Source organism: Acomys minous (assembly GCF_964271855.1).
Source record: "Acomys minous genome assembly, chromosome: 10".
NCBI lineage: Eukaryota > Metazoa > Chordata > Mammalia > Rodentia > Muridae > Acomys > Acomys minous.
In genome coordinates, this window is record NC_140491.1 from 60967558 (window position 1) to 61111042 (window position 143485).

The 143485-nt window shown below is 54.4% G+C and overlaps 1 protein-coding gene across 3 annotated transcripts; it reads right to left on the minus strand.

The window, feature by feature from the left end:
• Positions 1 to 15137: 15137 nt before the first annotated feature.
• On the minus strand, positions 15138 to 101345 carry RXRA (retinoid X receptor alpha). 3 transcript variants are annotated; one of them, XM_084798793.1, is made up of 11 exons: positions 101187 to 101345; positions 40392 to 40657; positions 36971 to 37121; positions 36231 to 36410; positions 29143 to 29312; positions 26111 to 26176; positions 25535 to 25664; positions 23647 to 23779; positions 21775 to 21866; positions 20301 to 20406; positions 15138 to 18578 (listed from the first exon to the last, which is right to left on the minus strand). In XM_084798793.1, exons 1-11 carry the CDS (start codon positions 101212 to 101214, stop codon positions 18431 to 18433), a joined length of 1470 nt encoding a protein of 489 aa, XP_084654919.1. In that variant the 5' UTR covers positions 101215 to 101345; the 3' UTR covers positions 15138 to 18430. The 3 variants fall into 3 exon arrangements, with proteins under 3 accessions (XP_084654919.1, XP_084654918.1, XP_084654917.1); XM_084798792.1 differs by lacking the exon at positions 101187 to 101345 and adding an exon at positions 42498 to 42545; XM_084798791.1 differs by lacking the exon at positions 26111 to 26176.
• Positions 101346 to 143485: the final 42140 nt, after the last annotated feature.

Sequence of the window (143485 nt, forward strand, 5' to 3'; positions counted from 1 at the left end):
CCAGATGTCTTCCTGATACCACATAGCTTCTGGCATCCGTGGCAACTTCTGTCACCCTGCCTAGCTTACATATGAGGAGTCTGAGGCTACTCAGCCACATTTGGGACACATGCCTCTTGTTGGGTATTCCTCCCAAGCCGTGACATGTCCTGCAAAGGCTCTTCAGCCCCACCTAGCTCTATTGCCCTGCATGGAAGGCACTCGGGGAAGCCTGGGCTTCGAGCCAACTTAAACACACCTGGCTGTTCCTGCCAAAGAGGGGATCCCAGCACTCATTGCGAGGGCCATGATCACAAGGGCTGCATTGGAGAATGCCACTGCTGTGGCCTGACTGAACTTAAGAAGTAAATCTGAGCCGGGCGTGGTGGCGCACGCCTTTAATCCCAGCACTCGGGAGGCAGAGGCAGGCGGATCGCTGTGAGTTCGAGGCCAGCCTGGTCTACAAAGTGAGTCCAGGATGGCCAAGGCTACACAGATAAACCCTGTCTCGAAAAACCAAAAAAAAAAAAGAAAAAGAAGAAGTAAATCTGAGAGGTCAGGTGACCAGAAGAACCCTTTGGGGTGACAGTATTTGGCTTTCAAAGCTGATTCCTCATTGTCAGGCAGATCCGCTTAGGCCAGATGGAAGTCTTGATCTAGGAAGCACCATATTGTGGGTGCACATAAACTGCTCCATGTAGCTGTGTGGGGAGGCCCAGGCACACGGTGACCACTTTGGGGGTATCCTTCTCAAGGTCAACCTTCAGATGATGCAGACTTTGCAGCCTTCTGAAAAGTCAGAAGCCAGACCCAGCTGGCAACCACACTGCTCCTGAAACCCAGGGTGGGGAGGAGACCACTGTAAAAGAACAGAGTGAAGCAACAGAGCCTTCGGGACTCTGACTGAGTGGATATCGTGTATCGGATGAGTGCTGGGACATTCTGGAAGCATTGACCGCAAAGCTACAGAAAGGCTGGCTTTTAAGGACTCAGCTCCAGAAAGCCTTTACACACACACACACAGACACACACACACACACACACACACACACACACACACTCATACACACTGACACACTGATGCCAACACACACTCACATATACTCACAACTCACACATACCACACACAGACTCAGTCACACACTCACACCCACACAGACATACATTCTCATACACACTCACACTAACACACACTCACACTAACACACACACTCACACACACAACTCTCTCTCTCATATACACACACACACACACACACACACACACACACACACACACACACCCAGGCACCCAAACATGGGACACCTGGCCTCCTTCTTCCTAAGGCCCAAAATTAGGCCCCAGCATTAGGTTCAGAGTTGATTGTGATCCGTGTCCCATTTTCTTGAGGATGTCCTCAAAGGTGAGGTGAGCAGTGAGCTTCAAACCACTGCCAAAGACCCAAAGTGATGGTCATAGCTGTGAGGCTCACAGTGCACAGAGGGGCTGTGTGCGGTGCCAGGCACAGCTCCGAAGAAAAGCGAGCCTGTGTTAAGAGGACACACATCAGCCCCTGTGGTCCACGTGCTGAATTCAGCAGAATCCTGCAAAGGAGGAAGTTGGGCCTGACAGGGACAGCCTGGGTGGGCTTTTTGGAGGATGGTGAGCCTTGGTGATAGCCACAGAGGCCAACTCTCCTTAAAGTTTTCCTCTCCTGTGGTTATGGCTTCCATGGGTAACTAAAGCCTAGAACAGTTTCTTAGCCTCCATCAGATTTTATCCCCTGCAAGGCTTGGGAGTCACAGGAGTGCGGCAGACATCGATTCCCGGCCTCAGGAGAACAAATGCTGCCTAAGGCCCACCCAGCCTTCCTCTCCTTGGGCAGGCCACAGGAGATATCTCCAGGCTAAACCTTGTGTGGGCCTGTCTAAGATGGCCACTGTGCTGCCTGCCCAGGAGGCTCCATCAAACAGGGACCAGAACAGAGGCTCCAAGAAGAAGCCCTTGCTGAGGCAAGACTAGGCCCAACCCCGGCTATCTGCCACCCACCTGGTGCTCTAGCTCCAACTCAGGCTGACTGAAAGCCCAACAGAGGTGACCAATCCCACTAACGGTGCACAGTGGCCAAGCTCAACACCAGGGCCCCTCACAGTCAGCGGGAGGGGTCGAGAGCGCAGGAGCCTACAGCTACTTCCACAGGAAAAAATGCCTTCAGGCCTCCTAGGGGCTCACATCCCAGCTCTGACTCAGGGACTCCTGCTGCCAGATGGCTTCTTGTCAGACTGCTTGGGCCCTGGCTCCTGTCACAACTAGAACTGCACCAAGCAGGGGCCCTAAGGTCAGTCCCTTAAGCCCCCAGGACCCAGGCCACTCATCCTGACAGAGTCAGGAGCCAGTGGGACCCAGACAGTTTAAGCTCAGTGACAAATGACATGACCACATAGCCTCCAACTTCCCCCCTGTAAATTGCACCATCAAGCTGTGGGGTGGCTCACAGGACCCTAAAACTCCACAGGTTTGCTCAACCCAGTAGGGGTATGGGACCTGAACCCCGCAGGGCCGGGTCCCCTGTCATGGCCCTCCACAGACACTCACTCTGCTGCTCTGAGCAGTGGGCATCTCCGCCTGATTTAATTTTAGGCCATGTTTTCAAGACCAATGTGGGGAAGACACAGGATGAGGCTGTTTCCCAGACCTATATCTGTACCAAGATGGCATCACCTGTGTTCTGAGTCAGGAAGGACAAAAGGATGGGGATAACCCCATTGCTCCCCAAAATACACAGTGGGCGAGATCTGAGGATACCATGAAAGCCACTGACACCCAGCCCTATAAAACCACAGGACGACACTGAAACGGTGCTGGGACTGGAAAACACCAAAAGAAGACACCCTGTGGGCCATATCCCATGGCAGGCCCTGGGGATGATGGAAGGACAGCAGAGCTCGGTAGAGAGAAAGCCAGAGTGTGAGCATGGGGGTGAACCCGTGCGCTCAGCCGCCTGTCACATAGAAGGTGTAGATGAAAGAAGCCAGTGGGTCCCCTGAGAGAGAGAGAGACCCTGTACTCTCTACTTCCGGGGAAACCCGTCAGCCATCCCACCCCAAGCAAGGCTAGGAGAGAGCTCGGGGTGTATTTCATGCTGTGTGTCACCAAACCATGGCGAGCTTCATTTTTTCCCACTGACGTCAGCGGCGTGGTCTGAAGCGCCTGCAAAGGCCTCGGCAGCATAATTGCAGCTGTCTCCGCAAAGCGAAGTCAGATGGTTTTTCCGACCTCCAGCCCCCGCTCCTCCCCCAGGCCTCCTCTCCTTTTTATTATGTTCCTTGGGCCCCATCCAGATGTTCCCTGCAACAACAACCCTCCAAAAATTTACAAAAAGGGAGCGAGAGCGTGCAGCTTCCTGCCGGCTAGGGTGGAAGTGGCGACGTGGCAGGGTGGGGGCAGCCACGTCTGCAGGCCTGGTGGGGGGAGCGGCCACGTTCAAAGAATCAGGCGCATCAGACACCCTTTAAAGTCCATGTCTTCTCCACCCTTGGTGCCTTGGGTCCAGGGGACACGGCCAAGGGGCCTCAGGATTTACAGACAGCCTCTGGCGGCAGATGGGGAGGCCCTGGCTAAGCCGTGGCTGAGTAGATACCAGGACATTGTGGTCAAGACTGGGGCCCCAGGTTCAAACTGACCTGGCACCAAGCCAGCTGCACAGGCAGATGGGGTCTCCGTGCATTGGGGATGTGGCTAGAGCTTTAAGTAAGATCGGTCTTCATCCTGAGCTGGCAGCTGGGATCACCTCACCTGGTCTTGGGCACCTGGAGGCAGATGCGAACCTTGTCCAAGTGCAAGAGCAGAACTGAGAGGGTGAACTCTGTGGCTCTGGGGGACTGTTGCCTGAGCCACCGAGGTAGGCAAGGGCCACACAGTTCCATACAGAAGCGCAGGTTAACCCCAAGGCTCAGGGCTGGGGAAGTGCTAGACCACAGGCACTTTGGGAGAGCTGTTCAGGGCCACATGCTATATCCCACCATCCCTGGATGCCGACAAAACCTCTCTGGGAGCACTGGCCAGTCTCTACTGGCCCCCAAAACAGAACCCAGCCCTATCCAGTAAAACCTGGAGTGTTGTCCCAAGTAGACAGTGTGGAGGGAGATAGCTGAGGCCAGGCGAGGGGTCAGCAAACTCTCCAAGGGATTATAAAGTGTCATGCAGAGCCTGTGAAAGCCAGGCTGTGACACCTCTCTGTCTCCTGCCTTCCCAGCCAGTCACTGAAATGCTAACCCTGGATCGGGAGTCTCCAAGACCACCTCAGACCCAGGCATATGCTGAGGGCCTTGATCCACCCAGAAGTTCCCATAATGCTTAGGGCTTGCTTAGAGACCGGATGCATGCAAATACTCGCAGAGAGGACAACTCAGAGCCCAGGAGAGACCAGGCCTGCACTCTCACAGGTTCCCTTCCAGGGGGGGCATGCTGATCACACTGTCTCCTGAATGTGTGTAAGTAAGCCAGGTCAGCCTCTGTAGCCCCCATACTGAGGAGGGGGGTTTACTGGGAGTGGGCTGCACTAACAAGTCTGACCACTGTGCAAAGAATTGCAGTCTCAGCCTTTCTGAGATCAAGTGACATAGCATGGCTCAAGGCCCCACCATAAATCACACTGTCAGCATGGACCACTGAGATGACCCGAGACCGCCAGGCAAACATAGACACTCCGTCAGGCCAGCCTCTCCAAGTGGGTTGAGGTCAGAGGTCACCTACCAGGAGTTGGGTCAGAGCCATGCCTGTGGGGACTGTGCAGGGTGTGGCTAAACCAGGCCTGCCAAGTTAACCCTTGACTAGATAGCATCCGTGACCTCAGGGCAAAGTGGACAGGGAGGCCATCAGCTCAGCTCCTATGAGCCCTGTGGGGGCAGCAGGGGAGGAAAATGTTAACACTTGGAGGAAACTTGCAGTGCTGTAGGGGGACAGCGGGGTTGCTGTGACAGAGGCCGCGACAAGTCCAGAGCCCAAAACCACCCATGACAGAACGTAGATCCAACTGATCTCCAACTGCACACTCCTCCCATGCCCAGAAGCCTCTGGAGCAGGGAGCAGCCACCTAGATCCAAGGCAGGTATGTACCCCAGGAGACCCCAATTTCTTTCCTTCACTTAAGGTAGACTTTGGACTTAAATATTAAAGTTATGACATCCATGGGGTCCCACTTGTTCTCTCCCAGGACCCCCAGGCAGAGGAAGATGGGCCATCCAAGCCCTAGAAGGGGGCAGACAGTGTCCTCCAAGCTGAGGGAGCCTTATTTTAGAGGGGGGCTGTATTAGGGAGGGACACCTTCCTGCTTCCTGCTGGTTAGTCAGCCCCACTGAGTGTTTTGACTCAGCAGCAAGAAGGATTTCAGTTAGACCTGAGGAAGACTGCCTGAGCAGAAGCTGGTGGTCATGCCTGCTTATAGCCAGGTTCCAGGAACTCTCTCTGTCTGAACCACATGGAGAAGGGTCTGGAAGCTTCCCAAGCCTAACCCAGTGGTTGGGAACAGCCTTGACGACCTCAGAAAATCCTTAGGAAACAGTAGTCGGACCAGGTGACATAACCAGTGACCCAATCAGAAGAGCGCTCAGCCCCTGCCAGCACCCAGAAAGGAAGAGCTGTATCTGCCTCCAGCCACATCGGGCAATTGGCTCTGCATAGTCTCTAGGGCACCACTTCAGGAGAAGAATGAGTTTCTGTGCCACCCAGAGGGCAGGGGCACAGGCAGACCCAGCCAGGGACCCTGCCATCTGTCTTTCCACGGCAGCCAGGACAGGTGCGTAAACAGGGTTTCCCGGCTCCGTGCCCCACGGTGTGGGGGTGGAGCTTAGCTATGGCAGAGGGCCGCACTTGCAGCACCTGTGGGAAGGACACTGGACACACCCGACTCCTTCGGGCTGCTGGCAATCTTCTGGAGACCTAGCCATGCCACTGGAAGGTTGGCCCTGCTTTCCTATTCACCCTTCAGTGCCAAGTTCAGATGCCACCTCAACTGGGAAGTCTCCCTGGCCACTCGTAGGCTCACGTCACTTTGACGGCCCACTCAGCCTGTACCTACCTGCCAGCGTGCAGCCTGTGAGAACACTCCAGACACTCATCACACAACAGAGCGGGTCTTGAGAAATGGAACTGTGGCAAGGCCAAATGGAGATGTGCTGGCATAGTAAAGTATACACCAGGTCTTGAGGACTTGATACTAAAATGTGAGCTAAAAATACCTTATTTACTGGGCACGGTGGCACACGCCTGTAATGCCAGCACTCAGGGAGGGAGAGGCAGGAGGATTTCTGTGAGTTTGAGGCCAGCCTGGTCTACAGAGCAAATCTAGGACAGCTGACTACATAGAGAAACCCTGTCTCAAAAAAACAAAACAAAACGACTTATTAATGACCCATATTGACTGCATGTGGAAATGGAAACTTTCACATATTGGCTTAAATAAAATATGAAATTCATTTCACCTGGTTTTAATGTAGCCAGCAGGAAGTTTTCAATTTTTACTTGCATATTTGGTTTGTGCAAGATTCCTGCTGAAAACAAAAACAAAAACAAAAACAAAAAAACAAAAAACCCTCTGTACTCTCCTGGAATCACACATATGCCCTGGCCACATGGCTCCAACAGCATTTGCTGAGTGAATTAATAGATGGATGGATGAGCAGATAGAGGATCGGTGGACAGGAAGACGGATGAAGGATAGCTGCATCTGTGAATGGGTGGGTGGGTAGATGGACAGATGGGGTGAAGGGTGAGTGTATGATGGACAGATGGACAGAGTGAATGGGCAGGTGGATGCACAAGTGGGCAGGTGGGTAAGTGGAGGGATGCATGGATGCACGGGTGGATAAATAGATGACTATACGGGTAAGCAGTGCCTGGAGCCAAATGTTTCCCGTTGCCGGAGGCCCTGGCTAACTGCTGCACAACTATGCCCTGGCCAAGCATGGAACCATAAGCTCTCCTCTCTGGGTCTACACTCAAGCCAGTCTTCTGATCATCCCTACTGGGGTCCTGGGGTGGGAATGGGGGAGGGGGTTGGGACAGCAAGGGGCTGTCATTCTTGCTGAAGCTCTGGTGCTGTAGGACAGGGGATGGAAGGTCTGCTGTTGGCATCCTGCTCTGCCTCCCTACCTCTCACACACTTCAGCCCCCTGCACAGCACCAAGGGGCAAGCAGGGGGTCTGCTGTCCTCAAAGGCCATTCTCAGGCAGGACTTCGGCCTCCTGAGCCCAGGGCAGGTGAACTCTGCCGAGCCTTGAAAACAGGAGGGGCTGGGGGAAACCATTGCTGGGAAGACACGGATGGGGCTGTGGTTGACCCGCACTGAGTGAGTTAATGCTGCCCTCTGGTGGTCGATAAGGGTGCTGACACGTGGTAGACCGGTGCCTCAAGTACCTCCCTGGTTCCCAGGTGTACTGAAAAGACCCAGTTCACACGGGACTCTGGGACAGACACTGAACAAAACAGGGTTGTGGTGAATAGAGAGGGCATTCTGGCCCTGGTGATACCAAGGGAAAAAAGCTATTTGGAGGATATAAAGAGCCTCTGACGTCCCTCTTCCATTCAAAATGATTTCATTCAATGCTATAATGCACGGTAAAAGCAGTCCTTAGCCAGCTGGAAATGAAAGACAGCGCCGCCTGCTGTTGACTTCAGGACTTGCACTTCAGCTTGACAGGCTGTTCGAACTCTGCCGACAAAAGAGCCAGTCTCTGCCAGGGAAAGGGCAGATAGGAGTGGTGGAGTTTCTAGACACACCTGGGGACCGATGTGACCTACAGGAATCAGCCACAGGAGCCAGGGTGGTAGCAGAGGTGCTTCTGAGGGCTACGCTCATGTCGGCTCTCAGCCCTTCACCAGCATTTGCCAAACACACGCCCTCCACAGTCCTGAGGCTGTGGCGTTCAGCTTGTGGCCAGGCAGAGTCTCTGGTCTTCCTTCCCACTGCTGCTGGCTGAAGAAGTGGATGCCTCACAGTAGCCCTGGCCCCACAGGGCGTGTGTTTGCCCATCACTTGCTTATTGTACGAGGTCTTCTTTTGATGATCAGAATGTCATGCGCATGAAGTCAAAGTTCACCTGATTGGCATTTACTGTCAGACCCTTGGCCCTTTCCCACTGACATGGCCCCACCCAGGGCCCCTAGGCAGGTCACAGTCCTCCATGACAGCATGACACCCAAGCCTCAGAGAAGTCTCCTCCTGTTCACCCCAGGTCCGGTTAGCCCAACTTGCACTCGATTCTGTGCTGTTCTCTGCAGCCCAGTATGTCCCACACCACGGGCACCTCTGGACCCTTACCACCCTTGCCACAGCACTTCGACTCTCAACACCCTTGGGCTTGTCATGGGCTCTGTGTGTGCCAACTACATACACAGAAAGGACTGAGCCATCAGGTGATGGGTGGGCTTCATGGCCACCTGCAAGGCAGCAGCCACTTTATAAAGCAGCTGGTGTCCCAGCAATCCTGAGCAAGGGAGTCACTTAGACTCTAGTAACAGGGCAGAAGAGAAAGGAGAGAAGGCGTGGCTGTCTCTGGAAACTTACTCTTCTCTCAGCACACCACAGAATGCACGCTCTATTTTTTTCCTCCCGTTTCCTTCTTTGGTAGAAACATAGCCACTGATGTTTTTAGAAAAGTCATGTCTTTATTTTTTATTACTATTTTATTTATTTATTTATTTGGTTTTTTGAGACAAGGTTTATCTGTGTAGTCTTGGCTGAATTGGACCCACTTTGTAGGCCAGGCTGGCCTCAAACGCACAGAGATCTGCCTGCCTCTGCCTCCCAAGTGCAGGGATTAAAGGCATGCGCCACCACGTCCAGTTTGTGTCTTTATTTATAATGGCTAGGGCATCTCATGGAAGGTCTTCTGTCAGTAGGTTGTTTCTTCATAAGGAAACATGCAGGTGGCACTCTCTTTACAACTCATCATGGAGAGAAGGCTGGTCTCAGACCCCCAGAGATCTGCCTGCCTCTGTCTTCTGAGTGCTGGGATTACAGGCACACCTGGCTGTAACCTACTATTATATAGAATTAAAATGGGCTGACAAAAACATTAAATAAAAAGCACCTGGCCAGGCAGGTGCCTTAGTTCCTGTTGGCTCCAACAGGACACGCAGTAGGTGTTGTATAGTGGCCACATCCCACAATACATCTTTACACTTTAGAGTGGCCTCAAGCTTGCTGAGGCGTTCTGCACCTTCACGGTGCCCCCTTCTCTTCCCTCCCTTCCTCAGTCTCTCCCTTCTCACCAGTTTTATCACATCCCTTAATTGACATGATATTGATAGCTCATGATCATGTCATTGTGTTAACATTTAGTCACCATGTCTCTTTCGTCTTCTCAAGACCTCTCTTTTGATGGCTTTACAATGTCCAAAATGTCCCATGTGGGAGTCTTCTGGCATATTCCTCTTGGTCAGTTCCTGCTATGCCTGTATGCCAGAAGCAGGTTTCCTTTCTGCTTCTACAGGGGCGGACGCTGGGGGAGCCGTGGGTTGATTTTTTTTTTAAGAAAGGGTCTTGGCCACGTCCCCTGGATGGGGAGGCCTGGTGGCACTCAGAGGAAGGATAGCAGGCTACCAAGAAGAGACTTGATACCCTATGAGCATATACAGGGGGAGGAGGTCCCCCTCAGTCACAGTTATAGAGGAGGGAGTAAGGGGAAAATGGGAGGGAGGGAGGAATGGGAGGATACAAGGGATGGGATAACCATTGAGATGTAATATGAATAAATTAATAAAATATATTTTTTAAAAAGAAAGGGTCTTAGTATATATATATCTCAGCCTGGCCTCAAATTTGTGCTGCTGCTGCTTCGGCTTCCTAAGTGCTGCAATTACAGCAGTGTCCCACCTTGTTCAGCTTGCACTTGGCCTTTTGAGCAACACTGGACATCTTCAGACTTCCAGGACTCTTAGAGATAGACTTCCCGGAGCCATAGAGGACAGTTTGGGCTTATATATAAAGTATATGCCCCCAAAGGATCACTGCTAAAGGTGTGGTCCTCAGCTAGCGACACTACCGAGGGTGACTGGATACTGAGGCCACTAACTCTGCGAATGGACTGACCCATTATTGGGTAGCCAGGAGCTGGTGGCTGGCTGGAGCAGGCAGTTCATAGGGGGCCTGAGTTGAAGGGCATGGCTTGCCCTGGACCCCTCCTCTTCCCAGCTGCCACGCAACTCTGCCACACAGCATGTTCTGCCTCACCCACCTCTGCCCCTGTGATGGGCCCAGAAACCGCACAATCAACGGACCATGATCACAAATGCCAAGTGAGTAAAAATTAATCTTTTCTCCTTGTTTCCCTCCAGTATTGGTCAAGTGAGAAAGGCTAATATCCAGGTAATGGTAGATGTCATATCACAGACAGTGTGGCCCTTGGTGGCAATGTCCCTCTCTCTCCCTTGCATACCAGGCTCCTTCAGGGGAGTCACTGCGCTGGGCCCATACTCAGGCTTGAACGGAAGCTTCCACTCCGTATCTGCTGAGGGCAGCATAGTTTGTTTGGAATTTCCCTTCCTCTTCCCCAGTCTCTGTTTATTTATTCAATCATTTATTTACATGAGCACAGCCTTGTGGATTTCAAACTTTGAGCTACAACCCAGTTTCTGCACTATTCCAGCATAGCCCTGTTGGTGTCCACTGGTTCAACCTCCCCTGCTGCCACACCACCGGGCTGCCACACCACCAGGCTGCCACACCACCAGGCAGCTCTGTCTTGCCCTTCAGAGACACAGGCTAACCATGTCATCGCACCACCCTCCACACTGGGGTCCCTGGCCCCGTGTGCAATGAGGTTGTCTTGTCTCATATGCTAGGAAGCTCTGAGGTACTGACTGTGTCACCTGATCTTGGATTGCCCAGAATAACTTTACTACCCTGCAAAAAGCAACTAGGTCTCACCAACTCTGCCTTCCTCCCAAGCACATGATCTTTCCACCATGTGATGCATTTAGGACATTTCCATGTGTGTCCTGGGCTAGTATCCCTACCCCGGCCCATTTATTGCTGAGCAGCATGCCATGGTATGGGGGCGTCATCAAAAGACATCTTGGTCATTTCCAGCTCAGAGTGATTAAGGGAGAGATGTTATTAATGTTCCCTTGTGAGGTTTTGGCAGGTATAAGCTTTCAGACCTGCGGGGTGCATGCTTTGGATGGTGACTGCTGGGCTGTCTTCAGCCTTTCAAAACCTGCTTGCCAATGGCTGCCCTCAGGCGTGCAGCCAGGGGGACTATGGGAAGCTCCTCTGGCTGCAGCAGCCTCTCTTCTTTCTGAACTCTCAAGTCAATCTTGGGAATCTAGAGTGTACAGCATGCACAGGTGTGCACACACGCACACATGCATATACACATGCACACGCATAGGTACACAGCAGGCCTGTGGCAACAGTAGGAAAGTAGGGCCCTGCTCAAGAGCCTCTCAGCTGGCTCCTCAGCCACCCTGAGGCTCCCTGCCCTCTTTCCTTCATCTCTGTGTTTGGTTGTCTAAGCAGAGCCAGCCTTGGGCTGCACATCCTGACTGTCTAACTCCTTACCCACAGCTGTGAGGTCCTCCACAGCAGGCCTGGACCTGCTCTCATCCAGAGCACTGGCCTGGAAGCAGAGGCCTGCTCAGCTGGCCCAGAGTAGTCCTTTGCTCCTGGACGATTTCCAGTCTGAGCTCTGGGCCAGCCGTCCTTGAGAGGTTGCTACCTTACTCTTCGGCAAAGGCTCACCTGTGTAGCCCTCCCAAGTCTTCAGGACACAAGAACCACGGCAGTCCTGACACCACACACAGATGGGAAGCCAAGGCTAGGGAAATAACACCATCTGCTTTCCAGGAGCTGGATTTGAGCCCCAGGCCTAGCTTCCTGCCCCTCACACCAGGGCAGAGGGTACCACTGTCCCAAGACAAGCAAGACTACACAGTGACAGCTGCTGATAGCAGGAAGATAGACAGAAGGGAGTGCTCCAGCCAGCTGCCCCAGAGGACACAGCTCCCTCATCTTCTAGCACCTAGGATGTCAGAGCTGGCTCACAGCATCAGTTACATCACTGGAAGGTGACAGGGCCAGGAGGAAATGAACCCAGAGTCTCAGGGATTCAGGCCTGTGGTGCCTTCCTCGGGGCAGGACCTAGGCCTAAGCAATGACTGGTGGAATCAATAGACGGGTAGATGGGAAGGCGGGTGGGGAGAGGGAAGGTTGAGTGAACACACGGAAGAGTGGACTAGGTGGGCAGATGGTGGGTGGGTGACTGGATTAACATGTATGGGAAGGTGGCAGGAAGGATGTATAAAAATGGATAAAAGAAGGAAGAGAGGGAAGGAAATAGACAGAGAGAGAGAAGCGGGGAGGGAAAGAGAAGTGATAGAGGGAGGGATAAAAGGGGGAAGGGAGAGGGGGATATAAAAAGAGGAGAGGAGGAGTGGGAGAAAGAGAGAGGGGGATGGATGGATAGAGGGAGGGAGGGAGATGGGCAGAGAGGGGAGATTTCAAGTTTCTCCCATTCCCAAGCTTTCCCCTACTTGGGCCTCCTCAGGCAGCTCTGACTTGTCCCTGGATCTCCAAGACTCACTGATGACCTTTGAGGGTGCCACAGTGCCTCATCTTCCTGACCCTTCTTCCAACAGGCAAGGGAAATGGTGCCTTTCCCTGGGGCCTTGGTCCACAGCACCAATATTCCCCAAGGTGGATCTCAAGACTGGTACCTGAATCCAAACTGCCCTGCTTCGGTGCCAGTGCCTGCTCCAGAGCCTCTTCACACCAACGGGAGAGCAGGTGGCACCTGAAGACCATCTCCCAAGTGACAACCCTTGTTAGGGACCCTGTCCTTATCAGAGATGGGGAAACAGACCCAAGCTTGGCCCTGCTGCCAATCAAGCACTAGTGATATGATGAGCCTAGCCTTGCACAGTCCACTCCCCAGAGTCCTGGGGGAACATTCCAGATGCTGCAACCCCGCCAGGCCCTGCTCTTGTCAGCATGGTGAAGTGTCTGCCTTGGGCCTGGCCAGCACCCAGAGTATTCTAACACTGCTGGAGTAGCCTGCTTTCCAGAACCCAAGGCGGGACCAGAGGCCCTGGAGGGAATCAGCCTTGTCCAAACACCTCCAGCAGGGGGCAGTGTTACCTCACAATTGGGAAGCCAATCCTGGGCCACCCAGCAAATCCTCTACACCCTCAGGCTTCTAATCTACACTGCAGCCCTCCAGGCAGCCTCTTTGACCCAGGGGCTCTGCAAGGACTGGCAAACTGGGCCTTCAGCTGTGAAGCTTCTCCTCTGAACTTCTCATGGCATTTTTCTGGGCCTCTGCAAAAGATGGCCACCTAGAAGTATGCCCTGACTCCCTCGCTGCTCTGACCCCTACCTGCCCAACTTTCCCAGCACACCTTAGCACTGTATGGCACTATTGTCCTCAGGCCTGGAGATAAGGCTAGCCCCATTTGCTCCAAGATGTGCCCACCACTACCACTACCACCACCACCACCACCATGCACACCCTTTTTACCACTATTGCTTGTTGATGGGAGGGTCTGTTTTTTCTCCTGGCACCAGGCATAGGACCAGAGGAAGAAAATGGGGGCCGGGTGATACCCCCAAGCAAACATCATGTGTCCCCAGACCTGAGGCCCTGCCCCCACCCTAGCCTCTCAAGTTACACAGGCCTAGAGGCTGGCTCAGCCTGCCACTGCCTGATTTTACTGCTGATAAACTTATCAAGGTCGGCATCTCTGGTCCAGAGGGACTGCCCTGAGCAGGGATTGCCATGGCAACCAGAGGCAGCAAGGAGGCCTTAGACCAGGTTGCCAAGTGATGCCGGCAGACAGCCTGGGTCTGCTCAGTTAGAGTACTCTATAGTAGTGTGTCCCTGGAGGTGGTGTACCACACCAGGGAGACCTGAGCTAGGGCTAGCCCTGCCCCACCTGCCACAGTCCCCTCTGAGAACTGTCCTTTCCCTCACCAGCTGTCACCTTCCTTCTGCCCCTGACCCACAGCCTCTTACAGGGCCCCTTGTCCTTTCTGAGGACAGAATCTGTGGAAGGGTGAGGGCCAATAGAGGACTGGTATAGCTTCTAATGCGTCGTGAGGTCAGCACACAGAGCACACAGAAGCTGAGACAAGTCCCCACTCCTCTCAGAGGTGGCCCTCCTTCTAGACCAAGGAACAGGCCAGTATGACCCCTGGGTACAAGAATTTGTCACAGGGGACCAGAGTGGGCCCGAAGAAGGGCTGCACTCACCCAGAGGCATGAGGTAAGCAGCTCATGGATTCAGGTACCTCCAAGGCCCCTACCTCTGGGATATCAAAGGTTCACATTACTCCTAGGGGGTGACATTGGCTCTGACCAGGAGAAGACCTGTCTCAGGACAGTCTTTCTTAGTAAAGAGGGGGAAATGCATCGTGCAAAGTCTCACTAACTAGGGACCTGGGCTATTTCTGAGAGGGTTTTTGGTTTGGATGTGTGTGCATGTATGGGCGCGCGTGTGCGCCTGAGGAAGTGCAAATGGCAGTTAAGCTCTTGAGCCCCAACACACTATGCCCAGCTTCCCATTGCCCTCTGCAGCCAAGGAAGAAATACACAGAGCACTACAGCCACATACACATCAAAGGGCATGTGTGACAGTGTGCTCTGATGCAGGGGCTTGGCTCTACGGGCTGCCAATCAGTAACTGGAGACAAGTACCCAACATCACAAGGCCCCTCGGGTCCTGCTCTCAGCCTGTACAGTGTCTCCCAGGAATGACATGAGATGGCAGGGCAGTGTCACCAAACTTGGGGGTCAGATGCAGCCCAAGCTGCAGACAGCACAGAGACAAAGGGCATTTATCACATGAGATGGCCCAGCTGGGGCACTGTTAGCCTGTAATTAATCGGGCGGTTAGATGGTATCACGTATCTGGGCCCCTCCGTGTGAACCTCCTGCCCACTCTAGCCAGCTCAGAAGTAGAAGCTGGGTGCAGAAAGGCCAGGGCCAGGCAGGTAGCAACACACAGATTGGAGGTGGCTTTGTACAGGCCCAAGGTCCCAGTGGAGAGCCTCACGGCAGAGCGGACACAAATGAGAAGGCCCTGTCCAGTGGGTGCAGGCAGGAAGCTGGGGGCTGGAGCTGACCACAGGGCCTCCCACTCCCACCGCCCCATACGTCTGCAACTCCCAAGACAGGACAGATGAGAACCGAATGGAGATATATTTTGAAACGCTCATATTTGTCTCTCCGCTCACGTTTTTTGTTTCTTTTCTACAATCCTGAGACTGCTGTTCATCAACCCCCAGCGGCTGCGCCACAACGTCCCAGAGAGCAGTTACACAGGGAGGTCATTTCACAGTCAGACGAGTTGCAGCGAGGAGGCCGGCAGGCAGGCACCGAGGACAGAGCAAGGTTGTTCAAATCACCAAGAAGGGGAAGGAAACCCTGCCGGTTGAGGCCCTCCCTCCCACCAAAAAGGAAGTGTCTGTCTGTGCTGTTCTCACGAGCCTTCAGCCGCCTGGTAAGGCCCTCCTCAGCTGTCTCGGCGTCAGGGTGTCCCAACACTTCTTGACACTCAAAGCAGAAACAAAACAGGTCCCCCGCCATGCCATCCAGTTTACATGAGGGATAAAATTACATTTGTACAAAAATAGATTCATTTACCCTTCCCGGTGCGTTAAACATTCCTCTATCTTTACTCCCTGCGGGCGCGGCATCCTCCCCACAGTGGCCGCGCAACCCAGCTAAGGCATGGCTAGAGACCAGGGCACTCCAGCCCTGCAGCATCTGAAAATAGATGCATCCCCTGCCTCCAGAGTCACCAGAGCCCAACTTCCCCACAGAAGGGGATCTCAGGTCCTTGCTCACAAGAAGCAAATGTACAGGAAAAATGGAAAAGTCTTGATTAAAAAGAACACAAAACATCGGTAACTGTGCCGCATCTCCAGTTGCTGGTGTGTGGCCTGTGCACACAGTCTCTGTACAGCACTTAGATGTTTACACCACACACCTGTGCATGGAGACCAGGTCGAACGCCTCGGTTCTGTCACGGGGACAGCGGAGGATTAGCCACTGGCTGCCTGCTCTGGCCAGGTCTCCTGGGATCCCAGGGGAGGGAGCTTGGGTGTCCTTGGCACTGTCACCAAGCTGCCCAATATCCTTGGGGATGCTATAATTTGGAAAACTGAAGGAATCGGGCCAAATTTCCCCAGTGACTGTGGTCATCTTCACTCGCAGCCACAGGAGCCCCAAACGAATCTCCAAGCAGGGAGGTGACACAGATGAAGAAAATGGCCCAGAAGCAGCAGTCGTGGAAGTCATACGACCATTGGTGGCAGCTGTTTTCCAACCAGGCTGAGGCGGGTGTGTGCACAGGGTGGTTAATGAGCTGGTGCTAGTGCTATCTTTAGAAAATTAAAGATTGTCCCACCAAACTGATAATAACAATAATAATTACAATCACCTTAATTGAGCCAGATCCATGACACAACTGAAGGTCTGGTTAAATGAACCCCCAATTCTCTCCTTAGTGGCACCACGCCCACACCGCAGCTGCAAGCAAATAGCACTCACTGCACACCATGATGGTGACAACGAGGCTAAAGAACAGGAAACTCGCCAGGGACTCTACAATGACAAGCATGGCAGGTAAGGCTATGTGGGGCCAGTGGGGCGAGGGGCTCAGGCATGGCAGCATTCCAGAGGGTCAGCCCCAGGACTTTCTCTGCTGGAGCCACCGACAATCCTCAGTGGCTCAGAAGAACACAGAGCACAGTGTAGAACGGGGCCAGCATCAACAGCAGGAGCAGAGGTCTGCAGAAGGCACGGTGCTGGCTATGGACTGGGGAACCTGCTTCTCCGCCTGGCCCTAACAGCCCCAAAGGCTGCACAGATTTTCTTGGAAAGCCTGGGAGAAGGGGCAGCCAGCGGTCCCGGGAACCATGCGGTTACCCATGCACACCTCCCATGCCAACACATGGAGAGGAGTGGTACAGGGAAGATTTTTCTACAATCGTCTATAGATGCCTCAGCTGGCTATGGCTTGGGACTTTGAAAAGGTGGAAAATGAATGTGCCCCCCCTAATAGAGCCCAGCAAACTGGCTCCTCCCATCTGCCACCTCCAGGCCCAACCCACTAGATGGTCTGGTCCATGAGGGTCTTTCCCTCCCAACCCTTTGCACCAAAGGGAGACCAGCTATTGGGGAGGCAGTATGGCCATCCCCAATAAGGCACCAGCTCCTGACAAACCTGGGCCTCTGGGTCTGAGACTAGATCACAGGACCCAGGGAGGCCCTACAGTGCAAACAAATAAGACTGTTCAACTGAAGAGGCACACTCAGAGCCACATGGGACAGTGCTAAAGCCTGAGTCTGCAGCCTGCCACCTGAGCACGCGTGACAGAGCCCTTGGAGAAGGTGCTGGACACACACTGTCCACAGACAACACCATACCAAGGGGCGTCCCAGAAAGGCCCACTTAGCATTCCTAACAGAGGTGGCCAGTCTGAGGGGCCCATGCTAGAGTCCCACACATAACCTGGCAAGTCAGCCACACCAGGATACAGTCACCTGTCATATCTACATGGTTCCTCCCCAACTCCCTCAGGCCTCCTTTCTAGAAACCAGATGACAGCCCTCCTCCCTTCCCTGAGCCTCAGGATGTCCAGTGTCCTACAAGAGGCCAGCCAAAGGACAACCCATGTGCTTCCCACAGGACCAGTGAGGTGGAAACCCCATTCTACGTGAGCCAGGGGCAGCCCTCTGCGATGATCCTTGATGCCATCTTGCAGACCTCAAAGGAAGATTTGGGATAGGGAAAAGCCAGGCCACTACGGTCGGCTAACTGTGGGTTGATAGGACATGTGGGGGACCATAATACAAAACAGAACTGGGGGACATCACAGAGGACCTCAAGCCCACGCAGCCTTGAGGTGGTCCCAGAACCCTGCACAGTGGCTGGGGTTATATCTCAGGATATCTTTGGAAACTGGCTTTACAGGTTAGCTATGACCCAGGATGACAGGACCTGCCCCCCACCTGTTCCCTCTTGATCCCCCCGGGTGGATTCCCACCATAGCTGGGTACCAGGACTCTCAACAGGCAAAGATGAGACTCTCCGAACAGAGGCGCCACGTGGGCATGTCGGGAACCAGTGACAGCAAACGGCAACCAAAACAAACCCTTCTGCCAGCTCTTGCAGCTCCAGGCGCTGAAACTGCAAGAAATACCCCAAGCCCCTCAGGGTGACAGCAGTGCAGCCTAAGAGTCTGATGTGGGGACAGAGGCTGGCTGGGTCTCACACCAGCTCTCGCCATGGCCCTGGGCCAAAGGCAAGCAGTAATAAAGATGACGAGGATGGTGACGCATCTTTTGGGACCAAGGGACACTGCACCCCCAAAGATCCACATGGGCCATCAGAAAGGGCAGGGACAGGGCTGGAGCTGAGCAGCTGTGTCCAGGCGGGGCGCGGGACTGGCGCGTGGGTGGCAGGGGCCTAGGTGGTTTGATGTGGGGCCTCCAGCATCTCCATGAGGAAAGTGTCAATGGGCGTGTCCCCGATGAGCTTGAAGAAGAACAGGTGCTCCAGGCACTTGAGGCCGATGGAACGCAGTGCAGGCAGGCGAAGCAGCAGCTTGGCAAACCTGCAGGACAGTAGAGAATCAGGGCTGGCAAGGGGGCTGGCAGTGTTCTCCTCTGAACCTGGTGGCCCGTAGCTTCCCTAGAGGCCAGCTGAGTCCAGTGGCCTGGGACCTGAATCTGGTCTGCGGAGGAAGCTACCTAAGTTGATTAATCCTTCAGAAAGGAGGAGAAGGGAACTAAAAGAGACAAAAGAAGAGCACAAGGGGCAGGCATGGGGTAGGGAGAGGTGCGTCAAGATCCATCAGGCCCTGGAATGAAAGGAAGAGCCAGTGGTAAGACTACTGTTGGCCAGGACAGGCCCAACAGGGCTTGGGAGAGAAGTTACAAGTGTGGGCTTGCTCCATGGGCCATGAGGAGCCACAACAAAAAAATGTGAGCAGTTAAGAGCATCAGAGAGGCCTCTGCCAGAGCAGTTGTCCCTCTAGAGGCAGTGGGGCATGTCCTGGGAAGAGGCGACAGAAAGGTCTGTGGGCAGCCTCACGGGTGGCAATATGCATGCAATATGCACAGGACTGACTGTGCATATTGTGGGTGACTGAAAAGCCAGAGGGTGGAGACCCCTTCTGGAGGTGGAGCCAGTAGTGATTTGGGGAATTCTATGCTGCAGCAGGAACGCCAGCCTGCCCCTGGGCAGACCCCTCCCCAGAGAGGGCTCTGCTGAGCTACTAGGCTCTGAGGAGGCCCTTAGCTTCCTAGGCAAGAGACCTACAGGCATGGGAAAGGAGTCCAAGGGCTTATAGAGGGTGGACATCCAGGCCAATTAGCTACAGCAGACAAGAGAGGACAGTGTGGCGTGGGGACAGGACCTAGGGTCCCACATGTGACCTCTACATCTGCTGGGGGGCCTCCCTACACACTGGAGGGGGCTCTGGGCCTCATTAATTATTAACAATGCCCTTCACTTCCAGGGAGGAAGCCGTGTGGCTGGCTGCCCCGCAGTCCTCAGTTTAAAGGCACAAGCGTAGCTTGGAGGCTGGAGAGGCGCCAGAGAACAGGCTGTTTTCTGCTGAGCTGGCGAGATGGGCTAAGGCAGGAAGCCAGGAAAAACAAGCCTCTGCCACCCTCCTGTCCTCCTCCGGGAAGTTTCACTTTAAACCAAACCAGATGAGGGCTAAACAGCAGTGTGGACAGTTAACTATGTGTGTGCCAGGCAACACACGTTAATGTGCCCGTCTGCCCACCCTCCTGCCACCCCCTCACACCCAGGCTGCAGACCCGGAGACTGCAAGGTGAAGAAGCAGAATTGAAACCTCGGACTGAATCCCAAGAATGCACCATTTCTCCTGGACACCTACTGTATACCTACCACTACAGACTGTATGCCCAGCACTGCGGACCCGAATGTGACTCTACATGCAGTCTTCCTTAGGCCTGCAGACAAAATGTGCTCTCTCCAGCCTTGGCCATCCTACTCTGCACAGCTGTAAAGCACCTACACTGTGCTGCTATTCCCAGGCCACTTAACAGCAAGAACAGAAGGCTTCACACAATGGCAAGTACCTACTGTGCACCGGGAACTAGATCAACTCTCTCAACGGGGTAAAGAGGAAGACGAGTTGCCCTCCAAGCCCTCGAGCCTGAGGGCTGCCTAGCTCCTTGCTCAGAGCCTACAAAGCATCCCAAGCTGGTCTTGTGGAGGACACCATCGTCCTGTGGTGTCAGAGACGCATGCCTGTGTCCAGTGGTGGAGGCAGGGGCTTTCTGGAGATGGTGGCGCCGCTCACCTGCCCGGCTGCTCCGGATACTTGTGTTTGCAGTATGCCTCTAGTGACGCGTACACCTTCTCCCTCAGCGCCTCCACCTCAGCAGGGTTTGAGAGCCCCTTGGAGTCTGTAGAGAAAAGCAGCCTCAGGTCAGAGCCCCAGCCTGTCACGTGTAAGCACAGCAAAGAATGTAAATGCTACACAGCTAGATATGGCTGCCCTACAGACCCAGACCAAGGGGATGGGTGCTCCAGAGTCATGTCTCTGCCCTGCCACTTGAAAGTCAACTAACCTTAAACCAGTTCCTCGACTTTCAGGGGCTCAGTTTCTCCACTTTTCTCCAGGTGGCCATGAGAGATAAGCACTGCTTTCACTGCTCTTGGGCCGCAGCCTCAATGACATCTGTAAGCCCCTCCCTGAGGATCTCCCTACACCACAAGCAGAGGCCCCCAAGCCCCTCGTCAGAGCCTAGATGTAGGTCTGGAGAAATGCCGCAACCACAGTTATCAACACCATCAGGGCACAGTGTCCCTGTGTGAAGACTGAGGGTGGCTTGGGTCTGGGGGCACCTTAGAATGCATCAGGCTCCTTCAACTGACCTAGTTCCTGACAACTCCCCCCATCTCCCACGAAGCGCCAAGATTAGGCCTCGCTGGATCCCCATGCCGGCAGCCAGGCCACTCAGACCTAACTTGAGGATCTGTGAGGTTGGTTCAGGAATTACCACCCACATCAGGGGTGGGAACCTATGTCCCTCTCCCTCCATATCTTCTATACACACTGGATAGGGCTGGTGAGCCCACCGGCCAAGCCTCCAACGCTCAGCAGACAAACAAAAGCCCACACCCCGCTGCTGTACCAAGAGCCCCAGGCTCAGCAGCTTCCGAGGGTACCCGTGGGCTATTCCCCCGACTCCCTGACTCTCTTCTCAGCAAGGATCCCACCCCCTCAGCGGCACTATGCTTCCATCACCGTGTGGAGTGGCCATCAGTGGCATCTGCCACCAACCCAGAGCCGTGAGCACAGGCCTGGCCCACTCCTCACAATACAGCCTCCCATGCATGGCGCTGCACAGAAGATACTGTCTCAGCCTTTGTGACAGCCAACAGCTCAGAGGCCCTGAACACTGCCTCCCTGGGGAGAGTCTGCTCTGCCCCGACCCCAAACAGCCTTAAAGCCAAGGCTTGGGATGATGTTAGCTACCGTCAAAACACCTAACAGGATGCACTGAGCACCAAGCCCACCCTGGGAGCTCACTGTGAAGCTCGCTGTGACAGAAGGCCACTCTGGACGGCGGAGCCCACGAAGCTCAGCTGGAGACCACTAATGCCGAGTGCATACTCTGGCCACACAGAGTGCCACTTGAGCCTCTCCATCAAGTCTCTAGACAAGTGGAAGCCCAAGATTGATGTCTGCTGTGATAGGGGCACCGGCCCTGAGGCAAAGCATGAGGCGGGGTGGCTGGGGAGACCACACGGACGCAGGAGGGCCGTACCGGGGTTGAAGAGGACAATGGCTCGCAGGCAGCCCAGCTCCGTCTTGTCCATCTGCATGTCCCGCATCTTAGACACCAGCTCCGTCAGCACCCTAAAGGAAAAAGCAGGTGCCAAGGGCCACATTAGACACGTCTTTTCCAGGGCCCCACCAAGGCAGATCCGTGGGACTCTTGTGACACCCAGGGTAGACTGAGGGCAGCTGGGCACACTGGGCCTGGCCAGGGTCATAGGAAGGAAGCATCGCCATAAGCCCACTGTTCTGTGGAGGATGGGGTCCTCCACTCCCCCAAGGTTGTCTGGGAATCTGGGTCCAGGGGAGGGACCCCAAGATAGATGAGCCAAGAACTGAGATAAGATCTCCTGCTGTGTGGCTGCCCTGAGTTCAGAAATGTTCCTTTAGCTCCAGGCTGGACTTCTCCCTGGGACAAAGCCTCTTGGTGGAAGTCATTTTTCATCACTAGGTATCACATAGCCTCCTCAGAAAGATAGGGACCCCTCGTAAGGGCCTTCAAGTGTCCTTAGCCCACTTAACATACACAGAGTCTGGAAGAATCCTAGGCCCTACTCTAACTCCCATGTCTCCGAGATCAGCAGCAAGGAGGAGCCCCACCACCAAGGGTCAGACTTCATGGTCCACTCTGACAATGACAGTGAGGATAAGCTATGATTTCTGGGGGTCCCCAGAAAATGTAAGTATAAAGCCCCCAGTTCTGTCAGACTGCCACTTCACTACTAGCGTGGCATGTGTGGTTAGGACTATATTTCCCCCAAACCAGACCCCAGAGGGCGAAGCCCCAATACCTTCCTCTGTGGAGTGGCCCCTTACGCCGTCACAAACCTTTCCGTACTTATACAACCTGTCTGTGTGTTGCAGCTGGCCTTTCCCTGGGGAAGAGCTCAGTCTGTGTGCTGTCCTCACTGTCCTTGAATACTGGTGGGTAACTCTGCTCAGCTCCCACTTCAGGAACTCAGGGACCCGCCTACCCCACCCCGACCCTGCTTCCTCCTACGGGCCTGCCCAGCCCCACTCACTGTCCTATACCCACTGCACTAGCCCGACCTCCCAGCTTGGGCTGCCAGCCACTGACATAGGCCCCTAGAACCCTGAGGTCTGACATGGGCTCTCAGCGTGTACACAAGGGCTGGCCATCCACACAACAGGGTAGGCAGCCACAGCCCCTCACCCACCGAACAAGACAGGTACTACAGGAGCATAACTAAGTGAGGATGGCGGCCCTTGGACGTGGCTGCATTCCAGCCAGCCTGCTCCTTCAAGCACGTGTCTAAGAAGCAGCCAAGCCTTGTGCAGAGGCATGCATCCAGGTCCACTGCGGGTGTGAGGAGCAGCAGATCGGAAACTACGGTCATTCAGTGACAGGTCAGGGCACAGGTCACCCTGGTGCTACAACACTGCTTACGGCTGAGATATGCCAAATGTTGACACTTATAACACCGTACCAGTGGCAAAATCTATTTTTGTTATACTTGGTGGCACTCACAAAGAAAGAGGCTTCCTGTGGCCTCAACTCCCCTGACACCAGACTCCACACACAGCAGTCTCTACGCGTCTGGCCTGCATTTTCCACATTAGTGTCTTTCCTAAGTGGAGGTTGTGTCCAACAGCGCAGGAAGAGACTAAGAGCCTGTCCTACATCTGTCAAAGATGGCCCCCACACTAGGTACTTGTTGAAGATGGCCCAACTACTGAAGAGGGTGTCCACCCCACCTGTCTGTGGAACACAATCCATAGTTAGCCTACCAGTCAAAGATGGTCCCCAATCTACCTACCCATCAGGTGATGCCATACCACTCATGTGACAAAGCTAGTACCTACCCTGCCCACCTACCAAAGCCGGTGCCACCCAGCCCACCTGTCAAAGATGGCGCCCACCCCAGCGCTGTGAGCACTGTTCCGGTGTACATGCAGGCCAGTGGCAAGGAGGATCCCGTCCTTCACAGCTATGGAGCGGTGAGAGAAGGAGGCAATAAGCAGCTCGTTCCAGCCTGTGGGGAGGAAGGCACACGGTCGGTCACTCTGCTGTTTCTATGGCCCCATCCTTCCCCTCACTCACAGCCAGGGCCCTGGAAGCAACACATTCCACATTCAAGTCAGGGTTCCCAAAGTGGGACCCCAGTAAGTGCTACCTAGAAAGAGGCCCCCGAGCACCTGTGTGTGAGCAATGTGTCGGCCCTGAGAGGTCCCTGTAACAAATGCAGGGCATAAAAGCAGCTTTCTGTACATGAGAAGGGCTCTGCCCCAGAACAGTTGGGAGAACTCCCTTGAACCTTCCCCTGGGGTGGCTGCCGTCTGGGCCATGTGGAAGGCCACGGGAGTTGAGTACTGACAAGGAAAGCCACCTGGAGCCAGCCACAGGCCCAAAGCCATGTATCCCAGGTCCCAGGACCAAACGACCAGAGCTGCTGTGCAAGCACTGAAAAGGGGCCCTGGAGAGAAAGGCAAGAGAAGACTCTGCACAGACAGGGGCTCCTTGATGGGGCAGCACATGAGCCTTCCAGTCACTCCAGAAACTGCCCGTGTCCTGAGACGCCAGGCCCCGCAGCTCCCATATCATAACTGCAAACTCTGTTTTACAAGAGGGAATGGATGCAGTCAGCACTTGAGAGGTGGCACCTAATGTGCGTCTAGAGATCACTCCTAGAAATGTGACCTCAGGGACCCCATATGGGTACGTGGTGCCAACTCTGCCTCACCTCCTATCTAGGTGCCTGAGCCCCACACTGGCCAGGTCAGCTGAGGCCCCAGCCTAGGGCTATCCCTTCTGTCTGGGTTGGTATGCCTCAGTGGAAAGGGCTCATTGAAACCTGCACTGAACAGGTGGTTCCAGGCCAGAAGGCCAGGTGGCTTTGCTGTTCCCATAGCCATTGCAGTGAACACCTGAACAGTTGTCCCTGCTGGACAGGGTGCTTCCCAGAGCTTTAGAGAAGTCTGTGCTCCCAAAGTGGGCCACAGACCTCATCCCAACAGGGCACAAGCCCACTCAGGCAGAAGCAACATGGCAGGATCCATCTTGCTCATCTCAGAAACCCATGCCCACCAAGAGGTCTTTTTCAAGGGCAAGTCAGGAAGGCTTGGGGGGGAGGCAGGGAGCCTCACCCCAACCAAGTAGCTTCCAAAGCATTCCATGATATGCAGGATTCACCTCTGCTCATTTTATCTAATGGGGTGCCCCAAGGCTGAAGAGAGCCCTGGTGCAAGCAAGAAACCCAAAGCTGATAGGGTGCTCAGGCACCTTAAGACGGCGTGGTCTCCAGGGCCCATCATAGGAGTGAGGCAGCGTCAACTGTCAGCGTAGCTCTACAGTGAGCAGGAGCCGCAGACACCATTCCCAATGCATCCCCATCTCTCCACAGGTAGGAACCTGCACTAAGGCTCCCAATCTTAGCATCCCCACTGGTGACCTGGTGGAACCCGAGCAACAGGTCAGCATGTCGCAATGCCCAGTTAGCGAGTAAGGATCGGGGCACCCTGCAGAGCTAGCCCCACCCCAAGTTCCAAGGCTACACTCAACCCAACAGAGACACCTCTTACACTTCAGACACTTGTAGCAAGACCTCTGCTCAGGAAAAGACCTAAAGTTTCCAAGGGGACAAGGCCGCAGAGGTCGCACAGACCTGGTGGGCAGCCTGATGGGACCCTTTACTGACACCTCCTTAGCTGGAAAGGAAAAGCCGCTCTAGACGGCAGGAGTGACATCCACCCACCACTCACAGCCTCCCACCCTGACCCTGGCTACTCACCTGCCCGAAGCAGGATGACCTGGTCGTCCAGGGGCAGCTCAGAGAAGTGCGGGATCCTCTTGGCCCACTCCACAAGGGTGAAGAGCTGCTTGTCTGCCGCTTGGCAGATGTTGGTGACGGGGTCGTTGGGCTAGAGTGGAGGAAGGACACTGATGAAGCCTCACAGCTCTGACATCCCGACAGAACCACCTCGCCCCACACAAAACACCCGAGGGGCAGAGATGGACATCCCAAGCCCTGGCGTCTGAGACCTGACACAGTGAAAGGACTCAGATCCATCACAGGGCCGAGAATGGGGATGACTCCCAGCTTTCTGGAGATGGACTAAGCCTAATGCCAGGGGCCACCAGAGGAAGCAGAAACCTCGGAGTCAGAAGGACTGTATCAAGAACAGCAGATGTGGGGACGTGGGCCACCTGAAGCTGGCAGGTATCTCAAGCCAGGGGGGGCGGGCCTAGGGACCTCCAGATACAGGAAAGTCAGGAAGACAAGAGTCAGCACTGCCAATGACCTGACTAGGCCCACCAAGACAGTATAGGGTCACACGGCTCAACGGCCGAAGAAAACAGAATCTACCGTGGAAGGCACTGGCCATTTGTTGGAGCAGCTCATCAGGTCTTCCCCACCGCTGAGAGACACGTGCTGGAGAAAGAGGAACAGATATGGGAAAGGGGGCCATGGAAGAGGCAGGTGAGGGAGCTGAGATAGGGCCAACAGTAGCCCCCACCCAGGAGAGAAGCCCTATCGAACGTGTGAGTGGAAGCTTGGGGCCGCTCCATGCTTGGCCCAGATTCCAAGCTCCAGGTAGAGGAGATATGTCATTAGAAGCCTTCCAGAAAGTTCTTACACCTTACAGTAGACTGGGAAGTGCATCCCAGTGCTTGGCAGGTGGGCCAGGGTGATGGCCCTCTGCTCTCAGAGTGTGGAGGGTAACAGTGCCCAAAAACAGGATACAGGACTCTCAGCTTTGAAAGCAAGAGACCGAGCGTCGGATAAGAACAGAACTGCCAGCTTTGAAGGGCTTCGGCTGACAGAAACCATCTGCTCAGCAGTGACGTCCAGTCTAAACACCCAGCCCCATGTGGAGGGCCTGTAAAGGGCTCAGTGAAAGGCAGTGACAAATCGGCTTCACACCGCTGGCCTGGCAGGACTGGCTGCAGGCACGAGATCCCCAGGACAGAGTCAAAAGGGATGGGTGACAGCTCCCAGTCACATGACCCTCAGCAAACCTCAGGGGCCACTGGAGCCCCAGCACAACAGGTACCAGAGACTGTATAGCACTCAGGCTGCCCACAGCCCGGCTCAGCCTCTCAGACACAAGGATGACACAAGGGTGTCATCCTTGCCTGCCATCTGCTAGGGAGCAGCCCCAAGTAGGAGACTGTGAGTATCAGGCCCTAAGCCAGCTGTGAGAATGCTCAGACCAGTTGACAACAAGCCTCACACTCAAGCTCTGTGACCTATGCCTCACCCCAGGAAACAGCTTTCTCTCTGGCTACCTTCTTGAACCCTAGACTGCCACAATGCCACTATGGTCACAAAGTTATTCCTGGGCTGACTGTGGCCTCTGCAACCATGTGCACATGTGCTATCTGTCAGGACTGGGCACAAAGCTAGAGGATGGGACCAGAGAAGGAAGGAGGCAGGGCCCACAGAGGTGTGAGGGCCCCAGCCTAGCAGACACCGACTGGAGGGCTGCCTAGAAGGCCCTACACTGTATAGCTTCACTCCTCTGAGCTGCTCCACGGCAGACACTTAATGAGCGACTGCCTGCCAAGGAGGTGTGGTCACAAGACCACCCAGGCAGGGCCCAGAGGAGCCAGCAGCCCATCTGTGAGGCTAGGTGCTTCTGATCTCACCTCCTTAGCTTGTACTGTGAGGGAAAGACCAGCAGGCCCGTGTGTGGATGAGATCAAGGCCAGTCACAAGAGGCTGGGAGGGCCTGAGCCCTCATGGAAGGACAGGAAAGGCGATGTCAGAGGACATTCCCAACAAAGGCCTTACTTGACCAAAGAAAACCTTAGCTACGCTTCGAAGCCCAGCCAACCACCTCTCAGATCCTAATCCTCAAAGCAGAGTGCTGATGCTGCCCTCCCCTCCCTTTTAGGACTGGCAAGAGAACTTGAGGGCAGGACCCCAGGCAGAGCACTGGGCAGGTTCTAGCGGGCAAGGGTTTCTGTGGTCTCCACGGGAAGACAGCCAGGACTGGGTCTCCACAAGAAGACTACCCACAAGGCCCAACGCCTTGTCCACAGTACGGCAGCTCTGGCCCTTAGACACAGCAGAGCTGGGTAACAGGGGTGGGGGTAATACAGTGACTGTGTCACGGGTCCTCACAAGTACGCAGGAAGGGATCTCCACCCACAGACTACAGACGGCTTTAGAGACACTTGAGCCCCGGGACAGGGCAAGACTGTTGACAACACATAGCTCAGATATCACCCCCATTGACCCCTGGGATAGCTCACTAGCCACTGCCCACTGCCTGGGGCTGAAGGAAAAGAACTGGTCCTCTGGGTCCATCCCAGCCATGGACTGTGACTAGGGCACTGAGAAGCAGGAAAAGACTAGCATAAGCCTCGTTCAGAGAGAGAAGCTGACAGGGCCTTCCTTGAGGTCTACCTGGACTGGGTGTCCAACAGTTAGCGACAGGGCTCTGGTCCCAGCCCTGAAGCACACACAGGGGTCCAGATGGAGCCTGGACATCATGAAAAAGCACACACAGGATAGTCATAGGTGGGCCACAAACATGAGGCCTCTGGGTTTGTACAAGGTCCCTTTCTTGGATTTACACAAGAAATGTCCCAATCTGGGACACGGCTACAGCCACCTCAACAAGGCCTTGGGCAAGTGGAGTGTCCCACCCAAACTAAGCCCTCCTTGGCCAATGGCACCTGAAGTGATGTGGGGGAGGGGCAGAGAGGGCCAGAGGAAAGAGTTCAGGAACAGGCAAGGAAGCCAGAAAAATCTGAAACCAAGACCCTGCAGGCAACCAGGAAGAGAGGCAGCGGTGGGAACTGCGGCCCTTCTGGCTTTGTCTGGAGGCTGCAGCAGCTGCAGGTGGCAGGTGGCATAGGAGAGTGGGGAAGGTGACTATCTAGGCCATTCCTATAGGTGACCAGCTGGAAGGCCCAGAGACACTTTTGCTTCAAGAGTAGTCACAACAGCTGTCACTCATGAGCACTTCCCCTCCCCGTTGGCTCCTCTACCTTCTCATAGCAGCGGGTGGGACAGGGAGACTCCGGAAAGTCACCCTATGGCCACACATGGTGAGAGAGCCAGCCCAGAGCCTAGCAGCTGCTGCAGAGCGTTCTACCCAGGCTCAGCTCCTCATAGCCCCACCACTCACGTGAGCCAACATCCCACGGTGACAGCTGGGCCTGCTGAGTATCTGGAAGATGCAGCCTAAGCAAGACCAGCGGGAGAGTCAGTATGTCCCAGGCAGAGTAAGTCATTCATAGGGTCACCCAGCTGGACAGAGGTCCCACTGCTGAGGACAAGAGACCACAGCAGCCTAAGGACTCTGGTTCGTTGGCTGCCCCAGCACGAGGGTTAAGTGAGTTAGTAACCAGGAGGAGACTACAGCAGGTGAACGTCTCGAGACTCACTGAGCTGGGGTTCAGCCCCATGTTTGCCTCCACATATGTCTCAGTCTTGGGCTCAACAGCAAGCTCGGCTTCCAGAATCTTCTCTACAGGCATGTCCTCATTGGCACTGCTGGTGGACTCCACCTCATTCTCATTCCGGTCCTTGCCTCGCTGCCGCTCCTCCTGCACAGCTATAAACAGGAGACAGTCACCTGGGCCAGCCTGGCCCACAGTTCCTAGAACTTTCCCCCACATGGTCAGGCCCAGGCAGGACCCAGTGTATCCAGGACCCTGGCGCCCCCTCCAGGGCCAGAGCCCAGCCTCACACCTGCCTGTACCTGGCCACTAGGTGGCTCTACACCCTGAGCACACTCAGCTAGTAGTCACACCAGAGCCCATCTGAGGTTAAGGCAGAGAGCCTTTCCTGAAGCTGACGGGTCACAGGAATACTGACGTGGGCTTTCAGGGCTTTGGTGCTCTGAGGATGTGCAGAAACACAGGAAGGCTTCCTGGAAGAATAGAAATGGGCCTGAAGGAAGAAGCAAAATGAGGGAACTAATTCAGCAAAAGGAACAATTTATAAAAATGCCCAGGAGTGATAGGGAATGATGACAGCGATAAGCAGGTGACTCCTAAAGCGATGAGGCCGAGCAAGGGCCAATCGCAGACACGCTGGGAAGTGTGGAGGCCTGCGTTCGCCAGTCCCGTGCTCGCACGCTCCGCTCCACACTGCTTCACACTGACCACACACCAGACAGCAGCTCACAGACAGCTATGGGCAGCCCGGCTCGGGGATGGCGGGAGGCAGCACGGGAGCAAAAACAACAGCTGCCCGGCCTGCAACACCTCTGGAGAGCAGGTCCAGTGACAAGCCTCCAACCGCAGCAAAGCAGCAGGCTTTCTCCACCCGCCCACCTCTGATAGCTCCCGAGAACCTCTTCTACTCTGCTCCCGCCACTGTTGAGACACCAATAGAGTTCTAAGCCCTCCCTCCACTCTGTGTTCCCGCAGCAGGCTAGGTGAAAACCTGGACAGTCTCCTCTCCAGACCAGTGCCCTCAGATACTCCCTTTGTGAGGCCTCAAGGGTGTGGCCCGTGAAATCTTTCCAGTGTGCCCTCTCAGGACCTTGGTCAGAGCTCATTCAACCCTTTTCTCTGGCCAGGTTGCCTGGGTGGCAGAGCACAGCTAGGCAGAGTGAGGCTCTCGTGAGAAGCTCAGCACTAGCCTCCTCCTCTACAGCCAGACCTACCTCCTCACCCCAGGCTCTCTGGCCCACAACCTCCTCAAATGGCTTAGAATATAAAACACAAGGGTCATGCTGGGCATGGTGGCACATGCCTTTAATCCCAGCACTCGGGAGGCAGAGGCTGGCAGATGGCTGTGTGTTCGAGGCCAGCCTGGTCTACAAAGTGAGCCTAGGACAGCCACAGCTACACAGAGAAACCCTATCTAAAAAAAACAAAAACAAGGGCCAATAGTCCCTTTGCTCAAGCAGAGCTGCCAGCAGCCGCCTCCGAGGGAGCAGCCTTCTCTTGTGCCCACCTCCCCTCGCTCCTCCATGGCTCCCACTGCAATGTTCTGCCCAGTGGCTTCCTTTCTTGCTACAGCTCTGTGACAGTTCTGAGTGACTTAAAAAAAAATCCCTGGCTACTGCTCCCTGATGGGCCCACCTACACCATACAATTGGCATTCAGAGTGATCCAATACAGAGCTCTCCCATCTTGTGGCTATGTTCCACAAGACTCGATGGCCTGGCTGTAGCAGAGACTTTCTACCTGTGAACGAGCCAAGGATGAGAGGCTGCTCTGATGCCTGCAGAACATACCAGCTGGGCTGAGGAGTTGGGCAGAGGCTGGTGTTTTGCAAGCCTGGCTCTTTTGGAAAATCTGACAGCAGGTTGGGGCTGGTTAGGGTTGAGTGCTATGGGCAGATGGCGCCCAGCCTACAGGGGCTGCAGAAGGCTGCCAGGCTCCATTCCTCCCCAGCTGGGCTCCTACAGGGCCCTCCAATGTGGCTGCCAGCGCATCTGGGTTAGGGTCACTCCACAAGTCACAGGGGACTCTGGCACAGGGCCTGGGGAAATCAGCCCACCAATACTAAGCAGCCCCACTGACGGGCATCTGAACAGACCAATGGCAGGCATCGGCATCCCAAAGCCAGATGACAGACTCTTCGGCCTCAGGCTAAGACAATGACAACTCAACAGGCTCAGGGTCCCAGATGAGAAAAGCAAGTGCCACAGCAAACTATGTGCTCTGGAACTAGACGGTCCACTTTGAGCAGCTGCGGTGCTTCAGGCAACTCCTTTAGCATCTCTGTGCCCCCACTTCCTGTAAAACGTCAGTGCAGAGCCTGCCTTCCAGAGGGCTCTGAAGGAAGCACCTGAGCAGGCTGGCTCCACCCTGCTGGCCCAGTTTCACTCCCCAGAAAGGGACTTCCTTGCTCTCAGAGACTGCCCTGGGATGTGGGAAGCCCTGAGGAAGGCAACCCAGAGCGCAGGCCCTAAGAGCAGCCAGCTATCCCTGAGAGCTTGGCCCTGGGTGGGTGAGGGGCTCCTCACACCTGCCTCCCATGCGGGGGCAGCTGAGAATTAATTAGCAAATGTTTTGTGAAGCACTTTGAAGCCTCCAAGGGCCCCAGCAGCTCAGGGCGGCATCGTTATAAATATTATCGTTTTATTTATAGACGGCGGAGGGGGCAGAGGGAGCGGGGGATTTATGTTTTGCCAGCTCAATCACCTTTTAGACGCACTCATGTTTGACTTATGCTCCACTGGCGCCGGGAAGCCTCGGGCGGGAGGCGTCTGTAAATACAGAGCCTCCTTATCCTTCCAAGCCCGCGCAGGCCTTGCGGGGGAGGTGGCTGCCTCAGAGACTGAGGTTCCCTCCGCCTGGCGGTGATGCCTGCAGCCTAAGGTTCAGTCCTCCTGAGAGCCAGCTGCAGCTGAGCAGGAGGTGACCAGTGCACCTGGATCTCACTTAGGACACACAATCAAAGTAGAGGGTTTGGGGACTGCTCAGCCACTAGGCCCAAGCAGAACGGATGGAGGGGGTAGGGTGTCAGGGTACAAGGGACAAGAGTAATGCCTCCCCTGTTTGGGGCTCTGCCAGAAACTGTGGCCATCCTTTCCCCCTTTAAAAGCCCAGATCTGAGCCCTGAGATAGGCAGGACCAGGTTCCATCAACATGCACTAGCCCAACCGGCCCTTCTTACACCCCGGCAGTGGCTGTCCAGAGGCCGCCCAGTGCATCAAGGTCCTTGCACCTCAGGAGATGGCCTTCCCTCCCTCTCAAGGACAAGTCTGACACAAGTCTCAAGAAGAGTGAAGCCACAGACAGACATGCATACATGCACAAACACAGATACAGCACAAAATACACCATGGCTGCCATGTTCCGACCCCACTACCAGCTAGGCTTGGGCTGTCTTCTGCTCTGTTCCACCAACAAGGCCCATAGTTCAGATGGGGACGCTCGGACCAGAGAGGCAAGTCATAAACCTAGAGAAACAACCAAACCAGGGCTAGCTCCCTACAGTGGAAACGGTGGGATCATCCTTGTCCGTGCACATGTGTGCATGCACACACACACACACACACACACACACACACACACACACACACACACAAACACGAAACTGCCATTTCCGCACCCAAATGCTCCAGAGCCAGAGGACAGGGTGCAGGAAGCTAAGAGAGTCAGGAAGGAAATGCAAAGAGGCCTCAGGGGAAGGGAGCTGAGGATGGGGTGTGCAGTGTGCGGCCTCTCTAGCCTGCAGACCATCGCACCTGCAGGCCCCCCAGCCCTACCACCACCTGCCCCAGCCAACAGGCCCAGGCTCAGCCTGCGAAGGGCACTGCCCACCCCCAGCTGGGGAATGCTGCCAAACAAGTCCCCGTGGCTGCTTGCACATGCAGGCCCCTGCTATTGCCCAACACAGATGCTATCAGCCTGCAGTATCCTTCATCAGCCTGAAGCCAGGGCGCCTCTCCCAGGGCAGGGCTACGCCACGGGGAGACACAGCCTTCTTGTGGTCAGCTCCCTCCTCACAGCACCTCTACACCAGCCTCGGTTTTCAGCACTATGTGTGATCAAGCCCGGAAGACAGAGATCACGAGATTCGGGCTCCAAGCTTATTGACTGATACCTACCAGAGCTGGGTACATGGGGGGCTAAGTTAGTGCCAAAGGCCCTGGGTTGGAACCTGGCCTCACAGCTTCTCCAAAGGCTGTCAGGATGCAGCCAACAGCCCCACCCACTACTCACAGAACTCTCTTTCTAGTGGTTAGCCCGGGAGAGCAACAGGAATCAAACATAAATTTACTCTGGGGACTGGTCCAGACCCCAGGGTGGGCTGGGAGCAGCGTCCACTACCTAAATACAGGTAGAAGTGGGAACCAGCCCTTTAGAATCCTTCCAGAGACCCCTGCAGGGTCGGCTCCCAGGCTGCTCTAGTGCCAGCCATCTCAAGAGCAGGCTGTGGACTAGGGCCACGGACACTGGAAAATGCAACAGGTCTCTTCCCCTCACCAAGGACCAGCCATTGGGTGGCAGTGCCCACCAGGCCGAAGGCCCTCCCACCATCTTATAGCTGCCCACAGATACCCTGTGCAGCCCCAGCTGCTACATCCGGGACAAGAGAGTGCTTCACAGGGCTTATACTGTCCAGCTGGGACAATGGCATGGGGTGGGGTTGGGGTGCATCTCTGTACAGGAATGGGTAAAGTATTTCTCAGAGCTCAAAACACTATCACAGCATGGCCCAAGGACCACAGCAAAAGCAAATGGACAGCCTGGAGTCCTCTTCTTTGTACCCCACTTCTTCTGTGCAGGATGGGTAGTGCACAGGCATGGGGGGGGGTGAACATTTTATGTACAAGAACAGGACCGGGGGTGCCCAATGCCTCGCCCACAGGAAGTATCATGATGAGTCCAGCCTCCCCACCTCATGACTGTGCATTCCACTGGGACTAGGGGACATCTTCTACAGTGCCTGTATCTCTGACAAGCCCAGGCAGCTGGAGTCTGAACATCAGCCCCCAAGAGCAACCGTGGAAGCATTGGAAGAAATGGTCATGTGAGCTAGAGGGTCCCTCGTGGGGTCAGAACTGTAGTGTCCACCACATGCCAGGTCAGCTAGTAGCCTTGGCTTTCACAGACACTGCTGTCTTCAGCTGGCACACAGTACTTGATCTGTCCACGCTTAGAGGTCAGCCTGGCCATATCCCTACACAGAGCCATGCTCACCACCCAAGTCTGGGTCAGGGACCAGCTCCCGAGCTCTTGCTGACCAAAGCCAGGGACCTACCCACTTATCCAATGGTCACTTTCAAGGGACAGGAGCTCATACCCAGAACCCATTAACTGTGCCCGTCACCAGGAACAACAGCACTGACAAAGAGCGGGCTCAGCTCCTGGGAGGCTCACACAGCCCCATTTCCACCTCTGGCCACGGCCCACCCCAGGTCTACCCACTCAAGCACTTGTCCTCTAGAGGATGTGCTGTGTTGACTATTACCAGTAAGTGCTCCCTGAGGGCATGTGGTACCAAAAGGATGGGTCAGTGTAGCCCTCCCTAGGCAGGGCAGTCCCAGCAAGATGCCCTCCCTGGCTGGGAACACTCACACACACACACATTGCAGCCCCACAGCATACGTTCTGTATCTGCTGCCCCACCAGCAGCACTGGGAATGAGGACCAGGCTGCTGGAACCCCCTACATCCCTGCTGACCACACAGCATGGACAAATTCCATAGGAGTGCAGGGCTTCTCATGAGCGGAGGACCAGATTGTACCCAAAATGGGGTCAATGTGAAGAAAAAGGCTAACTAACCCCAGCACTGGCCCTATTCAGGCTAGTCCTAGATGGGGCAATTGAAGCACTGGTGGGAATGTGGAAGGACACACCATAGTCATTGGTCCCATGCACAACTCAGGGAGCTGAGAAGCTGGAGGGGCAGGACTGGAGACTCAGTGACAGACCCTGCCTCCCAGAATGCCCATCCCCGTGAGGCCTGGGCCTAGGACTGATGGAAGAGGCTCAACCAGGCACCTACACGCACACGTGCACACACACACACACACACACACACACACACACACACACACACCTAACCAGAGAACTGCTGTTCCACATGCAAGGCCAGAAGGAGACAAGACAGCTAGGGAATGTAAGGGTCTGGCTACACAACTTGACATGTGAGACCTCTGGGGAGCTGCCTAGACTGCCACCTAGCTCTCCTACACATCTTGCTGATAATACAGGCTCAGGGGACCTGTGGGTTAACAGATGAAACTGGAAGTGGCCCTGAGAAGAGGGGGAGCCCAATATGACCCTGTGCAGGTTCAACAGGAGCTGGGGGATACTGTGGTGGTCTCTAGACCCCCCCTCCCCCACTGCCCCAAATGTGCCTCACATCACGAGCCTCCCTTACAATCTCCTCACTGGGCAGTCAGAAAGCTGGGCAGCTAGCGACCACGTGGGCACCACTGCCTCTCTTGCCACCTCCCTCACTCCCACTTCTACTTCCAGCCTCCTCTACTGTGCTTCCTCCCCGGTGCGTGCTCTCCAAGAATGACCTCTCCCAGCCATGTGCTGGCTCACCCCTGCCAGAACCTCAAAAGGGGACCATTTGCTCAGCTCCTGCCCTTCGGCTCAAGCTGCCAGTAGGACAGGCCTGGCCTGCCTTATCTATGCTACAATCCCAAGACCTAGCCACACAGCAGGCACTCAGTGAAAATCTGGTTGGGGAAGGGCTAGCATGATTCAGGCAAACTATACAGACAGTAGTCTTAACAACACAGGCCAGGGCTCAGGTGAGCACTGAAGAGAGAGAGCCTTGTCACTGGACGCATACAAAGGAACCTGCCAGGCTATACCAGAGTCTGGCAAACTGCAAAATTCAGGCCTGGGCTCTGTACTCAAATACGCACGCACGCGTGCACACGCGCGCACGCACACACACACACACACACACACACACACACACACACACACACACACCACCCACCCCCGCCCCCCCCCACAACAATGCTGATGAAGAAGACAAAGGAGGACTCCCAGGTCTGATGAGTAGAGTGCGCAGGGCAGGAGGGTGTTCAAAGCCTACCTTCCCTCTTCATGCCCATGGCCAGGCACTTCTGGTAGCGGCAGTACTGACACCGGTTCCGCTGCCTCTTGTCGATCAGGCAGTCCTTGTTGTCACGGCAGGTGTAGGTCAGATCTTTACGTACTGTCCTCTTGAAGAAGCCCTTGCAGCCCTCACAACTGTATACCCCATAGTGCTTGCCTGTAGGGTGGGGTAGAGGCATGGGTGAACTGCGTTGATAAGCCCCTCACCCATGTGCCGAGCGTGCTGCAAGCAGGAGCTCTGTCCACAGGCTTCAGAAGCCCTGTCTGAGTTCAGGCTGGACGCTGCCTGGCCTCCCTGCCCATCAGAGAGCAGGTCCACTTCTCTCTTATCTTCTGGGGCTATGGATCACCACCCCTAAGGACCAGCATCACCAACAGTGCCTGGGCTATTGTGCCGTGGAGGAGTGTGGGTGTGGTTCTCAGTTCTCAGGCTACTGGGGTTCAGCGGCACAACATAGGACACCCTTTAACCGGCATGGTCTTGAGAGGAGGCCAGCCATCTTCTCCTGGCATGCCTCTCGACCACCCTTCCATCCTAGCATCCACCTTAACTGAGAGCAAAGCGAGGCCCCTGGAGCTCCCAACCCACCCCTTTCTACAGGGCATAGGAGGCAACCCTGGGTTCCTGTCTCCTTGGACCCAGCCCAGTGGAAACCCCTAGGGAGACCCTGTGAGCTCTAGGCAGGTATTGTGCCCCTGCCCACCAGGCAGTCCTACCTGAGGAGCGGTCCCCACAGATAGCACAGATGTGCTTGGTGAAGGAGGCCATGTTTCCTGAGGGGTGGGCAGGAACCTTGAGGACGCCATTGAGGCCCAGCGGGGGCTTGATGTCCTCACTGCTGCTTACGGGGTTCATAGGTGAGCTGAGCTGCAAGGGCACGAGTCGGGGGTGGGGGGGGGGGTAGGTTAGCACTCTCAGGCACTGAGGACTGCTGGGCTTCCTACAAGAAAGCACTCCACTCTGCAGAGCCTCACTCGGGCCACATGGCTAAGAGGACCCCTCCCAACAGACCGAGGCCACTGCACAGAACCAAAGAGCTCACAGAGCCAGGGATCTCATGCCTCTCAGTCCCGAACAGGAGGCTCACTTACACACCCCACTACCCACCTAGGAACTCCCATTTCCACCCAGCACATGAGAGTGCAGGTACTCTGGGCTCCCCCACCATCCACGTGAGGATAAGAGGCCCAGGCTCAGGGAGGCAGAGGGCTGGGCTCCTCCTGCTTCCTTCATACCACCCCCACCCCACCCCACCCCCACCCCGCACGACACTGGTATCTGGAGCAGGACACAAGTGAGGAGAGCTGGTGGACATCAAGCTATAGGGCCAATATGGCCATCTTGGCACAACCTTTGCCTCTCCCAGCCCGCTGGCCGCTGGGGGCAAGCGTGGGAAACTCACCCTGTCACCCAGGCAACAGCTGCAGCGTCGCAATGACACAGCAGTTTTGGTTCCGCAGCTACAGCCCAGCTCTGCAGTAAAGCACAGGGCCCAGAAGCGCTTCCCTCTGCCTGCCTATCTGCCAGGGCTGCCGAGCCCAGCTGGGTAGTCCCCCCACTTCTGAAAACCCCTGACGGAGGCAGAAAAACCAGCTGTACAGCTGCACTGCCCTAGCATAGCCCCTGCTGCCCCCTGCAAGGGGAACCTCACCTCCTTCCTCGGGGCCTCCTGCCCCCCCCCCACCTTTCTCATGGGACAGGAAAAGCTCGGGGGCGGGGGGCGGTGGGGGGGGTAGCATTCAAAATGTTTCAGCCGAGCTGGCCAGTGCTGTGAGCCAGGCAGTGAGGCTCTGCAAGAATACCTCACTCTGGCTAGCTTTAGGTGGACTGCTGGGCAGCCTGGAGGCCTACAGAGACCCCAGGCTGTGTCAGCAGGAGTTGTAGGGATAAGGCAGGCCCTGGTGGCAGGCAGGGCAGCTCACTGGAGAAGAGAGCAGTCCATATGCTAACTGGTTGACGGTCCTACGTGGGACTCCCAGGGCAGCAGGGAGGCAAGACTGCACACACCCTCCACTCCACTTACTGTATGGGAAGCCTAACCCTGGAGGCTCCTGGAGGTCTTAGCTCTGGGCCCGGTGAAACCCCGATGTCAGGACAGAGCAAAGACTGGGCTATGGCACCCAACCTCACTACCAGCCCAGAGACACCCGCAAGGTTCCTCAGGGCTCTACTAGTGGTCAATCCCGGAATTCCACGGCTTGAAGGATGCTTTTTTATCCTTCCCAGATGTGTGCTCTATCCTCTCCTTCCTCACCATCCCCATGGACCACAGGCTTCATCTCCTGGGACTTCTGTACTCCCTACCCATCTCTCAAGAGACCCAGGGCTGGACAGCCCTCTGCTGAAGGCCAAAGCCTCGCTGGGTGGGGGCAATCCCATTTCCCCTTTCATATCCTTGGCATTTATTTCGGTTCCGCCTCATCGGTGCCCCACCAGGCATTCCCTCTTCCACCCCTACCCCATCCTGCCCTCCCAGGCCAGGCTAGCCCTCAACTCGCCCCACTTGATGGGATACCCAGAGCAGTTCTTAGGCCTCCCTCTGCTCTCAGGCTCTGCATGCTCCTCACGGCTTCGTTCCCTATCTGGCTGGCTACAGGCATCACCAAACACCCACAGTGGGAGATCAGGAGGATCAGAGACCTCAGTGCCTCCTAAGCCCCACATCTGGGCACTTGGAAAGTGACAGGGACGCCAGCATGGCCAGATAGGCAGGTCTGGAGAGCAGGAGGGAACATCCCCTTGGCCCTGTCCTAGTAGAGCCCCAAGACCAAAGGAGACACCACAAATGAGGTACAAAATGAGGCTCGGGCACCAGGTGACTGTGGCCGGATATAGCTATATCCAGACCCAGCAAGGAACCTCATGGAACAGAGAGCCAAGAGGTACCAACACGGAAGCCAGGGAGCTGTGAAGATCAGGTCTTCATCTCTCTACCTATGGCATCCACAGTTAGCAAGGGCATAGATCACCTATGATAAAAATAACACGGGGAGGTGGCCAGGTGGTCAGGCCTACTTCTTGCTAGCAGCACCTCAGGCCGTCTGCCCACTTCTGGTGGGCAAGGTGAGGAGTAGGGGACAGGGTAAATAATGGACTGCTCATGAGCAGGAACCCCAGCTCTTCTATGCACACAGGTGCTTGTACTAGTATGCATGTACATTGAACACGAACACACACACACACACACACACACACACACACACAGGGGTGGGGGGGCAAAAGGGCTTAGATAGGATCAGCATAGAAAAACCTGCCAGATTGTCTGGAAGAAAGGCTTAAGAGGCTCAGGCCAGTCCCAACAGGCTACCTGGTGAGGCAGTGAATGGTCTACACATGCACACACAAGTGCTCACAAGAATGGGGACATAGCAGATGGTGTGGCTCGTGGCATGAGGCCTTGGTAATCTAAGGAACATGTAGGCACTGCTAGCCCTGTGGTTCCAGGTGTGCCAGTGTGAAGTGCCACAACAAAGCTACTGGGGATGGGAAAAATGGACAGAACCCACACTGAGACACTCAGAGCAGACAGCAGATCCCAGGCCTGTTTCAGGAAGGAGCCCCCAAAAAGAGGAGGCTGAGAACGACTCCAACTCCCTGGAGTGCCCACAGCAGGACAAGGGCCCTGCTAGGCCCACAGAGAGGGAAGCCAAGCCCTGCAGAGAGCCAGCATCCACAGAGCCAGAGCCCAGGCACAGGCTGCCACCAGGGGCCTCAGGAGAACCTAGGGACAGACATTGCTGAGCCAGGGTGTGCTTTCCCTGAAGGGGCTGAGCCCAGTGGCCTAGGAAGAGGGACCTATGAGGCCTGAGGGATCCTGGAAGATGGGCCCAAGCTTAAGGAAGCAGATACTCCAGAGTGTGCCACAGTCATGGGGACAGGCTTCAGGCTGAGCAGAAGACCAGCTGCAAGAAACGTCAACTGACAGAGCTATAGAGGCCAGTCTGGGTCAGCCAGAGTGAGGCCCAGTCCTTTCCCTACCAGCACGACTCTCTGAGGCTAGCTTTCGTTCTGTAGCCCACTCTCATGAAGAAAAAGTAGAAGTGACTGCTTTGACTATCCACCCCCCCCACACACACAGGCTCATGGCCTGCAGATGAAGTTCCCACTTTCCATCCCACTCCCCAGCCCAGCACTCACCTGAGGGCTACCAGTCCCGAAGCCCAGTGTGGGTGTGGTGGGTACCGACATGGAGTGCGGGCCCATAGGGGAGCTGATGACAGAGAAGGGTGGACCCATGCCATTGATGGGAGAGCTCAGGGTGCTGATGGGCGAGTGCAGCTGCCCGGGGGAGCCCAGTGGAGAGCCGATTCCCGGGCCCAGGGAGGGGTGAAGCGAGGGGGCAGCCATGGAGCCTCGACCCGCTGGAGAGCTGAGGGATGAAGAGTTGACCTGGGTGGAGAAGTCTGCAAGACAAGAAATGGCAGGAAGGAGGGTCAGCACGGCCTCTAGGCCCTGGCCACTCTCTACTCCCACTCGTTCGAGCCAGAGAGGCAAGCCCAGAGTGCCAGGATGCCTCTACCACACTCCAAGAGCTAAAGCATTGTTGGAGGGCCCCTGTAGGTCTGATTGCTATCCATCTTACACTCTCTGGGATTCTAAGGGCACAGCCAGGGTGAGTATTGCAGGCCGAAGGCTCTAAAGTCTGTCACCCTGGCCCCCATGACATGGACTTTTGGGTACCACAGCACCAGACCATTCCAGAGTCCAGGCCCTCGAGCTCCCCTCACTCCATGCACTGGGGCCCATTTGACCCTTGTAGGGCCTAAAAGAAGGAAGGGACCAACAGAAAAGGTGACACTGGCCCTTCCCATGTGGGAGGGGAGCTTCCAGGTGGCTTTGTGAAGGGGCTGAGAGTGTGCCAAGCACGAGACCGGCAACCCACGGAGCAGGGGTGGGCCTAGGACCCACATGCCAACCTTCCATGCAGGGTTTCAAATGTGAAAAATCTTAGTCAGGCCTCCCCAACTCCAGAGCCTGGAGAGGTTCTTAGGTGTGCGGTCTACTGCCCACAGGCCTGGCAAGCCCTGGAAAAGACCCTGAGGAGGCTGCACAGAGCAGAGATGCATGGCATGCTAGAAGCAGCAGGTGCTCAGTGGGAGTTGCCATCCCCATTTCCCTCCCTTTCTTCTCATCTCTTAGAGTCTTGGCCTTTTCTGTCACCTTACTGCCATGGCACTTGCTTCTGCTGAACGGCGAGGAACGGCAGGTGTATGCAGTGAGTGGCTAACCCCAGATAAGGGACACAGGCTGGTTGTACTACTCGACACCCAGCTCATCCTGGCTGTGTCCTATCATGTGACCCAAGCAGGCAGAAGCCCAGAGGGGACACTGGAGGGCACCACACCAGTCCTGAGACAACACTGGCACTGTGGATGGGACTCTCAGACCAGACTTGACTCTGGCCCATCCTGAACCTGGGGCCCAGCACAGTGGTGGGTGATCCCAGCAACTGGACCAATACCAATTCCAAGCCAGGAATGCTACAGAGGCCCTGCCACAAGGGCCAGCCCTTCAGAGAGCAGCCTAACCTATTTCCATCCAAAGGCTCCCAGGACTTCTTCCCTGCTTCCCTTCAAGAGAAGGATGCAGTAAGGAAGTCCCACTGCTGCCCTGACTGACAGAAGGAACCAATTCCATCAGCAAATGAGCTTCATTTGGCCTGCCAGGAACCCTTGCCACTTACAAAACTGGGAACAAACCAGCTTGTTAAACAAAACAAAACAAACAAAAACAAGCCAATTTAAGAAATCCAGAACTAGCTGAGCGGGGTGGCGCACACCTTTAATCCCAGAACTAAGGAGGCAGAAGCAGAAGGATCTCTGTGAATTCAAGACCAGCCTGATCTACAAAGTGAGGCCCTACCTCAAAAACAAAGGGCTGGAGAGATGGCTCTATGGTTCAGAGCACTGCCTGCTCTTACTGAGGACCAGGGTTTGGTTCCCAGCACCCACGTGGTGGCTCACAATTGTCTATAACAGCAGTTCCAGGGGGTCTGATGCCCTCTTCCAGCCTCCATGGGGACTGCATACTCACAGTACACGTTCACACAATACGTAAGAAAAAAATCTCAATCCCAGAACCAAGCAGTAGTAGCACCTTCTAGGCAAGACAGGAGCTACAGACCAGCTCGATAAGCCATTAAACTCCATTCCAAGATGGGGTAAGAGCCTCAAGGAAGGGATGTCGGGCAGCCAGACAGAAGAATGTGTCTTAAAGGAACAAATACAAAATCCAATTGCTTACACAAGCCTGGAATGTCTTTGTTTTGACGTCAACTGAGTTCTTGTAACCCTGTCAGAAAAGCAACCATCTCCTACCTATGACAGAAGAAGGATCCAAGAAGGTTCGTGAATAAGAACCACCCCAAAGGCAAACTTACCACAATCTGCATCTGCCCCTAGGCCAGGCAACCATAACCATTTCCATACCACAGGGATACCTGGAGGCCACAGGACTGACCCATTGCAGCCTCTTCCCACAGATGAGGAGACCTAAGCCAGCTTTCCCCTCCCCGTGCCTGTTTCATCGTTTGAGATGTGTGCTACTCTGAGACCCTGCACACCACCAGGCTAAGCCCTCATTTGTAACCCCTTTTAGCCCATTTGAGGGACACATTTTGCTAACTCTGAGCCCTGAAAAGGCCTACTTTTCCTGGTCTTTGAGAACACGATGAGGGCATGACCAGAAGAGAAATCCCTGATTCCTCAGGCTCTTGGCACCACCCTGTTCATGGGAGGGCTTGGACAACAGGAGTGACAAGAGGTCTAGGGCAACTTGTCACACTAAGGGTGGCTCTCATTTAGCCATGACAAGTGTTTCTGCTCAGGCATTCAAGGAGGAATCCTTGCAGCCACAGGGAACACCTGGAGTGGGGTGAGGGGAGGGGGCCTGCAACAGGGTCTGTGTAAAACTCCTCGAGCCTGAGATTTGCTATAGGAGCAGCAAGACAGGATGAAGAGAGGAGGGAGGGAGGCAGGCTGCAAAGCTGCCAGCTACCAGCTGTACCCCCAAAGCTCCTCTGGCCCTTCAAGGCACCACCCATACCTGGCTCAAGTTGGGAAGTGCTAAGGAAGTGAGCCAAAGCAATGGAGGAGAAAGCAGGCCAAGGTGGCTCAGGGAAAGACTTCAGGAAGAAAGGGAGACAGCAGGAGCAAGAGCCAAGCCTCCAGTCTGGGAATGCGGCTGTCTCTGTGTGGAGGTTCCTTAGGCACCTCTCCCCCAGCCCTCCACCCTGCCCGAAGCCTGGTGGTACAGAGCCAAGCGCCCTGCCCTGCAGTTGTTCCAAGCAGACTGTAAGCCCCTGGAGCTCCAGTGTGAAGGGGGCTGCCACCAGAGCAAGGCCTACCTTGGCAGGTCCCCACTGCCCCAGGCCTCCACCCCAGGCTTTCCTGTTTACAAAGAATGTCCACTGCAGACACCTTCCCAGAGCCTGGGTGACAATGGGCTGGGTGTGTTTTCTGGATCCTTCTGCAGGGAGAAACTAACCAGGAAGGGATTGAGCAAGAAATGCCTTTACATCCTTGCAAAGGAAGCCTCCTGGCTCATCCCTGTATGCATGCAAGCCATGTGCATGCATGCCACGTCTATGTGCACATGTACATGTGTGCTGAGTACATGCTCTGCCTTGTCTGGCACTTAGCTGTCACCACTCTGATAAGCCATGGGGTCCCATAAGGCACAGTTCGGACAGCCTCTCTTTGGAGTTGCAGGGTTGTTGACAGCAGCCATCTCCACTGCTTAAGGAAAACCTCCAACCTCCACACCCCTCTGCCATCGGGCTTGTAAGGATGGAGCCTAGGGCTGCAACGTGCCAGCTTCAGACCCGGGAACCACAGGACACACATACTTCCTGCCCAAGAAATGGCAGAAAAGCCTCAGGAAACTGACTGAGGGGAACTCCAAACCTCAGATTATGAGGCACAAGGAACACATACATAATCCTGTATAGCAAGATACCTCTGCAGGTCTTTGACCACAGTAGCTAGGGACCCTGGGGAAGGAATGTAGCCAGGGGGCTTATGTGTGCCACACGGACAGACAAAGAGCAGAGAGCCTATTTTTGAAAGGAAGATGCCCATCATCCCACACACATCACGAGAGGGCAGAGAGCGCTCCCTTGGTACAAAATTGGCCACAGTATGACTGCTTAGAGATTTAAACAGAGCATAGATGGACTGCCTCGAGCCCGGTACCCAGGGCAGTTCCTTAGACCTCAGAGGGTAAGGTGCAGGAGGCTGAGGGACACTAATAAAACTGAAATGCTGATGCCAGGCACTACTGAGGTTATATGCAAGCGAGGAGCGCCACCCCCAGCAGTCCTGATGCCTCACTGTGTTGGCAGAATGCCAGCCTGCAGCAGGACCCACAGCAGGAGCCCCAGGGAAATCCCACCAACTCCTTTCCAGCCTCTGCTTGGCAGGCAGGGTGCAGGAAGTGCCAGCCCACTGCAGCTGAAGTGGGTGAGCCCCACAGCACCTTCACGGTAGCCAGGGAACCTCAGCTTCTAGAGAGGGGAACTCAGTCATCCACAGCCCTATGGCACAGCAGGGTCTAAGCAGGCTGTGTGTCTGGGTGAACAAAAGTGGACCATGTTGCTGCTCAACCTAGAGCCTGGCAGGGAGGGCACATGGGAAGTGGATAATATGGGGCCACCAAGGAGGGGCCTGAGGAGGGTACTCAGCATGCAGCCAAAGCCCACACAGTGAGCCAGCACCAGGATAGTTGTCATGTTCTAGGCACAGTGCCTTTACCCCCCACCTGGGGGTACCCCCGCCCCCGGAACTGAAACTTTGCAGTGGGTAGCTCATGGGTCCTCAGAGCTTCCTGGGCTGCCCACCTCCAGCCTCCACCTTCCGGAAGTACTGCTTCCCCTGAAGCCCTGGGAGGGAGAAGTGGTGGCCGTGGAGGAGAGTGATAGCCCTGGTCCATGCCACCAGGGCTTGAGGAGGCCAAGGGTGGTCAGAAGAGAAGGGAGGAAGAAGGCAGGCCACGGGCCCCAAAGTGTGGGAGGGGACAGCTTCAGGTTCTGGTAGGCAGACAGATAAACATCACACCGCCAGTGCTAACCACACTGAGAAAGGGCTGCTGCCCACACTTGATGCCAAAGCGACCCCTGAGACTTAGTTCTCTCCTCTGTAAAATGGGCAGCCCAGACAACAGCCCCTGGTGGCCCTGTGTGCCCAGCCCTCCTACAACAAGCCTGACTTCCACTCCCTGAGGAGGGACCCCTCAGTGGTCACCTCACCTGTGAGCTTGGCTCATTCACTGTCTTCGCCCCCCCCCCCTCAGCTTCAGCTCACCACTCTAGGGGCCTGTTCTGGGGTCACCCACCCCTTCCCTCAAAAGCCCCAGCCAATCAGGAAGCCCCAGGCCAACCAGACTCTCCTGGGTGATCAGAAAAAAAGTGAGACTGACTCCAACCCAACTAGTACAGGCAGGTCACCACAGGGGCCCCTCAAGCAGAGAACTCAACCAGTCAGGAGTGAGCCTGATCCAGTCCCAGTAAAGTCTGTCAGCCCACAGGGGCCAGAATGCAGCAGCCCCCTGTTCTGAGCCCACAAAGCCCTGAGAGAAGCAGCAGGGAGAGGAAAACAAAGGCACAGTGAGCAAACACGGATCTCCTTCGCCCCAGGCAACCATGGGTACCCACAGGAAATGAATGTAAGGCTGCAATCCCAGGTACCCACCCGCATGCCCCACAGAGAAGGGTTGACTAGTCCAAAGCTAACTAACTCCCTGGCCCTGGCCCATCCAACCTTCCTCAGCACAGCAGAGATGTCCCAGAGGCCCAGTGGGAAGGCCAGCAATGATCATCCCAAGAGATCAACAATTGTCTCTGCAGCTAAGCACCAGGCCATATGCAGAGAGCAAGCAGGGGGCACACAGGAGGCTGAGCCCTGTGTGGCTGAAGTACGCAGGCCTAGCTCAGAGTGTGAAACTGGGGAAGACCGACTAGTGAGGAGGTATGAAGGGACAGTGAGGGGCTTGGGGGCATTATTCAAGGCCTCTCTCTAAGGGAGGATTACCGTATGTGGAGAGCATTGGTTGTGTAGCCTATCATCAGGGGCAGACACGAAGGTAGACAGGGTCTACAAGCCAGATCTGCAGGGGACCCAATAAGAACCTCTACAAGGTAACTTCAAGGAAGGGTTGTCTCATCCTTTGACCTTCTCTGAACCTCAGTCGGGGTATAAACCCTAAGCCCCACTGTCCTGACCAAATTCTTAACTCCTAGTGTACAGTGTACCACTGCAATGGTTTTCACAGAGATTGGATCACCAAGGCCTTCGTGCTGTATGCATGGAAAACAATATCCACTATAAGGCACAAGACAAGAGCATGGCTGTGAGAGCCTTAAGAAGTACCAATGATTGCTACCTCAGTATCATCACTGTCATCAAAATTACCATCACCACTATCAACACTATCATTTCATCACCATTAATATAATCAATGCCATCACCACCACCACCACCATTATTGCAATCATCATAATCAATCTTCAACATCATCACTGTCATCACCATCATCACAATTGCCATCACCACCCCATCACAATCAACACCATCACCATCCCAGTCACCACCATCATCACCCTCATTAACAGCATCACTACCATCACCACCATCATCACAATCAACACAGCTATCAACTTTTAACATCACCACCAACATCTCTACCACAACCTTTAACAATATCACTGCATCATCAACATTACAATTATCAGCACGGCTACCATCATCATCATCATCATCATCATCATCATCATCATCACCACCATTCCCACCGCCACCTCTCTCCATCACCATCACCATCAGTACACTATCAGTATCCTCATCACCATGCTCTGAAGAACACCTTGCTCTAACCCACTGTACAGATGGAGGCTGGAGCCCAAAGAGGCTGCTGACACGTTCTGCAAGTGGCAAAGAGATGGCACTTTGGGTTCTCCTGATCATATCCAGTGAGTTTTGGGCTGGTCAGGGAGCAGCACAAGGAGGAACAGGAAATAGTGCCTAGCCTAGCAGTTACCTCCCATACAGCCCTGGGTGGTACTATGGTTGGACCTGGTAGTACAGGTGTGGCTAGAGCCAGGCCACAGTAAGAGAAGTGAGAAGCATAGCCAAGACCAAGGAGGTAAGGAGGAGGCCCCCATGCCCAGGCTGTGACTATGCCGGGCAGCAGTCACTTAAGAGCTGAGAAGGGAAGATACTAGCACACTCAGGTGTGAGGGCCACCGTGTCGACAGGAGGCTTCCCTCCATGCCAACTCTTCCCAAAGCCCACAGTCCACAGAGGCTGTTTCCCAAGGTCTCCCACATCACCCCCCATTCCTGTCAGTCAGTATCATCACCCTCTGGGCCAACCATGGTGGTCACTGTCTGGGATGTCTAGTTGCTGATATGCTCATGACCCAGCACCAAACCATAAGAGCTGTCTTCATTCCTAAACTCTTCATGGCTTAGAGATATGCTCATATATCATATATCATATGCATACACACATACATACATACATACATACAATATATATATATAATGTTGGTGGACGGAGGGCACACTCTGGCCAGGTAGAGTTGGACTCCCTCCAGGCCCTGGCTGCATGGCATGTTTCCTTTGTCCGAGTACAACTAGGGGGCAGCAAAGAGAAGACTCCCAGCTGCTCACAGCCTCAGGCCAGCAGCAGACACCTAGCCCAGCTCTAACCTGAGCATTCCAGACAGGCCCAATTGCTGGCTCCTTTGCTGTCACCTCTTCTTGTGAGTTCAAGGTGTCTCCATCGAGGGCAAGGTAGTTTCTTTGGAAAAGATAAATGGGCACCTGTGAAGGTGGTCCCTAGCGAGGGCCTTCAGGCAGGCTTGTCCTTGGAGGCCTGGGAGGGCTGCTACAGGGCCCTGGCACTAGCTATGGGCAAAAAAATACCATCCCAGAGTGCTGCCCAGCACCTGGCTCCTGACCTGGGTACTGTCCTCTCACCTACCCAGGGGAGAAGAAACCTTGATGGATGTTTGTCCTCATTGTGCAGACCACATAGCTGTCCCACAGGGTATCTTAAGGACCGGGACTCCCAACTGGATAGCTCTGAGGCGCCTAACTATAGTGAAAAGCACCCTTCCTTCTCTGCCACAGAGATGACTGAGCAGCAACAGTCAGGCGGCTTCACTACCCTGCCCAGTGCTAAAAGTCAGGAGAGCAGAGAAACAGCTCCAGGACCCTAGAAAATCCTGAGCATCGCCTTCCAAGCCCAAGCAAGGGACCCTTGCGTGGCCAGCCCATCCCTGAGCACAGTTCTATAGCACTGCCCGGGATAGCAGGCAGTCTAACCCAGCCTGCTGCCAAACAGCCAGGCCAAGCCTCTTTCCTGCCTTGTAGGCTGCCAGGGGCTGCCAGGGCCAGGAGCAGGCAAAGGATAGGAATCACATCCATTCATCCCCAGGCTGCGTGAATGGGAGAAAAGCCATAGAGGGTATGACCAGAGGGACAGGGCCACTGAGAAGCTGTGTGATGCCCTCCCGACCCTGTACATTTCACACTCACACGGGACAGGTAACAGCCAACACCTCAGAAACAGACTGCAGAGTAACAGAGACACATCTGGTGACAGTCACAGCAGCTTGGGTCCCCATCCTGTGTCCTCTCTAAACTGGCATGGTCGCGAGGGGACTAGTAAAAACATCACACCAGGAAGGAAGGACCTGCTGCCCTGTCTTGCAGCCAGGCCTCAGCTCTGGGAGGACAGGGCCTTCCCAAGACCAGAGAAGGAGCTGGCAGCGAGCCTGTGCTCACCTTTCTGACAACTCAGGCCTACAGAAACCACCCTCAGCCCAGGCCCTGAAAATCCCAGTCACGATGTGCCAGGCTGAGGGGGGCAGGGGCCGAGGGGACAACATTCTAGCCTGGGACCTGGAAGGATGCTTACCTAAGGCCAGGCAGAGGCCTCTTCTGGACCCAGAAGCCTCCCCTCCAGGCTGTCCCCTCGAAATGTCTGTCCCCAACACTCAGTGGCGCCTGCCCAGACTTTGGAGGAGTGTAGGCGGGAGGGGAGATGGGGGGACTTCGAGAAAAACCCCAACTGTGGCAGGGCGAAGGGGCCCCGAGGCTACAGACTCTCGAAGGCAGTTTCTATTTAACAGGAAGAGAAATGATTGTTTCAATTTGAGCCACGTCGTCGCTCCTGGTAGCTCACAGGTCCCCATCACCCACCTGCCCGCAGCTCTGTCGTGGAACCCACGGAACCCCAGCCGGGCTTCCTGCCCTCCCACACAGTCCCCATCTTCATCTGCAGTCCTGACCAGTTTCAAATCACACTCGGAGGGGCCCTGGGCCATACCCACCCAGGTCCCGCCCACCTACCACAAACTGAAGTGGCTCCATGGGACACTAACAGTGGGGGCTCTGGGGTGGTCAGGGCAGAGAAGATACTCTCAGGCAGAGAGCACCCCTATGGGGACATCCCCAAACCCTCCCACGCCCGCTGAGCATCACTGTTTTCCAGACATACAAATGATATAGTATAGTGGAATCCAGGGCCACATGGCTGACAGCAGCAGGGCTGAGCCTGGAGGGTGGAGCATCTGTTGGGCACCAGGGTCGGAAGTCAAGCTCCCTCAAACCAGAAGCCCTGGCCCCGGCATATGCACCCTCCTCTTGGCGGCGGTGCTCACCGGAGCTCACCGTGCCCTTGTGACTCCTCAGCAAACCACACCAGCACATTCATCTTCCCCTTGCCCAGGTCCTCGTGACTGGCCAGAACGTACAATGCAAGTACCCAACAAATACAGGGGCCTGGCTGCCAGAGCCTCTGCCAGTGGGAACTGAACTTCCCAATCACCATCCACACCCATCATCCCTAATGCCACATGGACAGAGCCCACACTGCAGATCGTGGAAACCAACAGAGACCCCATAGGATGACAGGGCTGTCTCCAGGGGACTCGACCTCATATCCTTCTGCTTCCTGGTACCGTGCCGTGTGTGTAAACACTACACGCTACCCACAGCCTGGGGTCCCGGGCTAAGCCCAAGGAACTTCCCTTGCCTCTCAGATCCCCATGTCTGGCTTGGCTGGAGCCTATTATGCCCATAAGACTGAACCTCCATCAAGAATGTCACCCCAATGGATCTCTGCACACAGGCTGCCTATACTCCCTCCACATCCCCCAGGTAGTTGGAGAGGTTGCTGTCTAGGTGACAACAGCAAGTGTGGGGACAGGATCTCCCTCCCACCCAGTCATCACTCACAACCTCTCTAAAGCTGAGAAAAGGGACCCATGCTAGCCTCCCACCCCACCCTTGCCAACTGGCACCTATCAGGGCTGCAGTGGCACAAGAACGGACAGGAGACAGGCAGCAATATGTGCCGCAGCCTGTGCCCCAGAACCTGACAAGATGTGTAGTCAGTCACCAGCATAAAAGGGCCTTGGAGACGGAATAAATGGCAGGCTGCAGGACAGCCTCTCAGCAGATGCTGGGGACCAACACCTCCATCCACATGGTACCTAGAATACCCAACAGGGCCACACAGATCCAGCCCTAGCTAGACTAGGCCCAGCTCAGCACACCCTCTCCACGCCATCCCCTCCACTGGTTACTAGGCACGAGGTGATGGTCTCCTCTGCTGCCTGCACCAGAGCCATCCATGATGCTCTACAAGCCCCCAGCACCAAAGCCTCTAAGAAGGGGGCCTGAGTCTGCTGCACCTTCGCTGCTGGCCCTGCCTAACCTCAGGGCAACAGAGGCCAGAGTCCCTGTCAGGGGAGGGGCACCAGAAGAAATGGCATTTCCACCATGAAGTGTGGATACCATGCAGTAAGGGCACCAGAGGGAAGGGGCAGGGGGACAGCTGGACCATCCACAAGAAGACTAACCAGGGTTCTGGCACGGCACTCTCAATGGAGCCATGGTAAGACACCCAGGTGACCAGGAGTCTCTGGGGGCTGATCTCAATGAGGAAACACCAGTTTGTAAGATAAGGAGGGAGGCTACACAGCCCAGGAGCCACAAGGCTGGGCAGGAGGCACCACCAGGCCATACCTTGGACAGAATAAGGGATACCACTTTGGCACCTGGCAGGATGGAAAGGGGTCCTGGAAACTGCCTTTCAAGGCTCCACATATTCCACTCTGGGAGGATCACAGCCCATCCACCCCTAGGAAGCCCACAGCATCACCTGGTGAATGTGACCTAAGGACCGTGAGGTATAACCTCACTAGGTCAGAGATGACAAGCCAGACCCTCTCACCTACACAGAAGCAGGAGGACAACACAAACAAGTCAGGAATGCCAGGCTCTGAGTGACTGCACACACTAGGCCTAATTAGAGACCCTGACTCAGAGCCCATTGACTTCCCTGCATGTACACTGTTAACATACCACACTGGTCACCTCCTAGAAAACAAACAACTGGGAATATGCACAGGGCTAGAGGCGGCTCAGCAGGTAAAGCACTTCTGCTCTATGGAAGATCAGGGTTTGGTTCCCAGCCTCCACATCAAGTGGCTCACTACTGCCTGTAACTCTAGCTCTGGGGATCCCACGTCTTCTTCTGGCCTCAGTGAGCACCTGATGCATGTGGTACCCCTCTTCTGGCCTCTGCAGGAACTGGCATGCAGCACACGGTATACTTACATACATTCAGGCAAAACACTCATATACATAAACTTAAAAAGAAGTCTTTTTTTTAAAAAGGCAGCAGGAAGTGGGGAGAAGACTAAAACTCATGTCCAGCAGGCCAGGGCAGTCAACACAGAAACCCAAGGGCTCTGGGCTCATCCTTGCATGTAACCCACACCATGTTCCTGAGATGTCTCAAGGACATATTACACACCACAGAGGAGGCACTGCAAAGGCCTGGGAAGACGGCATTGTCCACTGTGAACACGGCTGCCCACGTCTGAGCCTCCCAGTGGCACTGGAAAGGTGGCTTAACGTCTCCAAGCCTCAGTTTCCCCTCCAGGGTGTGCCCTCTGGATATCTCTGAAGACATGTGAACACTACATACGGCCCAGGGCACACTGCACAAAGGATGCCACTGCTACTTGAAAGAGCCATAGCTAGTCAAGTCCACCACCAAGACAGTAGCTGTGGAGAGCTACGGCAGCCCCTCTGCCCCTCAGAGTACCATGAGGTCCTGACTCCAGGCACTTCACAGGTGGAGGTCAACCACGTCCCATAGCATGAGGGAGGCCAGTGCTCCACAAAGGAAATCTCAATGCCAGGCCCAGGAGGAGAAGACGAGCCCTCCACATCCCTCTATCCAGACAAAGCACCCACTGTTCACATGCCCTCCGTTTCCTTACCTGTAAAATGGAATAAGCCGTACCCAGAGGAGGAACGCCCTGCCTAGAGAATCAAGATAAGGAAAGCAAGGCCCCCAATGGCAACAGCCTAAAGCCTGGGTCCTTCCCCTAAAACCTTCCTGGTCCTGATACCCAGGTGAGGCCCGGATATGTGGGGCACAGCACTCTTGGGGCAGGCCTGTTTGTTCATCACGGGCTGAGTTGAGCAGTCTGGATAGGCCCAGCCATGATAGGCTACAGGTATAAGCCACTAAAATGCCTGTACCCAAGCCCTTGAACCCAGACAAGACTCCCTTCCCCTGTGGTCCTCAGGCCTTCTCCCTTGGCACAACTCCTACACCTTGCAGCAATATCCAACACACCAAACCCTACCCTCACCTGCCAACCACCTGTGGTCCCCTGCCCGCCAAGCCAGGCCTCCTCCTGAGAGAGAGGCAAGAAGGCGCAGCCTCATGGTGAAGGCAGGTGACAGGTCCCACCATGGCGGCGGCCCCATCAGTCCCTGGCCCCCTGGCTCAGGGTCCCACAGCCTCAGGCGATGCAGCTTGGTCAGTGAGAGGAGCCTGGGGAGCAGGGAAAGGCAGCAAGCTGGGTGAACCTCTGGAGGCAGCTGGGCTCACAGGAAACAAGTGGTGCTGGCACTGGCTCTGCAGCCCAGTTCCCCTTTCCCAGGGCCCGCCCGGCCCTCCACCCTCAGTCAGACACCTGTGACCACAGGCAGCTCCCAATGGCCGAAACCAAGGGCTTCTTGGAAGCAGACTGGGAACCAGCCTCATTTCCTCAATCTAAAACAGACGGTGCTTGGTGCAAACAGACCGCCACCTGACCAGGGTCCAGATGTGCAGACCCGAGTTCAAATTCACCTCCGTCTCCAGCCAGATGCCTGACTAGAGGAAGATCCGGTTACCTGGCTGGCCTGCTCCCCGTCTGCAGGCTGGTGGGACAACAGAGCCCAGTGCCAGCTGGCACTCAGGCGTGCTCCGTGATCTGACAGCGTGCCTTTCCTCACCCTGGTCTAGGCACTGGGCGAGACCTGCTCCTTGCCTACACCCTCACACTGCGCTATGTCTCCACTCCCCAGCAAGCAGCACACTCAACAGCAAGCCAGGCATTCAAGTCCTAGGAAAGTCCTACAGAGGAGGCGCAAGACTAGGCCCAGAGGCAGGGAAATTCCAGTGCTGGGAACTGGTGTGAGAACACAGCAGGACCTCCAGCTAAGGAGACCTGAACAGACAAGTCTGTGAAGTGCCACTTGGGTGCTATCTCTGCTGGGGATAGGGGTGCTTCAAGAAAGACAGCAGGAAACCTTCTATCTACACAAGGGCTCATCGTCAGGGTTCAAGGTACCTTCAGTGGCCTTCCAGTCCAGGGCCAAACTCGGGCCCAGTGATGAAAGCTGAGCACGGAGACACAGCACACAGTCTTCTATCCAACCCCTCAAAGATGTCTAAGACTCAGTAGGCCCTGTCATACTGGGCTTGCCCTGCTCAAGAGATGGGGTCTTCAGTAGAGTGACGAGCACCTGCTGCTGGCACATACAGTATGCCCACCACAGGAGCACTGGGAACAGACTACCAAGATGTCATCAAGGCTGGAGGGGCACACTCACAGGCACACACCCATCTGAAAATTTTCCTGCTGGGATTTGGGGCTGGAGGAGGGGCTGGCCACGGACAGAAGGTGAGAACTGGCCTGGCCCAAGCATGTGGAAACCCCACTGGCCACAGCCACTTGGGATACTGGAATGCAACGAGGCTCACTTCTTCCTGGTCGGATGGCCTCCCCCAGCTGACCACTAAGCTAACTACCTAACTAAGCTACCTCACCTGCTCCAGTCACAGCACTGTCCCCTCCTGGCCACACGAAGGCACACACTTTGGAACGCACTGGACTGCTCGCCCCACAGCCCTGCCCCATCCTGCACTGCAAATGACTTCCATCACCTCTGTCCCCAGACGCAGCTGCCTACATCAGGCACCCTTGCACATCAAACCAGGATGAGGTGGGGACTAGGAGACACATCCCCAGGGATGTTGTACTTTGCAATAGAGGGTTCCTAGGATCTTTTGTCTAAGTCAGAGAAAACACAGCATCTTTTATTTGGCTTAGGTTTTGTATTACTCTCATAATGACACAATGCACCCAGACAGATAGATCCCAGACTACTGCCCTTCAGTATGCTAGGCAGAACCCCTTCTTTTATCTGTTTTAGGTACCCCAGACCCAGATTTTGTCCAAGGCAGTCCTGACTAGAGGGACTACCATAGCCAGCCTGTCTGACTCTTATCCTACCCTGACCAAGGCTTTGTAACAAGAGGTGAGCCATGCTACCTTGGCTGGGCCAGGTGGACAGCTATGACCCCCGATCCTCTTGCCTTAGGTCTGGCCTGTACCCCCAGGACAGGGTATGGGTGAGGTAGGTAGGCCCCTCACAGGATCATCCTGGCCATCTGTGCCCACCAAGCCTCAGAAAGCTTGCTATATTAGCAGCCATGGATGATTGTGCAATGCTCACTGTCATCCTTTCCACCTGTCCAGGGCTCAGGGTTAGGGTTAGGGCCCCACAACAGGTGGGGTCCAGAACTGCAGGGCCACCTCGCAAAGCTAACAGGCTTGCCTCAGCCTCAGTATGGTTCCTTGCTGTGCTCTGAAGACATCTCATGCACACTCCACACAACAACCCCACCCCACTGTCTCCTGCGCTGAAGGAAGTCATTGACAATGCAGAGACCCATGCCATGAACACAGATGACTGCTTACTCACTGAAGGTCCTCATGTGACGCACAGGCCTGTCCATGGCCCACCTGAGTGTGCCAGCTGCTGGAAGAAGTCTCTAACGGGAACAAGATGTGTTCTCATCTCTGTGATGCACAGAGCCAAGTCTGTGGAGACTCTACACCGACTGAGATCTAACCAGTGCCTACACCCAGAACACAGCCAGGGGAGCCCAGCCCTACCAGGCCTCTCGGCTGGGGTCTTAGCTATCAGGTGCTGCCTGGGCCAAGCCTAGCCATAGGTCCTCTGACACTTGGCAGTGTAGCACTGGGGCAGACCTGTGACCACTACTGACCACTCTGACCAGGAGGAAGAGCAGGACCATTTTTTTCTATGGGCAGTTCTTGCTAACACAGTGACATAAACATCACGTAGGTGGCTTGGCGTCAGCCATGGTGGTGCTCACACCAGAAGAACTAAAAAAGGCTGAAGTCAGCAGCACCCAAGTAGGCCGCTACACACTGATTAGCACAACACCCCTCACCCAGGGGTCCACCTGACCCCACTCCTGCCTCTCATCCTCCTTTCAGGCCAACAAATGCAAGATGATAGCCTGAGGTTCTCCCCCACTGGCCTCCCTAGGCTTCACTCCTCTTAGCCTGGACACCGGGAGCCAGAGCCTAGGTCTAGACGGGAGCCCCTGTGCCCAGTCAGGGCAAACACCCCCACCCAGACCTCAACTTCCTTCCTACGAAAGGCAGCCAGGCTGAGCACAAGTGGGCAGGGTGGCAGGAGGGATAGAAGACAGACCTAGCTCCTGTAGGCTAAATTTAGACCCGATGAGTGGTCACTAAGACTGTCCCTCTTCCTCCACCCAACATACTGACGAGTCCTCAGCACAGAGACCTAAGGCTATCATACGGCCTAGATAGCCAACTAGCCTAAGTCTTGGGGAAGAAAGGAGAGAGGACCTTGGGAACACCCACTAAGTAACACAACTGATATATCAGACACTTTTCTTGGCTCCCTGGGTAGAGTCACCTCTACCCTGAGTAGTGCCTACCCAACGGAATATCCCCATGGGCCCCACGTACAGAAGACCCTGTGACTATCAGCCGTCAGGGCCCAGTCTGGTCCTGTCTCGCTGACCCTGCATGGTCACTCTCCCTGGGTCTTTCCACGAAAGGTATCTCCTCCAAGAAGCCCTTTTGCTGTTCTCAGAAGACCAAGCTGGCCTCCAAACTGAAGATCATTTGGCAAACTAGGCCCAGCCATCAGTGGCTACAAAGGTCTGGCCATATGGACACTGCCCCAAAGGAGGCCCCTTACTTCCTTAGACCACTCCAGCGCTGCCCAACCCCACAGCACTGACCTAGTCCCAAGCAGGCCCCGACCCGGCTCCATCAAGTAGCTATAGGCAAGCCTTAGCCTGTCGGCTGCAGCCAGCCCTGCTACCTCCTCTCCGGGATCCAAGTGACTCACAGGGCCAGCACGCCACCTCCGGCCCACACTGCAGGCGTCCATGGAACACTTACCTGCCCAGGCTTGCTGCCGGCAGGCAGCAGCAGTGCCAAAGCCAAGCTTGGTCCACTGGGAAGCAAGATACGCAATGGGAACCAGGGTGTCCTGAACCCCACCAGGCCAGCCAGTCATATAGTCAGGGAGGGGTTTCAGAAAGGGGTTCCTGAAGGGCATGCTCAGGTTGTGGGGGAGGGAGAAGGTAGGGTACAACACAACACTGACAGCTACACACAACACAACACAACACAACACAGCACAGCACACCCACGGACAGACCATCAAACAGAGCTGTAGCCCTGGTCTGAAAGCTGAACGGCTCAGAGAGCCCCAGGCCTCCTTGTTCCCAGCAGACACAGCCCTGAGATCAGATGGCGTCTGCTCTGCATGCCTGTGGGCCTAGGAAAACCTCCAACCTAGATCAAGGGGGATGCTGACCCCTCCCCCTGTGAGAGTCCTGCAAGTTTTGAGCCTGAGGAAGCTCACATTGATTGCCACACTGGGGCAAGGCTGGCCTGCAGCCTAGCATAGGCCACAGCAGGGAGGGCCCAGCAACAGCTCTACTTCTCACCAGCCAGGGCTTCGTGTCTTTCCACAGGGGGGGGGGGGCACACGGGTATCCTGTACATATCCCAGGAATGAGGGAGTCTAGGGACACAAGGTAAGGCCATAGAGCTGCCAGGAGCTGTGCAAGTAGCGTCTGTAACTTAGAAACACAGATACCGGCTCAGACCAGCTCACTCCCTTGTAGAGGCTGCCCCCAAGTCAGGGCCCAGACACAGGCCCCATAGATGCAGAGTGAAACAGGACCCCACAGTACCCTCAAAGTACCTCAGCCCCGGCCTGAGCACCCACTGAGCCTCCTGCTTCCTCTCACAGTACCCCAAAGTGCCTCAGCCCTGGCCTGAGCACCCACTGAGCCTCCTGCTTCCTCTCACAGTACCCCAAAGTGCCTCAGCCCTGGCCTGAGCACCCACTGAGCAGCCTGCTTCCTCTCACAGTGGTCCCTACACACAGCCCCACTTCACCCTCCAATACCAAGTACAAGGCGACTGTACTTCGGCCCAGAGCCATAGCCAGGTACTGGTAAGGGGCTGGACTCAGGGTTCTGCTCTCCAGGAGTCCCCAGGGCATGGGACAGACTCCTGAGGGGGAGCAACTCCCATCCAGTGCCTAGGATGAGGGTGGGGTGGGATCTGAAGGAGTCACATGGGACACAACCAGTAAATGACAAGCAGGCCCTACAGGGGACAACATGACGTCAGTCCTGCTGTCCAGGGGTGTGGCCAGGGTGGAAGGGCCCTCGGGCTGGCCTGAGGAATCTGGATGGGAGCCACAGAACTAAGACAAAAGGCAGGTGACCTGGCTGAGTTACATCTGCTCACCAGTGGACAGAGAGACAAATGAGGAACTCCGTCCTCACCCAGAGACAAAGCAGGACATCTCTCTGGTCAGGACATGAACAGAGCAGGATAATCTGACAGAAACGAAGCAAAGACACAGCCAGGATCCTTCCAGCCAGATGGCCACAGCCAGGCTGGGAGGACTCAGGAGGCAGGGTGTAAGAAGGCAGCCTGTGGCTTGTGGAAGCCAACTTATCAAATGCCGCATGGAGTCAACACCCCCTTTCCGACCCATCTATGGGGCTTGACGGCCTACTATCTGAAGACCAGCTAGAATGTTAAGGGCTGCTCCCTTGGCTCTTGTTCCAAGACTGCTCTATAGGGACTGAGACTCCGCTCCTTGGAAAGGGGGGGGGGGGCAAGGCCTGTGCTCTGTGCCCATTGGAGTTTAGCTCTTAATAAGCCAGCAAGCATTCACGCCCCCCAAAAACCACGGGGCCACAGGGCCAGGCCACTTCTCCCTGTTCCACTTCTGAACACAGGAAGTGTGGGTGGAGGAACCTGGAGCAGGGCCCTGCACATATCACACCAGAACACTACAGCTGTCTGGGCTTCCAGAGACTGGTCTCGTGGAAAAGGATTTGCCACTCTCCCTGAGATGTTAGCGCTGATACCCAAACAAGTCCTCAATGATTCTCCAGGAGGCCAGACACCCCACAAGCTCAGGGCCTCGAAAGCTCTCCTCCCTAGCCTGGCCCAGAACCAGGTTGTCAGTTTCCTGCTGGGCTTGCCTCTAATCCCATCAAAGTCACTGAAAGCCTGCTCACCGCCCTCAGCCCCGCCCTCAGCCCCGCCCTGGCCCGTGCAGCCACCACTCAGGAGGATAGCAGCTTACACAGGCCTAGCCTGCACCAAGGCCAAGCTGCACACGGGGGCTTTAGCCTACCTGGGTGGCGAGTGCCACTTCTGGCTCAACTCGACCCAGAAGCAGATCCTCCTCTCAGCTGGAGACTGACAAAGTGAGGCCCATCTGTGAAACACCCTGCCGCTTGACTGAGTAACCTCCGCCTGGCTCCACCTGGGAGGGCAGGGCAGGCTCCTGGGTAGAAGAAAGGTCTGACCAACGACAACACAGAGGGCAAAGGTGGAGAACCAGCCATGGACAGAGCTTCTGGGTTTCCCTCACTCTCTAAAATCTAACGGTGAGTTGCCCAGGTCACAAAGCCTTGGTGTTCAGCTTTCAACATCTAAGATCTGGGTCCTAGTACTAGAACTGGTGGCACCCACTGTACAGGGCTTCGTCAATGGACACGGGAACATCCTGCTCAAGGGGTGTGACCTGTCACCTGCAGGGAAAACTGTCAGCACCAAACACATTCCAGCACCCATAACCCAGAACTGTGTATTCAGAAAGCGGCCATCATGGCATTGGTCCTGACAGCCCACTGCCAACAGCAGCTGGAAGGACAATTAACAGAGTACATTCATACAAGAAACATAAAGTAAGAATGAAGCCCTGCCGGGTGTTGGTGGCGCACACCTTTAATCCCAATGCTTGGGAGGCAGAGGAAGGCGGATCGCTGTGAGTTCAAGGCCAGCCTGGTCTACAAAGTGAGTCCAGGACAGCCAAGGATACACAGAGAGACCCTGTCTCAAAAAAATAAATAAATAAATAAATAAATAAATAAATAAATAAAAAGAATTAAGTCCAAACAGATGCATCGTGAAGGAAAACAACAACTTCCAGTGCAGTCACGATGGGATCGAAACCACACTGCAGGAAGGATTCTGAGGGCAGTGTGAGGAAGTCTGTGGGGGGTGGGGGGTGGGGGTCCATGGAGGACTTAGAGGAGCTTCTGGCAGCCTCACTGGGGAAAACTTCAGGCTGTGAGGGAAAGGAGCATCTCCTAGTAACCCAGCAGTTCCTCCCATCAGGTTCCTTCTGAGCACACATCAGCCCCAGGCTCGCTCAACACCTCGGCAGCCCCTCCACACTCACTTACGATGCAGAACACAGAACACGTCAAGGACCCAGACTTCCATGAGGACCACCCTCAGGATCCACCTCTTGCCACAAGTCAACTATGCATGTGCTGCCCTAGGACCACCTACTCTGATAAGCACCAGTTATTAGGAGGGACATGGAGACTTTTATCACCTGGGGGTAGAGCAATGGGAGGTGGGTAAGGCACCCAGCTCTACCAGTTCAATTGTCACCCTCGGTACTGCACAGAGTTCCCTGAAGGAAGCAGAGGGCAAGGACTCAGGGAAGTCAAGGCTCACTCTGGTTGCCTATCTCTAAAGCAGGGAAGCTAGAACTCTGTCCCCCTGAAGGTCCTAAGACCCGAGCAACCCTCTGGAGTCTGCATGCCCCTGTGGCAGCCCTAGGCCAGCCTGGGTAGGAGTCGGTCATAGCAGTTGAGAGCATGCCTACATAGAAGGCATGGGGCCAGGGCAAATGAGGGCTGGATGACACACTGTGCAGCCCTCCTCCTCCTGCCTCTACCTCACTGGACGCTTCCTTCCCCCAGACCCTCTGTTCACCTGGGCCACAGCAGAAGAATTTTTCAGAGCCTGGACTCCTCACTAGACTCAGCTACAAGGGGCCAGAAGAGACCCCAACTCCTGGCCTCCACAGGCTCAACACCCACCTTGTACCTGCAGGTAGCAGCCAGGAAGGACTGTTGCCCACAAGCCCTGATTATCCCATATGCTCCGAGCACGGCAGCAGACAACTGGGACGACCTCTCCAGTGAGCCTCTTCTTTTTGCAGGAAGGATCAAGAGGCAGAGAAGTAAAGTGCAACCTGCCCAGAGGCTAGCTGGTCAGGAGCCCAAGGCCACCTGAGCACAAAGGGCAAGGGGATCAGAGGCAGAGAAGAAGGGCGGAAGGGAGAAGGGACAGAGCTGTAAGGTGGAGGGGGAGAGGGAGCAGAGGTATACAGAAGAGGGACAGTACTATTGGAGGGCGGAAGGGGACAAAGGGAAGGGCAGGCAGCTGTGGCAGGGGACCAGGCAGAGGAAGGATAACCACTTCTGGACAGCAGAAACACAGCACAGTGAAGGCAGGGGCATGGGGCTGGGAGATAAGAAGATACAAAACACATTGGCCTCCTAGGGATCCAGAGCTTCTAGAAGCCCACATAGGGCAGGGTCACTGGGTAGGTAGCAATGCCCCCTAAATCAGAGGACACCAATCTGGCACCTGGGACCTCTCTTGCTCAGCTCCTAACACTGGTGGGTGCTGCCTCCACTGAAGCTCCCAGCACTACTAGAAGCCACACTGAGTTCCTCCAGTGTTCTCACTCTGAACACACTAGCACTGTCCCCAGACAGAGCCACTGTCCACAGGCAGCAGACCCACCATCCACAGGCAACAGAGCCACCGTCCACAGGTAGAGCCACTGTCCACAGGTGGCAGAGCCACTGTCCACAGGCAGTAGAGCCACCATCCACAGGTGGCAGAGACACTGTCCATAGGCAGAGCCACCATCCACAGGCAGCAGAGCTACCATCCACAGGAAGAGCCACTGTACACAGGCAGCAGAGCCACTGTCCACAGGCAGAGCCAAAGCCACCAAGTAGCTCTGCCCTGGAGGTTAGGGAAGAGGGCACATGGTGGATGTCTACTATGACAGTCTCAGAGTAGCTGGAGCTGGTTTTATTTTGCTGGACACAGACATATGACACATATCTTTCTTTTATGCCACAGGGACTCTGGCTGCCCCTAACCACTCTGAAGCTCCATGGCCTCACAGACCTGGGCTGGTGTCCCACCCTAGGGTCCACCCTGGGCATCCCATTACCACCGGCCCTCAGGCTGGCTCTGCCCTAACTCTAAGCTGAGCCCATCACTGAGATGACCTGGGATAAACTAGCTGACATCTGAACCAAGATCTGCCCAGAGCTAGCCTTCTTAGTCCACCCAAGAAAAGACACAGGCTCAGCACACAGTGCCCCTCTCCAAGGCTCATGGTCTTCCCCTGAGGAGCTAGTCAACAGTGGCCATCACACAGGAGGACAGGCCCACCCATACATACACATACACACACACACACACACACACACACACACACACACACACACACACACACACACACACACACACACACACACACACACACCTCTCTCTCAGCCCAGGGTCATTCAATTACCACTGGACCTACTCTAGCCTTGAACATACTATTCCTTGGACCTGAAACTGGCCCTGGATGGTTCCCACATAGCAACACAATGCCCCCTGCAGGAAGCGCTCTCCTTCTTCACCCCTCAAAAGCATTTGCTGGAGCAGCAGTGGTCAGCCGGCTCACCCACAGCTCTGATCAGGTCATCAGGCCTGGCCCAGAGAGGCTGCCAAATAGATGTTTGCTAAGAATGGGAGAACAGAGCCAGGCACATTGGTCAGTACCAACTGCGGACCCACCAGAAGCTTAGGAACCAGAAAAGCATATTCTAAGTCCGAACTAAGGCCCAGACTGTAAACCAAGGTACTGAAGGCTGTGGGACCCACCCACACAGGCTGACCAGACAAACCCTCTGGGACTTATTTCCTCTTCTGCAAAGAGCTGCAGGCTAAGGAAGTGGCCTGATTGTAACGTCTCCCTCCTATACCCCTGCTTGCAGAGCTGCTGAGGCAGCTGCTCCTCTGGCGCCATCCCCTCTGGACCTGCTCCTAAGGCTAACTGTGTGGAGCAAAAGGGAGCGAGGCATACCCTGCCACCACTGCTGCCAAGACTTCCCTCAGGCTCATCGTCAGGAGGACAGGACCCCTAGGGCCTGCCCACCCACAGGAGGGCAGCCTGCGTCACTTGCTCTCTGGCCAGCTGGGGAGCCAGAGTTGCTCTGCCACAGACAGCCTGGAGCCACACTGGGGAAGTGGACGTGTGGCCGCTGTAAGCTGGCTTTGCTGAGTCTATCACACAAGTGCTGAGAACCAGCTGGTGGCCCACTTCTATCAAGGCACTTACCATCAGCAAGCCTAGACTCAGGATCTGGCTGCACCACACACAGCTAACTAGAGTTGTAGCCATCTGACCCAACACTCTGTGTCCACGGGTCCTGATCCTCAGGAACAGTACCACCAAGAATGTGGGCCCCATACACAGATGGACACCAGAGAGCACTTGATATCCCCAACTGCCCATGCCAAGAAGAGACAAAATGGCAAGGCTGGCACTGGCAGTGACTTCCATCCAGTTAAAAAGACAAGTCAAGAGCCCCAAACCATCTATAGCAGGGTTACTGCGAGAAACAGACATCAGAGAGGGCTTCCTGACAGAAGTGTTGCTCATTTCCCTCCAGCTACAGTACAGTAGGCTCCCACACTCCCAAGGCTGCCCTAGGCCGTCTGCATAGCCAGTGGGGTGGACAGGACAAACCTGCATGCATGTCACCATGAGAAGCCACCCCAGCACAGTCCTAGGGCCAGCAGACAGATGTTCGGGGTCCCAGCAACAGGACACAGAAGGCCTCGTTCCAAGGCCAGAAAGTCACCTCTCTATGTTGTCACAGTCTCACTGGAAGGGTGTCCGGGAAAGACTGGGACATGAGGCAGTGTAGTACAAGACACAGATCCCCAAATACAACAGCTATGTAACCCTATAACTCTGTAGCCACTGCCCTACCCAGCTGTCATGTCTGCCAATAAATCACATGTATGCCCCTTCCCAGTACTGAGCATCAAAAATTCCACTCTCCAGAAAGCAAGCCTCCAACTCCCCTCTACTGTAGCTCTGCTAATACAGCTGCCATGCTGTGTAGCCAGGCCCAGGTCCCTTGCCTTCTGCTTCCTCATGTGTAGGGCCCTCCCTACTATGAGCACAAGGCAGGCACCACAGAGATTCCTAGAACCAAGGTTACACACACATACACACCCAATGGTGTCCCTGCATCACGTGGTGCCAGCTGGGAGGTTGGTCTCAAGCCTTCCTTTAACTCAGAGAGCCAGAGGGCAGCCAGAGCAGATAAAGAGCCATAGGCCTGGGGCCATTGAGCCCACCAAGGCAGAGCCAGCATACGCCCCAAGAGTGTGTGTGTGAGCCACCCCCAAATTAATGACTAGATCCTCACGCCCCAGTCCCTGAACACCTGGTCATCTACTCACAGGGCTCTGTGTGCACCAGGAGGGCCAAAGGGCCTCCCTGAGCCCATTTCCTCTCTAAACATAAGCACAGGGGCCTCCTGTGAGGTGGGAAGACCTTTCAGGTCAAGTGCCTGCAACAGTGATGAGCAATGGGGTTTTCAGGCTGCCTGGCCACAGCATGTTGCACAGCAGAGTCCTGGACAGAGGGACACCACTAGGTGCTGCCACAGGCTCCTACATCCTACAACCTCCAGACTCCAGGGAGTCCACACAGTCAATGCAGGCTTCTCTCAGGAAGTCTCACACTGCTGAGGTTCTCGGCCCCTTGACCTCACCTCTCCAGCCAGGACGCATGAGCACCATGCTACTTAGGTACCCCGCCTCATTCTGCCATCCACTCACACAGGCTCTGCTCAGGCACAGGCTCAAGGCCTGGAATCAGATGCCACCGCTCTGATTTTCCTCAGTTCCCCCGCCCTCCATATAATTGAGAAGGATTTCTTGAGTCTCAAGTGCTGCCCTGCCCTGACATCTCAACCTCAGCTGGTGTCCTCTGCAGCAGTGGGGGAGTGTGGTCTCTGCTCTCAGGAAGAAAAATGAGGCCTGGGCACCCCATGAGAGAGATGCAGGCCAGGCCTGGCACCAGGCACCTGACACCCAGTCCTATGACGGGCTGGCAGGATATTGGGAAACTCACAAGAACTTATTTCAACATCGTGGCCGCGTCAGAGATGGGTTTCAACATGCACAGCACCCAGGAAGGACGGTGGCCATGTCGGCCTGTTTGCCTGCCTGACACACAGTGAAGACCGTGCTCCCTGAGGCTGCCCTTGCAACCCCCAACACAGGAGCAGACAGAGACAAGAGAGGGCCATCCCCAAGGGGCAAAGCCATGCTCCCCTCACAGCCCACTCCCCAGCACCTAGCTACAGGCCCAAGCAACACAGACCCCGGGTATTCTGCCCTAACCTAAGCCTCAGATGCCCTGTCCAGAAATGGGGAAAAGACCCTGCAATTTGCCAAGGGTGAGGCTTCAAAAGACCACAATCTAGAAAGAACAACTCTGCGGCCCCCAGCTTGAACACCCGGAGCACCCAGTACCAAAGGCCATCTCCTTGTACATGCAATGGCTCTGACCCTGGCCCAGCTCACAGCCAGAGCTCCTGCAGGCTCTGGGCAGCCTGGAGGCCTTAGTCACAGCACCCTGAGGACAGCAGGAGCCACACAAGGCCACCACCTGAGTCCACATGACTACCCCGTCAGACAACAAGGGAAACTAAGGCCCAGTGAGTTGGAAGAATTTCCCCAGGATAGAAACCTAGGAAGCGCTGAGCCTGACACCCAGGAGAGAAGACTTTTAATGGGTGGGACTCAGATGATTGGCTTTGGCTTTGGACCCAAGTCTCTTGCTGGAGAACTCTACAGTGCTGAGACCCCAAGAACAGGGAAGGGCCCCGCCAGCAACTGACACCCTGCACAACCTCACCCATGTTTCATTTTCAGCTCCAAAACTGACATCTCAGCCTAAAGCTCTGACAGGCTTCCAGCCCAGGGACGTTCTGGTGTCCTGAGTTAGAGGTGGCGGCTCTCCTACTGTCGAATCCCCAACCCATATGGCAGCAGCACTCCGTAATGGGGCACCCAGAGCCACTGTGTCCACACCTCCACCCACCCAGTCTCTGAGGCCCAGGGACAGCATGCTATGGTCCCTGCTTCCTGCAGGCCCTGCACCACAACAGGCTCCACATGCAAGCACTTCTGTGCAGGTGTCCCCCATTCCAGCATCCAACAAACACAGGGATAATTTTGGGGTGGTAATGAGGTGACCACCTCCTATCAGCCCCTTGAGGGCCTCTGCACAGCCCGTCTATACCAAGAGGTACAAACCCTCACACAAGGACATGACCAGCCCTCCATCACATGTGGATCTGGAGGCATGGCAGGGATCTGGAGGCTAAGATCTTGCTCTGTGGTGGTGAAGTGGCACCAGGAAGAGGGGGTGGGGGGCAACCAGCACAAGAGAAGAGCGCTGGGGACATGAGGATCAGAAAAGCAGGTTTTAATCTGGACCCTGAAGCCAGCAAAGACTTGGCTGAGATGAGGAGAGTAAAGTGCCAATTTTCTCCTAGCTGCATGAAGACAAGAATCCGCTATAGGTACAGAGCCTGTCCCAACCTCATGCTGCTCCCCTTACCTGGTGTTGACCCAAGTCACATAGCCAGTTGGAGGCAGAGCAGGACTCGTCTCAGGAGACCATCAAAGCAGGGGCTCCCTCAGGGGACGTGGCTCCCACCCTACACGCCCCTCTGGGTTCTTCCAGAACCTCTTTCCACGGAGACCACGCCCTGCTGTGTCCTAAGGAACCACGCAATCGGGTACTCTCTCCGTGCCCTGGGCCCTGCTTAGGTACCCCAAGGACTGCCCACAATGGGGGAAAAAATACAGCCTCACGTTTGCCTGGTACACAGAGTTCTGGGAGCTCACTGCTCAGCAATGGGATCTGGTCAGGTTCACACATGTGAGTACACATCCACACATCATGACGGGTAAAGGACACCCCTTGAGCTTTAGGCTAAACCAGGCCTTGAACTAGCAGAGCTATGTCCCCACCTAGTTCCTCCTCTTATATCTCAAGTGCATGGTACAGAAATTAGAGGAACCAGAAAGCTTTGAGGAAGATGTCCTGAGAAGGGTAGGGACTCTCTGTCTCCTGGTCACTTGGCTAGAGAAGCAGCAGCCGTCCCAGCACTGGCCTGGAACCCAGAAGACCATACAATCTAGGTCTATAATGATGGAGGAGACAGAGGGCACAGGATCCTGGGGAACCAAACAGGATGCTGAGCACAAGAGGCCTTCTCAACATGCACACATAATTACATGTTCACTTTTAACACATACATACTGCATATACACACACACATATATCCATTCACTCTTAGATGCTCACACAGGCATAATAACACACACACACACACACACACACACACACACACACAAAACCACATGCCTGGTTTTTCACAAGAGCAAGACAGTAAACTCTCCAGAAACCTCTTAGCCCACAGGCTCATCACCTTCACCTGGTTGACTGGTCCAGGAGGGAAACCTCAGTCAGTGCAGAAATCTGGCATCACCAGACCAATCAGATAGCCAGAGCAGCAGCCACACTTGCACCAGGAAGGTGACTGCACGTCCAGATAGCTGGCACTCTTTATGGGGACCTGGTGATACCCACCAAGGAACCATTAACAGGGGAGGGGAAGAACTAACTTTACTCACTGCGAGACCACCTCACGGGAAGCAGGAGGACATGGTCCCCCCAACACTAAAGAGAATGTGTGGCTAATGGGTCCCCTCATCACCCATTGGAAAACCTTATCCCATCAGAATTTATCCTGGGGATACCCAGGGCCCCACTGACAGAGGACAGGATCCCTGGCAGGGAGCCCAAGCCAGCAGGCTCAGCTGTGCAGGTGGAACCCCCCTCCAGACAGGAGCCCGCGTCAACTCTATCTCCAGCAGTCACCACAGGCACAGTCCCAGAGCTCTGGGAGCTAGCTTGGTGGGCAGGAAACACTGTAAGCTGAGCCAAGTTTGAGTTCTAGAGGACCCACACACACACACACACACACCCCTCCCGGAGGCACTGCCAACAGCCCCTTCCAAGGGAAAGGTATGGCCTGCTGGGCTGGTGACCTCTGAATTACAATTCACACAGTTGCCTATCCCCCAGTGTCTGTACCAGGTGGGACTTTGGAGGTTCCTTTCAACCACCTCAGGAGATGGAAAAGGAGAGGATTCTGTGGGCAGCCTGAGGCGCCCGTCCTACCCCACACTGCCTTTGCAGGACTAGCTCTGGAAGCAGGAAGCCAACCAAGGGGGTGGCTTCTGCAGCCCCACCCAGAGGAGCCCCAGAGCTTCCTCTGCCCCACCCCTCTGTGCCCTGCCATGCTGGCCCTGCTAGCTGATCACATGGAGACACAGCCCCGAGGAGGTGGTTTCTAGCAGTGCCGAGCAAAGGTGGGGGGAGGAGGGGTCCGCTCATGTCACGTCAAGACCACTCATTCCAGATTAGGGAGGCAGAAGCAACAAGCAACCTTCTGAGGAAGCTGGGACAAACCAATCACATGCCATTCCTGGGCCAGTGCCAAGGCCTGATAGACCTGAAGAGGGTGGGGGTGGGGCAGCCAGCATCAGCAGAGGAAAAGGTGCCCCCTTCCCCTCTTCCCCTTAGTAATACTATGCCCAGACAAACAAGCCTAGAGGGGCCCTGAAGCCTGTCCCCAGGAACTGTGACTCCCCCAGATCCATCCTGAGGCACCAGGCTGGCCTCAGAGATGCTAACCAAATGCTTACTGACCCCTAAGAAGGGAAGGGTACAAGTGGTTGGCAGATTAGCACCCACCCCGCACAGTTCTGAAAGATAATTATCGAGGGCCATGCCCTCTGATCCCTGACCTCTGACCCCTTTGTGCTGCGCTGCCTCTTGGGTTGGCACTTCAGCCTGCTCCTTCCTTCTTCACCAGGCCACCTTGGACAGTGTATCCTTTTCTCCAGCCTCAGTGTCCTCATGTGGAAGAGGAAGGGAATACAACTCATATACAGCGATCACAAAGCCAAGGCCTCAGCCAGGGGAGAGGCCAGCCCCAGCCTGGCCAGCAGGGCTCACCTCCAGCACCACCAAGCCTGGGGGTGGGGGTGGGGCAGGGGGTTATGCTGCCTGTTCCAACCTGTAGCTGTCATGCACTGACCCTGCCCTAGGTGTGTATGAGGGGTTTGGGCTATTCCATCTCCATCCACACCTCCAACAGGAAGCAATCCAGAGAACCTGAGGGAAGTATGGCCAGGCAGGCAAAGCAAGAGCCCCAGGGAGGCCTCAGCCTGGCCAGTCGAGGCCTCAGTTTCTGTAGCTGCAAAGGCTCTGATGCTCAGCTTCAAGGAAATGCTCCTACACACAGTAAGGCAGACGACCAAAAGGGGCTACTGAAATGACCTCACCAAAGACATTAGCCAGGCTCTGCCTAGCATCTGTCTCCTAGGGTTACCTGACCCATCCGGCAAGAGCTCCTTCAGATGCCAGTATCCATGTTCCACAAAGCCCACTGCGCATGTGCCTGCCCTTCATCAGCAGACATCAGCCATGCTCTTAGCCTTTTTCCTTATGGCCCATACTTAAAAAGTCAAAACAGTGAAGCCTCGGCTACTTGGCTGAACAGTGAGCTACTTTAATTGCCCTAGACATACACAAGAAAGATCAGCATAACCTCCACTGTGGAAAAAAATCTTAAAAAGTGGACAGGACAAGTGGACGCACAGGTAAGCGCCTGGCCACCATTCCCTCAACAGACTCCTTTTCTTTCTTTTTCCCTTTGCCAGCTGTGATCAATGCTGCCTGAGGATGCTAAACATCCCTGGATGCTTAGGTTGCAGGCTGTGTGTGGGGTAGACAGCTGCTGAAACTGGACCAGACACAGCAAAACCTGCACTTCATCATCCCTAGAACAGCACAGGGGTAGGGCACATGGCCAGCCGTACAACTACCCAGACCTCCGCCATATGCACTAGTGGGGGACCGACTGAAGGACAGTGCTGGGTAGGCGCTCCAGTCACTAGCCGGCTCGCAGGAGGAGCTCAGGGTCCTACAAGGCCAAGGAAGACTGGTACTCAGACAAGAACCATGCAGGGGTGAGAGATGATTATCTAAATGGCCACCTCCCCCTCAGAGGGGAATGGATGGATGGCTAGCTCCTTCTGTAGGGCAGTATATCTCCGAAGCCCCAAGCAGTCCTGTGCCAGGCTGGGAGGGAATAGAGTGGGCCTTTCCTGTCACCCACTGGCCCACAACCATTATTCAGGTTATACCCATTTCTAGGGTCACAGTGGCACCCAGAAAGGTGCCCATCCTGCAAGGCAAACAGTGGAGGACCCCAGCTGTAGTTCAGCCTACAGCTCTGGACCTGCCCCTACATTTGCCCAGAAGAAAGAGTGAGGAGGAGGAAGGCAGCTTTGCAGACCCTCCACATCCTCTAACGGACAGATATGCATATGACAGAGTGTAGAGCGTGAGATGGATCAGGATAACTGCCTTTGAGTCAGAGGAACGTTTGGAGGGAGAGAAGGAGGCTGCCACAGGCTCAGACATGAGGCCTCTGCCCAAAAACTTGCCCTCACAACAGCCAGAAGCCAGCCATGGCAAGGGGGAGGTGGGTATACAGCAAGGGACTCTGCTACACCAGCAGGAAGTCCAGACTGAGCCTGGTGGCAGTGCCAAGCCAGAAGATGCATTCAGAAAAACAGAGAGCCAAGCGTGCAGGCCAGAGAGCAGAGAGCCCAACTCTGAAGGGGACGAGTACCACTGCCTTGTTCTGCAGGCAGGACACTGAGAACAGGTGGGAGGAACCCCTTACCAAGTAAGATCAGAAAGCCAGAACAATCACTCTGGGGACTTCCACCTGCTCCTGGTCACTTGGGCCAGCAGTAGGCAGCCTTGGAATCCACATCCTGTTCCCAAATAAGGGCTCCCTCTGATTTTAATCAGAACCATTAGGCACTTGTTCAGTAATTAGGAGACACAAATTACAGTGTAAAAAAGCTCATTACCAACAAATGATGGGCGACGGCCACATAGGGGAGGACGTTACAGGCCTCAGCAAAACCCTAAGACTAGAAGCATCTGGTCTCCAGAACTACACCTGGGCGACTGCCCACAGCCTCCTGTGTCACCTGTATCTCTCCGCCACTGCTCTTGCTGTCCTGTCCCTGCTGGTCAGGACCCTGGCCAGGCCGGACTCCTGGAGGGAAGAAGGTGTCGGGTCAGTGGGAGATGGGTGGGTGCTCTAAGCAGACCTCACAAGGCAGGATGGTTCCAGCACGGGTGGATGGTGAGAGGCAGGTCAGCAGACTGCAGAGTTGATGGGGACAGGAGGCAGAGGGAGAGTGGTAGGCTCGGCCATGTCGGAGGGCTCAGTTTATCAGTCTGTGACATGAGAAGATTAAACATCTCCAGGGTCCAGAGAGATGACTCAGCAGTTAAGAGCACTGGCTGCTCTTCCAGATGACCCAGGTTCAGTTCCCAACATCCACATGACAGCTCACAACCATCTGTAACTCCACTCCCAGGTAATCAGACGCCCTATTCTGGCCCTCGTGGGCACTGCATATTACACATACATACATACATACATACATTTTAAAAATAAGTTTCCAGGGCAGGTATGGGGATACAAAATCCCAGTATTCCAGAGGCTGAGGCAGGAGAATTAATTTGAGTTCAAAGCTAATGAGGCCAAAAATGAGACTCTGTCTTAGAAAACAAAACAAGAACAATAAAATATCTCCAAGGGGTTGGAGTGTGGCCTAGAGGTGGGCCATTTGCTTAGAGTGTACCAAGTCCTGTGTTCCACCCCCATAACTGGGGGGACGCGGGGAGGGACTTGGCAAATTTCCTTCTGGGTCTCAGGCCCAACACTGGGCCTGGAGAAAGTTCTAAAACCAATTAGTTGATGAATAAGTTAGCAACATAGCCACCAGTTTAACTGTTGAGTCAGATGGCAAAGCACATGAAAGGCACATCTGATAGCAAGGCAGAGCTCTCCCACGGACTGGTGCTCACCAGGACTCCCACCTTCATTAGGCCTCCCAAGCCTACCAGCAAGCCTCAAAGGCTCTGCCTGCTCCAGGGCACAGTGCCTGCAGCCTGAGGACAGCCGACAGCTGCCCTCCAGTCCATAGCGAACTCCAGAGTCTTAGCTACTTGGGACAGCCGCACCCACAAGGACCCCAGGCCTGGAGTGAGCAGTACCATCCTCAGGTTCCAGGCAGGATTCCTTCCTCAGCGGCCTCAGACCCTGGATTCACCTCGGAGCCAGGGAGTACTCATGACCCACATACCCCGGCAGGCTTACATCAAGGGCTTCCTCAAAGTCAGCCTTGACAAAAACACCCTGAGCCAGGCCAGGCCACAGCCGCAACAGGGACACGGCTGGTGTCAGATGAAAAGCTCCACATGGCCAGCACGAGCCGCCCACTATTCTCCCAACACCAAAAAGGGGAACTGGGACTCAGGGATGGAGCAGGCCTTGAAGAGATGGAATTTGAACCTAGGACTCTACCTAAGGCTCTGGCAGCTCAAGCCAGTGATTGGGAGGGCTGGGGTACAGAAGTTTTAGGGAGTGGACAGGGGCCCCGTCCTCCAACAAGCAGTATTCTGCATCCTGTCACCTGCTCACACTGGTGCCCTACGACCAGCACCCAGAATACCAAAACTGACAGCTCTAATGGCCCTTCCTGGGACCCTGAGTCACCCTAGATTAGGGCTTGGGGATTCCTGGGACAACATGCCCGTGCTGGGGCTAGCACTCAGCTCCAGAACCTCCCAATGACTCCTAGGGAAGTCCTAGTGGCCAGGCCTCACCACTCCCACCTCAGCTGCACAAGTCAAGGGAGGTAAAGACCAAGAGCCCAACCCACAGGGAGGTAGACGGGGCCTGGGCTCTCAGGACCAGTCCTTCCTAGACCTGATACGCCCACACTTGCCCTGGGCAGAGTGAACACACGCGGTTTCACTCTGATCTCCAGGATCACACGTCCTTGTTCTCAACTGCAAGGCCTCTGGGATGCCAGGGCTTGTTTTATTTATTGAGTAGAGTCAGAGTACTCCAGACCCACAAGTGGAGGCAGACAGCCACCTTCTCGGGGCCTCTGGAGCCCAGCATCTGGTGCCCACCTGGATAGACAATGCCATAGTCACCATCCCTTGAGAAGCCAGGAGCCTGGAGATCGTGAGATCTATTTCCCACTGGGGTTTAGCGACACAGGACTGCTGGGGGGTGAAGACTGGAAAACCAGGCACGAGTCCCTCCAGTGTCACACTTGGGAGATAGAGGCAGAAGGATCAGAAACTTAAAGCCATCTTGTGCTGCATGACATGTCTGAGGGCAGTCAAAGAGAGAGGGAGGGGAGGAGAGGGAAGGGGGAGGGGAAGAGAAGGAAAGGGAGGGAGGGTAGGTGGGTAGGTGATGGGTCAGCATAGGAAGAGGAAGAGACTCAGGCCCTCACACCTGCAACAATTAATTAGCTACTTATTAACAGATAATTATGAATGAGTGAACTCTGAGGTGTCACACATACACGCATACACACACATGTGTACACATACACAAACATAACATATGCATACACAGCACACTCGGTCCTAATGTGGTCTCCTAGGCCAATGTTACTCCATGGAAATCCAGCAGGGCCCAAGTCTGCATCAGTTACTGCTTGTCCTGGGCAAAGTCCTACCCAGGCTGCTGACATCTGAGTGGAGGGTTAAGTGCTACTCTGTTGGACAGCATCCAAATAGCACTCTGGGAATCAGGTCACCCAAAGGTCCAGAGACCCCAGAACTGGCCCCTGCTGCCCCTGTGTACAGCACTCCCACAGTTCACCAATACCACAAAGTTACAGTCAGACTCTACAGAAGACCCCTGGGAACTTGCCAGCCTCTGAGCTACACCTCTCCATTGCTTCTCTTACACCCCGGGGCCTATCCACAAGCTGTCCCCATCTCCTCCCTGGTCTGGACCTGCATGGTGCCCTTTCCTCCAAGAAGCCCTCTCCCAGCTCCACTCCATCCCAGCTTGAGAGGCCCTGTGGCCTGGAGGGCAGCCACCCACAGCTGTATCCTCAGGTCCCCAGCTACCTACTGTTTCAAGGGCTGGTGACAGCCCAACCAGCCCACTGCCCAGCTCACAGTCATCAGCCGGGACACTCGCTGTACAGCTGAGAATGCTGTGACCCGAGCGGACGGGTGCTCCTGGCCCTTCCCCAGCTGGTGGCGGCCCACTGGCAACCCTCTCACTCTGAAGGAACTGATGGCAAGTAGGAAAGCCATTAGGGCCTGTCTGTGACCTGGGCTGCCACACCCCAGAAGAACTGCCTCCACCCACCTAGAACTCAATCCTTGCCACTTCCATGTGCTCTGGGAGACACTATAGGTAGCTAGCTGTGTGTCCTCAGCCCTGAACGCCAGGCCTCAGGCAGGACTCTGCATCTCCTTCACCATGACTTCTCCCTCGGCCAGGGTCAGCCACAAACTGTACCCTCAGTCTACTCCAAGGACCAGACAGGTTAGGCTGCTATGGGTACAGGGATAAATGGCCCTTGAGGAAACTATGATGCACACGATTTCCCAAGAACCCAGGCTCTGGCCTAAGGGGCCCTTTCTGCCGTAAGGGGCCCACTTCTGGTGTACATTATTGTTCCAGAAGATTCTAGCTAACAGAATCTGACTTCTGGTTAGGAAGGTCATGTGTTCCCTAGCTGAAAACTGACCTTCCTGGTCAGGAACAGGCAGTCTATACAACCTGACACTCCACCCTGACATGGCCCCACAGGTCACTTCCTTGGGCACACCACACCAGGGACAGTCCTTGTGTGCACACAAAATCCTGTTAACACAGTGAGCACCGCTGATGTCCACAGGAGGCAGATGAGAAAACGAAGGCCCAGAAAGGGCCTGGCTGACCCGGCCTGATACACCCAGCCCTAGACCCTTTCCCAGGAGCTGGGACCCGGGCAGTGGATAGAAGCTGTGGCTGCCTGAGGCTGCAGCCGCCTGCGCACTGCACAGTGAACTCTGGCCAGGTTTCTCCCCGGCTCTGGAATGGCTCTCACCGCAGGCAGGTACCAAACCTGTCCAACCGCCCTGACACCCAGCGGCTATCTGCTCATCGCATTTCTCAACCACACAGAGCAGGCGATTGCCACAGGCCTGCAGACAGCAGATAAGGTGCGGCAGGGGCTGGTGTGGGCCGGGGATGGGGGTGTGTGCTCGGGTGTGGCTGGCTCAGCTTTGCTTTGTTTCTACTCTGGCTGAGCCTTCATACTTCTCTGCCCACTCGGGGCCTCCAGCTTCCTGAGGGTGCTATGCTCAGGGCGGGGGGGGGGGGGGGGGCAGGGTGAGAAGGCCCTGAGGAGATAGCCTATCGGAGCCATCAAGGGTGGTGGCGAAGTAGGACCCCAGGCAGGGTGAGACTGGGCAGGGCTGCCCCTACCTGGGAAAACTACCCTTTCCCAACCTCAAGGCTCACAAGGGCCTCTAACCAAGCCAGACAGATTCCCACCCTCCTCTGAATGACATGGCTAGCACATCATCAGAGCCCACTAAGCAGGCCCCTCAATGGAGAGTCATGGGCTCTCTCATCCTCCATTGTCAGTAGCAGTGGTGGCTCTGGAATATATTGGCCCAGAGGCCCACACAAATGCAGCCTAACTCTAAAACTCGGCTGTCAAGCTGACTGACTCCCACCTGAGCCACGGCCTCCGTCTCATGTCTAAGATGTGAGCAGGTCGCCTCTCTTACAAAACCCAACTGGGTGGGAACTCTCCGTTTACCATCTCGCTACTGAGAGATGGATCAAGTGGTGAAGACATTTGTCCATGACCCCTGAGCTCCCTCCTCCACCTAAGAGTGTAACACTGTCCCCTCCTGTGCAGGTGTGGGGGCTAGGATGCTGAGGAGGTAGGGCTGGAGGAAGCAGGGCTCAGGCTTCCTGCTTTTCCAGGTCACCAGGGCAAGGAGGCTAGACTGACCCAGGTTCCCATAAGGACAGCCCTACAGCACAGCCTTGGATTCTACCAAAGGGGTTGGGGCCCTGCCACACAACCCAAGAGCAAGAGCTACCTCACCCTTGCCTGGGAGCAGCCCCCAGCCTCCTCTAAGCCTCTGCTCCACTGGAAGGTGGTGCCAGGACGGTTTCCAAAGAACGCAGACTCCAGGGCAGGGTGAGCCTAGCCTGGGAGGAGCTCCCCTGCCTAGCTACGGGTTGCTCAATAAAGACATGGGCTACCTGCCTCTCCAGACTTGCTAGGCTGGGGAACACTCTGGGAGAGGGCCTCCCCCTACTCTCAGGAGGGTCCCACAGTTCCTGCACTCCATGCCCTCTAGGCCTTAAGAAAGCTTTGGGCAACCACCATGTCATCCATTTGGCCCCTGCTGTCCCTGTATTTTGGACCTAGGCAAGCCTTTCCCTTCCCACTTCAATTCTGCCAAGTGGAGCCCAAAGGAGAAAAAGAAATACACAAAAATAACACCAGCAAGGCCAGTCTGGGCAGTCTCCGAGTCAGCACCACGTGGCTTTAACTCATTTCCCTTCCAGATCTCCAGGGGGCACAGGAGACCAGGACCCTGGGGCTGGAAGGGGCCAGAGATCTGCCCCATACCTCCCTGACCTGCTATGAGTGACCAAGAGGCAAATGGAACTCTGGGAGGCCAGCCAGTGGGTAAGTTCAAGTACACGAACGATGCTTGAACCTGGCCCTTGCCCTGGCCCACAGGACCCATATGCTGCTCTGTGTACCCCAATGGTGCCCAGGTATGCAGAGGGTTCCTACCTGCAAGGATACAGTAGTTCACCTCTGCTCTGCACCCCAAAGTCTGTCTACACTCTCAGCCCTGGAAACTCCACAGGGCTCTTTGAATTCTAGAATTCCAAAGCAGGACCCTTGACTCCAACAGAGGTTTCTGGCAACCTTTCAGCTCCTCTGTCCCCCACATCCACCTTGAGCTGGAAGCCAATGGGTTCTTGCTCCAGGAAAAAGCTATGCACACAGGCCCGTGGAATGGCAACAGCTGTGGCCTAAGGAGTGTGAGGGAAAATCTGACCCACATTTGGGCCCATGAGCAGCAATGAAGCAAGGTGAGCTCATGGCTGAGCTCAGCCCAGGGAGAAAGGCCTGGTGCCAGGCCCCACCCCAAGACTACTGCCTACACAGGCTGGACAGTGACCTGGGTACCAGAAGCCCAATGCACCTTAAATGATGCTGAAGACAGAGAGGGCAAGAAGAGCTACTTAGCCCGACAAGCCACGCCATGGTCCTTGGGGCATGCTCATCATCTATCTGCTCAACAGCACCATAGCCTGTGAAGAAGCATCACCAAGAGCTGCAAACGTGACGAGAAACAAAGTTACCATCCCTTAAGTGGAAGGCCCCAGGAGATCCTCAGAAAGGGCCGATGCCCCTGCCTGTGCAGCTTTCCAAGGTCACTGCTGAGCTCTATGAGCAGGCTCCTGCACCTTGGTCCACAGCTCCCCACAGCAGCACCTCTCATACGCCCCAGCCCCAGTCCACAGCATCTCGAGCACACTTCCCATGCTTGCTCCCAGGGAGGCCACTATAGGTGTTCTGAGCTGTCTTGAGCCTCCTGGCTTCCCACATAGGTGTGGCCTCAGATCCAAGAATGAACTGCATTCCAAAGGCACCACTGGGTCCCTCCACACACCCCAGATACCAGGTAACCCTGCGTTGAAGCATTCTGGTCCTCCTGTCCTAGAGAAGAGTAAAAGGTGCAAACAAGTCTCGATACTGTCTTACAGACTACCACACTCAGAACGCTCTAAGTGGTCCTGTTGGGCACATGGACACATGGCTACCAAGCACCTCTTAGAATCAACTAAGGGTTAAAGTGAGGAATACTTGTGACTGGGCCATACGAGACAGCGCTTACGTACATGGTGGTGGAGCATACGCGAGCACACACACACATTCCAAGCCGCCTCAGTCTCCTCTCTTCACCTCACCTGCCCACCACCAAGGGCCATCAGAAATTCAGATTCTACTTTGGGAAGACTTCGGAGCAGAACCCAGCAGCCCTTCACATCTATTTAAGAAGATAAACATACATCTCGTAGTAACATGAGTACCCTGTGCCCTAGCTCTCCAGACACTCGGAAGAGCTAAGCTTCTTGCCCTCCACCTATACTCCAGGAGCCAGCCCGACAGAAAACCGAAACTGGCCCTCCGTTCTGAGCAGACATCAGGCAAAGGGCTGAGTGTCCCCAAAGGGAAAGTATGACTGAGGGTTGGCCTCCTCTTGCCAAGCAAGTTGGAAGGAAGAGCTAGGGTCTGCAAAGCATTGCCGGCTGATCCAGCCCACCTGGATCAGAGAGAGGACACAGCCAGAGAGCGTGAGAGTCCTTTGTGTCCCTGAAGGGAGCCAGGCTCGTGTGAGTTCCCAGCTGACCACACAGGAATATGGGTACAGACAGGGCCAGCCGGCAGCCACAAGGCCAAAGCCACATTGTGTGCTGCAGGGGCCTAGCCCACACACCCTCCCTCTCAGTCAGTCCTGGCAACAGCCTACTGTATCACCAGGGAAGCTGACTCCAGACTCAAGCCCAAGTCCTGGGAGCTGCAGGATGCAGCCAGGGTGAGCCTGGCCCCACCAAAGCAAAACAAGCAGCGGCCAGCGCACTGAGCACAAAGCGGCAGGAGGCCTGGAGGCCCAGACGCTGCTTCCCCTCGCACGGCCTGCTGCCTTGGCAAGTGGCCACTGTGCCTGCTGCTGGACAGGGGCTAGGCAAGGAAAACAAGGCAACGCAGCCGGGTCCTGTGCAGCCATCTGGGGGCCTGAAGAAGAGACCCTATCACAGGAGTTAGAACATACAACCCTCCCTGCCCCCCCCCCCAATGCCTTACAGGTACCCAAGGGCCCCAGCACAGCCCTTTCCCATCCTTATCCTTCAGAGTCTGAAAAGCCACCTAGAGGCCAACACCTCTCTGGCCCCCTCTGCCACCTCCTACACACCTTCCCCCAGGGTTTTCCAGGCACCTATGCAAATTGAAGCTCCAAGGAGCCAGAGCCAGCTTGCCCTGCCCGCTGGACTTGCCAGTACCAGTCTCAACAGCACTCCTTCCTCACAGCCCCAGGCAGCCCCAAAAACCATACTGTCCTGTCCACAAACTCAGATTCCAAACACCTTCCCCTTGCTGTGCCCCGGCCCTGCTCATCCTCTGGGACCCTCTAGCCAGGCTGCAAACTAACATGGTCTCAACACACACACACACACACACACACACACACACACACACACACACACACACACACACACCAGGGCAGCCCGCACCAGGCCACGGCCTCTATCCATCACCCAGGGCTCTGCACCCACTCTGTGACAAAGCCCGCTCCACGTCATCACCTCTCATTCTGATGTTTAAAATTTCATTCACGGCAACAGATTGGTTATTCCATCTCGGCCTTAATTAAAGAGGGCCCCAGAACGACATTTTAAACAGCAATGTCATTTTCTAATTGACACGGCTCCATTACCAAGAAAAATACGCAAACCTGCCTGAGACAGAGTGCAAGCCCCTCCCTCACCCGCCCAGAGGAGAGGGGGACGGCATAGCTTCAATTTTTAATCTGCTGATGAAATATTCAGGGGCCACAAAAGGATAGCATTTCCCTGAGGCATGGGATCGCCGCCCTCTCCAGGCTTCCCATGTCAGTAAGATACCGAGTCAGGGTGATGGGGTCAGGGAGTCTGAAAGATGGGGAGTCCACATGGGTAGCCACCAGGACACACTTGGCCTGCACCCCACGCTACTGTCCCACTGTCAGCTCGTGTCTTTCTGTGTTTCCCAACAATACCTGCTTTGTGCAAGTAGACCACTTCAGCCCAGAGGGACTAGGTGTCTCCCCAAGGCCACAGTGACACCCACCAGGTCTCCTGGCCCATTTTAGTCCCTATCTAAGCTACGCGCCTTAAGTCCTACCCACAACAATCAGGACCCAAGGCATGCCCATTTCCCAAGCACAGCACTGAGAGCGCAGAGCCTGCTGGTCATCTACACCTCAAGGTTACACACGCCTGCACAAAGGCCAGCACGGTGAGTGCCCTGGTTCATAGTCAATGGCCCTGAGGTAGTGAAGACAAAGCTCTGCCTCTCTTGCCAGGCCATTACACGTAGACAGCATGCAGCCCCTGGTAGTGCCAACCAAGCCAAGTCCATCCAAGCCTGGCTGGACACTGGCTCGGACAGCCACCAGAGCCAAGGTGCAGAAAGGGTCGAGGCACTCGCCAGGACAGGGGCAGGCCCCAGCTCAGCCCCTCGGCCTCTCTCCCTTGCTCTCCACTCCCATCTGCTCCCACTTTTGCCTCTCAACCAAGAATAAAAATGTCCTGATGAGGCAGCTGTAGGCCACACAGCCAGACTGCTCCCAGAGACAGTGGTTACCTAGCCAGGGAGCTCCAGTCAGCAGGTGGAGCACAAAGCTACACCCCACCCTCCATGTGGCACTGGCTGGACCACTGGGTTCACTCAGAGGAAACCAGTACCAGAACCACAGGAAGAACCCTGGCAGTCACCCCAGGACCTAGCCATCAAAACACCATCAGCTGTTGCCTGATGTGTCAGGCTCCAGGCTGCCACCTCTAAGTAAGGACTCACTCTCCCCTTACAGAAGGGGAAACTAAGGCTCAAGGTGGTCAAGGGGTCACCAAAAGACACCGCTGAGAAGTAGGGGGATGGGGCAGTGAAGCCAATGCTGTATTGGACACATCATTCTGCAGCAAGGGCTCCCTGAAGCCGGATCTTCCCTCCTCTGTGGTTTCCACACGCAGTTTAAAGTGGGGGCTGATGTTGCCCAGCTGCCCAGCCAGCTCCAGACAGGCCGGTTAATCAAACACTCTCTAAATGATGCAGCCCAATGAGCCTGCCCAGCCATCTGGTAGACCAGCTTTCCCTGACCCTGGAGCTGATCAAGCTCTGAACAGAAGCAATGAGTCCAGGGAAGGATGAACAGGACCAGGGGGTGGGGGTGGGATGAGGGTTTGGGGAATGGGGGGTGGGGTAGGGAGTAGGGGTGGGGTTGTGGATGTCAGGAGCCAGCAGGCCAGAAGAGGAGGGAGGTATTAAAGGCATGAGGAGCAGCACCCACTGTCCACACCATTTCCACCCCCAGAGTGGCCTGCATCCGCTCTGCCCACTTCCCCAGCCAGCTAGGCTCTGTCCCTCCTCTCTGAAGCCTCCCAGAGGAACATCATGTTGCACACTCAGCATTAGGGGACTGAGACACAGAGTTGCACTTCTGAGGAAAGGGAGCATGCACATAAGTATGACTGAAGAGCCCAAAGCTGGATGTCACCTATACAAGGAAACCATCAGAGAGAAGTCACAGGGCTAAGGCAGCCCTGCGCCCCCCACACAGACATACTCCAAGATGACGGGCCCAAATGCACACACAATCCTGTACTAGCACGACTAGCAAGCATCTGGAGCCATCACCCTTCCCTGTTGCCATTGCAACCACTGAGGTGCACAACCAGGTGCACAGGCCACCCTGTCCCACAGAAAGGGGCTATCGGCCTCACCAAAGATGCTGGTCAGGATCACCAGCTGCGCCCTCTTCCTTCCCACCACCTGGTATCTCCCTGTCTACTCCCTCCAGGTCCCTTTGGACCCCAGCTTCCCTTCTACAAACCCCAGCCAAGCCTTCCACCCTTTCCAGAGCTATGCAAGGCTGGACCATCGGCAACGTACAAGTGTCGAGGCAAAGGCAAGGGCAGCTCGGGCAGTGGGAGGCAGAGGTTCTAGGTCAGCTAGGGAGCTGGCGTCCGCACGGCCAGGGAGGGGCTCCAGCGAGTTGAGTCAAACAGTAGCTCTGGTCCCTTCCTGGGCAACTGTAAGCATGCCCCACCAGGCAATATCCTCAGCAAGAAGCTGCCTTCTCTCCTGGGGGACACAACTAAGTAGCCTCTGATCCTCCACTCACACAACGTGCAGCTAGAGTCCCAGAGAAGCCTACTGACCACAGGCCAGGTAGGGGTCCAGAGCTGGGGACTGGAGGTTTGAGCTGTGCACTGAAACTCAGCCCTTCCTGAGGACTATGACCCCAGCCTAACAGTACTGGTCTCAGTATGCAGCATCTTCACCTCTGACCTCAACGGGCACAGGGGCACCCAGTGGCATCTTATGCCTCCCACAGAAGGATAGGCAGATAAGCCAGGCAGGAGCTAGAGCGCCACCTCAGTGGACAATAAGGTGGCCACTCGGGTTCACCTGAACACAGCCAAAACCTCCCCTGTGTGTCAGCCACCCATGTTCTCAGAGTTCAGACTGACCTAAGAAGGACAGTCCTCAAATTCGCAGTAGGCACAAGTGGCCAATGTCCGTCCCCAGGGACCTTTCTAGGCAACGGCCCTGTGCTCACTGAGAGTTAGTACATGGTATCCACAGCCACATACCCACGACTCCTACTACTACGTCACCAGTGGCCACTTGAGTGGCCCAGTCAGGTCATCAAATTTCCCACCTGACCACAGACACCCAAGTCACACCTCCTGGGAGGCCTCCAAGTCTCCCTAAAACCTGTCAAAATGCACTGCTCTCCCACTCAGAGCAGCTGTGCTCCAGCTCACGCACTTGACAACCTACCGTCCGCGTTCCCACAAATGCACCCCCAGCAGGCCCCAACTGTGTGGCCTCTCCAAGCCCAAGCCCCGACACACCATCGCAATCCACCAGCCCCAAAACACACAGCTGCCACACATACCCCCATAGCCTCTGGATTCACTCCTGGCATTGGTCTCTTCCTCATGAGCCTCTTCAAACAGAAGCCATTTGGCACCTTGCAACACCAGATCTGGCTCTGCTACCTCTAAGCCTCCCCCGCCTCCCCCGCCTCCCCCGCCTCCCCCACCTCCCCCCCCTCCCCACCCCGTTATCTGTTCTTTCCCCTAGGACCAGGGAGCCTCCATCTCAGGGCCTTTGCACACACTACTTCTCAACCTAGAAGACAGCTCCTCTCCGTCCCCACAGGCCTACGCCTTCTCGTTCTGTATATACCCTCTGCTCAAACGCCACCCGGAGGAAGGCCTTCCCTGGCTCCAGTGGCCAGTAACCTCTACATACCAGCACTTGACAATGCTCAGTGCAGGCTCCAAGCCATCCTAGATTAGTCACCGCTCCTCCAGAAGGTGCGGGACAGGTGACACAAAGGGTGGCCTGTCCAGCCAGGCCACCCAGCACTCCCCTGCAGCCCTCCTCGGCAGATGCCCAGGTGTTCCGGCTGCCCATCCAGCCAGGGAGATGGAGGGAGGAACGCGTCTATCCCTCAGTGTCCAGCCTCCTGGAGAGCAGGAAGCACCAGTCTTCTCGGAGCGCAGAGACAAAGGCAGGCTGACCACTGAGCGCCCGCAATTCATCTCGGTCAACACTGTGGCGGTGCGGCCGTCCACCAGGCGATTTACATTTTTATTAAATCACACGGGGAAATTAGAGACATTATTACTTGCCTGGGCTCCTTAACCCTTCCTCTGCCCATTCCCCACGCTCCTGCTGCAGGCTGTCAAGGGTGCAGGCTAAAGATCCCCAGCACCCACCTGGCAGCTCCACCGTGGTGGGGCAGGGGCCCCCGTTGAGGCTGCGAGCACAGCCTATATCACATAACTCCTCCAGCCACCCCTCTGACCACTAGGCAAGTCAGGCAAACAGGAAGGGTCAGGCAGAAAGATCTTAGCCAGGCCCACCTGCCCCCTCCTGTGCCCTATGCTGTCCTGCCTTAGCCTCCCCAGGCTCCCTGTGCCTCATGAGAACCTTCCTCAGGCAGGTTCCACAAGTACCTGAGGATGAACACTGCCCACTACTGAGGCAACACCAAGGAGAGAAGCTAGGCAGCTGCCAGGTCTGTGGAACCAACCCACCAAACTCCAGGCAGGCGCAGAGCTTGGTGGGCCCAAAGCACAGGCACATCACTGCCAGATACCAAGGGGAAACAAACCCTACACCGCTGGGCTTACAGTTGCTGGGCTCATCCCACCAATGCTCAGGACCACTAGAGAAGTGTCCTCCCAGGCCCCTATAACCTCACTGGAGACCTGTCCCCTGGAGATGTCAGATTGTGCTAGCATCTGCCCACTGAGGACACTAAGGTGACAGCCACAGGGTACAACCCACTAGACTCTGTCTTCTCAACTACCACTGGTCTAGAGCTCACCAGGAAGTAGCCTCAGAACAAGCCACGCCAGCAGCTATGCAGGCAAGGCCTCAGGGCTCCAACCCCAACTCTCTCTAGGCACCTCTGTCCCGCTGAGATGTGGCCACAGGGCAGACTCCCAGGTGATAAAGACCACAACGGGAGTGTCATTTCCTCTGCCTCCAGGCAGGGCCCATACCAGGCCTTGGCCTAGCACTGCACCTCAGTTCACATGGGAGTCACGGGAACGGGGAAGATGGGAGGAACCTAACCCAGCAGGGCTGCCTGGCGGAGGCAGTGTCCAAGTAGACACCCGTCAGACATGCTGCAGAGAGCGGCAGAGTCTGGAAGGCATCCATGGGGTCCCACGAGGAGTCTAAAAGCCAGGATTTAGCCCTGCCCTGTTCATCTAGGAACTGAGGACTCCACACCCACCTTCATAAGAGGAATCTCAGCTGTGGGAGGGTGCCTGGGTTGGGGTTAGACAAGAAACCTCCGGTTTCCCCCACCCTGTGGCTGCTGAGTCAGGCACTTGGGGCGGACCCCAATCACAGCCCCTTCCGGTGGGTGGCGGGTATTGAGGCAGGAAGCTGAACCCCAAGAGAGAGCAAAGAAGCCTAGCTGGTACCAGTCCATGCAGGCTGTAGAAGCTAGCTCTTCTTCCTCTATAAGCCCAGGATAGACACCCTCACCCAGAAAGGGACAGGAAAACTGAGGCCTGGAGAGGGGGAAAGAAGGGTGGACTTGTCCATGTGCTTGCTACAGGCTCAGGACTGTCACGGTCTCCACTAACCTGTACCTGATGAACTCGTGAGGCTGGAGATGGGGCTCAGGCCAGAGCAGCCCCCAAAGATACTGGGATGAGAGCAAAAAGCACAAGGGACAGAGAGGCCACCAACCAGGGGGAGGACATGAACAAAGGCCCAGAGGTGGGGATGCACAGGACACAGGCATTAGGTACATTAGGTATCTGGGCACAGCATCCAGGTCCAACACAAAGGCAGACCTATGTCCTGCATGTCATCCACTGGTGGGGCACGGAGGTCAGAGGGCTTGAGGCACCAGACCCATCCCATCTGCTGAACATGCTCCTAGCTACTGTCTGAGAGAGGAAATACTCTTTCCCACACTCACAAAAACCTTGTGCAAAGGAGGAAGAAACCCAGAATTAAACACCCTGGCTCAAGGCTGTGCTCAGTGCAGCGCTAGTGAGGGTAGGTCCCAAGGCATAGGGACCAGGCTGAGTAAGTGGCTCCTCGGGTCACTAGAAAGACCAGTGGGGCTAGGACAATGGCTTTACTCCCAAGTCCCTGTTGGGGCTACAGCCAGTACCAGTCTCCCTAGCCCTGGGAACCCTGCACTCCTGGATACTTTTAAAAGCAGGCACCCCAGATGCCCCCTTCAGAGAAATACTTCTCCAGAGGCAGACCTGCACGCCTCACCAGCCGCCTCAGTCCCATGGTGAATGCTGCCATCCCAGGCTACCGACCCATGAGCAACTCCTCTCCCTGCCCCTGGAACTAGGACTCAGCATTTTTTAGAGGCCCTCAGCCAGTACTCCCTACTCCAGGGCCAGAACCAAGAGACAAGCCCGACTTCAGGAACTCTTATGACCACTGCAGAAGTAAGAGCCCTGGCCCTCACATACAGAGAGATGAGAAAGCAAAGACTCAGAGAAGGAGACGTGCTGGCTGGGTACACATGCTGCTCATAGCTCCTCCCATGATTCCCGGGGCTCACCTATCACCTAGGATTCACATGCTGCCTAGGGATAAATGCTGCTCAGCCCTTTGGCCCACTGATGGTTCACACAACTCTGAGGCAGGAGCGCCCTCACTGCCACAGGCCAGGGCAACCTCATGGAAATCTGTAAGTTGATGGGCCTCTCTGAGAAAGACCTACACACACACACACACACACACACACACACACACACACACACACACACACACGGGTTGGGGGGTCCTGTTCTCTGGCCTCTAATCAAAAGATTACCTGACAACCCCAGCATCTACACACGCAGGCTCCGCCAGCACCACCACAGGCACGTGCCCTCTGAGGCTCACACTGAAGGGAAGCCACTATAGCCACCTATGCCAGCACCGATCCAGCCAGGGCAGGAAGGACTGGGAGGGAAGCTAGCAGACTCTGCTTCTACTGGCCAAACGCCCCAAACCTGATGGGTGGCCTAGCGCTGAGAGACAGTCAACTCCAGCCGCCTGCCTCTGGGTGGAGGCCACTGCCCTAGTCACAAAGGAAACAGCTTCCGGGCTCAGTGACACCTCTGAGCCTGGTCCTCCCTGTGAATAGGGCAACTCTCTCCCCAGGACTCTTAAGAGGCTTAGCAGGCTGACACAGAGAGAACTCAGTGAACCTGGTGTCCATAAAAACAGAGCCCTGCCCAGGCCTGGGAGTCACAGTGGACTGGCTGTCCCTTGTGTGAGCACAGCTCAGGATCTCATATCTGCCAGTCACCAGCATAAGCCCTGGCCATGCAGGAACGGCAGCTAACAGGTAGGACTCCAGCGCCAGGATGAGCTCTGCAGACCCATATCATAGCATACAATGCTGTGGGCCGGGCCAGGGCCAGGGCAGCAAAATCCACACAAGCCTCGGGCAGCAGGATACCACGCTCCTGCCCAGGTCTCAGCTGGGCACACAGCCGATACATTTCCCAAAGTCCATGCGTCACCCTGCCAAGAGCATACATACACCTCCAGCAAGAGCCAGAGGGGTGAGCAGAGAAACTGAGTCGGGCACACACTGAGGTCATCACCCACAGCCAGGGCTGCACCCAGAGTATGAGAAGGGAAGGCGTCACCTCCAACTCCAGCACCAGTACCAGGTGTACCGTCCCCAGGCCGTACAAACATGCATGTGAGCTCCTGTCCAGAGTCTGAGGCTTGGGCCAGGAAGCCGGGTAGAGACTGGAGGGTGGGGCCCATCTAAGCCAGAGTTGCTGAAAAGAGCCCACGAGGAAGTAAAAATAGGAAATAAAAATAAAATTGCTCTGACCAGCCCCAGTTGTTTGTGAAGGAAATAGGGTATCTCCTTGCCGAGCAAGGCAGGCTGGCTCCAGTACCTCCTAGATACAAGGCGTCCCCACCCCTGCTGACACCACCAGGCTAACTAGGCGCCTGGGACCCAGCAGGAAGTGTTGAAAAGGGGAGCCCCAGGGTCCTGGGTTCAAATCCTATCTCACCAGCTAACTAGCCACATGACTTCTCTGTACCTCACTGTGCCTTCAGGCATGGGGAAGGAGGTATTAGACAACACTACACCCGGCCATGCTGGAGCACCCTACAGCAGCCCCCCACATACACACTCTGTTCCCCATCTGCAAATACGCCCACTTTGCCTAAAGTGGACAGCTGAGAGGAAGGCACCACACCAGAGAGCAGTCTTCTTCCACAGCAGCCTGGCTGCCCCACCCGCACAGCCTGCCTGTAGCTCTCAGACCTGATTTCCTCATCACACAATGAGAGGAAGCCTTCCTTCCTACCCGTCCCTGCTGAGCCCTGCCAGCATTCACGCCAGCTCCTTTACACTAAAGTGTGCGCAACTGACCCTGGCTTTAGGCCATACTAACTCCTTCCCCTGGGGCACAGACCTCCCTTGGAGACAGAGCTAGAAGGCAGGGAAGGGCCATCGGGCCTTAGCCGGCACACGTCCCCCTCCCGGACAGCACCAGGCACCTTGTCACTCAATACAGACTGGCAGGGAGGTGCCTAGGGTGCCTCAAAAGGGAAATGTGAGTGCTATGAATGACAAGTGATGACTGCTGTCATCTAGGCCTAGGGACAGTGACCTGGGGACAGATACCACATGACAAGTCCCCATGCATGGACAGGGGTGTGCACACAGACACACAAGGACAATACATGGACCTCATACATGAACATAGTTATACACACATACAAACACACGGGGCCATGCACTCACTTGTGGGCACTACACAGATTCTCACACGTGGACCTGGGTATGCACAAAGACACACTCACATAGAGCCACATATACAGGCACTGCATGAACCGCACACATGAACACAGGTGTGCACAGACACACACATAGCCATGGAACTCATACATGGCCAACAGACTGAACCTCATGTATGGCACAGGTATGCACACAGACACAAGCTTACATATGGCTATGTACACTCCACATATGGACAATATATAAAGCCTCCCACATGAACAGGAGTGTACATATTCATGGATGTGTAATACACAGAAGTTCATGCACAGATACAGGTATGCAGACATATGCACACATGTCATGCACACTCAGAGGTAAATAATACACAGAACTTCATGCAAGGAAATAGAGTGCACACACATACAAGCTCACACAGAGCCATGCACAGTTGTAAGTGAACAATACACAGAACCTCATGTATGGACACACATATGCAGACATACACACATGTGGCTATGCACACGTATATGTGGTTAATACACAAACCTCATACATGAATACAAATGCATATACAGATACACCCACATAGCCATGCATACTCACATGTGGACACTACACAGAACTTCACATATGGACACATTGTGCACACTCACATATGGATGATACACAGAACCCCACAAATAGACACAAGTATGCACACAGACACACATGCACGGCCATGTATACTCAATGTGGGTAATACATGGAACTTCACACACAGACATGATGCAAAAGACACTCACATGAGGACTCAGATGTACACACAAAGGGTCAGACATGGACACAAGTGCCATCCACAGGCACATAGACAGAGTTCCTCACGCACAGTCTGCCTAGCACCCAGTTGCACAAACAAACAGGAGGGGCCCTGTGCTCACAGTGGCTTGGGCTCTAAAGGCCCAGGGGAAAGCCTGAGGTGGCCAGCGTGGCCTAGTTAGAGGCAGGAAGGCTAGAGGAGAGGACCACACACTACAAACCAGGTCCAGGCTTTCTGCCAAGTGGACTGCAGGCTGTAGACCCTCCAAACCGGCCAGGCCCAGGTCCCCAGAAATGAGGTAACAAGCGGGGACTGAGGACAAAAGAACCTTCCTCCCTCTAGTCCCCCAGGCCTCAGCCCCATGTGCTAACTGCCAGCCCTGCTCGGATGCCCACGAGCTGACAACCTAGGTCCCCCAGTCCCCAAGTTCCCACACCAAGTGAGGAGGCCACAGTAGGAGGCGGATGGCTACGGGTGACAACAATCACAGTGTTGTTCTCAGGAAGGCAGCCAGGGAAACCTAAGGGAGGGAGGAGATGGCCAGCAGGCCAGCAGCCAGGAGGAGCGGAGGGGTCTGGGGAGAGAGGCCATTCCAGGAGTCCTGGTGGAACCCGAGCTCTGGGAAGAGAGAGCCCCTGCCTTCTCCCCCTTACCCCCCCCCCCCGCAAGACTAGCTCCCACACCACTTCACCCACCAGTCCCAACAGGTGCAGAGCCCCACAGTGTCTCCACCATGCAAGGCCAAGCATGAGGACTGCACAGCCCCCTCTGATAATGACTTCACAGCTTATCAGGCATGTCCAGGGCCACGTGTGACCAGCAGCCACCCTGTGAGTGCTGAGTGACCATGTGTCCAGCAACCAGGACAGGAGACACAATAACCATCCATGAGGAAATAAGTTCCCAAGCCACCAAGGACAGGGAGGCCATGTCATCAGCTCACCAACACCAGCTTGCCGGCCACAGCTTCGAAAGCTGGAGGTCCAAAGAGTACACATCATCACCAGTGAGTTTTCAAGGGTGGCATAGTGACCAGTCCCGTGACTCTACGACCTGGAAGGTGTCAGCCTAGGTCAGAGGAACCGAAGGTGTCAGCTGGGCTGGGCTCTGACCCATAAGCCAGAAGCAGCCTTCCGATCCTGCTGCCAGGTGGACAAGATTACATCTGACACAAGAAGGTCCCGCAACTACAACTACTACAAAATCCTCCCTTATAAACCACAACATCAGCTACGGAGAGTCAGATGAGCCAACTGGGCCAAATACCTGACCAGCTACACCCACAAGCACCTGCCCAGAAAGGCCTTGCAGATAACACTGGCTAGGCCAGCCAGGGAATGTGCCAGTGCCTACAGCTCTGCCTCCCAGACCAGAGAGGCATCATGGATACTCGTGAGGCACGGAGCAGGCCAGCCCTCCTCACAGGGGTCATCAGATGCTGGAAAAGCTTGCAGCTAAAGAGGGCATCCTGAGGCACCAAGCTCTCTGTAGGCTATATCATCGTGCACATGCCCCGTCCAGGGCAGTCAACCTTCTCAAGCAGTCCAAAACCCACAGGCAGTGCTGTCAGGGTCAAGTAGCCAGAACCACAGGGGTCCAGGCACCCCTCGGTACCCCAAGACAAAGCCAGGACCATCTCCCCCCTTCTTACTTGTGCCAGACCTGGGAGCCACCCTGCTAGTGGTGGCTTAGCCTGTGCTATACAGAGCCATCAAGACAGAGCCCATCCAAATCTGACTCCAGCAGCATCCTCTAGACAGCCGGAAGGGACCTCCTCTCTCCTCAGCCCTGCCCTGGGCCTTCCCTACTTGTTGCTTAGTAACCAGCTCCACCTGCTACTACACCTGCCTTGGCACCTGCCCCTTGTATAGGAGCAGAACCTTCACCACATGCCACCTCCACAGGCTCTACCTCCTAAGGGATGCAAAGCATTCAGACCCCAGTGTCCTATGACCTGCCTCTGGCCCTCTGCCCTCACTCACTTAGACCTGACCACCCCTCGCCCTGCTCTCCCTGGTCAATGCCCTAGACATGTCTGTGACCACACAGCTTGCCACTCACTGGCCTCTCCAAAGCTCCTCCTGAGCACATGGTCTCCTACCCTGCATTTCTCTACATCCTGCCAGAACCCCAGGCTTTGCCTGCACGACAGCTACAGGAAAAGCCTTGCGTGTGCACCCCACAGAGGTCCTCCATGGCTGGGTACTAACGGACCTGGCTCAGCTCCCTAACCCCTTGTAAGAGCATCACTCAGTAGGCCAAGCTACAAGAAACCAGCCCATCTGATTTCTCTTTGGGATTGAAGTTCTGAAACTGCACCCGCTCAAGCTGTGGTCAGAAACACAAAACTGCTCGAGGTCAGAGCCAGGGGACACCCAGAAGTCTTAAAGCTCATCACCACAGGGGACAGCACACTGCCATCAGATTTGGGAATGGCAACACCAAAGTCGTCTGCTCCAGAAGCCAGGGAAGACACCACGTTAATTCTGAGGTAGGGGTTCTGCAGAGGCATTAATTCATTCCGTAAACATACTACAGTGTTTATGGCACATAGCACTGGGAATTCTGCAGCAAACAGCCCAGGAGCCACCTCCCCTGAAGGACATGGTGTGCAGAGCCAGCCCATGCAGAAAGACTCAGGTACCGGGCCCTCGGAAAAGGGCTGAGTCCAATTCTGCCATAAACTGTAAGGATCCTGAAGGGCAGCACAAGCGTGTGCTTCCTGACTCCGCCAAAACCAGGTGTCCATCCCGCCTGTCTGTCACCAAGGAAACCAACTGAGGAAGAGAGTTACACACCCAGAATCAGAAAGGATACGCAGCGGACACTGAGAAGCAGCCCTGAAGAAGCTGCAGGGCCTGGAGACCCAGCCTTTCTAGGTCAGGTCCCCATGGTCCTAACATCAAAGTGGTAGCAGGTGCCCTGAAATCATGCCCAGAGAGAGACAGAGACAGAGACAGAGACAGAGACAGACAGAGAGAGAAGCTCTGCTCCTCTGGCCCTGGTACCCAGTGACTAAGGTCCCCACCTCTCAACTCTCCTCAACCTTGATCCTAGGCAGAAAGTCCAAAGCAGGGAGGGTGGGGGCAGCTCCGCCACCTCCCCTGGACTCTGGTCTCAATCTGGTCCTCCAGCCAGCAAGGAGGGACAGGGCCAGTACTTCTTGTAGTCTCCTGGGCAGACGACACCAAAAATGCCCCTGGGAACAGAAATGGGGATGGACCAGAGATGTGGAGATTGACTGACTGGAGGGGAGCCTTATTGTTCAGAACGGGCCTGACAGGGCCGCTTACCCCAAAGCTAGCACCCTCCAGTGAGTAATGACCTACAGTGGGCCACCAGGGGATCAGCTCAGGGGGGCTTTGCAGCCACCACACCCCCACCAAGCCTGGGCTCAGCCTCCACTCCACACAGAGTTAATTGTTCCCACATTAGCCAGCCACACACCCACTCACACACACACTGACATGGTTCCCACGGCACACACCTGTGACCCAGCTAGCAGGAGGCAGGCCAGAGAAGTAGGCAGCTGGATCTTTCTGGAACCCTTCAGGGGAAGCTATGCTCATGCTGGCCTGGGTATCTCATCCCTAGACCCTTAGCTGGGGGTCCCCTGTCTCCCTGGGAAAGGTCTGCTTTAATTCCACAGCCTATCTAGAAAACCTGTGAACTGTGATTCAAAACCTAACTACAACACCTCCATGAAGCACTCCAATTCCCCAGGCACCTTAAAGGTGACGCCACTAAAGATGAATTTGCCTGTGGTGGCCCCCGTAGCCCTAGACCAAGACGCAGCACTCACTCACCACACAGAGCAGTCTAGTTACCAGTAAGTATTACAAAGAAGCCGAGTGGGAGAGAAGGGGGTGAGAGGTAGTTGGTGGGTCAGGAGCCACTACAGAGCCACCTGACCCCAGATGTAGGTCATACTGGGGTAAACTTGGAACAATGGAAAGGCATGAAAAGCTCTAGGTAGGGGAGGTCAGAATCCAAGGAGAGAAAGCTGGTCCAAATTTAGACTGACAAGGAGTTGACTCACTCATCTGCAGGCCTCACGCCCCTGCCCTTCCTCCACCCCTTTCTTAGGAATCACAGTATTTGCAACGCATGTTCCTTACCCTCTAATGTCTTCTCTGATGTTTCCAGTTCAAATCCAGAGCCATGCCTTTAATCTCAGCACTCGGGAGGCAGAGGCAGGTGAATCGCTGTGAGTTCGAGGCCAGCCTGGTCTACAAAGAGAGTCTAGGACAGCCAAGGCTACACAGAGAGACCCTGTGTCGAAAAACCAAAACAAACAAACAAACAAACAAACAAATCCAGAGCCATGTCCTGCCCCACCACCAATCGCTGGCTAAGAACCTATGGCTTCCTGGGGTCTCAGCGACACCCCAATCTGATTCTTAGTTCCCTCAGCTGGTCATTCCTGAAGAGCTGGTCCCCAGCTGTGCCATATGACTAAATGGCCACCAACCTAGAAGAACAAAGCAAAGGAACCAGGAGGGAAAGGCAGAGGCCTCAGGGTCCAGGAGAAAGAGAGCGCACGAGCACACTCTCGTGCACGAGCTGTTTAGGGACACAGACGGCTGTGCAGAGAGGACCTGGACAGGGCAGAACCAGAGGCTCAAGAGGATCTTCCCCCCAAAACAAAAACAATAGCAGTTGCAACATCTCTGAAAGACCATTCTGTACAGCTAAGTGAAAAGGGGGCATGCAATAGACACCAGAAGTCTGAAGGGAGGACACTCTACCCAGGGCCCTAAAAGAGGGCTTCAGTACAGAGCCTCACCTCTCTGTCTTACCTCACAGCCCACCCATGGTGACATGGAGCTGAAGGAATGGCTTATGCTGTCGATGGCACACGCTGCATGGTACCCAGTGCTGTCTGGGGAGCACCTGTCTGGTGAAGCATCTGGACGCCAGACCTTAGCTTTCCAAAGGATGAGGTTATGTGGCCCGGCCAGCCCCTTTCCAGAGCACTGGGCATCTTCCAAGCACAAGCAAAGCCAGAGGTCAATTCCACCAGCTCAAGTTAGGCAACACATGTTTGGCCCTACCCTACAGGAACTCTCAGAAAGAAATACAGGATTGAAGCTGGCCACTCGGGAGCCACACGATCTAAGCAGGCACTCCACCTGGCAGCCCTGGAATCCCATCCCACAGCCCCTATAGGGAAGCTGACTGACAACAGGCAGAGACACACTGAAACACAGACAGCCTGATGCCACCCTAAGCACAGAGGGCAGTGGGTAGCCTGTGTGGGACGCTAGCTAGCCAGCAGACAATGGGGAGGGGTGGCCACCAAGCTCCTGAATGCCGCCAAGGGCTCCACTTCAGAGGGCCTGGACAAACCAGGCAGCGGTACGTTCTGAGGCTGCAAGCAGCCACTCAAGCCACCTGGACTGTCACCGCCTGACCTCTGCCCCGGGCCAGCATGGACACTTAAGCTAAATTGGTCAATTATGGGATACTTAGATCCCTCACGGGGCTTCCCAGCCTCCCTGCACTCTGGGCTGAAGCACCAGGAAGCTGGTTGAATCAGTAACCTCATTACAGCCCGCGCACACCCAGTGGCTTTGAACTCCGCAGGGCCTATCCACAGGCACTGCAGGATTTACACACACACACACACACGCACGCACGCACACATGCACGCACGCACGCACGCACACATGCACACACGCACGCACACATGCACGCACGCCAGACAGACAAACAGGAGGGGGAGAGAAAGAGCCTAGCCTAGACTCAGCCCAGCATGCTCCCCTCCCTTCTCGCTCAGGATGCTACACCCTCTTCTGACAGTCATCAGCACCAGCCCTGGGCTCCAAGATGCTGTCTGGAAAACTTGGGTCTGACCAATGGGCCAGCAGAGGTCCAGGGAGGCTAGAGCAGGATCTGGTCTCCATGGGAGATAAGACATTAGGCCTCTAGTTTCTCTGAGTCTGTAGCCCATCTGACAGAACTTGGCTCTGGAACCAGGCTCGTCACCATGAAGGGCAGACTTGAGCCTGGGCAAGGAAGAGCCCTAGCTACACACATCTAGACAGAGTCTCAGTGCTGACCTCTTCCCCGTGAGACCCCAGTGTCCCAGTGCCAAATCCAGAAGCTTTTTCTTCACCATGGCCCTCAGGGCCCCCACAGAGTAGGCTCCCCCAAAGCCAATGTGGTCCCTAGCACCATCAGATACACTGGGCCTGCCTGTCCTCCCAGACCAGAGCATAAATTTATGACCAATGACCTGCTCCATCACCTTTCTGGGAGACCCTGACACCACAAGCCCCAAGTCTTATGATACATCAGCTAATATGTTAAGGGACTGCCCCTAAGGACAGGCCAAAGGCGTAAGTGCAAGAAGAGGGTAAACTACAAGGAGCGGGCAAGAAGTGGGGTCCTCTCCTCGATCCTCAAAAGCAAGGCCACGAGCCAGAAAATGAGGAGACTCTACAGGCCAGTCCAGAGGTCAGCCTAAGCCTCCAGGAAGTCTGTAGGAGCCCCTTCCTCAGCCTGGATACTGTGAGCCCAACAGAAGCTCCACAGCCAGACAGGAGACACGTCCTCCTTAGCCCCACCCCACTGACTCCAACCCACCACTGCATAGAAAGGAGGCCCTGGGCCAGCTCTATCACCATGACTCTTGCAAGCACCCAGGCCTGCCTTTCAGCCTCTGGTCGGGCTATCCTTGTCATGCGCGCCCTCCTCCATGCGGGCCAGCATGGGCTGTGCCCAGCAGGTACACCCTAAGTGCATGGAATGGAGGCCACCCACAGGCCTGGGGCCTCCTTAGGAAGAACTCAACACAACGCTGCTAGATTCCTAAAGCCCAGGCCACAATGCACATGTGTGCATGCATGCTTGCATGAATGCATATTCTAGACAAAGGCTCCAGACAAAAGCAAGTCCATGCCCTGACCTGGGGACTAAGTGGGGGCTGCACTCTTCGGATCACCCCCCTATGGATCTGGCAGAGTGAGACAGAGTAGCCAAGCCACTGGGTCTTCAGCTAAAAGGTACCACTTGCTGTCTCCTACCTCCAACCTTCAGTAGCCCAGTGGAGCTTGGTAACTTCTCCCAGCATCCCAAGATGCTCTCAGCTTGGCAATCAAGGAGTCTCTACTCTCCAATGAGTCTTGAGGAAGGAGGAGAAGCCTCCCAGGGTCAAAGGTCCAGAGCTATTACCATGAGACCTCAGATCTGCCTGCCAAAAGGCAAAACATTGAGCCAAGCGCAGTAGCACATGCCTTTAATCACAGCATTTGAGAGGCAGAGGCAAGTGGATCTCTGTGAGTTCGAGGCCAGGACAGCAAGGGCTGTTATACAGAGAAACCCTGTCCCAAAAGAGCCAAGAACAAACAAGCAAACAAAAGGCAAACAGCTACTCAGCCTAGGGATGGAAGCAGAGCTCCTGGGGAGCTAGACTGGGCTTGGACCCCGTTCTTGTAGGCAGCTTCTTGAGGTGCTGACGGAACAGGACCTGTGTGAGTTACAGAACAAGTTTTGGCCCAGCTGAAGATCAGGGCTGGGCCTGTCGGAAATCAATTTACAGAGCAGAGAACCACACAGAGCCATTACACTGAAGTGCCAAGGCAAACAGACCCTACCACGGGGTTTCCCATCACTAAGTAAGGCTGCCCCTGGGTCACCCATGAGGTCCTGAATTAAGTGGCAGGCACCCAATGGATACGTGTTAGCACCCTCTCCAGGTGGGCAGGTCCTGAACAGGTCAGAAGAGATTTTAAAAACAGAGGTTGTGAGAAGCAGCCAGACCCACAGATCCAGGTGAAGTTTAGGAGGCCCTGGGAGGCCCACAGCACTGGCCTGCAGCCTCATGGTGGGGTGGAAGGCAGCACCAGGTAAGTGGGTGGGAGGGGGGGCCGTGTGCGTGTGTCTGTGCACACCCAGGCCGCTCCCCACACCTCCTGGGCCAATTTTATTTAGCTGCTTTCTGCTCCGTTTCGCGCTCATTCATCTGCTGAGCTAGACAATTGCTTTGTAACTCTAGGGTGCAATTTCCCTGTCTGTGAGGCGCTGGGGCACGACTGCTCAGAACATCTCGCACCAGGCTCGGGTGGGTGTGCTCACGCGCAGTCCTTCACTCCACCAGACTCGCTGAGCCTTGGGGAGAGTCACGCAGCAGCTGGGGTCTGTCCAGGGAAACCTTGGCAGCGGACACCCAGCCAAGGGTTGCAGCTGTATTGCCTAGATGGCCACTTTTCACCTCTGCTCCCACACCCAGTGGCACTGGGGATTCTCAGGACAGTGTGGGCTCAACACTGGTAACCCGGGTGACTCCAGGCAAAGAGGCCCAGAGATGTCCTGGAGATACAGGCCTTACCTCGGGAAAGAGAGAATCACGCCCCACAAAAAGAGCTCTGTAAACACCCAACCAGCCTAGGACAAAACAGGCTACATGCCCATCAGCCTTTAAAAACAAGGAATGTGTCCATTTTACAGATGCAGGTGGCTAGTATCAACTGTCCAGCTGCATCTGTCCATGAGGGACCTCTGTGGCTGTGAGAGAGAGCATGGCCATGGAGAAGAGACAGAATGGGAAGAAAGAACAAGAACACGCCTTAAGCCCATGGGCATGCAGACAGTCCAATGCCCCCAACTCTTCCCCAGCACTGAAGCCAGCCTGTTTTGAAAAGCTTAGCGGATAAGGTGCTTGCTACCGCAGACTGAATTCGATCGCTGAAACCTACATGATGGTGAAAGCAGAGGAGCAACTGCCAAAAGTTGTCCTCTGACCTCCATACAAATGCTGTGGCACATGTGCCTGTATGTACACACACATACACACACACACACACACACACACCACATGTGCGTATACATACACACAGAAGCAAGTGTAATGTTTAAATTTCTTTTAAAAAAACATCATTGAGACAAAGGTTTGGAAGGTGAGACCCAAACGGACACAGTCTTGGGGACACACTCTTGGCCACAATCCAGATACCTACAGTCTTGAGAGCCAGGACACCAGCCCTCATCCAGGGCCTGGCTAATGGCCAGTCCCCATGAAAATCCAGTAGCCAATCTGATACCTCTAGGCCCTGCCGGGCTCATAAGCTTTAGGTCTAAGGAGCAGGGAAGGAAGGCAGGTCTTGGCTTGTCCTGGCCCTAGGGCACCCACAAGGTTTTAGGCCTACGTCTTCAGCTAGCTGAACCAGGACCACCAGCCCAATTCTCTGCAGAGCCAGGCCTCACTCACCATGGAGACCCTGGCACAAACACGCTCCTACATGCTCCAACATAGCAAGACCCCATACTACTAGACCTCACTGACTGGTGAGCCCAAGACTCTCTCAAACCACCTTCTATGCAGCTTGATTTTGTCCACATATGTGGACAGCAGAGCCTCTCTGATATGCAGAGCAAGCCCTTGGGTGGAGAGACACAGGCCTGAGCACCCCTACGGTGACCACAAAGTAACAATCCTTCTGGACCTCATCCTTTCCTAGAGGAAGGTGTGAGAATGGGGTGGCGGTCCCCACTCCGACAGTCAGCTTGCAGGGCAAGGGCACCATGTATGGTACTAGCCACTCACAGGCCACTAGAGGGGCCTCCCTGAGGAAGTGTACCTAGCCCCAACCCTGAAGGACATGCCCAGCTGGAAGAGCCGCCTGGGCCTTGGCAGACCTGGGAGCCAGCCCACGGCAGCTGCCCCATGTGATCAAGCTGCAGGCTCAACTCTGCACCCCACACACCCCAGTGTGTCTGAGAAGTGCAGACCTGAGCTGTGTGCAAAGCTTCTCACACTTGCTGAGGCCTTCCTGTGGGCTTAGCTTTCCTAGCCCACATCTGAGACAAATGCCCAGCACAATAGTCAGTGCCAGCCCAAAGAATAGAAGCAAGTAAGGCCACCACCACAACCAGATCACCATGAGGGGGGTTACTTTTCTCACCCTAACACTTCCTCAGTCGATAACAGAGTCCCCTCCAGGGTTTCCTAAAAACAAATGCCCAAATCAGTAGGCAGCCCAGGGGCCTAACCATGAACTGCCTCGTCAGGCCCAAGCTGGACTCCAAGCCCAGCCTCCTGAGAGTCATGTGACCCTGTTATTTCGGGACGCCCGGAATGTGCTCTATTTTGGGTCACAAGGGCTCTGATGTTACTGAAAAGCCCCCTCACACAGGCCTCAAGCTCACCAGGTCCCCAAGTACCACACAAGAGGATTGGTTGGAGGCCTAGAGCCCTGCTTCTAGAAACCTGTTACCCTCACAAACAAATGGGCCACTAACAGCTGAGAGGGTCAAGGCAGACTTGAGACCTTTGGACTCTGCAGGCTCAGCCTTCCCATCATCCAGGCTGAAGGCAGCCGTTACCCCAATCCCCGGGCCAACCAGCATAAAGGAAGGCCAGCCCTGGGCAGCAAGGCCAGGAAACAGGGGCTGCCTGGGGCAAATTCCCCAACCTCCCTTCCTTCCCAGATCTGTCCCATACTGATCAAGGCTTGGAGGGCACCTGGACCACCAAACCCTACACAGTGCATGCTGGGAAGAACCCTCAGTCCCACACCCCAAAAGTGGCAGGGTAGTGAAGAAAATATGGCCAAACTTTCCTAGCTACTTCAAGTCAGACCCAAGCAGGCAGTGGGGACCTTGGATGAGCAAGAGCCTCTGACACTCAGCCCCCAAGAGGGATTAGGCGGTGTTGACAAAAAGGCTTAGGCAAGTAGCAGCTTAAATGGACCTTCAACTGCACTGGACTTCAGAGCTGGTCACAAGCTTAGTAAAAAATAAAGTGTAATCAGAGCCCAGGACTCACCACCCAGCCCTGGGGCATGGGCTGCCTGGGAGGCTGCAAGTTGGTCCCGGAGCCATCATCACTCTGTGAACCCAAGACTCTAGGTCTCCTGGGGGTGGGGGGAGGTGGGGGGACAGCAGCTCTAAGACACAACTCCTCCTCATGTAGACTCAGGCCCAGCCACTGCAACCTCATGGCCAGTTCTGTGTCAACTTCTAGAAGGGGCTCTGCCTCTCCTGGGGTGTTGTTCCCATCTCAAGACCTAGCCACAGTATTGCCAGGCCTTAGCCATGTTCCAGGCCAGAGACTGAGGAAAGCATTCCTGTCCTGAAGGGCCCATCTCTGTGTGTACATGTAGGCTTGGGTGGAGGAGAAAGGTGTCTTCACCAACACCACACCAGGCCCCACAGCAACAAGCCACAGTAACAAAGCCTTCTTGTCGGGCCGACTTTGGCAGGGGGTTCCAATGCCAAATCCGCCTCTAAGTGTGCGCCTTTCCCAGCCACTTTCTCAGCTGCAACACTGACGGGAGTTTACAGCCTGGGAGTGAGACCCCCAAGCTCAGGTGACCCCCCTACCACTACTCACAAGGTTGTTGGATCTGAAGCTTTGACAAACTTGAAACACTTCACCGCAGTCACTCTGCAGCAGACCTGGGGCTAAGGGGGATGGGGGGGGATATGCCACCTCCCCAAATCACCAAAGGTCCCAGCAACCAAGCTGGGTTCTAATCACTCCTCAGCGGACCCAAATGGCACCCCAACCCTCATAGGGGTGGGCAGGCAGGCAATGATCATCTTTGAGCTCCGTCCATAATCAGTTGTCCTGATTTCCATTCAGCACAAATTCTTCTTCACCAGCCTGACAGCCTGGCTGCTGTCCTCACCACCAAATTAATATCCTTCCCGGAGCTCATTTATAAAGTCTCCCTACACTGCTTCCCTCTGGCTCCGAAAACCCCAGAGAGAGTGAGCAATGGGTGGGTGGGGGGCTGGGGGGGCCTCCAACCCTGCTTGGTTCTACTGGAGTTGGCAGGCTGTCTGGGGCTGAGAGCTGCTGGCGGGAGGGTTGCAGGACGAGAAAACTGGACACTTCTGCCTATGGGCTATCTTCCCCCTAAATACCAGTGAGAACAACCAGGGGTGCCAGAGCATGGGGCCCCAGTTCTGGATTTGATGCTTCTGGTCAGGGGCCCCTAAGTGACTGTGCCCACCTAGGTTTGGTCGGCTGTCGGGGAACGGCAAGATCGCAGACTCCGTCCTGGGCGAACAGACACCCAGGGGCCAGCGGCCTTCTCCAAACGGCAGCCCGACGAGCCGGGAAGAGCAGTGGCCTCCCGGAGCCCAGCGCGTCGTCCCCATCCCAGTGCCAGGGAGGCCCGGAGCCCTCCAGCGAGCGCAGAAGTTGCTCCTCCGGCGTGGCCGGGTTCCTGGGCGGCTAGGGCTGGGCGTCCCCCGAGGTCAGAGGACGCACCGTGAGGGACCCTCTCTACGTCCCGAACGAACCTGCCGCTCGCGCCAGCCCGGCCGCCCACTCCTGCTCCCCAGCAAGTCAGAGGCCCGGCACCCTCGCCCTCTCTCGCCGCGCGCCCGGGCCCGGGAAAAGTTGCCCCGTGCCCACTCGCCTCCACGGCCCCTGCGCGCTAACTCTCGGTACCACCACCGCGCGGGGCCCAGCGGGCCCGGCCGGACCCCCCGCGCGCGCTGCGCACGCGCCCCCGCCCCACCGGCCCCGGCCCCCTCCCTCGCCCGCGCCCGCGCCGCCGCGGCCGGCACTCACCGAGCGGCAGGAAATGTTTGGTGTCCATGTCTGCGACTAACTCATGCCCGGCCGGCGGCGGAGCAGCAGGGCGACAGCGCAGCGGCCCCCGGCGCGGCCGGCCCGGGCCCGGGCGGCGGGGAGCCGGCGGCGGCAGCGGCGGCGGCGGCGCGCGGAGGCCGCGGCGCGGCGAGTTGTTGCAAAAGTCGCCCAACAATGTAAACTACTTGTGCCTGCGCGCGCTCCGCGCGCGCCTCCGCCGCGCGCCCGCGACCCGCTCCGGCCCGGCCTGCAGCGGGGGGAGCGGCGGGGGGCCCGCGACGGGCGCGGACTCGGCGCAGCGCCGCCGCCGCCACTCGCCCCGCCCGCAACCGGTGCGCGCCCCGCCCGCCGCTGCCGCCGCCGCCGCCGCCGCCGCCCGCGCTGTCCGCCGGGCCCCGAGTTGTGAGCGCCCTGCAAACTTGCAAGTTTGCGTCTGCTAGGGGTTCCAGGAGCCGTAGGGCGGCGGCGTGGGAGGAGGGCGGGGCGGCGGGCAGAAGCAGCCTTCCCTCTCCGGCTGCCCAAAAACCCCGCGGCCCGCGGTGGAAGAGGAGGAGGAGAGCCGGGCCGGGAGGAGAGCTCAGCGGCCGGCCCATTGTCTGCGCGGACACACAAAGAGGCCGGCGGTGGCCGCGCGAGGACCCTAGTTCGGCAGGGCTCCCTGTAGGAGAGCCGAGGCCCTGCGCACCTCGGTGGATACATAGGGAAACTGAGGCCCGGGAGGGGCGGTGAGCTAGAGTCAGGCAGCTGGGAAGGGGGATGCTGTCCTTCGGACGCCCCAGTCCCCTCCCCCTAACACGCGAGAGGCCCAAAGAGGACCACGGTGTCTGACCGCAGGGCATACTGGCTGGGGGGCGAGGGAGGGGTGCTGTTCCGGGTACCCACGTTAACCCGACGGCTGCCGCCCTCCTCCGAAGCACAGGGCTGGAAAGGCGCTGCTGCCCGCTTCGGACATCGCCCGTGGCCCCAGGCTATTTTTATACCTTGGGCAGCTCTCTGCCCTGACTTTTAAATTCATGATTTGTTTGTTTAAAAACGAAAGGAAACACTCCTACCCAGGGAGAGCCTGGGCCTCCTCCGCAACCCGCCTGCTGTCTTGTGCAGCTGGAATTCGGATTTGGGTGTGAGCTACCTGAGCGGAGCCAAGCCAGCTTCCCTAAGAGCACTGTGCCCCTGCGCCAAGCCAGGCAACTGGCAGTCCCCGCCTCCCTCCACTCCCAGCTGGTGCCTGCCAGACCAACATCCAGCGTGGAGGCCCTGGCAGAGGGGCTTACCAAAGTCCAGAGGCTGCACAGAATGGGTGCTACCCAAAGAACACCTCCCCTCAACACAAAAAGGCCGCACTCCTGGACTGCACTTTCTCTCCTCTGTAAAGAGGGAACCTCTTAAGATGCTTCTTAGCAGCATTCCCAGGACCACAGGCCTGTCCCAGAGAAAGGCCATCCCTGGTCCTCCTGTGGAATCTGGGAAACCTGCCTTGGGGGAAAAAGAAGAAAATGAGGGTGCTAAACGGGTCTGTGTTGTGCTACAAACTAGGCCCCTTTCCCAGGCCTGCCCCATCACCTGGGCGGTTCCCTTAGTGTGGCACACAACTTGTGGTAGCGCCTGCATAAGACAGCACAGCTCCATTGGGCCCACTTGACCAGGGGGAAAAGCCTCAGGCTCTTTCCTTGACAGGGCTATTTTGAGAATCCTCTGGTAGGAGTGAGTCGGGAGAACTAATTCCCTGTGTCGAGAGCGAGCCTTCCCTTAGGGAGGTGGTATCACATCAGAGCTAAGACCTCCTGGGCTACCCTCCACAGGGTGGAGGTGGCCATGGCCAGTGGGATCTGGGCTGCAGACAGCCTGCCCACCCTGAGTCTCAGAACAGAAAGGATGAGGAAGGGTATGTGCAGGTGCATAGAGAAGCTTCCGGAATCCCGTCTCCAATATTGTGGGCCATTCGTTCTATCAACGAACACCGGCAGAGCCCATCCTGAAGACCTGTGATCCTGGGTTCTCAGGGAAGGCATGGGCAAGACAGGGCCAGACCCCAGCTCTGCCTGGCAACTGTGCAGTGGCCTCGCCAGGCCACTCTGCTCTTGCCCTGAAAAGTGCAGGCAATCCCACCCTCCTAGTAGTGGGTCACTGAAACCACAAACCAAGCAATATAGAGACTATTGGGCCAGGAGGAGGCCCTGGCAGGTGGCAGTTTTGTCACAAGTTAGGGAAGACTCACAGGCAAGAGTGTCTACACTGTGACTCCAGAAGCTGTAGTTCACCATAGAGCCGTGCAGGCAGAACCAAAGCACCATCAACAGGGACAGAGGAACAGGGGCCCAGCCACCATGGGCTCTGGTGACTTCCTCATGACTGGTCCTTGAGCTATGCCATGAAGAAAGGACATGTTTGTCTGGTCGAGTCACGATGACACACCCAGGTAGAAGGGCTGGCACGGCAGTGGCCTGGAAGTGGGGAAAGCTGTAAGCCAGCCTGGCCATCAGACCAGAACACAAAGGTCAGCGGGAAAGCTTAGCCTGAAGGTCCCCAAAGCTGGCCATGGCATCTGAGGTCACCTCCTGACAGTGGACAGCCTGATTCCTTGGTACCCAGCTCCCTCCCCAGCCCAGCTCTCCCCCAGCCCTACAGCTTGCTGTGGAAAGCTGTAAACAAGTGCTGGGAGACAGAGAGGCCTAGGCAAGCAGGTTTCAGTGTTCTGGGACGCAAACACGAGCAGGCTGTTTGTTATTTTGACGGCCACTATGTTCTGATTTCACCTCAACCTGGCCTCTTGTGTATGAGTGAACCCACACAAAACTGCCCGAGACAGTGGTTGTCCCAGAGTCCAAGAGGACCAAGCTGGCCAATGGAAAGCCACCCTAGCCTTATGCCATGTCCTTCAGCAGTCAAAACCCTCTATGGTAATATTTCTCTGCTCATGCCTACAATCTGAGAGCCGTTCATTCAGTTGGGTTTTCTTTTTCTTAACTTCCAGAAGGATGGTTTTTAAGGTACCTTGGCCCTTTTCTCGTCCTGCCTCGGCTCAGCCTTGTAAACAGTCTAGGGATCACATAGTGAATGCAGTTTTTAAAGTTAGGCACCCCAAGGCTATATCAGGCAGACAGCTGGGGCCCAGCAGGTCCTGGGACTCGAAGGGGAGTGGGCTGTCCCCATTCCATTCCCAGTGGGATATTCTTGAGCAGGAAGTTCCGATCCTGCACTAGAGGTAGCTGGCTCGGGTGCTGAGCCCTGACCGAGGTAGCCTGTAACTTAGTTAACACTCTGCCAGGCCCACCCCTGAACTCTATTACCCCAACCTACAGAGTCCCTTGGTCCCCTCCCCTGTGGCTCAGTTTGAAGTAACAGTGAGCCAAGCTGGATGAAGGTAGTGGAAGGTCAGAGAGGCAAGGCTGTATGGAGCTGTGATTAGTACGAGGGTCCAGACTCAACCGCCTCTCTGTCTGTGCCTGGCTCTCCAGATGGTAAGGGGAGAAAGCACCCCTCCACCTTGACTCCTGTCTGCCTTGATTGGTGGCCACAAAGGACAGTGGTACCTCTGGGTCAGGGCCTTCGGAGGAAAAAAAATGTCTTTAGACCTAGAAGGGTCCTTATGTCTGTCACCAGCAGTGCAGAAGCATGGGGGTGGGGCACGGCAGGTAAGGAATGCTTACACTCAGAACCTCTGTGGGGGGGGGGGGACCAGGATTCGAGGGGCAGCTCTGAGCAAGAACTTGTGAGCTTCAGGGGCCTCCAGAGAATCCAAACCCAAGGCCATGTTAAGCAGTTCCAGGGGTGCTAGGGAAGAGTGGAGGGAGCACCAAGAGGAGGATGCTTGTATTTCCAGGTGCCGTGTCAGCAGCTCATCTCCTCTAGTGCCTTCTCAACACGGAAAGACCCTACTTACTCCCTATCCCATAAGTAGAGCCATTGCTGAGGCTGGGGTAGCAAAGTCCTAGACTCTGGGTCCCACAGCAGACACAGCACCATGGGCTCCAGCCAATGGCCAGATTTCCCAAAAAGCCCCCCCCCACCCCCACAGAAGGCTGCCAGCCTTCACAGCTGCATCCAGGGCACCATGGCACCTGCTTTCCCACAGAGTGTGGGGTCAGACAGACAAGGCAGCAGATGGCAGGTAAAACTGGAGACCAGAGAGAAAAGACAGCTGATGAACTTGCAAGACAGGGTGCCGGGGGAGGAACCCGGAGGAGGAAGCCCAAACCGCCAACTCTACTGTAGCCCTTGGACAAAGGCCCTCTGGGAACTTCATTCTCTTTCTCTGTAAGGTAGGAGGACAGATCAATGAGCCACAGAGGACTCTTTGGCCTGAAATGAAATGGTGACCATGGGCAGTAGATGGACACATCCCAGGAGCTGAGAACACCAAGGGAGAGTCTCTGCCTGGGACAGCATCCTAACCTCACCTGAATCCAGGCGGCGTGTTCTGCCCACCACCTGCACCCTTCCCCTCTCCACACGAAGCCCATCAAGCGAGGAGATAATGTGTTTTATTGGGGCATTTATTATCGACAATTGCTCCATAAATTTCCTGTTCACATACATATACATACGAACTGGATAAATATTCAGAGAAAAGCCTCCTTGCCCAATCCCCTGATGTCGCCAACTTGCCCCCATAAAGATAACGGGAAATGATTCATAATATTTATTTGACAGACATGATATGAACCGTAATAGTCTGTTGGGATTAAAAATATCCGTCCATCTCTGTCATCCACCAATGTGGTTTAAATATTATGTATGTGGCCACTGTGGCAGCAGGAGAGGCGAGCGGTTATTGATAGCGCCATAAAGAGGCGTCATTTTTGCATTGAAGAATGGGTAAAGTAACCCTGGACTTTGCTGGGCGCTCCTCCTTGGGGCTTGCAGCAGGAGAAACTGTACTTAAAGTGCTGCCATCCCTTGCCCAGCCCTCCAGCCAACGAATGAGGCAAAGACACACCCCAGCACACATCATCCAGCCAGGGTTTGGCTCACGTGGCCCAGGAGTGGAGGCCTGGCCAGGCTCCAGGCTGCAGCTCAGCCCGGGGAAGCTGCCATCCCCTTTGGAGGTCCAGGACCAGCTGCAGATCCCGAAGACCCACACTCTACCTCCTACCGGCCAGCCTGCTGCCAACCTCTGCCCAGCGCAGAGCAAGCAGTACTCCTACCCCCGCCCAGTTTGCCCAGCTTTAACCCCCCTTCCAGTTCCCTTTGCCCTGGGGATGAAGTCCAGACTCCTAGCAAAACTCACCAAGCCTGCCCTCTCCCTCCCTCCCTGAGTCATCCTCCTCCCGCACACCAGCCCTACCCTACCCACACCCGCCCCTCCTCAGACAGCTGCCCCACACCTCACCTTCACTAGTCACTCTACATTTTACCTGGAGGTCCAACTTCCATGTGGCACCCACAACAGTCTGCTGGCCCCACCCACTTGCCAATATACCCACACCTGTACACACACACACACACACACACACACACACACACACACACAAATCCATCTTTCTAAATTCACTGTGAGCAGACGTGCAGTCCATAGGTCTCCATGTTCCCTACAGGACAACATCCCAGCACTCAGAAGAGTCATGGAGGAACACAGGGGCATTGTTTGGAAGGGGCCTGAGGCAGGCATTGCCAATCCCTATTTATATCACAGTCCTTCTCCACTTGGACCCCCCCCCCAAAAAAAGACTTTCTACTCTGCAGCCTCAGTTTATCTATCAGTGCAGTCGTACACAGCGCTCCCACCCGCCCCCACCACCACCCCTCACTCAAGAGCTAGGTCCCTCGGAGACAAAGGCTCATTTACTCATGAAGACTTTAGGGGGTTTGCTTTGGACAGCAGCCAGTGGCCTGCGCTGAGACAGTCGCTGAGAGGGGGTGGCTTTACCCCCATCCTACCTCACCCTGGGCCCCCATTCAGCCCCCCATCTTGAGTTCCAGAAGGCAAGACAGTACAACCCCTAGAGAAGCCCAGTCCCTAAGCTGATGAATAACTAGCTCGTGGTGACAATTGGCCTTTGTTTGTCCCTCTAATAAGGGTCCCCTTCCCCCAAAGAGAGCCTCTTCTGAACCGAGACACAAGAAGGGGCTGTCCTGGAAATGAGGTCACCCAGAAGAGCCCAGATGGATGCCTGCAGCCAGTGGGCCCTGGGGGCTTAGCCACAGGCCTCCAAGCCTCCCCAAAACAAAGGAAAACACAACAACTCCATTACCCCAAGACAGGTCTGTAGTGCCCAAAGCATCACTGAGAAGCAGCACTGCTCTTAAGCCACATGTATTGCCCTTCTCTACACCCTACCTGGTTGAGTCTGGCCCCAGGGACGCCTGCCCCTTCTATTCCTAGCCTCCTACTTTGAAGCAGTCACATGGGGGGGGGGGGCGGTGCTCCCATGAGGCCCCTACACTGAATAAATACTCAAGACTTGAAGGTTCCTACTGTCCTGAATTGGGGCTTCCCTTGGGCAGGACACCCCTAGGCTTCAGGAGTTTTTCAGCTTCTTCCGCAGTCTGTAGGAGCTCTACCCTCAGGGTGATGGAGGCCTTGGCCCTTCGGGCTGTGCTGGGGCTCAGCAACGAGCACCTTTTATGAATGTCCTTAGTGTGGAAAGCAGGAATTAGGTAGAAGGTTCACGCTCTGGTTGAAGCTGCCTGGGGACCCCAGACCTTGAGTAGGTCACACTTGTCTCTGAGCCACCTGATTTAGTACCTACGCTGTAGTAACAGATCTAGAAGGAATTCTAACATCTCAGCTTCTTGTTTTATGGCTTTAACAGCTGGAAGGCTATGAGCAGTCAAGAAGGAAGACCAAGGTCCCGCTTCCCTCTCCACAATAGCAGAAGGGAAAGAGCCCAGCTCTGCCCGGCTTGTGCATCCTGACAGTCAGCCCTCCTCACCTGGGCATGCACTCTAGGGGTTGTTTGGAATTTTGTTATTAAGGAGGGATGTTTAGCTTTGCAGACAGTATGAATGCTGGAGGATTGTTGTTGTTTTTGTTGTTGTTGTTGTTGCTGATGCTGATGCTTTCCAAGTGTCTTTGTCACTGTTCCGTTGCTGTGAAGAAACAGCATGACCAAAGAAAGCATGGCTTACAGTTTCAGAGGGTTGGTCCTTAATCATTGTGGTGGAGACATGGCAGGAGCATGGTGGCACTCATGACACTGGAGCAGCGGCTGAGAGTTCCCTCTTGATCAGAAGGCAGGGAAAGAGAGAGGGAGGAAGAGACTTGGCCTGGGCCTGGCATCAGCTCTCCTTAAAGCCCACCCCCAGTGATACATTTGCTCCACCAAGGCCACACCTACTCCCACAGGGTAACACCTCCTACTCCTTCTCAAATAGTGCCACTCCCTAGTGACTAAGCATTCAAATATATGAGCCTAAAGGGGCCAGTCTTATTCAAACCGCCACCCCAAGTTAATCACATGCTAAATCCAGACACGGTGGAGAAAGGTTGGGATCCCAGCTCAATGGGGCTCAGAGTCAGACGTAGCTGAGCATGTACCCCTCCTCAGGTGTCAGCGTCCACCTCGCACAGGACTGACCACTCTTTCCATCAAAGGATGTCCTGTCTCTGAACCTGGCCTGAGCAAATGCTCTACACATGGTGTGAGCAGCAAGATCCTGAGCTCAGGATGGGGGAAGTTTTGTGAAAGGCAGACTTGTTGGAGCTGAGCCACATCTAAATCATCTGGAAGCTTCAAGATTGCTCTAGTGATGACACCCTTGCCCCAAACTTTAAGGCACCATGGCTGCCAGACAACACGTGTGGGTCTCTCCGAGCATGTAGCCCTTACTGGCTGTGCTAGGGGCCCTCCCACAGCTTGTCTCCCCTCCCTCTGTACCCCCCCCAATCTCAACATTTAAGAAGTTCTGTAGTTGGAAAGGCAAGTGGGAACCAAGTGCCTCCTAGTAGGTCTGGGAAACCACTCAGATGCTGAATGACTAGGAAGAGCTCCGGTTTCTTCTGTCAGACAGCCACAAGGAGAACAGCGGAGAGCTAAACTCTGCTTGGCCAATCACACAGAGTCAAAGCTCAGCTGAGAAACGAGTGGGAGTGCCTGGGACGGCTGGCTGGCTATCTGTCACTGCACCGTGTGGACTGCCCTTGTGGTCAGCAGCTCAGAGGAGCCACCTAGCCACAGGGCCCTCAGTTTCCTCACATTAGCCTGTGCAGAAACTGCTGCACTGCAATGAAAGAGAGGGAGAGAGGCAGCTAAGACACATAGATGGTGGAGTCCCAATCCCCAATGCATATGGCAAAGTCTGGAAAGAAATGTACCCCACCCCGACCTCCTGCCTGCTCACAGATGGTGGTGAGGCTCTGTAGAGAGTCTGGGCTTATGCAGCCTCTTCTGGTTTTTCTTCATCTTCCCCAGTGGATTTTATTTCTTTCGTAATCAAATACAGTCTTGACGCCCCTCCCCAAATCCAGTATGAGTCTCAGCAGGACAGCAGCTGACGCCACCTCAGCTCCATTGACCATTACCCCATGTCACCCATATAGTCCCCTCCCCAGACACACTTCCCACTTGATAAGCACCGCCCCCCCCCAAGCACCACAGGCTTTCCTTAGCCCTGGTCAGCTCTCCCCAAGGGCTGACTCTCCTCCTCGGGAGCCCGCGGAAACACCAGTGTCTTCCTTACATGATAAGGCGTTCATGCTTCCCTCTCTGTCCCTCGAGGAGATTTATCTGATCTGCCTACCCTGTCACTGGGCCAGGCAAGATTAATAATGCACTTAATTTCACAAGCACAGAAGGCTGCATCTAAATGGCCAAAATATTTGGACCGCAGCACGACAAGTGAGCTCATTTCAGTGGCTTGAAAAGCTGACGCAGACGTGGCTTGGCTTGCTTCACACAGTTGTCTCGTGCCAGCACAAGTGAATGGCAGGCTCCTCCAGAAGGAAAGCGCCCTGGACCCCAGCACTCCAGACTCTATCAGTGCACCTCAATACCCTCAACAGCAGCATGCCAGACTCAAGGACACCATACTTTAACACCCCAGAACTGAGCAACCTAGCTCTAGTACCCCCCCAAGCAAGCCCCTTAACCCCAACAACTCCAGATACCAGCACCCTCAATCCTATTAACCCAGATCCTAACACCTCTTACCACACTACCCCAGACTTTAAAACCCCCAATACCACAGGCCTAGACTCTGGTAGGATGAACCCCAGCACCTCAGATGTCAGCACACTAAACTCAGTACCCTGAAAGCCCAGCACGCCACAACCACTTCCCAGGAGAGAGGGTGGAGGGTCAACGGGACATGCAAGTGCATGACATAGCCCATGCAGCTGACACTGGTAATGTCCATATGTTCTGTGGGCCATGTCCCATCCAGGACAGACAAGGAATCCAAAGCACAAGAAAATGAGAGGAAAGTGACACCCAAGGGGGACTCTGGGACCTCTGCCCAACCAAGACTTGGGATACCCCACAGACTCCTAAGGCCTAGGAGGTCTGTTTATTCTCACCCTCCAGTTTTGCACATGGAGACTGAGGCCCAAAGGATAAGGGGCTTCCCCAAGGCTATCCAGGGAGTAGAGCCCCAGCCCTGCCAGGCCCAGCTGTCATCCCTCCCACAAGCTCTCCTTCCTGCTGCTGCTCCCAGGAAGTCTTCAGGCTGCTTTGTCTGGAGCCACTGGACATGTGGCCTCCAGAGACACAAGCAAAGCACTAATGGGATTTGTGGCTCCACCATTTCTGATTACCCTTCTGAGGCTGAAAAGGATTTAGCGCTGCCCCCAGCCCCCTGCGCCACACTACAGGCATTTGTCTGTCTCAGTCAGCTTTTCGCCTGGGGAAAGCTGCACATTTAGCCCAGGCAAGGGCTCTAGCTGTCGGCTCTCCTGTGAGCCTCCAGCCCTCTCTCCCATTACCAGGGGGTCCAGTCAAGCAAGGAAAGAGAGAGCTGGGCTTTCTAGACACTCTGTAGTTAGATACAAAATCTTGTGGCTGCAAAGCCAAGGCCAGCATCTTGGGGCTCCGTCAGACCTTTCCCTCCATCTGTGAAGGCTCTCATTTACCTGAAGAGGCAGTATCAGAGAGAATCATGGGTTCTGGAAAGGGTAGAGAGCTCTTCAGGCATCAGGCACACCCCCAGATTGGGGAGGGGGATGTGGTTGGTACTTCAGAGAATAACTGAGCCTAAAATCCCATATAAGTGGGTGTCTTATAGATAACACTGGCTTTTCTTGGCCCCTCATAAAAGGTACCCAGAGTCCTATAATTGTCCCCAGGGCACACATAGGGCTACTGAGAAGTCCTAGGTGGATTGTTACTATCTTGGAGGTTTTCTGGTTGGCTCCAACTGGTCCCTATGTCTGGATCCCTGCCCCAGGATAGGTTGGCACTCACAAAGTGAGGGTCTGTGGCTCAACCAGGGAAGACTCACAAGCCAGAATTCCACCACCTCTTGCCTTAATTCCCTGGCACACAGCCTCAGTTTCCCTTCTGTGCAGTGGATTCTAATAATAGACAAGACACACCACACAGTGCCCATTATAAGCAAATCAAGTACAGTTTCTGTCATATTTTGCTTTGTTTCTGCAGTACCTAGTATTGACCCGAGTGCCTCATGCTTGCTAGGCAAGCCTGTGCCACTGGGCCACATCCCCAAACAAAAACAGAATCTGACCGAGAAGGAAAGGAAACACTCAGAAACTCGGGCAATTCCTTTTGCATGACCAAGGAAGGAGGTGACACACACCATCCTGTTGGGTGACCTCCTTGGCCCCCACCTTTAGAGTCTCATGAGTAGGTGATGCCCCTTTGACAGAAGAGGGTGTGATCCCTCCCCAGCTGGTACATTCAGCTGGAGCCAGAGAGTATCAGGCTAGATCTGCATCCACATCAGTCACAAGTTGATGGTACAGATAGCCACTGAGAGCCACCCAGTGCACTGAGAAAGGCCCCAACCCAGTAAGGCCTGTGTTGTAGTGGCCTCTGGGCACCAAACGTGGCCAAGACTCATAGTGCTTCTGCATTGCTCTCTGCCCTCTATCCAGCTGGGGCAATAAAACCTATGCAGGGATTGGAGTGGGAAGAGAACAACAGCATGAGTAGGGCTGTATTATAGTCACCAGGCCGATAAAGATTCCTTCGTGAGCTGGGCTGTGGTGGTGCACGCCTTTAATCCCAGCACTTGGGAGGCAGAGGCAGGCTTTGAGTTCGAGGCCAGCCTGGTCTACAAAGCAAGTCCAGGACAATCAGGGTTACACAGAAAGACCCTGTCTCAAAAAAAAAAAAGATTCCTCCATGACAGAAGAACAAGATAGTGACACCCAGACAACGGCTCATGGCTGAGGAAGCCAAGGTCTATAAAGAACACATGCTGGCATGTGGGTTGGATCAGAAGCCTGGAGCGATGGCATAAGAATGTGACAGGACAGAGACAGGGGCAATAGAGAGTGGACAGACACGGTGTATGCTATAGTTAGTGAATAGCTCTCTGAGCGGAGAAAGATGTAGGGTCTGAGATGGCCAGATGCATGTCTGGGGAAATCCACATAATACCTGTTCTTTCCACAGCTACCAGCACTGCAGGAATCCAGCCAGCCAGAGGCCCATTTCTGAGCTAGTGCTTTGAAATAAAATCACACACGGTCCCCAGACCCAGGTTGCCCTGTTTAGCTACAGGGATGAAGCTGTGATATCAAGTCACAATGTGGAGGATGCAGCCAAAGCTGTGCTTAGAGGAAGACATAAAAATCTCACAGCTCGTAGCAGAGAAGTCTTCAAATCAGTGACCTAAGGTTTATCTTTTATTTTAGTAAAAGTTTATTTTTAGTGTGTGTGTGTGTGTGTGTGTGTTGCCCTTGGAGATTAGAAGAGGGCACCAGATGCCTTTAAATGGAGTGGGAGGGACCTGTGAGCCACGCAGCAGTGGGTTATGGGATCCGAACTCTGGTCCTACAACAGAGCAGCAAAAGCTCTTTGCAGGGGCAGGGGGCAGGGTGTCCAAACAGGGTTTCCCTGTATATTTCTGGTTCTCCTGGACTCACTCTGCAGACTAGGCTGGCCTTGAACTCACAGAGATCCACCTGCCATTGCCTCCCTGAGTGCTGGGATCACGGGTGTGCACCACCACGCCCAGATCCAGCAAATGCTCTCAATGCATCTCTCCAGCCCCACTAAGGTTTATCTTGAGATACTTTTTAAAAAGAGAAACAAGATAAATCCGAAAGAAGAACAAGAAGAAAAACAAGAAGAAGAAGAAGAAGAAGAAGAAGAAGAAGAAGAAGAAGAAGAAGAAGAAGAAGGGAGTTTCGAAATAGGAAAGATCCGAGCAAAAGTCAAGGAAACAGGAACAGACCACAGAAAACTGAGAGACAACTAACAACCCTTAGGCTAAGCAATAGAAACGGGCCAGCGCATCAAACTGTACAGAACTGAGGGTGAGAACAACATCATTGCAGACCAGACGCATGGTGTGAAACGTCTCACCTCAGTCCTGGAGAGATGGTGCAGCAGTTCCCAGCGCCCATGTCAGGTGGCTCACAGCCACTGTAACTCTGTACTTGGAGATCTGATGCCTTCTTCTAGATTCTGGGTATCTACACTCACAGGCACATATCTCTTCACACATGTATGTATGTTTTTAAAACCTAAGGAAAAAACCTTTTAACCTTGCCATGTGGCAATGAGGCCAGCAAGATGGCTCAGTGAGAGGGCACTTGCTGCAGTGGCCTGATGGCTGAGTTAGATCCGGGAGCCCAGAGTAAAAGTGAAAGGAGAGAACCAATGCCGTGAAGTTGCCCTCTGACTTTCACACACACTGTGGTACTCACTCTCATCAACACACATCATGCACACACACACACATACACACTATAATACTTTTTAGTATGTGACAGTGCAAGGAGAGGGCCATGCTTCCTGAACAGTGCAGCATACTAAAATGAGTATGGTAAGGAGCCAAATCCAATCAACCCTGCAACTATTAGAGAAATGACTGAATTCATCAGAAAAGCTACCAGAGGTCGAGCCAGACCTCCATGACTCACTGGTGAACATGATCAGTCAGTCGTTCAAAGTTGTATCAAAACCTTAAGAAAAATATTTTCAGCTTTTTTTTCATAAAATCTTTACTGAAACATCACGTCAAACCCAGCAGTGTGAAACAAGGGAAATACCACACAACCAAGTGAGCCTGTCACGGGGAGGCGATGCCTGCCTCACATTTGGAAAACAACCAGGAGATCTTACTGTATCCGCAAACTATGAAAGTGTGATTTGTTTCCCAGGGCTGGAGCTTGTTGCTCCTCCTGAGGAGCGAAATTCGGTTTCCAGCGCCCATTTCAACCAGTTCACAGCCATAACCACCTGTGACTCCAGATGCAGGGGACCCCATGCCTACCTCTGGAATCCTTGGGTATCTGCACACACATGCATACACACACAATTAAAAATGATAAAATAAGCCATATAGTGGTGACACAAACCTTTAATCCCAGCACTCAGGAGGCAGAGGCAGGAGGATCTCTGAGTTCAAGGCCAGCTTGGTCTACAGAGTGAAGAGTGAATTCCAGGACAGCCAGGGCTACACAGAGAAACCCGGTCTTGAAAATCAAAATAATAGTAATAGTAAGTAGTAGTAGTAGTAGTAGTAGTAGTAATAACAATAACAACAAGTGTGTATGGTGGAACATGCCTATAACCCCAGAACTCAGGGGACAGAGGCAGGTGGATCTCTGTGAGTTCGAGGCCAGCCTGGTCTACATAATAAGACCCTGTTTCAAAAAAAGAAAAGTTACTGAAGAAGGGAAAAGAGCTGTAAATAAATAAAGACATACCATGTTCATGAATTAGAGGCCTTAATATTACATTTTGGCTTGCCTAAACTGATGCTACACAATCTCTTTGAAAATCTCTATTTGATATTTTTGGTAGAAGTTGACATTCTAATTGTAAAAATGCAAGTAAATTACTTAGAACAGCCAAAGCAATTTTTGAAAGAAAAATTAAACTGTAGGATTTACTTTACCTGAGTTTCAGTCTGTCTACAAAAACTAACACAAACATGGTGTTGGTTTAAAATAGATAAACGTAGGGTGGGTAGAGAGATGACTCAGCAGTTGTGCTCAGAGGGCCTGGCTTTGGCTCCCGACACCCACATCAGTCAGTGCACAATCATGTGTAACTCCAGCTCTGGGGGATCTTTTGCTCTCTGGATTCTATAGGCATTTGCATGTGCACACATACACAGACACACACAAACACACACTTTTTTTTAATAGCCTTTAAAAATGGGTAAGAAGCCGGGCGTGGTGGGGCACACCTTTAATCCCAGCACTCGGGAGGCAGAGGCAGGCGACTTGCTGTGAGTTCAAGGCCAGTCTGGTCTACAAAGCTAGTCTAGGACAGCCAAGGCTACACAGAGAAACCCTGACTTGAAAAAAAAATGGGTAAGAGTGGGCTGAAAAGCTAGCTCAGTCATTAAGAGCACTGGCTGCACCTATAGAGGACCTGGGTTTAATTCTGAGCACTCACATGGAGATGTGACTCAGGTAGTCACATCGAGGTAGGAAAGAAAAGGTAGCTTAGGAGACCCTGGAGATCCAAACCCGCACCTGCCAGGTAGTAGCTGGTGACTTCAGCCCACCACTTCCTCAGCAATAAGTAGGGAAGGAGAGAAGAGCTGTCACAAGAGCACAACTCCCCCTCCCTGAGTGGCAGGCTCCCTATGGGAAAGGGGAGTCTTGTCACATCGAGGTAGGAAAGAAAAGGTAGCTTAGGAGACCCTGGAGATCCAAACCCGCACCTGCCAGGTAGTAGCTGGTGACTTCAGCCCACCACTTCCTCAGCAATAAGTAGGGAAGGAGAGAAGAGCTGTCACAAGAGCACAACTCCCCCTCCCTGAGTGGCAGGCTCCCTATGGGAAAGGGGCGTCTCCGTGACTACCAACAGTGCAGGCAGGCCCTTATGTTCACAGTGTACCTCCATGGCAGGAGTGTGCCCTGCGCTTGTCCGTCATATGCCTACCCAAGTGTGGGCATGTGCTCACAGGGTCCTTGTCCATAGTGAGGCGTCCATGTTGGGTACCAAAGAGAGTGAAAACAGGGCTGGTGATAAGCAGCCAGCAGAGAGTAAAGATTTATATCAGACCCAGAGGATGTAGTGACTAAAGAAAGCTGTCAGACTGGAACATCTGGGGCAGACACAGCAGACACCCAGAGCTTAGAAGGTCATGGTAGGAGTTCCTTGGTGGTGAGGGAGTATTATGTCAGGGCCACTCAGGGGCTGGGTTTGTAGATTGGTTGATAAAGTGCTCACCTAGCATGCGTGGAACTTGAGTCCAATTCCCAACACCACATAAACTGGTGTGGTGGCCCCTGCCTGTAATCTCAGCAGTCTCAAGGTGAATGTGGGAGGATGTGGAGGTCAAGATTATCCTTTGCTACATAGTGAGTTCAAGGCCAGGCTGAGCTCTGTGAAGCCCTGTCTCGAAAACAAACAAACAAACAAACAAACAAACAAAAAAAGAGAAACACTTGGGATCCCAGGCCTGGGGTCTGAATGACCCTTGACGTCCCCTTATCCCTGGCTGCATATTATGCCCCACAGTAACTGGAGCCCCCAAAACAAGTGGCTCCCATTAAGCACATGCAAGCAGCCCCTAACCTTGCTGGATACATCAAGCAGAGAGCTTTCTCCTGGTCTCCAAGTCCACAGCTTACTATTTTACTGCGTTATGCTTCCAAGCCCTGAAATAAAATGCCAAGATCTATTGCACTGGGTGTGTCCAATCAGAGAAGACTTTGAGCTTTGCCCTGTTGGGAGGCAGTACCCTCTGCAGGGGCAGAGCCTGCTCCAAGAAAACCATGTTCCTCTAAGGAAGGAGAGCTTTTCAGAAAGGTCTTCTTCACCCTTAACTAAAACTCACTAGATTTTTACAGTGTGGCTCCGTGGCATTGCAAGGCATTGTGGGTTCTACAGACCTCAGGTCAGATTCCAGACCTAGCTTTGTGACTTTGGTCCAGTCCCTGATGCTTAAATACTCCAAGCTCTCATTTGGAGTGGGGACGGGGGAAGAGCAACCCCCTTCCCCCAGGTAGGTTGTGATGCTCTGAGAGCACAGGATGGCAAGGCAGTGCTGGCACCCTTCGCTTCTGTCTGGTACAAAAGGGAGCAGGCATTGCTCTCCTATTCCCTCAGGGTAGCTTTTGGCAGCAAGCCAGAGCTCCAAGGACTCCTCATCCTCAAGAAACATCAGGGCAAAGCTCTAGTCAGCATCCGGATGCCAGAACTGTATGGGTGACAACCTCATGCCAGTCCTGTCCTTGTGTATGTCCTGCTTGGTGCCACTATGGTGTCCCTGGTTGTAGTTCTTGGCTCACACTGGCTTTTTCTGTGCGGATGTTTTATGGTTCTGTGAGTGCTGGCCTCAAAGTATTTTGCCCTCTCAAAACATTCTCTGTGCAAAGGAGCCCTCATGGCAAGGTAAGGCCAGGCAGGGCTTAGGCCTAAGACACTGAGCTGTACTGCCACCTGCAGATGCCATACTCACCCAGGACATGGCTCAGAGCCTGAAACAGGCACACTCACTGCCTGAGTGTCTGCTGCTGCATAACATGGGGCCCCAACACTTAGGGCCTCATAAACATAGTCTACTGTATGTCAAGGAGTCCCACAGGGTCCAGCCAGAGGGCCCTGATACGGGGTTCTGGATGCATGTTCACAGGTGTTCAGATGGCAGCAAGCTGCTCTGGAGGGTCCATCACACTTTCCCTTACAGCATGATCAGATGGCTCAGCTCCATGGGTACCATTGCCTGTCAGAGCCAACTCAGTAGCTTCTGGGAAAGTGGACTTTTGAAGTCCCTACTCAGGGATCAGAAAATGTCTTAAAAGACCCAGGAAAGGAGCTTCAAGGCTTCCTCTCACCTAGCTTTGCAAGTCAGGAGGCACCACTTCTGTTATAACTTTTTGGCTCAGTAAGCTGCAGAGCCACCCAGCTCATGGAAAAGTATTAGACCGCAGCTCTAACAGCAGAGGAATGACTGTAGAAGAGCCTTGTGTGAGCTGTTCCCTTCATTGGTTGTAGAGTGAATCAAAAGAAAGGTGTTTTAGCCTATTACCATCAAAGTCATCCTTCTTTCTCCCAACACCAACCCTACCATTATTAGCACCATCAACACCACTATCACATTACCATCAACACCGAAGCTGTATCACCATCACCATCAGCATCAGCATTATCAACACTATCAGCATCATGGGCACCATTGCCATTATCATCATCATCATCATCTATATCATTAGCACCATCGCTATTAGCCTCCTCAAAGCTATCAGCACCACTATCACATTACCATCCATACCTCAGCAGTGTCACCACCACCATGATCAACAGTGTTAGTATCACCATCATCAGCATCATCAGCAACAGCACCACCACTACCACCATCACCATCATCAGCACCAGCACCAACAATATCACCATCATCATCACCACTACCATCAGCATCACCAGCACCAGCACCAGCACCAGCACCGTCTGTGTCACCATCACTATTAGCATCCTCACCGCTGTCAACAGCATTATTACATTGTCATCTACATTTCACCGGTTCTAACAATTACCATCAACACTTTCAACAGCATCATGACCATCAACATCACTATTACTCATGAAGCATTACCAACAATCACCATCAATTCCATCAGCATAGTCGCTACTTCCACCACCAGTATCCTCCTCTTCTGCAGTAGCATCACCATTCTCTTAATCATCGTCATCAGTAAAAATCACTGTCAAAATCAGCAGCAACACTAACAAACAAACCATCACCATCATATAACTATCACTGACCAACATCACCGCCAACCACTACCCAAACCATCACCACCATTATTATCATCACCATCAACACCATCATAACCATATCATCATTGTCATCGCCACTAACACTACCATAATCATCATGATAAACAGCATCGTATCATCAACACCAACAAGGAACACCATCGGCGTCACTCACAACAATACTACCACCACCACAAACACAGTGATCGTCATCGCCATTATCCCCACCATCGGCGGCAACACTCCCACCACTATTGTGCAATTTCAGCCTGTCTTGTGTACTCTGGAATTATGAAACCATAGGCACAAAGTCGCTGTATTTCGTACACACATGATTCCCTGGCAGACAGTCCTGGTTGCAGGTTGGTCTACCACATACCCTTCCTCGAGAGCTTCTTCTTCATGCACCTGCTCCTCTGGTTTCCTCAGAGCCTCCCTCTGGGGTTCTCCTATAAATCATAATAGACTTATCATGTGCACAAGAGCTTTCTCTCCAAGCAGTGGTGAGAGGCATCAGGGCACACAGAAGGGCAGGCAGGAGTCTGAAGGCCCGGCCTCTCACTCCCACTGTCCTCTCTGCTGAGCAGCTGACAGAGCTGCTGAGGTAGAAGGCAGGGGTGGGGGGTACAGCACGGGGTGGAAGGGATACAGAGCAGCTCTTGCTAGTGCAGTCTACACTAATCACGTTAGTTGGATAATTGCCACTTCATGGTGTCTGGTGTTAACACAACCTTGAACTTGGCTTTCTTTCAGAAGCTTTTGTCCAAACCTCCAGAGAAGGCAGCTCTGTCTGGTAAAGAGAGCTTCCTACTTCCCCATACCAGGAGCCCCAAGGTCTCCTTTTCCATCTGGGGCACACGTGGTAAAGGAGAAAAGCTAAATGACCCTCTGAGGTCACCAAGTGACCCGTGGATGAGGTGACACAAGGAGCCGGGTGACTGCCTATTGCCTTAGGCTCTGACAAGTAAATCACCCCAAAGAGATCAGTGTGATTTCATTTCTATCCTATCTGCAGGAGGGGGGAAATCAATGTTTGCTAAATGAAAAGGAAAAAGATCGGCAGGAGGAAAATACATTTCCAACGCTTAATAGGGTATCATCGACAGTGATGAGTCAGAAGTGGGGTGGCAAAGCCCTATTGGCTGGGATGGGGGGCTGACTTGAGAATAAGGGGAGGGACATGATCTCACGGCTTGGGGGCAATGAGGAGAAAGTATAGGCTGGAGCCAACAGACACCCCCTCGTGCCCCCCCCCACGTCCAAGGCCAACACCTCCTAGCAGGTACCAGATGGCTGTTCCCAACAGATAGTCAGGGGCCAGGAGGCATCCACAAAAGAATAGAAGGAAGAAAGCAGTAAGGACACAGGCTTCCTGGTAGAAGGAGGGCACATGGCTCCAGGCTGGGGACTTACATCTTCCTGTGCTCTCAGGACACTTCCAAGGACACCCTGGTTGGATGATGTTGAGGGTGATAGTCTCCTTTCCTTGGGTGACCAAGGCCAATCTCTTCCTGCCCTGGAACAACGGGTAAGTCATGGCTGAAGGGTCATTAGTTCAACTTGTGATCCCCTTTTCCTTCCATGAAAGAACCTGACTTTAGGGGCCAGAAATTGGACAGGGAATGGGGGTCAAATCTGGACTAGGCAGTCGGAAGAGGCCTCCTGGGGACGGGGGTGTCACGAGTCTCTGGATGGCCAAGGGGAAGTTGCCACCAGGGAGATCCTCAACACAAAGGCTGGGGGCCGAGGGAGTCTAGGAAGGCAGAGGATGGCTCCTTCTGAGGCAAGAGGTGAGCAAGACTGAGGGTTTCTGTGTGGACTTGACTGGGGCCATGCCTCGTGGCTTTCTCTCAACATATGGCAGCCCTGCCCTTGCACACACCTTCACCCATCCTCCCTACATCTCTCAAAAGCCCTTGTCCTCACACACCTGCTCCAAGCCCATGAATCACAATCATGGGACCTTGTCTTGCTGTTATTGTCCCTGACACCAGAACACTCAGCTCCTCCTTGTTGACTTCATTGTGAGCATAAGAATGTGTGGTGCGGCCAGACATGATGGTGCATGCGGGAGGCAGAGGCAGGTGGATCGCTCTGAACTCAAGGCTAGCCTGGTCTAGAGTCCAGGATAGCTAGGACTGTTACACAGAAAAACCTTTTTAAAAAAAAGAAAAAGAAAAAAGAAAGAAAGAAAAGAATATGGGGTGTGTGTGTCTGTGTGTGCATGCATATGTACAAGGGTGTACATGTGTACACATGTGCATGTGGAGGTCAACCTCAGCTGTCAATCCTCGGACACCATGCGCTTTTATTTTTGAGACAGGGTCCCTGTCTGGAACCTGGGATTTGTATGTTAGGCCTGCTGGCTGGCAGCAAAGCCCAGGCACCCCCAGCCCAGCCCAGGCAGCACAGACATGCATCAGCACCCAATCCGCAGGGATTCTGAGACTTGGGTCCTGTGTCCGCGTGGGAAGCACTTTGCCTCCTGGGCCTTTTCCTCAGCCTGTTGGCCTCATCTTGACTGCTCCATCTTGATCCAGCTTCTTTTTCCTTCCAAGAGAGGTCCTGACTTTAGGTGCTCAGGAAGCAACCTTTCTTGGGGACTTGAGAGTATTCTATTGCCTCCCTGGTCAGCCGCCACTCTGCTCAGAAGAGTCCAGGCCCTTTGAGGTGATACACTGCCTTGACCTGGTGTAGGTGTCTCCTGCAGAGACAGAACTCAAGCGAACAGTAGCTGGAGGGTGAGACTTGAGGAGGCACCTGACACATGTGACGGGGTGATGGACCAAAGTAACTTCATTTTGTCTAATATTTTCATTTCTGTATTTGGGTGACCTATTCTTGAGCTCCGGATTTAGAAAAACCCACCCAGACACACATGGCACACCTTTAATACCAGCACTCAGGAGGCAGAAGCAGGTGGATTTCTGTGAGTTCAAGGCCAGCCTGGTCTACAAAGGGAGTCCAGGATAGCCAAGGCTACATAGAGAAATCCTGTCTCGAAAAAACAAACAAACAAAAAGATGTTCAGTGTTGTGCGTGGGCCTGCTAGGGGCTCTCATTGTACTGTGACCTGAAAGTTGGGTTCTGAAAGAGGACAAGCTGTCACAGTGATTGCAGAGAGGACCTGGGGAAATCAGCCCTCTGCCCATGCTTGCTGGCTTCTCCTGACACTGGAGGGCAGGGAGCTGTCGGCTCCACCATCAGGACCAGCCTCTGAAGAGCCTGAGCCCTGAAGAAGCCAGGAGAGACTCCTTGGGAGCCAGGGACATCTGCACTGGTCAGCATCCTCTTTATAGTCAGTGCCACCCACCTTGGAACACCTTCAGCACAGTCCATTCTCATTGGCACCATCCCATGTGAGCCACACACGGGGACAGTTCTGCCACCAGCACTCAGGCTTGTCAGTCTTCTGGCCCGCTAAGCAGACAGTGTTAGGCAAGTTTAAAAACATCGCCTCTGGCACAGGGACACTCCTGAGATAGGGCAGCATGGGTAATCATGGGGAATTATCGTCAATCTATCCCGACGTTCTAGAATCTGCGCTGTTATGGGCTTGACAGTGCAGCACACATTAGCTCTGAACATCTATCTGGCTTTCAGTGTCAACATCAAGAGTTCCTGCCGGGTGTGGTGGCGCACGCCTTTAATCCCAGCACTCAGGAGGCAGAGGCAGCGCAGGCCTCTGCGTGTTCGAGGCCAGCCTGGTCTATAGAGTGAGTCCAGGACAGCCAAGGCTACACAGAGAAACAGAAAACAAAAAGAAGAGTTCCTGCCTGTGAAACTGCAGACACCAGGCAGTTTACACCTATAATGTACATAGATGTGAATTTTTAAATACATTATATATTATATTTCACATCTATAACGTCCCCCACAAAAGACTCAAGGGTTGAAAGTTTGGTCCTGAGTTCAGCAGTGTTGAGAGGTGACTGGATGCTCTGATGTCATCCATAGATGGGTTCCTGGCTGAAAGGACCAATGGGAAACCAGAAGAGGAGGGGCCTAGTTGGAAGAAGTGGGTCAGTGGGCATGTGCCTTTGAGTAGTAGACAGAGGTAGTCCTTGTTCTCTTTCAGCATTTGCTCCAGAGACATGGGGTGCCATGGTATGAGGGCACTAGAGCCCCCGTGGAGAGGTGAGGACACAGAGGAGCAGAGGCCTTCCACCCTCAGCTCACTCCAGCCACCTAGTCAAATGAGGGAGCCTCCATCTGCCAAGTCCTGGCAGTGCAGCTGACATTTGCTAATGATTCCTTAGTGGCCAAACTAGACATATCCAGGCACACTGGCCCCAGACTCCTGACCCACCCACAGAAACTTAGAAATAATGAAGAGCCACTGTGATGAAATAAATCCTTTATACACTGTAATGGATAGACGGCTGCCATAAGACACACCTGCACAGCTGGAGACCAAGGGTCCAAGTCCAGATTCTGGGTATTAGGATGAAGCCATGAGAAACACGCCCTACTCGGGGCTGCCAGAAAACTTCGACAATATGGTCCCTCGGAATACATTCAATGCAACGTGGGAAACTTAGAACTCTCCACGGGCACTGAGACTGTCAAATTTCCTTTATGAGGGCTCATTCTTTTTTTTTTTTTTTTTAATGTGCATTGGTGTTTTGCATTTGCATGTATGTCTGTAGGAAGGTGTCAGATCTTGGGGTTACAGACAGTTGTGAGCTGCCATGTGGGTGCTGGGAATTGAACCCAGGTCCTTTGGAAGTAGTCAGTGCTCTTAACCACTGAGCCATCTCTCCAGGGCCCCCAAGGGTCCATTCTTGAGAATACTGATTCAGTTCCAGCAGACCTGCCACACCCCAGTTGGAAATCATTAGTTTCTTTCTGAGACCAGAACCCTAATGAGCTGAAATCGACATTCACTTGAGCCCACTTCCTAGGGGCCCCCACCACTTCTCGAAAACCTACGGTAGAAACCACATAGCCAACACACAAGCCTTAGGGTGACAAACACCCAAACCACAGCACCCCCTTCCTTCAGTGTTGTGTTGTGTTCAGGCCTGAGATTGTGTGATGTCATCCTGTGTGGGTTTGCCCTATCCATTCTAATGCTAATGATGTTTTACTGGGCCAATGGACAACCTTTCTGCCCTGCTGTGCCAACGGACATATAAAAATGGTCATGGCATCCGACTTAGGACATTTTAAAGAAATGGAGATATAACAGAGAGAGAGAGAGAGAAAGAGAGAGAGAGAGAGAGAGAGAGAGAGAGAGAGAGAGAGAGAGAGAGAGAGAAGAGAGATCATCATTCAAAGTACAGCTTGGGGCAGGGGTGTCCAGAATATTCACAGAATTGTGCAACCATGTCCACTACCTAACTCAAGGACAGTTTTACCACCCCCAAAAGAAGTCCCCCACATCTGGCCAGCACTCCCACCCTGCCCTCCCCCTGGGTCTCTGAGAACTGTTACTCCACTTTATGGATTTGCTTGTTTGAAGCACGTCTTAAGAAGGAACAGAAGCCGGGCATGGTGACACACGCCTTTAATCCCAGCACTTGGGAGACAGAGACAGGTGGATTGCTGTGAGTTCGAGGCCAGCCTGGTCTACAAAGTGAGTCCAGGACAGGCAAGGCTACACAGAGAGACCATGTCTCGAAAAAACAAAAACAAAAAACAAAGAAGAAGGAACAGAGTGACACTCTGTGCAGGCTTGAGGCCTGTGTCTCTTTTATGGCTGAACATGGCTCTCTAGGCCACATGTTGGCCATTGGTTGTTGTCACTAGAGGTGTCCACCCACAGGGCTAGAGAAACTGCAGAACTACTGTCTAGTCAAGATATTATGGATCTAAATTTATATCTTTATCAAATGTGATCTGAGAGCTATGCCCGGGAAGGGAGCGGAGCCCTATGGGTGTTTTTTTAGTAAAAGATAGGATGGGCTCAGAGCCCTAAGCCTGTTTCAGGATGTTAAATACCCCTGCTAGCCTGGGATGGAGTGACACTAAGAGGTCAGGGGTCAGGAAGGGCCCTTGTCAAGACAAAGCTTCTCTTAACCCCGGCACTTGACCCAGTCACTGAGCCCCTGAGTCCCAAAACCCCAGGGACCAGGCTGGGTGCTTGCCTGCTCCTGCAGGCAAAGGAGGCTCAGGGCTGTAAGTCAGACTTCAGCTCTTCTCAACTCCCCGCTTTCTTTATGGGAACAGTGGACATTGCTGTTACACCTAAGGCCGCTGCTGGGGTCTGTGCAGTGACCCTGGGGAGCTTGAGGCTTGTGTCATCAACACAGATGTAAACAAAAGTCGCACAAGGAGTCTGGTGTAGGTCAGCGAGCACCGCTGGTGCTGGAGACTGAACCTAAGGACTTGGGCATGCTGCTAGGTAAGCCGTCTACCACTGAGCTGTAGCCTCAGTCCTACAGAGGAACAAAGGCTCGCTGGGTATGTCCTGCCTAGGGTGGGGGCTGGGCAGGTATCCTTTCTGCCCCTACCCCCACCCCATCTCACACACAGAAAGCTGGGCACTGGGACTGCCTCTTCCATCCATAAATGGCCTTCTCCTGCTGGAGCAGGAGGAAGCAGGACCAGAGGGTCTTGGAATAATTGGGGAGCAACAGACCAGGTCCTGGGGAAGGAGTCCCCACAGGAGATAAGCCAGCAGGTACCCTGCTTTCAGTCCTTGTAGACTTCATCCACTTGGCTCTGCAGAGCACAGCAGAGCTCCAAGGCTGTGCCGGGCAGAGGCAAGGCCTTTCCCATCCCGGCTTAGGCCATCTATCTTGGTCGGCTCCTATTAAAATACATAATAAAAGGAAGAAAAGGCTGGGCCAGAGGGTGAAGGGGAGAAAAATGATGTGGCTGCCGGGCCTTTGTTTGTCCCTTCCCCCCAAGACCTCGTGCAGAGAGGAGAGGAGGGGAGAAGGGGCCCTAGACAGGGAGGTGGAGCTCTGGGCTGACCCTGTGGGGTGGAGAAGCTCCCAGGACACAGGCTGCCTCTGCCTGGGCCTGCCCCAGCACCAGCAGCCTCAAACACACAGCTGCCTAGATCCTCAGATGAGGATGCGCTCAGTTCCTCCACAAAAGCAGCTGCGCAGCCCCAAGCCAGCCATTCATAGACCTGAAGCAAAACTGCAGGCTTTGACGGCCTCCGTGGGGCATGGAAACCACACACTGGTTTGATAAAAAAGGATTCTGTAAGTTCTCCTACCTGAGGGGTTACATTCTAGATCCCACTGTAGGTGCCGAAGAGTCTACAAGTGACACTCATAAGATGGTAGCTTTTGGAGGTGGGGGTCTAGTTGGTAGAAGTAGGTTTACAAAGGGCCGGCCTTTGAAGGTGCTACACAGCTCACTTCCTATGTACTGTGAGGTGAGCATGTTGCAGCCCCCACCAGCTAAGCTGCGGTGGATGAAACCTTTGAAAACAAGCGTCCTTCCTTCAGTCAGAGATGGAAAAACCCACCCCTAGAAAAGAGGTGGCACTGTCCATGCTGCCCAAGAGATATGCCACATGGCTTGAGGGAAAGCCAAGGCTCCTGACAGACCCAGCTCCCCCTCAGCCTACACCAGGGGTGAACAACGTCTCTGAGCCCCTTGACACTATCAGTATCTCCAAGTGATATGTCCAAGTCCCAAACCTAAGATCCCGGCCTGTGACATTATTTAGCAGTGGGATTATTGTAAGCTTAATTGGTCGAGATGAGATGAGATTGATTAAGATGAGTGGATTCACCAGGCCTGGTGGCGCAGGCCTTTAATCCCAGCACTCAGAAGGCAGAGGCAGGCGGATCCCTGTGAGTTCGAGGCCAACCTGGTCTACAAGGCGAGTCCAGGACAGCCAAGGCTACACAGAGAAACCCTGTCTCGGAAAATTAAACAATAAAAAAGATGAGTGGACTGCCCAGTGGATAAAGTACTTGCAGTGCAAGCATGCACACCAGGGTTCAGGGTTCAAATACCTAGCTCCCATTAAAAGCCAGGCAGATACGGTACCTACCTGTGACCCCAGCATTAGCAGGCACAGAGGATGCCTAGAGCAAGCTAGCAGGCTAGATTAACCAGAATTGGTGAGGCCCAGATTCAACAAGAGGCCTTGTCTCAGTACATAGTGATTGATACCCAATGTCAATTTCAGGCCCACACACACATGTGTATACGCATACACACATGTGTACAAGCATATACCCACACATATGCACATTAAGAAAAATTAGTGGACTCCCAGTGCAGAGTGACCCACGGTCCTTATAAGAAATGTCTGAGACAAGAGAGGAAAAAAGAGGACATGTGCACAAAAAGTTAGAGGCTGGAGTGAGACATCATAAACCAAGTGACCCCAGGGTTTGTCAATCCCACCAAAAGCTGGAAGAAAAGGGAAAAACCCTCCACTAGTGTCTAGAGACACAGAGTGCCCTGTGGCACCTGGCTTTCTACCTCCTGGTTTCTGCAAGTGGGAGATGAAATGCTTCTGCTATTTTGCTGTTGGTTAAGTGTCTCTGTGAATGCATGTATGTTTAGGGGTGTGTGTGTGTGTGTGTGTGTGTGTGTGTGTGTGTGTGTGTGTGTGTGTGTGCATGTGTGTGTGTGAGACTTACAGTGCGGTAGTTTAAATGAGAAAGGTCCCTGTAGGCTCATAGATTTGAACGCTTAGCCATTCAAATCAGTTTGAGATTTGAGTGGAGCTATTTGAGAAGGATTAGGATTAGGAGGTATGGCCTTGTTGGAGGAAGTGTATCCCTGGGGGGGTGAGCTTTAAACTTTTAAAGCCTACACCAGAGCTGGGAAACAATGGTGAATATCTTTAATCCCAGCACTAGGGAGACAGAGACAGGTAGATCTCTGGGATCAATGAGTTCGAGGCCAGCCTGGTCTATACAGCAAGTTCCAAAACAACCAGGGCTACAGAAAGAAACCCTGTTTTAAAAAACAAAACAAGGGGCTGGAGAGATGGCTCAGTGGTTAAGAGCACTGACTGCTCTTCCAGAGGTTCTGAATTAAATTCCCAGCAACCACATGGAGGCTCACAACCATCTATAATGTGATCTGATGCCCTCTTCTGGCCTGCAGGGGTACAAGCAGGCAGAGCACTGTATACATAATAAATAAATCTTAAAAAACAAAAACAAAACAAAGCAAAAAAGCCCACAGCATCCCAGTGTCTCTGTGCTTGCTGCCTGTGGGTCAGGATGTAAGGCTCTCAGCTGCTGCTACAGTGCCATGCCTATGTGCTTCCCGCCATGATGCTCATGGACTGATCCTCTGAAACTGTAAGCAATCTCTAAATGTTTTATTAGAGGTGCTTTGGTCATGGCTTCTCTTCACAGCAATAGAACAGTGACTGAGGCTTCATGTGTAGGGGAATGCATAAGAAGGCCAGAGGACAACCTGAGCTGTCAACTCCTTTCCTGATGTCTACTTTGCTCTTCTAGACAAGGTCTCTTCTGACCTGGAACTCACCAAGCAAGCTAGCTTATCTGTCCAGCAAGCCTTAGGGATCCCCCAGGTTTGGTTCTCTTCCATAGGCTCTGAGGTTTGAACTCTGATCTTCACATCTGCTCTGCAAGTACTTTGCTACTGACCCATCTCCTCAACCTTGTGTCTGTTGTTTTAGGAAGGCTGCCTTTTGGGCTTTGTTGGCAACAGGAGATGCCCATGAGCTGAGCACCCGAGACCCTGAGGATCCCAGGGCCTCTAGGCTGGCTCTGGCAGGGTCGAGGTGTGCCTACTCTGAGCTACTTTGTGGAGTCCAGAAGGGCCCAGGACCACAGTCTACAGAGGCGGCTCCTAGGTGCACAGGCCACACTGGGATCCTCACTCATCCCCATGGCCTGAGTATGTCAGTGGCAACAGGTTTCCATACAGCAGGATGGGTTGAGGATCAGTGTAGGAGTGAGATGAGAGCATCTCTGTGACCCACTGGAGCTTAGGAAGAGTGTGTGCAAATTGGCCTTCCCATGCATGGAGCTGGCCAGCCTTTGTGTAGCCAGGGGGCTCTGGGCTGGTGGCTAGGCGGGTATGTAAGGCCTTCCATCTGCCTCTTCTCCTAGAAAAGCCAACTTTACATCTGCTGGTTCAAGACCATAGGCTTCCAACAGTCTCTAGGTGGGACCAGCTGGGGAGCAGAGGGTGGAGACAAAGCCAAGGTACAAGACTTGCAAAGATGAGTCCCTCCTTGAACAAAGCAACCATCTAATTAGCATTATGTCTTCAGCCCTGCTCTAAGGATGAAGTCTCACAGTTTGAGACCAAGGCTTGCTACAGCCTAAAGACCACAGGACAGCCTACATTGCCTCATAAGCTATCAGTGGATTCCTTTTTCCACTCTGTTGGCAGCATCTCCAACCTGTTGGCTCTGACTTGGAGTTGACTTGGTTTGCAGCTGTGCACACCAAAGCCTGCAGCTTTGACCGTCTCACCCCTGGATGGCTGCACCCACCTGAGAAGGGGATCAGGTGTCTGAAAACTATCCCGAGAATCATCCAGAAGTTCCATGTTTAGCAGGGTAGGGTTCCTGTGGCTGACCCGAGTTTGTTATCCACACCATGTATCGAATAAAGCCCAGTGCCTCCCACCTCACCTCTGTGAGGTCAGGGCTCTTTGCTGGGCCTGCTTGTCCACACATTCATGGGTAGGCGCTCAGGCTGTGGAGACAGAGATAATGAGACAACCCGTTCACGTTTGTGGAATCCACCAGGAGACAGCCTTGCCTGCCCTCCATGTTTGTGATGGGGTCATGGCCCAGGGGCCATGTTTGCAAAGAAGTTACCAGGGCAGTTAGAGTAACAGTACAGGAACATCAGTGCCATGTCTTATTTGCTGTCGTGCCCATCAGCTCAGGTGGGACCTGAGATACCCAGCAGTCACCCAGGGTCCCATAAGAGGTGTGAGTGCATCGCTTATTTCCAGCTCCAGCTCACATCCTCTGACACAGATGGCTTGAGAAGGAATCCCCAACACTCAACCGCTTAGCACCAGCTCAAACCAGCGAAGAATCTGAGCTCCCACTGAATCCTGGAGCAGAGATGGTCTCAACCCCTGTTATAAATAAGAGGATACTAACAAATTCAAGAGAATAGTGAAAACGAAGCAGGTTTTAATATAGGATTCTGAAGCGTGGGGCACGAGCATGGAGAAATAGCGCCAGTGGCTGGCATGCTGATTCGGCACAAGACAGAAGTTTATTTTTGTTTTCAAGACACTTATTTTATATGTATACATGTTTGCCTGTGCGTAGGTATGTGTAGTGCATGAGTGGCTGGTGCCTTTGGCGGTCTGTTTCCCCTGGAATTGGAATTACAGATGGTCTGAGTCACTATGCAAAAGCAGCAAGTGCTCTTAACCACCGAGACATTGTTCCAGTTCAAGACAGTGGTTTTAAAATGCCCCGCATCTTGAGAAATCCCCATTCTTTCTCCCCATAGGCCAGGACCTGTCCTCCTCCCCCCAAAACTCCATCTCTTTATCCTAGGACCACAGAGTCTTATCTAATGAATAATTTGGGCTTTGAGATAGCTGCCTTTTTCTGGTCGTGGGCTCAGTCATATGGCAGACTGCCTGTACCTTTTTCACTTTCAAGGGTTCTGAGACAAACAGGGGCCAGCTGCCAGCTAGGGGAGAGAAGAGCCTGGTGTCTCTGGCTTCTCGGTAACTCTGGCACACTCTAAGTGTACCTCACGTTGAAAAATGGACCATCGCAATCTACTTTTTACAGCTTCTGACAGGAATAGCACCACACCAACCTCCAGACCCCAGGGTAGCATGCAGACACCATCAAAAAAAGACCCTTCCATGAGGGGGGAGAGGATTCTGTTGACAAAGCACTTATCGTACAAACACTTGGACTTATATTTTTCAATGTCACATAAAAGCCAGGCGTGACAATATGCCTGTAACCCCAGAGCTGGGCGCAGAGATGGGTGGCTATCTGGGGCTTACTGGCCAGCCTGTCTAGCCAATCAGTGAGCTCCAGGTTCAGTGAGAGACCCTGTCTCAAAAAATAAGATAGAGAGAGATTGAGGAATATCAACCTCTGGCCCGACATACACATGAATACGTATATATACATACACCACACACGGACAAAAGAAAGAAAAAGGCCCTTCCGCTTCCTGGGAACATCACCAAGCAAAGATCCCTGTATCCCCTCCCAGACTCCAGGGAGGGGTGGCTCTCTGTCCCCTCCCTGGCTTGCTTGTGTTCCACCATCTCCCAGCTGCAAGACTCCCTAGGGCTTGCTAGAGTGCCAACTACTTTGCTCGTTTGAAATGGAAATTCCCCCTCTCTTGCTCTTATTGTCACTCATATTTTTCTCTCTAGAAGCAGGATGTGGATTTTGATGGCAGCTCACAGTGGCTGGGGCTCAGAGGAACTCGCACAGCTGTTTCCACTTGGGATCTGGGTGGGTACAGAGTACGAGCTTCTGTCTGAGCCTAGGGATCCTGAGTGGAGATGGGGGACGAGCCAGTTAGCACGGCCCAGATCAGGGCTTCCCTGTCAGACAGTCATACAAAGTCTGGAACCCAAGGGCCTCTGCCCCTTCTTGTGGCCTTGGAAACCAGTGGACTCTCTGTGCTTTCGCCCTGTGCATCCCTGGACACTAGTCTAGGAGTGTCCCAGCCTTCCAATCCCAACTTGGCTATGTCTGCTTCCGATTCAGCATTGACCAGTGCTCACAGGGCTAGCGGCAACAGGCCTCGGGTGCTCAGGGCTGAGCAAGGCCTGGAGTCACCCAGCTTTGAACTACTTCCCAGGCCTGTTCTCTATTTGGCTGCCTCACCTTTTGGGCTAGATGGAAAGGAGATGATAGCAAAGATGACCTCCAAGATGGTCCACTCCAAAATCCTCCATCCTCCCAAAAGATAAGAGTGCCTTGTGTAGATGTCACAGAAGTGAATCAAGTGGACATTAGCACCCATTGGAGCCACAACCTCTGGGCTCAATTCCAGGATCTACGCAGCATCATTTGGCTACCAGCAAACCTTCTCAGGAAAGAGCAGGTATCCTCACAGCGGCATCCAGAGGTCAGCAGAGACGTGGCATGTCTGCATTGGGGCCCACGCATGGACAAGGCCTTGCCACAGCCCTGCATACAGGCATGGGCCTACAAGCACAGAATGAAAACATGCCTCCCCCTCCAGGGCAGACTACAGATGCTCACAAACACGTAAGCACGAACATGCACAACACGGAGAGGAATGTGCATCCATCTCCCAGGGAAACTGAGGGACTCTCTCCAGCCTGCAGAGAGCAAGCCCACACAAGCCTATGCCCATTCGTGTACAAGGCCTGAGGTGCCTGGGCAGCAGGTTAAGCATTCTTTTCTCATGAGTGAGGGTGGGTCCTGAGGAGATCCAAGCTTGCTCTGTAGACTACATGAAATCTACAGTGCGAGTTGGCTTCATGAATCCAAGCAGGTCAGGAGATAGAACAAAAAAGGCCAGAGGAAGTAGACCTACTCTCTCTGCCTGCCTGCTGGAGCTGGCACGCGGTCTTTTCCTGTCACTGGGCCAAGGCTCATAGCATCGGCTTCCCTGGTCTAGGGTCTTGAGCTGAACCTCAGACTCTCCTGGAAGCCAGAGAAGACCCTAAGACTCAGGAGCTCCATTGTCATGTGAGCCAGGTCATATGTACAGCCTTGCTGGCCCTGTCTCCCTGGAGAGCACTGGCCGTGACACTACCTCCAACGAACAGCTCACAAGCAACGTCACTCTTCATGCAGTCATATGGTAGCCACACAGGCCCTCGAGCATGGGGGATTCTGCCTACAACTCTCTACTGCAGGTTTCAGCTCCACCTCAACAAGCATGTGACATCACTCCGCCTTCTTCTCAGCCTTCAGGTGAGAAGATAGAAGCTCACCCGGCTAGCAGTAAGCAGTGGAGATGGGTCACCTGTCAACTCCATCTGTTCCTGTCCCTGCTCTCCCATCTATACCACACATGCAAGTCCTTTCACCCAAGGAGCCTGGAACGCTCCAGGGCCTGAGTGTACAGGGCCCAGGACTCAAAGTGCACCTCAAGACCTATGCCGACTCACATTTGCGGGGGCGAGAAGGCTGTAACACAGGCCAGTGTGTCCCACAAACCCACACATGGACCCCCACATACACTCACCTTGGGCCTAAATCGCAACGTTGCCCTACCCCCACATAGCAACTGTCCAGCTTCTGCCTGGAATCGGTAGGAGAGGAGGCCCATCTGTTCCCTCCCTGTCCCCAAAGCAATGACATCGTTCTCTCTCCTTCCATTAGCTCAGGCTGATGGATCGCCTCCTGTGATGAGTCAGCAGCCACTGGCCAGGCTGGAGCCACAGTCATCCTGCCAGGGCTGCGGGGTGGCCCCAGCATAGTCCACTAAACACTGGCACCTGTGGCCACTTCCCAGCCTTTGACAGAAGGTGAAAGGGATGCCCAAGCAGACCCCCTTGTGGATCCTGAGTCTCCAGCAGGACCAGGCAGCCCCTCCAAGCCCCACATTCTCTACGAGGGTGAGGGATGCAAGTAGAGCCGACTTATGCCAAGAGAGAGCCCAGCAAAAGTCAGAAGAGCCCCTGGGCCTGACACAACCTGGAATCATGAGGGTCACACCGCTCACCAAGGAGCAAGGCCAAGTCGTCTTTAAAGCCACTCATTGCTCATACATCGGAGGACAGGAAGCCAGTCTACCCCCACCCCCAGCAATGTGGAGGCACACCAGCACGATAGCGAGGCGGGGGAGCAAAGAAAGCCAGTTCAAGCCAGAAAGTGGTGGTGCACATCCTCGGGAGGCAGAGGTAGGCGGATCTCTTAGTTTGAGGCCAGCCTGGTTTATCCTTTTTTGGTTGGCTGGTTTTGAGACATGGTTTCTCTATGTAGTCTTGGCTATCCTGGACTCCCTTTGTAGACCAGGCTGGCCTCGAACTCATGGCGATCTGCCTGCCTTTGCCTCCTGAGTGCTGGGATTAAAGGCCACCACCATCTGGCCCCAAGGCCAACCTGGTCTACAGAGAGAGTTCCAGGACAGCCAGGGATCGACTCTCTCTCTCTCTCTCTCTCTCTCTCTCTCTCTCTCTCTCTCTCTCTCTCAGAGGTGGGGAAGGGAGAGACAGAAATAGAAACAGAAAGAGGCAGAGAGAAGGAGAGAGGTCACTTCAGAAAAGAGCAAGACATGCTATAGATAACTCACTGTTTAAAAGTACTGGCTTTTCTTCCAGAGGACAGGGTGCGATTCGCATCATCTACATGGCAGTTTACAGCTGTCTGTAACTACAGTTCCAGAGGATCTGATGCCCTCTTCTGGCTTTCATGTGGTACACAGACATGCAGGCAAGATACTCATACACACAAAATAAAATAAATAACTCTTTTTTTGTAATAAGAAGAAAAGAAAGAAAGACAGAGAGAGATGATTGTTAAACCTTTGTTCTCTGACAGGTCTGCTGTGCTACGGGGGTAGTTATGTGCTGGAGCCACTCACCCCATTTCCTGGTCTGTTCCGTTCCACCAAAAGGCTTTCCAGGTCCCAAACCCCAGCCTCTGAACTGACACTTTTGCTCCATGGCTGGCCATGACAGGAGGTACACAGCTAGTAGGAAAGAGTTCTGTCTTTGAGAGTCTGGCCAAGGCCAGCCTGCTGCTCTTGAGTTTCCTCCTCGGCCTGGACCGACCCATGTGACCACTGCCCCATTCTGATAATTCCATCCTCCTGTGAAGAGGCCCCTTTGTACCTCCACCTGGTAGAGGGGGAGGGAACAGCTTGTGTCTTGCTCTGGGCAGGGGCAGGAGAGGTCTCTACTTTATAAATCCCCTGGGATGAGCTCCCCCATCCCCTCGGCCTAAACCCAGCCTATCTCTGGCAGCCAGGGCCTCGATCCCAGGTGTGAGACTGTCACCAAGATAAAAGAGACGTAATTAAATTCCAATCAGCTGAGTGATTTGTTATCATAATGTAATATTTTCCTCTGGCCCCCGACTCCCACAGATCAGTCTCTGTCAGGCCTTCCAAGTAGGGGGTCCTTGCCTGTTACCCTGGACCCAGCTGCTAGAGGAGCCCCGGGAGGGGGCGTCCACCAGCTTGCTCCTCCCAGCCACACACATGGCCCTCCCCCAGTAAGAGGCCCTGAAGGTGATAATGAAGTCATTTTTCTGAGACATCATCACCCGGAAGACAGTCTTATCTGGCTAATTGAGCTGGGAAAGCAAGCCTGAGAGAGGGGAGAGGAGCGGAAAGGAAGGGCTGAGCCTAGGGGCAAGGTGGGCAAGGTAGGTGGGGTCAGCCGGTGCAGTGCACTGCAAGCTTGCCCTGTGGCTACAAGAGGAGCTTCTGCCTGGGCCCTGCTTGATGCCGCTGTGGCCAGCGGTGCTGCCACAAGAAAAGGGCGTATAGAAATGAGGGTGAACCGCTGTCTTTGGCACTATGATAAGATGGAGAACCACCATGAAATGTCTCCCTTGGGCCCCACGGGGCTCCTGACAGCATTCACTCATGGCTCTCACAAGGACCCTGCTGGCCTCACTTGGTAAGTGTCAAGACTGAGACCCAGACCACATTTTGCTTATGTTCTCACACATGCAGACCTCCGCCTGGTGCTCCTGGACACCCCAGGATACAACCACACGGGACTCTGTAGTATCTCAGCTTGGAGACTATTACAGAAAGCTGGAGGCTGGGCTCCACTGTCATTCACACACTCCGCTGGTCTAGCACTTCGGTTTCCTCATGCCTGCCTGGATAGTTGAGGTCAGAGGTTACGGTACACTATCACACCCCTAGGCCACTGAGTCACCTCCCTGGGTCCTCAGTTTCCTCGTCCATGAAATGACTGCCATCATCATAGGTTGTCTGAGGACAGAGGCCTCGGTGTGTCTGCTATAGCGCTGGCTCACCTCAGTACTCCAGTTGACTGTGAGCAGCGTCGGTGGGAAGGAATGATCTGGAAGGCACAGAGGTGGGGACGGCAGCTTGTTTATACCTCTCTGCTTCTGCGGCTTCTACGTTTGCTAAAACGGGTCTGTTGACTTTCAGGGGTGGGAGGTGCAGGCTGTGTGTGTGGCCAGCTTGGCAGGCAAGAGTGGTAAGTGGGCAGCCACGAGGCAGCCGGCCCAATCTCCCCTGTAGGCAAGTCTGCTCTGGGCCTTGCACTCACACTGGGAGGGAGGAGCTGATGGCAGAGGGCACCATGCTAGACCTGAACTGTGCGTATGTGGCTGGATTCCCCCTCACGCTTACATCTCAGAATCAAATGAAAAGCCTCCGAGGCCAAGGAGGCTCAGACACAGTGGACCAGCCAGAGAGGACTCCCAGAATTGAGGGGCTTCTGTCTGGGCCAGGTCAAGCCCCCCACAAGTTCTCCTGATGGTCACCTCTGAAGAAATAAAGATCCATCGTAGTCATGAGAGTACACAGAGGGGGTGCTCACGACTTTGCCTTGTTTTGTTTTGTGAGACAGGGTCCCATGTGCCCCACTATACAGCCAGGGGCAACCTCCTGCCTCTACCTCCTGAAGGCTGGACAACAAGCCTAGCTGCCAAAGCCGGCTTATTTGGTGCTGGGGAGGATGGAGGCCAGAGCCTCATGCATGCTTCTCACCGAGTTACGGCCCAGCCACAAATGTGATGTGCTGTTTTATTTTGTTTTTTTTTTTAATAATAAATAAAAGCACAAAGTGCAGGTGTTTAGGCCACTGCTATGAGAGCCCCTCAACTAGGTAGAGATCAGTATCTAGAAGAATTTTACCTGGTTCCACCTTGAGGAAAATCTGAGCTGAAACTGTTACATGCACATGCACACACAGACACACACAGACACACACACAGAGATACACACACAGACACACACACAGAGATACACACACACAGACACACACACAGAGATATACACACACAGACACACACATAAACACACACAGGCACACACAAACACACAGACACACGCACTCATACACACACACACACAGCATGTGGTCCAAGCACATGCAGGCTGGTACATGCACTTGGAAGGATGAAAGCAGATGGAATCTCAGGATGGCGGGGCTTCCCCCAAGGGGTTACTGAGCCCCAAATACTTGACAGGAAGTTGCCAGGAAGACTGGGCTGTGACATGCCCTCTCCAGAACAAGGAAGCTGTGAGAATCAAGGAAGCTGTGGCCTCAGGTAGGACGCCCACCACAGGTAGGGAGGTTTCTAGACTATAAATTTGCGGCCAAATCACCTCTCCAGGAGCTGTGTACCTAGGAAGGGCACAAAGCACCCACCCAGCAAGCCAACAGACCAGAGCACCCAGAGCTGTGTCCCTCAAATCCCCCTGAATCTCTTGCTAAAAGGCCAGTTCTGGGCCTGTCTGGGCCATTAGCATAATCCAGGCATATTTGAGCCCCTCTGGTAGTGTATATAACCCCAGTGTGAGGCCCAGGCGCAGGGGGCCCTCTATACAAGCCTAGAGCTTCAGACCTGGCTCCTGAGAGTAAAGCAGACAGGTGTGGGGGAGGCGCCCTGAGGGAGGCCTGAGAAACTCGGGTCTCCAATAGTAACAGCTGGGATAGTGTTGCGTGCTACCTGCAATTCATTGCTCTTGGCTTACTGGGACAGCTGGGAACCAGTCTGGGTGGGCGAATGTCCCTGGCTGATCAGCCATGTCTGCCACAGGTGCAGGAAAGGGCTTGATAGACAACACTGCTTCTCCCTATCTGCTGGGTGTGGGCTCTCCTCTTCCATCCAAAGTGCCTATCTTTCTCTGAGGCGTCTGTAACACAGCCTGTCACCCCTAAGCCAGCAACACACCTGCTGGCCTACCTCTGCATCTGTCCACCTCACATCTGGCCATCCGTCTTTCCCTTCACCTCCTGGCTTGGTCATTCAATAAGCTCTAAGAGAGGTCTACAGGGCAAAGGAGCTAGAAAGTGACTGGTGGCCTCTGGGTGTGTCCTGCCCTCGGGAATATTCAGATCCTTGGCTGTAAACAGCACCCTAGAGCTGGTGGGATGGGCTGAACCCACAAGTCCCAGATAACTAGTCAGGGCTTGGCTCTATGAGGGCCCTGAGCCCTGGGTAGGAGCTTGCAGGGCTGAGGGGTGTCTTCCTCCTAGAGGACATCATTCCAGGGAGGGGCAGCAAAGGGACAGAGTATACCCAGGAAGTACAGAGAAACAATATGTATGCAGAGGGCCCAGAGGATGGTGTTGGTACCTCACCTATATCAAATTCACTTCCCTCCTGCCACCTAAGGGCTTCATCTTCCTCATCTGAAAAACAAGGGGTCATCCTCACCTTGTGGAAGCAAGGAGGCACAGAGTGGGACACGGGCGCTGGACAGGAAGGTCAGCGTCCATGGCTTGGACAGTCTCACCATAGCAAGAGGCTAAATCTGGCACCCTGGGTGGCTGCCAGCACCTCCCAGAAGTTGTCCTGCTAGCTCCTGTCTACGAATGAACGAGTCAGGAAAAGGCCCAAAGCCTCACAAGAGGGAAGGAACATGCTGGGGAGAGGGAAGAGATAGCTTGTGCCAAGATGGTTATAACAACCTAGTTTGTGCTGTGATGAACTGGAAAGCACCCAGGCACCCAACAATAGTGTGTGGGGTGTGGGGAGCCAGCGGCCACAGAGGCAGCTGCACAGACCCTCTGGGCACAAAGTGTTTGGCAGAATCTGCATCAGGGTGGGTGTTGGTAGGGCAGATGGAGAAGATGCAGGCTCCGTACAGAGAGCTCAGGTGAGCACACCCCGGATGGTGATCTACATCTCCTGTGTTCTCGGCTGTGATTCCATGGGGGACCCTAAGATTTGTTGCCCTCCCTACAGTCTGGGGGGGGGACTTTGGTGTCTGGTGGTTAAGGACCAACTCCAGCCTGTCATTATCAAAAGCATCATTCCCCTGACTACCCCTTGCTGTGCCTCAGTTTCCTCCACTCCAAACTGGATGGCCATAATTTCTTGTAGCCTGAGAATGGGTATTCAGAAGGGATCAGCCAGCCGGGCAGTGGTGGCGCATGACCTTAATCCCAGCACTCAGGAGGCAGAGGTAGGTGGATCGATGTGAGTTCAAGGCCAGCCTGGTCTACAAATCGAGTCCAGGACAGGCAAGGCTACACAAAGAAACCCTGTCTCGGGGGAAAAAAAAGTCCAGAAGGGATCAGCCACTGCTTCTTTAGATAGAACTTGCCAGAAGAGGGGGCCCCTGTGGCCCAGGCTAACTTCAGCATGGCCTTCCTTCTGCACACACACACACACACACACACACACACAGAGTTGACACTCATACTCACTTGAGGCTGAGCTCTGTAGGCCTTTAGCACATTCCCCAGACTGGACCTGGGTCATCAGAGCTGTAGTGAGGGAGAGGGAGGAGGTCCACCCTTCGCCAGCCCTTGCACTAGTCAGAGCCCAGACCCGGGCATCATATGCTAGCTATATGGGGAGCCCCCCAGCAGAGGCACAAGCCAGTGAACAGAGACAGGAATCTAAAGGTGCAGACAGGGCTGGGACTAAAGCAGTCATGTGGTAAGGCTGGGGGATAGCAAGGGTCTCAGCCCCAGCCTACCCCCTCCCAGGCTGCTGGAAAAGCAGGCATGTGGGGTTAGCAGGAGTTCTAAGGAGTCAAAGGAGAGCCTCCAGAGTTGTGAGGGGACCCATAGTTCCTAGGGAACCTAGGCAAGAGCTATGCACTTGGGCCTCAAACCCAGCTGGGGCTCAGGAGAGCTGAACACTACCAGATAATCTTTTCTTTTCTTTTTCTTGTTTGTTTGTTTGTTTGTTTGTTTTCGAGACAAGGTGTTTCTCTGTGTAGCCTTGGCTGTTCTAGACTCACTTTGTAGACCAGGCTGGCCTCCAACTCACAGAGATCCCCCCCCCACAAGTGCTGGGATTAAAGGCATGCACCACCACTGCCTACCAGCTATCTTTCTCAGAAAATGTGGGTCGTCCCTGAATCCTTCAAGGGCTACCCAGGCATGGTCAAGACCCAACATTTTACGAAGGTATTTCATGTTATCATTTTATTTAGCTCATAGCCATCACTACCATTTTGTTTTTTATATTCTATCGTGTTTGTGCATATGTGTGAGTCTGTGTGTATAGGCGAGCTCACACATACATGCCACACCATGCAAGCGGAGATTGGAAGACAGCTTCTATGAGTCAGTTCGCTCCTCCCACTGTGCAGATCCAGGAGATGGGACGCTCAGGTAGTCAGGCTTGGCAGCAGATGCCTTTACCTGCAGAGCCACCTCACCAAACCTACCACCACCATTCAACAAATTAGCAATGGAGCCTCCGTGAATTGTCATACTCAGAATTGAAACAGTCCCAGGCTGACCTGTACTCTTTCATTGAACCACTCTGCCCCCACCTTCCAGTAGAGAAGGGTAGGTACCCTCTCTGCATTCCTGTGCCCTGCTCTCCTGCACTCGGACAGGACATCACACCCACCTGCCCACGATCTCTGTGTCCTGCATTGGGTTGTGGGGGAGGGGGAGCACAGCTGCTGTGTCTCTCGCTCTCTCCTCTGGCCTGGTGGCTGGACCTGGGGCGGCTCCACGGGAAGCCACAGGAGATCTGAGCACGTACCAGCTATTTTCCCGGATGAGTTATAATTTTCCTTCATTTCCCCTTCAAAACACGCTAATTAAACGGACATTGTTGAAACAGCCGATTGAGATTCAAAAGAGCGTCCCTTTTCTAAAGCACGTCCTTTTTCTAAAGAACATCCTCGTTTCTGGGAGGCAATTGCATGCATTGTGTGAGCTGGGCAGGGACACACACGTGCACTTACACGTGCACTTGTGTGCGTGCATTCCCAAGAACTCATGCTCTCTTTCTCTCTCTCTCTCTCTCTCTCTCTCTCTCTCTCTCTCTCTCTCTCTCTCTCTCTCTCACACACACACACACACACACACACACACACAATGTGAGCACATATAACCCTGATGCAGGCGCACTTGGGTTCACCTCACATCCTAAGCCTTTTTATTATTATTATGTTTATTGATTTAGTGTTGCCAGAAGGCACAAGTGCTTCTTCCTTCCTTCCTTCCTCCCTCCATCCCTCCCTCCCTCCCTCCTCCCTCTCTCTTTCTTTTTCTCTCAACACTATGTTGTAGGATGGCCTCAAATTTGCAGTTCTTCTGACTCACGGCCAGTGCTTCCAGAATGGTCTTCCTCCCTCCTTCCTTCCCCCCTTCCCTTCCTCCCTCCCTCCCTCCTTTCCTTCTTTCCTTCCTATCTGTCTCTCTTCCCACCCTGGCCCACCATCATCTCCACCTGGCTCCAAGAGTCATGGCCTTGAATGCTATGCACCTAGGGAACAGGGACAGCCCTGCCCTCTACCCTGTGGTCTGTCCAGAGACCCCAGTCACAGGCCCTCAACCCTCAATTGCTGAAGACCTACTTGGTGGCATCTGTTCTTCTTTGGGGCCAGGCTGGCAGATGGCCCAGGAACAGCCAGGCCAACCTATACGTTAACTCACCTGCAGCATGAGCAAGGAGGCTGGTAGCAATGTGGTGACCTCCCGGAGGCAATCGGAGGCTCTGTAATCGTGATTGGCCTTGGTCAGACTCCCCTCCTACCTCCAAGCCAGAGGTCATGCAGCTAGGTTTCCACACGGCTAAAGATGGGCATCTTACTTCCACGGAGGCAGCCGGTAGTGGAGCTCAGTGGGTAGCAGAGCTCCTCATTGGATCTGAGCAGGGCCTGGGGTCTGAGTTCTTCTTCACCGCAGATCCTCTGCAGAGCTGGGAGCGCATGTCTTAAGTACCTGCTGGATTCTGTGTGCAGCTGATAGTCCATCACATGTCACAGATAACTGCCCCACTCCCCAGCCCCAGAAGCTCAGAGGAGCCCAGGAGGAAGAGTTGAAGAGCTGCACCCTGCCTTGGTGGCCCTGCCTCCCCCACTTCCCTGCAGCCTAGTTAACAGCAGGGGGACTAGATGGGGCCCCTCTCTAAGCCTAAGCAATGCCCCTGTAGGGTGCTTTGCCCACACCCTGGGTCCTGGGGGCAATTGGGGAGATGGAGAGACAGAGTGAGAGGGGCAGAGGGATATAGAGGCCATCTTCTGCGCTAGACATGGTCCTCCTTAGCAACACTTAGCCCAACTGTTTAGAGATCAGAGGTGGCCAGGCTCAGGGGAAGCCATAAATCTCAATTAGCCATCAGCCCCACTTTCCTGGCCTCTTTGAGTCAACAGATATAATTTCATTGGTGGGGCCCAGACTCCCAGAGGGCATACTGATAAAATGCCATTTCTTTAAGTCATCAAGCTAAGTTTCTCTGCCTCCCCATCACCTGGGGACAGGTTTCTGAGGGAGGAATGACCTAAGAGGGACTTCTGAGTCTAGGAGAAGGTTGACACTGTGGCTGAAGACTCTGAGATCACTCTGGCCCCTTTGGCACTGACCTGACACCTCTGAGAGAGGCTGCATAGGTTCCCAGTATACTGAGAGCTTCCCTGCCCCCACCCCCACCCCCGCCCCTGCCCCCTCCCCCTCCCCCTCCCCAGTGCTCTGGAGATCCCCACGAGCCCTATTCTGCTGCCCAGAACCATATGGAGAAAATGTAGTCAAGGTAGATTGAGCTCAGGGCTACTGAGATTGTGCGCCTGGATGTGAGACTCTGCACTCCACCACTCCACCACAAAGAGCTCAGAGAAGTCCTTGGGAGTCACCATTGCCTCGCCCCTCCCCCACCCCCCATTGCATTTGGCCAAGTGTTCCTATTTGTCCTTTGATGACTCTGGGTCCAAGTAGCCTTCGCCCTCCTTAACTCTCTTGTGTCTCCTGCAGTCCAACAAGCATGGAGGAAACTCTCAGCAGATCCAGAGCAGTTGGAGGCCTTCTCAGGCAGGGTGGGACTCCTATATTCTCTGTACCCACTGAAGGATGAACCGTCCCCCATATCTCCACCCGTTGCTCTGGCCTCCCACAACAGTGGTTGAAAGTGCCTTCGTAGCCTCTAAACCCTCTCTTCGATATGCTGAGATGCCACACCTCCTCTTCTGAGGAGCCTTCCCTAACTGCGGTCCCCCTCAGCCACCCTATAGCCAGCTAGCTCTGATCCCCTGGGGCCCTGCTGGCCACTTCCTGCTATAATCTACGTCTCTGGGACTCACTAGACCGAGACCCATCCTTTTGATCCAGCTGCTCTCAGTGTCCAGTACAGGCATCGCCTAGTGGTGATTGGGCTGGCAGAGGTGGCCGCTTCATACCTAGGCTCCAGCAGGCAGATGTCTGGAATGTATTGTTGAGCATTATTCTGATGCATGCCCCAGTTCCTCGGGAAGCCATAGAACCAGAGACCAGCACTTCGTGGCTCCCACTCTGAAGCCATCAGCCTCATATGCGTAAAACCGCTGCAGTAACGATTGGTTAGAGCTGGCCTCAGTAACGATTGGTTAGAGCTGGCTTGATGCAGGTGGGCTCATCTAAGGCCCACCGCCGTTCTGCCTGTATGTGGCAGTATGCAATCCAGAGAGGCAGTCCTAAGGAGGTCTGGTTATATGAGGCGTAACAGTATAAGCTCAGACCCTGAAGCTTAAAAGTCCCAGGCTTGAATTCCCCTTCCTG

What these genes read in the sequence shown, in the direction of transcription:
- RXRA (XM_084798793.1), bottom strand. Translation starts at nt 101,214, where the DNA reads ATGGACACCAAACATTTCCTGCCGCTCG. An exon ending in TCGGGACTGGTAGCCCTCAG is followed by an intron (nt 37,122 to 40,391) that starts GTGAGTGCTGGG and finishes GTGCCCTTGCAG; the next exon opens with CTCAGCTCACCTATGAACCC. An exon ending in TGGGGCTGAACCCCAGCTCA is followed by an intron (nt 26,177 to 29,142) that starts GTGAGTCTCGAG and finishes CTCTTTCTCCAG; the next exon opens with CACGTGTCTCTCAGCGGTGG.